The sequence below is a fragment of the Narcine bancroftii genome, chromosome 13, assembly GCF_036971445.1.
Source record: "Narcine bancroftii isolate sNarBan1 chromosome 13, sNarBan1.hap1, whole genome shotgun sequence".
In the NCBI taxonomy this organism is placed as follows: domain Eukaryota; kingdom Metazoa; phylum Chordata; class Chondrichthyes; order Torpediniformes; family Narcinidae; genus Narcine; species Narcine bancroftii.
Genome location: NC_091481.1, coordinates 11,048,625 through 11,192,803, shown reverse-complemented (window position 1 = coordinate 11,192,803; position 144,179 = coordinate 11,048,625). Strand labels below are relative to the sequence as shown.

The window sequence follows — 144,179 nt, the reverse complement described above, 5'->3', positions numbered from 1 at the left end:
ATTCGCAAATCCAAATGGAGAGGGGAGATGTGGTTGTCCGACAAGGGATAAAGGACAACTCAGGAGGTGAAGGGGAGATTGGGGATAAATAAGATAGAAATAGGAGAATAAGGAAAATGTTAGATGTTGTAGGAATGTTGTCTTATAAAGAGTTGAAAATAAGAAAACAGAAATGGAAAAGGAGGAAAGGTAATGATGGAAAAACGGAAAGAGAAGATAAACAAAATATAAAAGGGCTACGCTGAACTATATGTCTTTAAATATTAATGGAATACATAACCAAATTAAAAGGAAGAAACTACCAAATTTAAATGAATAAATGTATTCCATTAGAAAAAATAACATATTGGTTAAGAAATAATATTGAAATATTCGAACAAGTATAGGAGCCTTACATTAAATACAATAGCGAAAACCTACCGGGGACAAACATTACCTAAGTTGATGGAAGGAGAAGGAAAGAAAAGAATGGACTCAGTAGAATTTCTGGTGTAATTTTGTTGAATGACAACATTGTCTGACTGGCTTAATGCAACCTAGATTGTATACCTAAAATGGATGAGAGGCGGGGGTGGGGGGGTGGTTTGGGAGGAAAGGGGGGGGGGGAGAAAAAGTCACTGTATATGTGTGAAAAGAAATAGTGTATATCATGGCTAATGTGATTTATGGTGTGAAAAATAAAAAAATTAAAAAAAAAAAACATTCATTGGAGCGCTTTCATCCCTAACGTCGAAGTACTCAAGATGGCAGAGGTCGACAGCATCGAGTCCACGCTGCTGAAGATCCAGCTGCGCTGGGTGGGTCACGTCTCCAGAATGGAGGACCGTCGCCTTCCCAAGATCGTGTTATATGGCGAGCTCTCCACTGGCCACCGTGACAGAGGTGCACCAAAGAAAAGGTACAAGGACTGCCTAAAGAAATCTCTTGGTGCCTGCCACATTGACCACCGCCAGTGGGCTGATATCGCCTCAAACCGTGCATCTTGGTGCCTCACAGTTCGGGGGGCAGCAACCTCCTTTGAGGAAGACCGCAGAGCCCACCTCACTGACAAAAGGCAAAGGAGGAAAAACCCAACACCCAACCCCAACCAACCAATTTTCCGCTGCAACCGTGTCTGCCTGTCCCGCATCGGAATTATCAGCCACCAACGAGCCTGCAGCTGACGTGGACATTTACCCCCTCCATAAATCTTCGTCCGCGAAGCCAAGCCAAAGAAGAACTGGAAGAGCCATTTTACTTTAATGGAAAGACTAATTCTCCGACATTATTTCAATGGCTTTCTTGAGTTATGTTTTTCTTAAAGCTCGAAATAAAATCAGAAGTCAAACTTTAGGTACAACGACTAAATTTGAAGAAACATGAAAACCATTTATTGATGACTTTCATGAGATTTAACTGGCATTATTCTATGAATTAATTCTTCCTTTCCAGATGTCATATAATTCTTGCCATTTTTGTTATCTGTAGCTGTGGACCAGAGCTCTGTTTGAAACTATTCGACAGATCCTTGGGAGAGGCCACTCAGTTGTTTGTTTTCTTTTCTTGATTTTAGTAGATTAGTTGGGGCTTTTTTAGAAAAACCCAACACCCAACCCCAACCAACCAATTTTCCCTTGCAACCGCTGCAATCGTGTCTGCCTGTCCCGCATCGGACTGGTCAGCCACAAACGAGCCTGCAGCTGACGTGGACTTTTTACCCCCTCCATAAATCTTCGTCCGCGAAGCCAAGCCAAAGAAAGAAGAAATATTTATTTATCTCTGTTTTCTTTGTTTGGAGAATTATTTCTAATATGTCACATTTTCACTCTTTGGAATTTATATATGATACTTATACTGGGTAGACTTGGATGCACCATTTTAATTGTGTTATTTCTATTCTCCTTATGCTGTGTATATTATGAAATGTTAATAAAAGGGTTGAAAAAGAAGACTGTTGGCTGATGGGACAGGCAGCTGCACTCACTTTCCATGGATGGCATCGCACACACAGGTTGATGGAAGTGGTGCTGTTCAGCGGAACTCGTGCTCCAGGGAATCCTTCATTGTTTCGCCAGTCATACTGCGCGGAATCAGGCCCTTTGGCCCAACTTGCCCATGCCAGCCAAGTTGTTTACCTGAGCTATTCCCATTTACCTGCATTTAACCCATATCCCTCTAAACCAGTGGTTCTCTACCTTTTTGTTTTCACTCACATACCACCTCGTAATCCCTTACTAACCACAGAGCACCTATTACATCCTATGCCATAGGTGCTCTGTAGTTAGTAAGGGATTGCTTAAAATGGTATGTGAGGGGGAGTGGTGGGGGGGGGGGTGGAAAGGTTGAGAACCACTGGTCTAAATCTTTTCCATCGCTACCTCTATTTTAAATGTTGTTATGGTAACTGCCTCTATCTCTTCCTCTAGCATAAACTCACCATCCTCTGTGTGGAAAAGGTTATCCCTTTTAAATCTTTTCCCTCTGTCCTGAAATCTATGCCTTTAGTTTTAGACTCTGTTACTTTGTCACCTCATTATCTTCCATGCTTCTACAGGTAATACCGAGATCAACTAGCTCTGAAAATGGATGGGGCTGGGGTGGAGTGTCAGGCCCATACCTGCAGTCATTGGCAGGAAGAGGGTAGCCCACGTCGGGCTATGCTGAGATGAGTAGGAGGGACTCTGCGGTCAACACTGAAGCCTTGGGAGTGGGCCTGGGTGGATCCGCCGCAGGTGCAGATTTACAAAATTATGAGTGGTGACACGGTCAGTGAAGTGGTTAGTGGAATGCTGTTACAGCGCCAGCATCAGGGGTTCAGCCCTGCACTGTCTGTAAGGAGTGTGTACGTTCTCCCCGTGTTTGTGTGGGTTTCTTCCAGACACTCACACCCTTCAAAAATGTACAGGGGTTGTAGGTTAATTGAGGTATTTGGGCAGTGTGGGCTCATGGGCCAGAAGGGCCTGTAATTGTCATACTTCTAAATTTAATTTAGATTACAAAAAGTCACCCCTCAGAAATCTGTCCTCCAGGGAGAATATCCCAGACTCTCCAGTTCTTCCTTGTATTGCAAGCCACCGCTCCTCACCCACCACCCCCAACACTCGGCCCAGTAATATCCTTGTGAATCTTTTCTGACCCCTTTCCAGCTTTGTGATATCCTTCCTCTCGCTGGATGTCTTTCCTTTTTGGGAGTCCAAGAGTAACCATCAGATCTGTTGTGTTATAGGTTAGAGAACTGATCCAACAGACAGTGGAACGGATCGTTACTCTGGCCACGGACTCCAAGGAACAGGCCAATCGTGTGCTCACCACCAAGCAGCACCTTACAAACAGGGAAAACTACCGTGCTGCAGTGGAGTATTTTCGAATCCATTGCTTCGACTGGCACAAGCCAGAGGTATGCCTGTGTCCAATTTACCTGGTGCAGAGAAAGATCCCACCATGTGTCCTTTGGACCATTGTCAAATGAGGATTAACCTGGGGCCATAGAGGTAGATATTTTGGCAAGTAATTAAAAATGAGATCAAAGAGTTAGCATAGAGTTTGGGGGTGCGCAGGGAGAGGGAAAAGCATATAAAGGTTCAGGAGCAAGTTCCAGAGCTGGAGACTGAGGCAGTAGAAGGTGTGGCAACAGATGATGGTGCAGGAGAAGTCAAACATGTACAAGCTGCTAGATTTAGAGGAGCAGAGAGAGATCGAAGAAGTTGCAGGGTTAGAGAGGGATATAGGACTAGAGGAGGTTACACACAGGGAGAGGGCCATGGAGGGGCTTACATCATTGGAAGCAAGATAAGATGTTGAGCACAGGTGATAGTGTTGTGGGTCAGTTCTTGGCTACCATGGCTTTAGATGAGGTCAAGGTTATAGCAGCTGGAAGACTTGAGTCCAGCCAGGAGACCGATTGTTTAATTGAGTTGAGGGGTAATATCCTGGATGAATAGTGCCAGAGGCCAGATGGTAACATGCTGCTGCTGTACATAGTACAGAGAGAACACCTTAGGACAGCATTTAGTACCTTGGTACTTAAATTAGTGGCCACATGAGTAACCAGTGCTAACAGGAATGACACAGTGGTGCAACAAGTCGAGATACTGTCCCAAAGTTCCAGTGTCCCAGATTCAATCTGAACCTTGAGTGTTGTCCATTTGGAGTTTGTGTGTCCTTCATCTGATGCAGGGAGAGCACGCAAAACATGAAATACCAGAATATTCTCCTAGTCACCCTGAGTGTCCGCAGAAGCAGATCCTCCAGCACATTAAGTCTGCATTGATCACTAACCAGCCACTTCCAACATGCACACATTAATCCCATTTTTTATTCTCTCCACTTTATCATCAATTCTTCCAAAACTGTCACTCACCCAACATGCAGTGGCCAATTAACTTACCCACCCACATAACCTTGGGATGTGGGAGGAGAAAACTCATTGCAGTCGTAGGGAGAAAGTGCAAACTCCACACTGACAACAGCCACTGTAAGGACTGAACCTGGATCAATGGAGCTTTGAGACCGTGCCTCCCCATCTGTACCTTGTAATTATAACTTGGAGATACGGTCACAGGCCCTCCTGGCCCATGAGCCCATACTGCCCAATTACACACGTGACCAATTAACATACCAACTACACATGGGAGGAAACAAGAACCCTTGGAGGAAATCCACGAAGTCGTATAACTCCATACAGACCAGCGGATTCAAGCCCTAGTCAGTGACGCTAAAATAACGTTGCACAAACCGTGCCACCGAACATTGAATAAGATTACAATTAGGGGACACAGTTAAATAACTTGCTCCATTATCATCCCAGTAGAAAAATTTGAAGCATCTTTATTCTTCTAAGTAATTCAGGTTTGTGTCTGTATCAGTCTGGGTACTGAGAATAATGTTCTGTTCTTTGTTACAGTATGAATATGCCCTTCACCAACTGAGACCTTTCGTTAATTTGTGTGTGGAGCAGGTTCCATTAACACGGTACAGTAATGTGCAAATCTCTCTCTCTCTCGAATCAGAATTCATTGTCATAAGCAAATACTCTTTTGTGGCAGCATCACAGCACAAACATTCATATAAACCACCTTACAAAAATAAACAAAAAATACTGCACGAAAAATTAAAGTTAAACATTGTCTTTGATTATTCAAAAATCTGATGGCAGCATGAAAAAAGCTGTCCTTTTATGGCTGAGTGTTTGTCTTCCTGATGGAAGCAGAGTGAAGAGGGTATGGCCTAGATGGTGGTGGTTCTTGAGGATAGAGACTGCTTTTTTAAGATGTCCTTGAGGGAGTGAAGCCTGATGCCCATAATATCACAGGCCAAGTTAACAACCCTCTGGAGTTTCTTCTTGTCCTGCGCATTGGCATCTCCGTACCAGAGATTCTACCAACTCTCCATGGTGCACTTCTAAAAGTTTTTGAGAGTCTTAAGTGACATACCAAATCTCCTCAAACGCCCCACAAACAATGTTCCCTCGAAGTTTTAGTAGTCAGTGCACAAATGTGTGCAAATTTTTTCCTGTGACAGAAGTCTGTGTGCACTGAATGCTTGTGCAAATGTTAACTTGAAATTGTTTCAAGATCATTTTGGCACGGCCTTTCTCTCATGGCTAATCAAACTGTATTGGCATGTTTTAATATCATACATGTATGATTAACTACTTGTTTAACCGACTAACTAGATAATAGAAACAGTTACTAAGAGATGATTTTCAAAAAGGATAATTATTACTATATTATTTTAGGTAATTAACCTTTTGTGCGCACATCATTTCCTTTTTGCGCTGGTTGCACAGCTTAGAGGGAACAGTGCTCACAAAGTTTAGCCACTGATGAGCCTTCTTCATGATTGCATCGACATAGAGGCTCCAAGATGCATGCTTGGGGATGTTGACACCCAAGAATTTGAAGTTCTTGCCTCTTGCCACTACTGATCTCTTGAATTGGACTGGTTTGAGTTCTTCTGACTTCCTACTGAAATCCACAATCACCTTCTTGGTTTGCCAACATTGAGTGCAAGGTTGTCAGTGTGACACCACTCAACAAGCTGATCTATCTCCCTCCTGTACACTTCTTCATTGCCATTTGTGATTCTGCCGACAACTGTGGTGATATCGGTAAATTTGTAGATAGCATTGGAATTGTGCCTGGCCACACAGTCATGGGTGTAGTGAGTAGAGCAGTGGGCTAAGCCCACATCCATGAGGTGTGCCTTCATCGATAGTGAGGAGGAGATGTTATTTCCAATTTGAACTGACTGGTCTTCCAATGAGGAAGTCAAGGATCCAGTTATAGAAGAGGGTGCAGAGGCCCGGGGTTTGAAGCTTGTTGACCAGGACTGAGGGAATAATGGTGTTGAAGGCTGAACTATATGCTGTTTTCGAGATGATCCTTGAGCAATCAAAGCAAAGAATATCTGAGAATAACTAATTGTTGCAATTAATTAATCCCTTTTGACAGAAACCCTGATGGAGAAATGCTGTGAAAAGTATGACTTTTAACTTTAAGCAAATGTTTAATGAACAGTTTTTTGTTGTTTAGCATTAAATTGGAAAATGAAGTCTAACCCAAAAATGAGAGGAATCTTGGTGAGGAAAATTAAAACATTACCTCATACTTAAAATAAATTGTATGGTGTAAAAGAACAAAAGTACCTTGGTATGCATCTGAACAAATGTATTAAAAATAGCACTGTGGATTAGCAGAATAATTAAATGCTAATTTTGTGTGTGATTTACTTCCAGGTGTGTTGAAGTAGTGAATTTATGTTCTTTCAACGTGTAGAAGACAAGCACTAGATTGGGTGGCTGTGAGGAAAGAGAATTTGTTCAGGAATGGTTCTGGAGCTGAGAGAAAGTTTTTTTTTCTTTTAGAATAGAGAAGATGTGAAATAAAGTGTTCCTTAAAAATTTATAAATATATTGGACATGATGTTTTTACAGATTGGAAAATTTTGTGGAGAATAAAGAGAATTTTTTGTGGGGGGGGGTGGTGGGGAATTGGTTAGAACAGTGGTTTCCAAACTTTTTCTTTCCACTCACATACTGCTTTAAGTAATCCCTAAGCCATCGGTTCTCTGTGATTAGTAAGGGATTGCTTAAGGTAGTATGTGAGCGGCAAGAAAAAGTTTGAAAATCACTGTTTCAATCGTACCTAATTGACTCGTTATGTGCATGGTTTCATAACTCAAAAGGAAATGGCCAATGACAATTTTTCTCAAGCAAAATATTTCAGTAACAATTGGGGGCTAGAGCAGTGGTTCTCAACCTTTTTTTTTTAACCCCACTCACATACCACCTTAACTAATCACAGAGCACCGATGGTATAGGGATTGCTTAAGGTGGTATGTGAGTGGAAAGAAAAAGTGAACACTAGATGGTTGTGGTTCTTGAGGATTGAGGCTGCTGTCTTAAGACACCACCTCTCGTAGATGTCCTCGATGGAGTGAAGTCTAGTGCCCATAATGTCGCAGGCCAAGTTAACAACCCTCTGGAGTTTCTTCTCGTATTTAATCACTGGGTTAAAATACTGAATCTGCTACCACAGGAAACCTGTAAGGCTTCAATACTTCCTAAAGGGAAATAATTCCTTTGTGAGAATGGCTGACAAGATGTTTCAAAAGGCTGAGACAAAAATTTTAAATGGCGAGTGGCTTGAGTGGACTTGGTGGTCCAAAAGGTCTGTTTCTCTGCCATTCAGTCTCATTGATGAAATGTTATGTAGTTAAAACTGTTTGGTCCTATTTACCCAGGGATATGGGGCAGAATTCCACCATACATATGTCCATCAGCCTCAACATGGTTGGGATGAGATGATTCAGGGTCACAGCATCGGCAACTTCTGTCAGACCTGGATTAATCCTTGGATGAAACCAGCATTCTTGTCTCATTCAGCATCATACAGACTTTGAAGCAGGGAATCTTGGGAAGGAGAGTAGTTTTCAGCCATTGTCCCAACATGATCAAAAAATATTTTCAGTCATCACTTTTGGAAAGTACTGGGAGGGGGAATGTGCTTCTGGGAAAGTACAGTATCCAAAATTCAAGAAACCAGCAGCATCAAGCAACTGGCAAAATAACTGCAGAAAATAAATGGGTAAAAAGTGTGGGTTTAAAATTGGCGTGCCTCGCCATTAGTTTGTCAATCACGCAACGCCCAACCTCAACCAACCAGAAAATTCCCTTATCTTGCATCTATCAATCCCCATTGATGCTGGATGACGGGTTCAACTGTATTGTAATTTAATCTGAAAGTATTGAGCTGTTAACAGACTAGTTTTTCTTGACCCAGTAAAGTATCCTATCAAATGATAGTTCAAATGGGAAGCCCATCTTGATCCTTTGAACTTCTCTGCCTTGGAAGGAAAGCATCAAAATGTATGTTAGATATTTGTTCTTAATTCTTCTTCGTTGTTGTAGATTGTGTTACTTACAAGGGGTTTTGTTTTAAACTGTGCTATCCCTCTGTCTATGAGCTGCATTATTGATCTCTTGTTTCAGCAGGACCAAAGAAGCAATCGATCAAGTGAGTGAAACACTGAAAAAGTGAGGGATTAGAAGTCCTTGCCCTCCATGCAGCAGAAGAAGGACCCATGTATTTTCTAACTGGAATTGATCTTCATAAACTTTCTCCTCTACTGGTGAGGCCATTTATGCTTGGACTATCTGGGAGAGGTCTCTGCTGTACAGCAAGTCATGAGACAAATTATAGACATTCTTCATACTTAAATAATCGCACCAATTTTTACAACAGATTACACCATGGTAACATATGGTGCATGCCACTACAAATGTTGAAAATCTGAATTGAAAACCTAATCTGGAAATGGTCAACAGGATAAGCAGCATATGTGGAGAAAGAATTATTCAATTGTTTTGATAACTATTTAGTTATTAGGATCTGAACATCAATTGGAAGGAAAACCACACAGAAATGCAGGAGGAACTCAGCCGGTCTTGCAGCTTCCATAGGAGGTAAAGATATTTTTGGGTCTAACCCCTTCAAGGTAAAAAAAAAAAGCAGAAAGGCATCTGAATAAAGACTGAAGAATGGCAGGGAGGAGCCCGAACTGTCGGTAATATATCTTTACCCCACTGTGGACACTGTGAGACAGGCTGAGTTCCTCCAGCATTTCTGTGCACTTTTACTACAATCACGGCGTCTGCGGACTTTTTTGTTTCACATCAATCATAAGGAAATCATTCACTGCCCACACCTCATTAGCCCAAGAAGATTGTGGTGGGCTGCCTTCTTGAACAACTGCAGCCCCCTGTTGAAGGCTTTTGGGGAACCAATTCCAGGATGTTAGACCGGCAGTCTGTTTTAAAATCAGATTTTAAATTTGGAGGGGAAGCTACAGGTGGTGGTGGTGGTCCACTGCTCCAACTACCCTTGTCCTTGAGAGTGGAGGTCATGGGTTTGGAAGGTGCAGTGAAGAGCGGCCCAGGTGAACGTGCAAATTCCACGACAGGATTAAAATATAATGGGTTAAAATATACAGTTTTGGCAGCTCCCCGAAGGAGCCTCACAAAATGAAGGATGAATGCGACGATCCAGCAGGCTGCACGAAGGCCACAGCGCTGCCCTCCAATTGACCACAACCAAAAGAGCTTAACTGGCCTATCAGGGAAAGCGGATCACAAACCCCCCCCAATCAGTACTGAGAGGGTTTTGACCATGCCCCTCAGCTTGAGAATAAAAGCAGGGCTGTGAGCCCAATAAAGTTTAGTGTTCACTGCACTCAACTGGGTTCGTGTCATTCTTTCTGGGAACAGTATGTTTTTTCTGAACTAACGTGCATGGACCTCTAAGCTCTCCTGTGCTATTGGGTCTGCAGAGCCATAGTGTGTAGCAGCTAGATACACAGTGCCTTTTAAATGATTTGCTCTCCTAACCATGTTCTGACAAATCACAATCTCTCCATTTCTTTTCAGTTTCTTGCCTCCCATCTTTCTTACTCTGCCTTTGACACTCTTACTTTGCCCTCTTGTTTTGAGCCTCATTTTATGCCAGACACTCTATTTTTGATCCCAGGCCCAAACGGGCAACTGATTTCTATTTCCACAGATACTGTTGAGTTCTTCTAGAGTTTCTGCTTTTGTTCAGATTCCAGCATCTGCAGTTTTATTTGTTTTCCCTCTGACTATCTCTTGTTTCTCTGATATTTACTTTCTTTTTCTTGCCTCGCTTTTGATTATCAATCTGTCAGACTTCAGCCACTGATAGCTGAGATTCGAGTGGCATTTAATAATCTTTACATCATTCAGGTGTTCTCAATGCAAAGAGGTTTAAGGCGATGACAGTACTTTTGAGGGTTATGTGCAGGGGGATTTTTCCCAGTGTTGCAGTTGCAAAACCTCAGGCCATTTTTGAAAATAACCATTGCTAATTTTAAATGTAAACATGCTTCTTTAATTATTTGTCAAATCCTGGTGGCTTTGACATCCGCCATCATGAATTGCTTTGAGAGGCTGGTCATGGCTCGTGTCCGCTTCAGCCTCCCAGCCAGCCTTGTCCCACTTCAGTTGGCCTCTGCTCGATCCTGGATGCAAAGAACACCCACATCAAACTACTGTTCATCAATAGCTCTGCTTTCAATACCATAGGTGACAGTAAACTAATTCCCGAACTAGATTTCAGCACCTCTACTATGTAACTGGATCCTTGACTTGTTGTCTAAAAGGCTACAATGGCTCCTCCACAATGACACTCCGCATTGGCACTCCTTAAGAATGTGCACTCAGTCCCCTGCTATACTCCTTCTGCACCCATAGATGTACAGCTAAGTACTGTTCTAATGTATCTTCAAATTTTCCAGTGACATCACAGTAGTGGGCCAGGTATCAAATAATGATGAGTGGGGAAACAGGGATGAGATTGAAAGTCGAGTGACACGGTGCCAAGTAAACAACCTCTCTTAATGTCAATAAAACTGAGATGTGTGTGTGTGTCGCGTGCTCTCTCTTTCTCTGACTGTAAGAGGCGCTTCAGGCAATTTCTTCCAATGGTGAATCTGTCTGGCTTCAGGCAGATGAAAACAAATTCAGTGTACTACTGCACTGTCTTTATTACATGACAATAAGTTGAATCTTGAATGATCATTGAATTTAGGAGAGGGACAGAGTCTCTGACCACATTAATGGTGCTGAAGTCGAAAGAGTAGATCATTTCAAGTTCTTAAGGATAAACATCTTCACTTACCTGGGACAAACACATCAAAGCAATGGTCAAAAAGCACAGCAATGTCTCTACTTTCTTGGAGGACTAAGGAAGCTTGAAATGTCCCTCGACAATTCCTAAACGTGCACCAGCGATAGCCTATTTGCTGGATGCGTCCCAGCAGAGTCTGCTCAAGAACACAAGAAGCTACAGATCCCAGATTCCTCCTCCTCCCAATGGAGAGAAAGCTTGTGAAAGTATACACCAACAGATTTAGAAATAGCTTCAGTACAGCCATCAGGCTTCTGAATGAATCCCATAACAATACTATAATAGTGCAGTCTACAAAAGTACTGAAGAAACTCAGCAGGTCACACAGCATCCATAGAAAATAAAAGTCAGTCTCCTGGTGGCCATTTCAGTTCCACACCCAATTGCCACATTGACATATCTCTCGTGAACTATCATTTTACACAATCTGCCAATTGGAGGAATAATAGACTCCAACTGATGCCATCAATATCAACTCCATTTACTGTTAATCCCCTTTCCCTGGTCTCCCTCCATCTCCTCACCACCTTCTATCAGAGAGCTGTCTTTCCTAGCCCTCTGCACTCTTCCCTATCCTCAGTTTTTTTCTACTCTCCCACCCGCATCCACCAATTGCCTTGTTCCCGCTTTTCCTTGCCCCCCCCCCCCCCCCCCCATTGGTCTTCATGCATCCAATACTCCTGAAGAAGAGCTCAGGCCTAAAATGTCAACTGCCCTTTACTTCATTTACTTTGCATGGATGCTGAGTGACCTGCTGAGTTTCTTCAGCTCTTTCAATGCTGCACTAGACCCTGGCATCTGCAAAGTTTTCTCAATCACATCGGACAACAAAGATTTTGCTTCCTGGACACTTTTGAGTGTATTTTACGAATTTTGGACCGCTGATCATGAAAAACAGTTTAAACATTTTCCTATCACATACTGTTTTTAGATATAACATGTTTCAAGCATATGTTCCATGCTTCAAGCAGATAAAGCCATGATGCACAATAGTCATTGAAATGTCATTTTCTGCATTTGCACTTGGACTTCTTCCCTGCTGAAGTCAGTGCCGAGGACATTGACACCATGGAAAAGCAGAATCAGGTCAAATGGAATCCATCAATGCTGGTTGGCGATTGTTGGACACTGACACTATAGGCATCAGATGCTGAGTACAAATGAAAATCAGCAGTAAAACCTTTTTAGGTCAGTTGAACGAATGCAATTAAACAGGCTAAATTCAATGAATGTTCATTTAATGTTTTTCTAACTTCCTGCTTGATACAGCAAATCTGAAATTATTCTCGTGTTCAGCTTGAATCCTCAATTTTCTTTTGGGAAGCAAGCCTTTAAAAAAAATTGTTGCCCAGATACATCTCCTTTTGCCCTGCGTGCCGTCCTTTAAATCATTCAATCTCTCCACCCTTCCAGTGACCTTTCTCTTCCTGCGTTGTTACAGTGTTACAGCGTGGCCGATTGGCAATTTCCAATGCTTTGATTTCCACTCCGGTCGCGACGTTTCCTTTCTGATCCCCACTCCTTGCAGCCAAACCCCCTCCCGGTTCCAATTCGCTGCCCCACGTTTCCCCCTCCCCTTGCAGCATCTGATTGCGGTCGCTCTGTGCAGAGAGGCTGTGGACCAACCTAATGTGCTGTCAGAGGTCACGCCAACCATTGGCGGCGCAGTGATGGGCGTCAGCTCGGATCGAATGGGATGCGCGGATTGACAAGGGCGGGCCAATAAGGTGCGGGGAGAAGGAGCCGGAGCTGCTCCCCCCCACCCCCCTCTGTACGTTCGGTTGACCTACAGGGCTGGCTCGTCACTTTCGTGTTAATTGCCGGTGGAGGCTGCAACGCCGCAAGCAGGTGATCACCTTGCCTGGAACTATCCGTGAAGGCAATCGTCAGCCTTCCCTGTCCGCGGCGTCGACTCGAAGCACTTTGGACCTTGTATCCCGAGGAATCTGTACCAATCCATGGCTCGAAGCCGCAAGGTGGGGGAGGATTTCACCTTCGTCAACCCCGTGGTTAAATATTTACTCTTCTTGTTTAACATGTTGTTCTGGGTAAGTCCTTCCTCAATCGTTATCTGTGGCTAAACTCGCCGTGGATCTATGTTGTGTCCCGAGGGAAATTTATGCCGGTCTGCGGGCTGGGTATTTTTTTAACCGGCGACAAACTTGCAGCTTAGCAACCTGTCCCTCTTAGTGCAGGCATGTTCGGAGAAAGAAGGACAAGAATTTAATCTCTTCGCATTTTCTTGGAGCAGGTTGATTGAAAGGTTTATTTTATTGGAGTCGAAGTTCCCCTCGGTGCCTTGGAAAATCATAGCGTGCTCATTTTTAAAGTTCATGGACTTGTAACAATTTTGGGAATTTCCATTTCTTCCGCGCTTGTGGCTGTTTGCCCCAATCCCGACCTTATTCTGCATTGAATTGCAACAGTGGCGGAGAAATGTGAAGGCACGTTGCCCTCCTCGGCTATTGAACACCCGAACCAAACACCGAGCAGAGCGATCCCAGCCCCTTTAATTCGTGTTTACGAGGATGCCGAGGAAACTTCCTTTGCAACACGTTACGCAGCGCGACCACGGTCTATGGACTGATGGAGTTCTTTTGTCGACCAGAATTTATCGTCGTGAACTTGTCACGAAATTCGTGGTTTGGCGGAAGCATCGGAGTACAAACATTTCTAAAACCACCTTACAAAAGACACGAAAATAGTGCCAGGAAAAGATAAGGTCGAGTCTGGATCATTGCTCATTCAGGAATCTGATGGCAGAGGGGAAGAAGGTGTTCTTCGGCCTCTGGGTGTTGCTCCTGTACTTTCCTGATGGTAGCAGAGTGAAGAGGGCATTGTCTGGGTGGTGATGGACTTTGAGGATTGAGGCTGTTTTCTTAAGGCACCACCTCTTGTAGATGTCCTTGCCCAACACCCTCTGGAATGTTTTTTCTTGTCCTGAGTGTTGGACCTCAGTTCCAGACAATGATGCAACCAGCCAGAATGTACATCTTGAAGTTTTCAAGAGTCTTCCAAAATCAAGAGAAGTTTGTATTTACAGAATATTCATTGTAATAATGAAGGAAATATCTTTTTTTATTGCATTACACCTCAAGTAATCCCTATTTACCACAGAACATCGATGGCATCCTATACTTTAAGGTGGTATGTGAGTTGGGGGTGGGGGGGGGGAAGGTTGAGAACCACTCTAAATTCAAGTGAGCTTGTGAACCATCCCTTGACTGAAACCCCTATGACAATGAAAGATGGGATATTAAACCAGTGCAGACCCTGGGTGGATATAACTGATCCAATGGCAATATTTCTCAGGGTAGACTGTCATAGATGGTCTTAATCTCTCACTCAATGTTAGCTTTTAGAAGCAACTCAGCAGGTCAGGCAACATCCCTTGAAAGCAAAAGCAATCGATGTTTCAGGCCTGAGCCCTTCTTCAAGAGTGCTGAAAATCAGGCAGATGGCCAAATGAAAAGAGGGGAAGGGGTGGAGCACAGGCTAACAGGTGGGAGGGGAAAGATGAGAAAGAAGTGGAAAACTGATGGGGGTGGGCAAAGGGCAAGAGAAGGAAGGGAGGCAGAGGGAAAGGGAGAGACCAGGGAAAGGTGTTAACAGAAATTGGAAATGGATATTGATGTCATCTATTGGAAACTGCTGAGACGGATTGTGAAGTATTGTTTCTCTACGGGTGGCCTCAACTTGCTAGTACATGAAGCCATAGACAGACATGTCAATGTGGCAAGGAGTTGAAGTGGTTGGCCATTGGGAATCCTTGCTGTTGCAAGCAGAAAAAAGGTGCTCAACGAAGCAATCCCCGATGCAGAGGGGGTTGCATTGGGAGCACAAGATGGAGTAAATATCCTGACAAATTCACAGATGAAGTGTCCCTTCAGTAGGAAGGACTGGGGCCCTGGATGGTGTGAGGGAGGAGGTGCGGCACTTCTTGCGGTTGCAGGGGTAGATTGGGAGATAGTAATGCAACATCAAGGAAAATAATGAGTCAGGAAGGAAGGAGCCCTAATCAAGTTCCTTGAAGGGAACAAATTACTTCTATGTTTGCAATAATTGTGGCTATACCTGTGCAAACTTGCTGAACAAAAATTCACTGTCAAATGATCAAAAGAAGCTTTCATGTTCTGCTTTGTTTATTTTACCAACAGAGACATGAGAAGATGAATGTTCTTACAGGTAACCGTGCAAATGAATGTTGAGATCACGTGTGCAACAATGGCAGCTATTATTTCTTTTTATTTACTTACCAAAATTTTAATTTTCCACATCAGGATTCTCAGCAGGTCACATGACCTGATTGGTATTTTGAATCACACTTTTCAAAAGGGCCATTGAGCATCAGTTGCTTCCAAATGGACCCCTCATCTTCCTCCTCGCCCTCCCCCCAGCATTCCACTCACAGCTCTTACGTTGGAGGCTTCAGCTTGACTCCCTTTAAAATAGTGGTTGGAGAAAAGTAATAGGGCAGGAAGGGAGAGCTGGTGAGAACCTGTATCAATGGTATTGGCATGTGCCATGTGTCAATTGAATTAACTATTGAAGGATTAAGGTTACATGGTTGACATCCCTTAGATTCATGGTGGGAGGGAAAAGGGTTTGGGGAGAGTGGACTAAATAGAAACTAGGTACTATTTCAATAAGTAGTGAGGGAGGAACCATTCCAACCTCTTTGGATTTTGCTCATGTCTTCATCCATCAAGTTCCCTCCAAACGGAGTTGACTCTTAACTGCTTTCTCCTAAGAGGCAATTTGTTGAATGAAATCTATTGCTGCCTTACATTCAGGCAAGGAGGATTGAGCCTTGATTGCTGGCTTTATTTATAATTCCAGGGTTCTCATCTTTTGATGAGATGTTCCTGCAAGTATCTTCACCTGAGCTCCAACTATCCAATAGGTGTAACTGATTCCTGCGGCCAATATCAAAACAAATTGAGTAACTCAAGGAGTTGCATTTAACTTTTTCCAATTTCTAAAACAAAATAAAATAAATGTATTTCTTCAATGTCTCTGATTTTAGTTTTTAAATTCCTGGACAATTCAAGATGGTTGACCCATTCTCAAAAACTATAGATTGTGCAAGACTAGTTTAGAAAAGGACTGAGAGGGGCGAGGGAACCAGGAATCCCCAGACAATGTGCTGGGATTGAAGGTGGGTGGTCGTAGGAGAGAGTCGATATGGTCTCTGCTTGTTGAAGAGCAGAGGGTCTACAGGCTTGATCCTATGTACAATGACCACCAGTTTAATCTTCCTGTGTAACCATGGTTTCTTTTTTCCAGACCATCTCTTTGGTAATGGTTGCCATTGGTGTGTATGCCAGAGTCATGAAGCATGCTGGTGAGTGCTGCTCATTATTTTCACCACTCTGTTGACAAAGGGTTGAAAGAAGTGGGGGACCTGGGGAGGGAGGTGTGGGAAGGGTTGGGGAGCTGGGGGGGGGGGGAGGGCATGGGAAGGGTTGGGGACCTGGTGGGGGAGGGGAAGGCATGAGAAGAGCTGGGGACCTGGGAAGGGAGGCAATGGGAAGGGTTGGAGACCTGGGAGGGAGGCGTGGGAAAGGTCGGGGACCTGGGGAGGGATGTGTGTGGGAAGGGTTGGGGGACCTCGGTGGGGGAGGTGTGGGAAGGGTCAGGGGACCTGGGTGCGGGAGGCAAGGGAAGGGTTGTGGACCGGGGGGCGGGGGGAGGCGTGGGGAAGGGCTAGGGACCTGGAGGGGGCTGAGGCGTGGGAAGGATTGGGGGACCTGGAGGGGGGGGGCATGGGAAGGGCTGGGGGACCTGGAGGGGGGGGGAGGCATGGGAAAGGTTGGTTCAAGGATATTGGGGTTGAGGAGATATAAAGCTGTTTCGTGGGTTCAAGAGATGGAGATTTAGGCTTGGCAACTGGAGAAGAGGCGAATTGGGATATGATTGTAGTATTGGGTTAATTTGGAGAGTGGGCAATGGGGAGTAGCAGTTTGAGAGGATCAGCAGTTGAAAAGGAATTTGGGTATCAATGGATATATGACATTTTGCAGAGGCTGCCATGGCCTGCCTCGCTGTGGACCCTGCCCTTCTCCTCATTGTGGTGGGTGCATTGATGTTCCTCATCACATTCTGTGGGTGCGTTGGATCGTTACGGGAGAACATCTGTCTCTTGCAGACGGTGAGTGATGCTCTGCTTTGAGGGTGCTGGGAGCATCATCATTCCCTTGTCTGTGTGAGAAATGGAGCCAAGAGCCAACAGTTCCTGTGATCAGAACTCTCTTGGAGATTCCCTTTGCCCACCTTCTAGGAAGGTGTCCTCAGGATGGGTATTCCACACAGACGGTCTGTGAACATAATCGGGACATGGCACTGAAGGCCAGTGGTGTTTTCCTAAATGCGGCAATAACTGCTTACTGAGGTGTTAAATGGCGAGTTGGTAGGACATTGTTAATGTGACCTGGCCTGTTCTGAATGCCTTTTGGCCACTTTACAGATGCATCCACTTCCCCTGAACTTCTACCTTTCCACACCAACACCTGTCTTGCACTCCCCCTGGCCTGCCCTCCCTCATAGAGTAGAAAACTAGGAACTTAGTGGGTATCCCTTATATATAAAATGTTGTTTGCAGACCAATTCAAAAGCAATGATTATGTGAAGAGCTAAAATGAGATGGTTTACATTCACTTGTCAGTCTCCCCCCTTTCTCTCTGCTGCCATTTTTTGCTGATCATAATGTGATTTGATTTTCCAGTTCTCTATCTGCCTGACGCTGGTATTTTTGCTACAACTGGTCGCTGGGGTTCTTGGCTTCGTCTTTTCAGATAAGGTATGATTTTGCTTTGCTTAGTGAAGATCTATATGGACAGACAAGGTGGCAAGCGAGAGTGTGTAGCTATTGGTGTGCGGGGGCTGAAAGGAGGGCTATGTCTGCAGTGGTGGGCCTTCAGGAAAGAGTTGGCTTAGTGCTGAGATGAGACTGAATCTGTTGGGGTTTTTAGAACTGATGGGACTGAGGGAAGGTTTACATTCAAGTGTGGAATTTGGAAAGGTTCCTCTAACTCATTCCTTGATGAAGGACTTAGGCCCAAAAGGTATTTCTACCATTGCTACGTAAAGGACACTGTTTGACCTGCTGAGGTTCTCCAGCATTTTGTGTTTTTTTTAATACTTTAACCATGGTGACTACAGATTTTCTGTAACTTCTTTACAATCATCTCTACACTTCAGAAGTCCTTCATTGACTCAAAATCCTTTTTGGTTGATCCAAGCCTGTGAAAAGTGCCTGTTTTCCTTGTGTCTCACTGATTCTTGCAGCTGGTGTTCCGCTCCACCTCCATTCCTGCACTTTCTGTAATCTTAACACCAGTTGCTTGTTTGCTGGCTGAGACTTGTTTAAATATTTTTGGAGCCTTGCTCAGATTGATTCTTTTCCTCTAAATTCTACAAACCAATATTCATGAAATACCCATGTGGAAAACAATTGTGTGGAAACAATAGCATTCAGCTCTGCATTCATACGTGATTGTGCTCTATGGGCCAATGAATGAATTGCTCTCCATCTAACCCTGTCCACAGAACAAGAGATATAAATGTTCTGCATCGACATCTCTCTTGCTCATTCACTCTCTCTTGTAAAAGTTTCCTTTATGAGCCAAGCCCTGGAGGAAGATTTTCTGAACTTCACATTGGATGTCACTTTCTTTTATCCATGATGTCTGGTGTCAGTTTTTCTCTGAAGTTGAAACTTCTCTCTGCTTGCCTTAAAATGCCCTTTCCCAATCTTATTCACTCAGTGCTGATCAAGAAGCTACAAACTCTAGGCCTCTGTATCCCACTCTGCAACTGGATCCTTGACTTCCTCATCGGAAGACCACAGTCAGTATGTATTGGAAACATGTCTCCTCCTCACTGATTATCAATACGGGTGTACCCCAAGGATGTGTGCTTAGCCCACCACTCTACTCATTATACACTCACAAGTGTGTGGCCAGGCACAATTCCAATGTTATCTACAAGTATTTCAATGACACCACAGTTGTTGGCAGAATCACAAATGGCAATGAGGAAGCATATAGGAGGGGGATAGATCAGCTCGTTGAGTGGTGTAATGACAACAACCTTGCGCTCAACCTCAGCAAAACCAAGGAGATGATTGTGAGCTTCAGGAGGAAGTCAGGAACACGACCCAGTTCTCATTGAGGGTTCAGAAGTGGAGAGGATCAAAAACATCAAATTCCTGGATGTCAACATCTCCAAGGATCTGTCCTGGAGCCTCCACATTGATGCCATCACAAAGAAGGCTCGCCAGCAGCTACAATGCTGTGAGGTGTCTGAGGAGATTCAGTATGTCACCGAAGACTCTTGTAAACTTCTACAGGCGTACCACAGAGAGTATTCTGGCTGGTTGCATCACTCTCAGGACAAGAATGAACTCCAGAGGGTTGTTAAAATTCAGCCTGCACCATTGCAGGCACCAGACTTCAACCCATCGAGGACATCTACATGAGGCACTGTCTTAAAAAGATAGCCTCTATCCTCAAAGACCCCCACCACCCAGGCCATGCCCTCTTCACTCTGCTACCATTAGGGATAAGGTACAGGGACCTAAAGACGAGCACTCAGCAGCACAAGGACAGCGTCTTCCCCGCTGCCATCAGATTCCTGAATAATCAATGAACCAAAGACAATGGCCTTACTTTTCGTGCACTGATATTGTTATTGTTATTTTTAATTTTTATAGTAACGTCATAAGATGATTTTACTACGATGCTGCCGCAAAATATAGTATTTCATGACTTGTTCATGACAATAAATCCTGATTCTGATCCTTTATCAAGTCAGCTCCTTTTGTCTTTTTAAAGAGAAATGGGAGCCAGCCTGAACAGTAATAAAAGCTCAGTGATCTGGTGCCTTGTTATCTAACACATTAGCAACCAGCCTGCAAAGACCTCTCAACCAAGCAGGCTGATATCTGTGGTTTGTTTGAGAACTCCTAGAGCTTGCCAAAGGACTCAAGGTGGTGATGCCAAGGGTGTGCAACAAGGTCTTGTGGATGAGCTAAAAGATGCTGAGTGAAATGTAGCCCAGTAGTCACGCAGCATGGAACAGACCCTTTGGCCCATTTTGTCCTTGCTAACCAAAACTGCATTGTGGACTTATCGCATTTGCTTACATTTGGTTCATAAGACATAGGAGCAGAAATGGGCTATTCATCCCATTGAATCTGCCCTGTCTTTTAATCATGAGCTGATCGATTTTCCCACTCAGCCCCACTGCCTGGCCTTCTCCCCTTAACCTTTGACGCCCTGGTTAATCAAGACCTATCACTCTCTGCCTTGAATACATCCAATGACCTGGACTCCACAAGTGCCTTGTGCCCTCTTTTCCTAGACTCTCCCACCATGGGAAACAACCTTTCTACATTTATTCTGTCCATGCCGTTCAACTTCAAAATCTTTCAATAAGATGCTCCCTCATTCTCTGTGATTACAATTAATGGGTTGTCAAAGGTTGTCAAACACTCCTCATATGATAACACTTTTATTTCCTGGAATCATCCTAATAAACAGTCAGCACATCTTATCTGAAATAAGGAGCCCCAAACTGCTCACAATACTCTGTGAGTCTCACCAGTGCCTTACAAGCCTCAACATCACATCCCTGCTCTTGCATTCTATTCCCCTCTGAAATGAATGCTAGCATTGTATTTGCCTACTTCATTACCAACTCAACATACAAGTTAACCTTCAGGCTGTCCTGCACGAGGACTCCCAGGTCCCTTTGCATTTGGGAATTTTCAATTTTTCTCCCCATTTGCAAAAAAACATAGCCTGACATAATATTTTATTTGTCACTTCTCTGCCCATTCTTCTAATCCGTCTAACCCCTTCTGCAGCCTCCATGTTTCCTCTCTCTGCTCCTGTATCATCCGCAAACTTGGCTACAAAGCCATTTATTCCATAATCCAATTAATTAATAAACTGTACAGCATAAAAAGAAGCAGCCCCAAAATCGATCCCTGTGGTACACCACGAGCAATTGACAGCCAATCAGAATGATCCTGTATTCAAATTCTCTGCTTTCTGACAATCAGCCAATCTTCTACCCACACTAGCATGTTTCTGGTTTTACCATGGGCTCTTACTAAGTAGTCTCTTGTGCAGCATCTTGTCAAAGGCCTTCTGAAAATCCAAATACCCAACATCACTGCATCTCCCTTATCTAGCCTGCTTGTCACTTTTAATAATTCCAATAGGTTTGTCAAGCAAGATTTTCCCTTAAGGAAACCACACTGGCTTTTGTCCATTTTGTCATTGCCTCCAAGTATTCTCATTCTTTACAATCAACTGCAGTATCTTCCCGACCACTGACGTCATGCCTTCAATTTCCTTCCTTCTGCCTCCCTCCATTCTTGAATTGTGGGGTGACGTTTGTGATTTTTGACTGGCACCATGCCTGAATCAATTGATCCCTGAAAGCTCATGACCAATGCCTCCACAATTGCTATTTCTTTCAGTACCTAAGGGTACAATCCTTCTAGTCCGGGAGACTGATCCACCCTTAGACCATCAGCTTTCTTAGCACCTTCTCCCTCGAAATAGTTAACCGTGCTCACTTTCCTTCCCTGATACCTTTGATGTCTGGCACACTGCTTGTGTCTTCCACAGTGAAGACCAATGCAAAATACTAGTTTCTCTCCCATCTCCTTGTCTCCCATTATAATTTTTCTAGTGATCCTACATTTACTTTTTCTTTCTATACCTGAAGCTTTTTGTACCTTCTTTGATATTATTTGCTGCCCTTCTTTCATTCTTCATCTTTTCCCTCCTTATGAGCTTTTTAGTCACCTTCTGTAAGTTTTTAAAAACTTCCCAATCTTCTATCTGCCCACTAATTTTTTTTTTGCTTCCTTGCATGCCCTCTCTTTTGCTTTCACATTAGCTCTGATTTCCCCAGTCAGCCTCAGTTGTGACATTTTTCCATTTGGATAATTCCTCCTTTTTTTGCTGTGTAGTTATCCTACACTTTCCCCATTTCTTGCAGAAACTCTATCCATTGCTGCTCTGTTGTCTTCCCGACCAGAGCCCCCTTCCAATCTACTTTGGCCAATTCCTCTCTCATGCCACTGAACGACCGACACGTCTGACTTTAGTTTCTCCTTGTTAAATATCAGATTGAACTCGATCATATTGTGATTACTGCCCCCTAATGCTTTCTTTTAGCTCTCTAATCACCTCTTGTGCATTACACAACACCCAATCCCCGAGTGGACTCGGCAACAAGCTGCTCTTCCTTGAAGGCTTTTGACAAAATCTGTCTCTTGAGATCCAGTCACAACTTAATTTTTTTTCCCCCAAATGACTTGCAAGTTAAAATCCCTCATGACGACCATAATACTTCCCTTCTGACAAGTCTTTTCTATCTGCTGTTCCATTTTTTTTTGTCCACATCCCGACTACTGTTTGGAGATCTGTATAGAACAGATGTTTTTTTTACCCTTGCTATTTCCTCACTCGACCTACAGTGATTCTATATGTTCTGCTCCTGTGCCACCTCTTTCTAATTGATTCATATATGGTTCCTCACTACAGATTCACGCCACTCTCACGTCCAAGCCCTTTCTGTTCAAATGTCTTCTGAATGTTATAATTGTACCTGCTTCTATAGCCTCCTTTGGCAGCATGTTCCAGATATAGACTATCTGGGTGAAAAAGTTGCCCCTCAGACCCCTCTTAAATTTTTCACTTTGAACCTTAAACCAGAGCACTCTCATTCTAGAGCTGTCCCCCTGGTGGGGGGGGGGGGTGGGATGGGGGGGGTAGGGAAAGACTGAGCATTCACTTTATCCATGCCTATTTACTTTATAAATTAAGATTTTCCCTTCATCTCCTATGCTCTAGGGTAGTCATTCTTGACCATGGTCCCCTTTGAGCAAAGTTTATTGGCCCCCTTCCCTGTGAAGCTGTCAAGTTCTGTTGGTTTCTTCAGTAATCTCTCCTACCATAAAAATTATTTTGTGATTTCAATCCGTGGTCTCCCCTAAATGTGCTATGACCTGGTGAGGTGGGGGGGGGGGGGTAGGAATGTTGAAAATGGTTGCTCTTGGGATTAAAGAGCCTAACCCTAACCCTGTGCTAAACTGCACACATTAAGCATAGCTTCACCAATGTCTTGTACGGGTGTATTATGAATTCCCAACTTTTGTACTCTATACCCTGCCAATGAAGGCAAATGTCAAAAGTTTTCTTCACCAACTTGTCCAGTTGAGTCACCACTTCCATGCACCTGTATTTCCCCCCCACCCCCATCTCTCTGTTCTTTGTCACTCTTCAGGGCCCTGCCATTCACTGTGTAGATCCTATTCAACATCAGAGTTAGCCACATTTGCCACACCTTGATCCACCTTTCCAACTTTTCTGTTGTAAACTGAGATACTCTTCCTCACTGTCCACGACACCACCAATGTTGGTGTCATCTGCAAATTTATTAATCACAGGGATTTTGCTTCTTCAGCCATGCCTTGTGGAGTTTCAGCCCCCTCTAGTGGCTCAGAGTAAAAACGCAGCAAGGTGTGGAAGCCTGGACCAGAAACTCCTGTTATGGTTGAAACCAGTGGTTCTTTTTCTTTCCACTCATGTACCACTTTAAGTATTCCCTATGCCATAGGTGCTCTGTGATTAGTAAGGGATTGGTTAAGGTGGTATGTGGGTGGAAAGAAAAAGTTTGAAAACCAGTTTTAATTGTAGTTAATTGACTCATTATGTGCACGGTTTCATAACGCCAAAGGAAATGGGCCAATGACGATTTTTCCTCTAGCAAATATTTAAATAACAATGGAGTCTAGAGCAGTGATTCTTAACCTTCCCACTCGCATACCACCTTAAGCAAACTCTTACTAATCAGCTGTGGCTTAGGGATTACTTAAAGTGGTATGTGAGTGGAAAAAAAAGGTTGAGAACCAGTGGTTTAAACACTTGCATCTGTGGGGTAAAGGTGCTCCCACAATGGGTAATCATTGGATTTTGGTGCCAATTGCATTGAGTTAATTACATTAATGTGGGATTGTGCCATAAATAAGTCAGGTTTGGTAATAGTGGCCAAATCTTTTATCACTACAACAAGCTGACTACTTCACGTAAACCTGGTTTTTATCTCAAACTATCACAGAGGCTTTTAAAGTTGCTTTTAACATTTTTTTTAGACCAGTAATAGAATATTCACACTCCAAAGATAGTTGCTATAGGTTTTAGAAGTGCATTTTTGCCCACAAGTGGCAACAGGGCCTTATGGATTGTGATAAGCTGTCTAGCGAGATGCTTGATTCGTGGGAGCTGACTCTGCCTTTAATTTCCAAAATGTACTATTGCTTTCCAACACAGGCCCGATCAAAAGTCAGCGAGATCATTGATAGTGCAATAATCCACTACCGAGATGACCTGGATCTCCAGAACCTCATCGACTATGGGCAGAAGCAGGTTCAGTATTGTGGACTTTAAATTTTTATGCACTAAATGGTCTTTAACTAATCTAGTGCTTTTCTCCTCGATGTGTTGCACCTCTCACCTCCTTCAGGTTCTTCTCTGTCTTTTCCTTTCTAGTCCTTTGGACTTCTTAAATATTCAGAAAATATCATTCAAGTGAGTGTAACAAAGAAAAAATGTATGCTAGCTGGTTTGAACAAATGCTGTTGTCAATCTTATATTTTCCAGCCTTTTGATGCTTTTAAAAAAAAATCTTAAACAATGGAACATGATAAATCAAAGTAATTCTTTTGTGATTGTTTTTGCCAATTTTCAATGTTGATTGTAATTTTCTGTTGCTCTATCCCTTTCAGACAAAATATCAGATTTGTTCATTTGTGTTTCCACCTTTTAATAACCTGAGTAACTCTATCATACTGTCTAATGTTTTGGATGCTGGACACCTTGCTTATTTTTATCTCCAGTTATATTAGCCCATTGCATCATCTTCTCCCTGAACCTTGTATCTTTGATGACCTTCTCCTAATTTTGGGGTCACCAACCACTTTCGTATTGTGAAGCTCACTTGTGATTTATTTTATTTAATAAAATTAATTCCCTGGGTATGGACATCCTTGCAAAGCCAGTTTCATTGACAATCCCTAGTTGCTATTGGTGGCAAGTTGTCTTCCTAAACCACTGCAATGTGCACAGTGAAGTTTTGCCCATAGTTCTGCTGTATCGTGAGGTGTGGGATTTACTCCCAGTAAAGTTAAATGTCCATTCTGCTGCTGTGTGACTTAGAGGAGAACTTGTTACCTTGTACCTGAGATCATTGCTTATTTAGTTATGAATGGTGATGGGTTTTCCAAAAAAAAGCTTTACTCTGGATTTATCTAAGATGCTAATAAGCTAATGATGTTTCAGAATCTGTCAATAATTTTATAGCAAGACACTGGGGAAATTTCTGCATCTCCTGATATTGGTAAGAAAATGTTTGTTTCCGCCTTTCCCTTAATGTCTTCCCTCCCTCTGACAGTTCAGCTGCTGCGGGGGAATTTCGTACAAGGATTGGAGCCATAACATGTACTTTAACTGCACAGTGGAGAACCCGAGTCGGGAACGCTGCTCTGTGCCGTATTCCTGTTGCCTGCACTCCAAGGAGGTGAGTGACTGAGGTGGGTAACCTTTGTAGTGAGTAAACAGAGGCTGCAGTCCTGTGCCTGCTTTAAAGAACAGAAGAACTCAATGAATACAAATGGACATCATTGATGTAACGTGTATGTTCTGGTTCCATAGGTCATATTAAAAAAAATTTTACTGCAGCGGTTCAGTACATCTTCTCCCATGCCCTTCCTTGCGTCTGCACCAAACCTTGAAAGTGGCCTCAGTATACAATCTTAGTAACGGTGAATGCTCGTTATCTGGCGTTGCCTATCCTGAATCCTGAAGCAACTGATAAAAATTTTGTAAGAATATTAATCAATTTAATTTTTTCTGAGGCAGAACCTGATGTTTCTGCTCCATTTGTCTTCAGCAACATATCCTCAGGCCCTCATGTGCCTGTACAGGTTCTAATTGTATCGCATAAGCTGGACTGGATTTATCCAGTCTTTCCATTTAGTTGGATGCTCCTGGCAAAGCCACAGAACATTAAAACAGAAATTAGAAATGTAAAAGCCTGGATAAGATGAAAAATATAATTTCATTCTGAAAATAACCTGACATTTTGAACAATTTATGGCACTGTATCAAAGAGCAAATCTTAGTTTGTCCTGAACCCATTGAGATGTGCTGGAAAGCAGCATAAAATGCACTGAGTGAAACTTGTCAACCTGCAATGTCTTGAGCAATTTGCAAGCAACTGGCGCATTAATGCAACATTACCTTTCCTTCCAGAGAGACAAGTGGGGTAGTTTGTTCTTCTACAGGCTTCTTGGTAGGTTATATTAGCCCTACACTAAGTTAAACATGCTGCAAGCACAGGTAATGAATATCTGTGAACATCAAAGACCTCTAATATTCTGTGGTGCCGACCACAGAACCAGTCTTGCAGCCCAAGGATTTAGATGGTGGAGCAGCGTCTTGTTGATAGCCATTCTATGAGGGTGGTTGGTTCAATCTTGGGTCCCATTGAAATGTTAGGAACCAGGATCCCAGCAGAATACTGTGCTTGGGGACACACTTGAAAAACTGTTGAATAATGACATGGTTCAGGGGAGAGCGGGGTGATTTCAAGGCAAGAATGACCTGCCTATTGTGTCTCAGATGGAGGACATTGCCCTCCCCATTTGTACTCTGATCCATTTGTCTTTCTGTTGCAGAAAGTGATCAACACCATGTGTGGGCATGGCATGCAGGACCTGGAGTACTTGGCAGCAGAAGAATATATCTACACCAATGGGTGCATCGACAAGCTAGTCAACTGGATCCATAGCAACCTCTTCTTACTGGGAGGAGTAGCACTGGGCCTCGCCATCCCACAGGTCAGTGCCTTGCCCATTTCACCCATGTCTACCTCAGTAGACCATTCTGCCCCTCAAACCCATTCCACCATTCTATTTGAACTGAATGCAGATAGCACTGATTTAATTCTGTACCTTGGGCCTTCTTCCTTCAAAACTTTAAGATGTTCAAATGGCCTTTTCACTGGACCAAAGATTTTTCTTCCTGAAAACTTTTGGGTGTAATTTATGGATTTTGGGCTACTGATCATGAAAATCACTGTAAATTTTTCCTGTCATGTATTGTTTGTGAGATGTAACCTATTTTTTGTGACTTTCTGTCATATTTTAAGTCTACTAGTATATTGCTCACAAACCAAGCTGCTTTGGTCAGTCAATACAGGTGCTATGCAAATGTTGTCATAGGCCTGGGCATGTTAAGTTAGGATAGATGCAGACAGGCTATAAAAAGCAACTCGCATATACAGATGCTGTGCATTACATTGATATAGATTGAATGCATGTGGATACACATGTTCTTCAGGCAATAGCATAATGAGTGTACTCAATTATAGCATTTATTGTCTTCAGGAAGATTCAATACAGCAGAAATGTCTCATCAATGTCGTAACAGCTGCGATACTTTCTGTTACATTTATGATGAATACACGCTTAAGGCTCAAAGATGCAGTATGAATGCACTTATTAAAAAAGCCTATGAGCTCTACTTTGGTTGTAAAATTGATGACCAAGACAAACCCTGGGCTCCTCATATTTGTTGTGCAACATGTGCAGTCAATCTGAGAGCTTGGTTCAGCATCATTATGTGGTTAAACACATTAAATTCAATAAAAGTTCATTTAATGTATCTCCAGCTTCCTATGTGATACAGCAAATCTGAAATTATTTTTGTGTTCAGCTTGAAGTTGTATATCATAATCCCCATTCTTTTCAGTAAGCAAACCTTTTGGGTGGGGGGGGGGGGGGGTGCGAAGAGAGAATTGTTGCTCAGTGTTTGACCTTCGGGTGTTTTAGAGTTCCACTGCACTTAATGTGGAGATGTGCCTCCCCAGCTCATCCATAAAAGATCAGCAAGAATTTTTAAGATCATTCCCTCTCTGGCTACTAGAGGGAGTAGTTTTCTCTTCCCATCCTCTTGTTTTCTGTTACCAAGTCCATTGACTGAATGCATTCTTCAGATTGCTCTTTAAATTATAAATTTGGGGCTTGATTTTTTTTTGTTCCATTCTGGAGTGTTTTCTGGTTATCATTGTTTAACAAAACTGGTTATTTTGTGTTAATTGAAATATATGTGCATAGAGAGAGAGAGAGAGAGAGAGAGAGAGAGAGAGAAGAGAATGGCAAATAATGCCATTCAAAATTATGCATCGTTACCTATGCTTTTGCTAATCCAGGTTTTTTTTTCTGGAGCCTCCTCCATCATTGATGAATGTAATCTTGTACAAGTGTAATCTTGTACAAGTGTAATCTTGTACAAGTCTTTGTACAAGTGTTGCATGGCTGAAGCCATATTCATGACTGACATTAGCAGTGCTTCATTGCTTTTGAAGTACATTTTTAGAGATGTTTTGAGGCTATTGGTAAAAGCAAAATTAATCAAGATTTGTCTAATTTGGACTACAAGCATGGGAGCACCTATTCAAACTTGCCGTTTGGCCTCAAAAATTTGAAACCTTTGCGTGTTTCAATTAAAATGCCATTGTTTGGTAAACTTGTCTGCTGTACAAATGGTTCTGCTTTCCTCATGCTCTCCATTCTTGGGAGTTGGCATTTCCCTGTCTATCTAATGAGATTACTGTGTGCCCCTCCATCCCCAGTATGGGCTGGGTTTGGGGGGTGGAAGTAACACTGGGAAAGGAACACCTTTTAGTGTGGGGAATGGTGACTTGAGACAGGGCATTCTGCTGCAGTGATGTGGAGGCAATTTGCCTACAGACCTCTGTAAGGAATGTACTGGTGGGGTTGGAAAGGCAACAGTGTTCCTTTAACAATGCATTAACTTTCACTTATAAAGCTGCTTTCATGACCCTACAATGTCCCACACAGCTGTGTAATTGAAAGGTTGTAAACTGGTCACTCTGTACTGTAGAAAAATTGGAAGCTAACTTGTGCCTATCAAAATCCTGCAAATATCAATCTGGTTGAGTAATTAAATACCAGCCAGGACACTGGGAATAATTCCTCCCTTACATTGCTTGAACAGTCAGATGGAACCTGGGTTTAAATTTGATACTCTGGCAGTGCAGCCCTGGACTGTCACTCAGAAGATGTGCTCAGGATTTGAACCAATAGATTCCTGTATCATTGGCCAAGTTACTCTCGATGACATGGATTCTGCAAACAGGTTGTGAGCATGATGCTGTTGGGGAATCTGTGTTTATCACAGCCCAGGACATCACTGATAAAACCCTCCCCACCATCGAGAACATTTTCAGGAAACACTACTTTCAGATTCACACTGCCCTGCATATACTGTTTTTGCTGCTACCATCAGGAGAGGTTTAGGTGCCACACGACTCGCATCACAGGTTCTGGAACAGCTACTATCCCTTCATCATCGGACTCCTCAGCAACAAACTTGTTTAAGCTTACTTTGGTACTTTATTTTTTAAAATCTCTCTCTATATTGCACAGTCAATTTGTTTACATTTCTTTATTTGTTTACATGTACATTGTGTACAATTTTTTTTTGCATTACCAATAAGTGGTAATTCTGCCTCGCCCACAGGAGAAAAGAATCTCAGGGTTGTATGTGATGTCATATGTACTCTGACAATAAATCTGAAATGAAATCAAATCTGTTTATTTCTCTTCTCTCCTTTGCTTCTGCTTCCAGTTGGTGGGAATTCTTCTCTCCCAGATCCTCATCAATCAAATCAAAGATCAGATTGAGCTCCAGAAGTATAACAGCCAACACCGAGCAGACCCCTGGTACTGAACAAGCCCTCTTTACATCCACGGAGAGGAGAGGGTTGGTGGTTCCTGTGGCCAGATGAGAGATCCTTCACATGATGAATTTACCTACTCGGAAAGGACTGCCGTCCATGACGATTGACAAACTGCCACTCTGTTCTCAGTGGGTTATGTGCATGGCATCTACTAGATGTGTGGATGGCTTTAACTCATTTTAAATGGATTTCTCATCCCATCCATCAGACAGTGAAATAAATTCACTTGTTTCATAACACATAGTGTTCTGTGGCGTGGTTGTCAGGTACAGGTATAAAGCACAACTGTGGTACACACTCATTTTTTCTCATTGAGTTCTTGCAGTTGGCCTTCATGGAGTTTTATCATCTGTACGATGGGTTTATCGCTGTCCCCAAATTTGTTGCAATGGTCAACTTGTCTGTCAAGTCGCTGTCGATCTGTTAATTTGTCTTGTTCTCTTTCACTGCTTTATTTCAGTCAGTGGGACAATGCGGGGTGAAAACAGTGAACATTTGAACAAGGGATCCCAAACCCCTGCCTGTCAGGTGATTTTGTTCATGGCCATGCTACTTCCTGGCCACTAACCTGGCACTAAAAGGGATAAAGTACTGTGAGATATGGAGTCGATATATTGAAGAATCATGTGTGCGCACATGTTGGAATATAATCTTCATTCTAACAACTATTGTAATTTTTTTAGTAAATGGAATATTTTGGTCTTTTAATAAAATAACATTAACCTGTGGTGATGTGTTTTTCAGTAAATTTGTTTGTTGTACAAAGTATTCTGTTCGAGGGTTAGAGGTGTGATTAGCCTTGGGATCTGGTTCAGCTCAAAGGGAAGATGGGTTATGCCTTCCCAGCACCCTTTCCACTAGTCACCAATTCCTTGGCTGAGCTGGGCTGCTTCCTGGGGGGTAGAAGTGAGTAGCAAAAATCAGCTCCACTGCTTTGCCAGAGCCTGCGAACTGTGCATCTGTGAGGAATTACTAAAGGCTCACAAAGACTCTGGGAGGGTGTGGGGTTCAGAAGCAAAACCTACCCAACTTGCAGAGAAATAATGATGGGATGTCACATGTTCAATGAGAAATCTGGACTTGTCCTGCCCTGGAGAATGCTGGGCAGTTGTCAACTGATCAGAAGATGGGGTAAGTTCTCAGTTGGTAGCGGGGAATCTGAGCTTATGAAAGAGAAGCCTATCTTTGTTTCCCACTCAGTGATAAACTGCAGTCCTATTGGGAAAATCTGCACATTTCCCTCACTCATTGACACTTTCCTGATAACATCATCCCCTCCCTATTACTGAGAGTGGTGAGAGCGTACGGGATAGATGACCAAATTTTAAAAACTGAAAGGCTGGGTGTGAGGCTAAAGATTCACAAGGCCCAGGTTTTCTGCATTTTATTAAAAATAGTTGGCCATTTATCTGTTGGCAAGCTGTTCTTGGGTTCACAAAGTACTTCAAACTGTCTCTTGTTTAAATCTTTTTTTATTTTTCAAGATGGATGCTGCAGGAGATGAGCTGGCAATTAAATATGAAACCAGTCTGTTTGTCTGCCAGGACCTCACGAGCTGCTCTGACTGAGGGTGGAGGTCTGTCTGTGTGTGGTCTCAAAGACCTGCCAAGACAGGCACTCCCAGCAGACGAACTCTACTTGTTTTTTTTTTAACTGTCAATTTGAGTTCAGAGCCCTGCCCCAAATATGTTTTATTTCCTTTATTTATTCTCCTCTCTGCCTGCTCTACTATATTGGAGGAGGAAGTGGGGGAAGAGAGAGAGAGAAACAAAACTGTATGTACAGCCTCAGTACAACTTTTATACAGGGTCCACTTTGACAGGCTGTTGTTCACACTGAGGCTGTTAGTGGAGTTTTCCCCCTCCCCCAAGCCCCCTTGTAAGGGAAGCAGGGCATGGTAGAATTGCAGTATTGCAAACACTTTCACTTGGCCATGAAGGAATTCACAGCTAACATCCAGCCCTATCCTTGGCCAAACTCTGCCACCCCCATGTTCACCACCTCCCTACCCCCACAACAAATACACACGCAACATTTACTGGTGGTGTTTTGCTAACTGGTAATGTTTACAGTTAGCTAATCCTGAGACCATTTGTACAGTGCCTTCATTGACACTGGTAAACAGCTAATGGAATGCTGGGTAAATGACGTGGACATATCAGAGTGTTAGTGGGTATTCTGCAAAGTAATTTCCAGTTCCACTTCCTTGAGGAGGTGGTAACTTGATTTGGATGCAATTTCAGCTCGTTCCTGGAATATTAAAGTATAAATTATACTTGAGCTTGTTTTGAAAACGAAGTTTAATCTAAAATAGCTCAGAATTTGCAACACTAAATATTTGGATGAACATGACCTATTGCAATTTCTCTCTTACTTTTTGAGCTGCTGGTGACAGAAATCTATTATTTTCCATGTAAAGGTGAGATTTCACCTCCCCTTGGCAAGGCAGAGATCTGCAACAGAAGTGGACATCCTTCTGTGTGTTGCAATCTATGGATAAATTGGTCCTTTGTTACCGGAAGCATACAAATGTAAAAGCAGAGGCTGCCAGTTATAGTCCCCTTTTCACATTGTTTTCCATTCACTTCATTGGAACCTAACCTGATGAGATGAATGGAGCTGGCAGATAGTTCTGACTGGCGTGAAAAGAGTCTGAGAGGTGGAGTGGCCTTAAATGTTGTGTTACCATTGGCATCCCTGTTATAGACTGGATTCTGCCAATTTGAAGGGACTCTTGTACGTTAAAATAAAATGTGTGAATTATCACACAAGCATGTAAACCTGACATTTTTCATTCTTGCTTAAAACAGTAAAATCCCCATTATCTGGAATTCAAGCAACAGGTTTAAAAAAAAATCATGGAAATAATTAAGCAAAAGTTTAAAATTGGGGTTAGTTTGCAAACATGCAAACTCAAGCAACTGGCAGATTCACTTATCTGGCATCTACCAATCCACTTAGGTGCTGGATACTGAGGGCTTTTACTGTATTCAGTAGCATATGGATCATCTTCTGCCACATGTGTGTGCTGGGTCTTCACTGAATGGCAAGGTCGCTGGGGCATAGCCAGCTGAAAAGCAGGATCTTTGAGGTCCCACTTGTGGCGGGAAAAGTTGCAGGATCCCTTATTGAAAAAAAAATTAAATCCTTAAAGATTCCTCGGTGTGGTTGTTGCTTCCCAGGAAATTCTTGGGGATTTGGGATGATTTGCTTCTGCTTCAGTTCTGTTGGTATTGAGGCTAATGTGCAACCAAAGATTCATTCACAGATGGACTTGTAGATCCCTGAGAGGGCAGGTGGGTAGGAAGTTTATCAAATGCTGTTGAGCAGCAACTTGCCAGCTCCCCTCTCCTGCAGAGCTATTTTCCCCATTATGCTCAGTTACATTCTGATCCAGCCAACAAGCAGAACACCAAGCTTGACCTGACCACTATCTCATCATTTGAAGGACTGTTTCATAGTTGGGGGAACATTGCTTACTAGACTAAGTTATACTCCTTCTAAAAAAAAAAACTTCTGGTTCGGCATAACCTGGAGCAGTATGTGCTTAGCATGGGTGTTGAGGCCTTTGGGGAGGCTTTACAGAGCTTTTAAGAAGTCACTTTTTTTTTGCAGACAAAAATGCAATGTTTTAATCAGCAAAAGTACCAAGAGGAAGAGTAGGACATTGTTCTTTTGTGATATTTGAAGTAGGTGGAGGAAGTAAATGAAGGGAGTAAGAAGTATTTGAAGATGGGAAGAAAGTAGGATTCAGAACGTTGCTACAGGTGCAATGGATCAAATATTTCTATCAATTTATGATCTATTTTTTAAGGAAATGTTCAGACACAATGCAAAAAGAGGACCTTATCATCTGATAAATTGGCTGCATACATGATGAATTTAAGGGTCTGTTCTGCTGAGAACCTCAAGGCTTGGGTTAATTTTGATTTTTAGATCCTGAAACAGTGAGGAGAAAATGGAATACATTAGGCCTGGGCCTTAAATTCCGATACTTGTGTCTAAACTAACACCATTCTTGTCCCCTGACTAATATCCAGACAAAACTTCAACATTAAAATTCTTCCCCTCACTTTTAACTTCTAAGTCTACATCTCTTTGTCTCTGTGATTTAATTCGTACGAAAAACCACTCCTCCACAAGTAGGCCTCCTTGCATTTTGAATCTTCATTGTTGGTGGATTGCCTTCACCTATCAATGCTCCACACTTTGGAATTTCTTCTCAAGACCCCTCCACCTCCTTCAAGTCAATTTTGAAAACCCATATCTGTGATCAGGTTTTTAATTGGCTGTCTTAATAACATGACTTGATGTTAGATTATGTTGGGGATAATATCCATTGAGGCCAGACTGATACCTAAAATGGAGAGATTGTTCTATAACGAAAGGCTGGGAAGTCTCGGCTTAATCTACAAAAATTAATAGTAGTGTTGCTGCCACTGGTGCAGACCCGGGAGAGTGGTGAGCAGAGACGTGGTATGGCTCTGCAGGGTCCTACAGCCAACAGCTCCATACAGACTTTAAAAGACATGTTAAATGCACTGACATTTTAAAAAATCCTACAACCTTGGGGTCATAGGAACATAGGAAGTAGGAACAGGCGTAGGCCAAAAATGGCCCATCGATCCTGCTCCGCCATTCAATACGATCATGGCTGATCTAATTTATGACCTAACTCCACCTACCTGCCTTCTCCCCATATCCCCTAATTCCACTATCATGTAAAAATTTATCTAACCAAATTTTAAATATGTTTAATGAGGCAGCCTCAACCTCTTCCCTGGTTAGAGAATTCCAAACATTCACTACTCTCTGGGAAAAACTATTTTTCCTCATCTCTGTCCTAAATCTACTCCCCCGAATCTTGAGACTGTGTCCTCTCGTTTTAGTTTCCCCGGCCAGCTCAAAAATCCTTCCTACATCTATCCTTTCCATACCCTTCATAATCCTATATGTTTCTATAAGATCTCCTCTCATTCTTCTGAACTCAAGCGAATACAATCCTAGACGATTTAATCTTTCATCATAAGTCAACCCCTTCATCCCAGAGATCCACCTAGTAAACCTCCGCTGGACCGTCTCCAAAGCCAGTATATCCTTCCTCAAATATGGAGACCAGAATTAGAGACAGTACTCCAGGTGCGGACTCACCAATACCTTATACAGTTGCATCATTACCTCCCTACTCCTGAATTCAATTCCTCTAGCGATGAAGGCCAACATTCCATTTGCCTTCTTAATAACCTGCTGCACCTGCAACCTAACTTTTTGCGATTCATGCACAAGCACTCCCAAGTCCCTCTGCACAGCATGCTGTAGTTTTTCAGCTCTTTTATCTTTCTTGCCAAAGTGGATAACCTCACACTTACTAACATTGTACTCCATCTGCCAGACCTTTGCCCACTCATCCAGCTTAACTCTTTCCTTCTGAAGACTCTCCACATCCTCATTACAATTTGCTCTTCCACTCAATTTGGTGTCTTCAGCAAACTTGGCTACACCACATTTTGTCCCCTCCTCCAAGTCATCAATGTAAATGATGAACAGTTGTGGGCCTAACTCTGACCTGAAAAACTCCCATTTATCCCGACTCTCTGCCTCCTGTCAGACTACCAATTTTCAATCCAGGCCAATATACTTTCCCGGACTCCACTGTCCTGTAACTTACTGATAAGACTCTTGTGCGGAACCTTATCAAATGCTTTCTGGAAATCCAAATATACAACATCAACCTGTTCCCCTCTATCCACCGCACCCATTATATCCTCAAAGAATCCTAACAAGTTTGTCAAACAAGATCTTCCCTTTCTATTTCTGTTAAGAGGAGGAAAGATTAAAACAAGAGGACATGAGTTAAGAATTAAGGGGCAGAGGTTTAGAGGTAACATGAGGGGGAACTTCTTTACTCAGAGAGTGGTAGCTGTGTGGAATGATCTTCCGGGAGAAATAGTGGCGGCGGAGTCAATTGTATTATTTAAGAAAAGGTTGGACAGGTATATGGATGAGAAGAAGATGGAGGGTTATGGGCATTGTGCAGGGAGGTGGGACTAGAAAGGGGTGTTTGGTTCGGTGCGGACTAGAAGGGCCTAATGGCCTGTTTCCGTGCTGTAATTGTTATGTTATATGTTATGTATAAAACCATGCTGCGTCTGCCTGATTGAACCCTTACGTTCCAAAAGTTTCACTATTTCATCTTTAATGACAGCTTCAAGCATTTTTCCAACTACAGACGTCAAGCCAATTGGCCGATAATTTCCAGTCTTCTGCCTACATCCCTTCTTAAAAAATGGCGTGACATTTGCTGTCTTCCAGTCTGCCGGGACCTGCCCAGAATCCAAGGAACTTTGGTATATGACCACCAATACATCAACTATAACTTCTGCCATTTCCTTCAGAACCCTTGGATGCATATCATCAGGACCAGATGGTCTATGCCCTAGATAGTGGGATCTGTGGTGAGCCCCGTACCACGAGGGATTGCAGACTCTGGGGAGCAGCAAACCAGTGCAGGGCACCAGAGATGGGGAGAACATCCCCCATTGAGAAAGAGAAGCGTGGATGATCCTACAGGACAGTGGCCATGGCAGAGAACCAGCAAGGGGCTCTGCAGCTGAAGGATCCACACAGGCTGCAGGCAGTTGGTGACTTGCAGTTGATGGACTCACTCAGGCTGTGGGCTGCTGGCGACCTGCTCGTGGGAACCAGATATAGGAACTGGGATTCGAGAGGGTGCTGAGGGTGGAAGTTTGGATCAGGAGCTTGGGTTGCTGGAGGTGAATCCATGGACAGTCGGTGATTCTGAGGGAACTCCCATTTGGATCTCTTCTATTGTTAGGTGCACTGGGCAATGCTCATGTTGACTTTGTTTACTTTACATCAGACAAAAGTATATCATGTATATTGTATTTTTAATGTATTATTACGTGACAATAAAAGGATCCTTTGGAGTTTAGAGTGAAAGTTCTTTAGAACTGATTAAGTGCTGAACTTTCTGCATTGTTCTCCTCTGAGTTGATGCCTCTTGATGGATTGGTGAGTACCAAATTATCGAGAGATACACTGTTTTGAGGGAAACTCTACCAAGATAAAGTAACATTAAAAGGCACCAAGCAAACTATAAATATTGAGGAGTGCTCAATAGATATTCCCTTTACTCCCTTTTCAGTGTCCCTGTACTGGAAGGACACTACACTAAAGGACATGATACTACACTAGGGCATGACTGAAGGAGATAGTATTGAGGACCTTTGTACTTTATTATCGGGCACGATACTACACTAAAGGGCAAGACACTGAAGGAGATAGTATTGAGGACCTTTGTACTTTATTATCGGGCACGATCCTACACTAAAGGGCATGACACTGAAGGAGATAGTATTGAGGACCTTTATTATCGGGCACGATACTACACTAAAGGGCATGACACTGAAGGAGAAAGTATTGAGGACCTTTGTACTTTATTATCGGGCACGATACTACACTAAAGGGCATGACACTGAAGGAGATAGTATTGAGGACCTTTGTACTTTATTATTGGGGTGGAGTTGTAGAGAGGGGGCAGGATTTGAAATGAACAGTTACCCATTTGTCCTTGGATAAGAGAACCCGAGTGAGAAGCTGGAGGCCACTCAAACACAGCCTCGTGAACTGAATAGGGGAGAGTGGGGCTGCTGGTGGAGGAACCCTGCATTTCATGATGATCGCCTGCTTTCAGAAACCGGGTGAAGCAGGGAGTGAGCGGGGTCACGAGGTGGCCCTGTCTTCGACTCCAGCCCCTCGCCTTGAAGAAGTGATTGGGGTTGCAGAGTTGGTCTTTCAGAAACTGGCATTCTCCAGTAAGGGGAGGGGAGGGGGATGTTCTGGGAAGGTGGCCGGAGGCCTGTGAAGGGGGTTGTCTGAAGCCTGTGCTGGTGTTTGTTCTGTGAGGGCGGGTTGGCTGAGTTTCCCATGTGCCTCCCACTCCCCCATGAATGAGGACATCTGGTGAAGAGCCAGGGAGGAGGGGGACGTTTTCCACATCATGGACCAAGATCTGAAACAGTGACTGAAAGACGTTTGAAGGAGAGAAGGAACCTACGGACCGACTATCAAATTCCAAGCACTTTTTCTCGCTGTTGAGAGTGGGCGCTGAGAGCGCAGTGAATCACCATTTTTCCTTGGGCTTTTGTTTTGTTGAATGTGAGTTCAACGCGCTCTCTCTCTCTCTCTCTCTCTCTCATTGAAGTTTTATTTGAGGGCTGGAGAGAGGGAGTCAGATCCCGGGAAGCGAGGACTGGAAATTGACGCGATGGCATTTGCTCCGAGTTTGGAAACGGACGCGCCGCGATGAAGTTTCACCAAGTTTGCTTGCCAGTGGCGCCATTTGTCCCGCAGAGAGGCGAGTGCGGGAAGAAAGGCTTTCTCTAACTTGGCCCCTGCAAGTCCAAGATGTCTACCGGGTGGGAGTCTTTTGTGAAGGCGGCTGCGAGCTGCTTGCTGCTCCTCGGGACTCTCCTGGAGCAGAGCGGCACCAACCGCACGTCCCCGCACGACCGCTGCAAGAAAGTTTCGGGCTGTGAGCCGCTGAGGTTCAACACATGCCTGGGCTCCGCGCTGCCCTACACACACACCTCGCTCGCCCTGGCCGAGGACTCCGCCACGCAAGAGGAGGCACGTAACAAACTGGTCCTGTGGTCAGGTACAGCATTCAAAGGCTGCGGGGATAGTCCCAAAGCAGGATGTGTTTTCCCTGAAACAACCCAATTGGTGAAGGTCCAGTGCACCCTTCCTGTATTTTGCACCATATTAAATGGAAGATGCTGTCAAGGTTTTCAAAAGAAGGATTGATTGCCTCCACAGTCTGAAAGATGGCCTCTGGAGGGAGAGGAGTGTGGGCACACAGGTGGATCATGTGCAGTTAGAAGAGATTTCCTTGAATTTGGCCCCCAGGTTCACTGTGATTAGTGTTGGAATGTAGGAAGCAGTGTATACACATAAATGTCAATAACTTAACAACATGGTTAAGTGCTGTTTGTTGAAGGATAAACGTTGGTGAAGAAAGTGGGAAAGAATTCCCCATTTCCTTGGATATAGTGCCAAGGCTTTTTTTTTTACCCCGAGGGTAAAAAGAGCCCATAAGACCTGAGTTTTATGTCTCATCTAAAAGGCTCATCCCCACCCACGATTCCCGTCTCGGTATGATGATCTTCATGTTGGTGACTTTCTTCAACAAATTGATCAAGATCAGTCGGCAAAGTCGAGACCCCAGTTCACAACCCCTTTATCGGCACCTGTGTCCTTGAAAGTCAGGTCCCGAAGGCATATCCTAGATCCTGGCCTCTGGAGGGGAACCTGGAATTGTCATAATTCATGTGGAGATCGATGATGCAGACAGGAAAAGAACGAAGACCCTGGTGAATGTTTGTTGGTGCAGGAGAAATGGGTTTTAACTTTTGGGGACACAAGCCCCAATATTGTGGAGCTGCTTTGTTGGGATGGGTTTTGGTTGAATTGGATTGGAATTTGTGTTCTTATGAAGTGAATAATTAGGGCAGTAGACAAGGCTTTCATTTAAGTAGTGGGGAGTCAAATAAGGGAAGACGTAGAGAGTTTTCAAGAAGAAAGTGAAAGCGTCGGGTTCAAAAAGGGGTAACAACCAGAGAGATGTTTGGTGTAGTCTCATTAACACCATGCGCAATAGTAACACTAGATTTCCATTGGGCCCTTCCAATTACAATACCTTCAAGCTCACTTGTTTTTCATGCATAAGAAAACATGCCATCCATTTATAGACCTGCTTTGTTAAATAATAGTCTGCCTTTTGCGTCCCCCTACTGAAGTGCATCGCCCCTCACAGTCCTCTATTCAACACCATGTCAGGTGTTTGCCCATTCATTTAATACATCCATAACCTGTTGCAGAGTCCAATGGTCATCATTGTATTCTCAACTACCTATTTATTGTGTCATTAGCAAAGATTCTATCCCCTCAGCCAAATTATTGTCAATATAATTGAAAGGTAGGGATTGATCTTGGGAGAACTCCATTAGTTATACTTTCCTCAACTGGAAATGTTCTATTTATCTCAATTCTTGATGTGTGTTAAATGGTCTTCATATTAACACGCTTCTCCTGTTGTGCGCGAGCCTTTTATGTGGTACCTTGCCAAATGCCTTCTGCAAATTAAAGTAGAATACCTTGATCAGTTGCTCTCAATTGATTCGACTTATGATTATCATTAAAGAACTCTGGGAATTTCCTAAGACCACATTGACATGGTTTGATTGGATTAACCTTTTCTAAATGAATATTTTGTATTTGATTAGAGACTCTAGCGTGATTATAACACAGATGTTGAGCTACCTTACCTATATTTTTCCACTTTTTGGCTCCATCCCTTTTTGAACAAGGTTGACATTTACAAGATTTTCCAATCTTCCAGAACCCAGTGAATTTGATATTTTTTTTAAATTAATGACTCCGTTATCTCTGCAGCACTTCCCTTAAAATCCTTAGTTATCTGGTCCTGATGACTTGTCTGCCTTTATTCTCATTAAGCTTTTCCAATACTCTGTCCTTTGAAATGGGATTGTTACAAGTTCTTCCATCCTAATTGAAATGGGCATCCTCCAACTTTTCCAGGCTTTCTTTATTTTACCAAGTATAATGGCACAAAATAGTTGTTTAAATTCTCTGCCATTTTCTTGTCCACTAATTTAATTTTTCCTGTCTCAGACAGTAAAGGACCCACATTAACATCTGTCAATCTTTTCCCTTTTAAAACATCTACAGTTTTGCTTTCTCGTTTACATGCCAAGATTTGATCATCAGAAATAATTAAGACATACAATTAAAAATAATTGTAATTAGGACCAATTTTAATGGAATAAAAATGAATCTGAAACAAGTAAAAAGGAACTAAATGTTGAATGACAAAATCCTAATAGACCAATTGGCTTCTTTTAAGGAAGAGTTGGTTAAGTTATGATTGAGGGGAAAGGGAAGAATTGACAAAAGAGATATGGGATAGGATAAAGCAAGAAAGGGATGTTTATGACAGATGGCACATTCCAAAAACTGATAAGAACCAGGTAAATTACAAGAGAATCAGCAGGGGAATGAAAATTAAAATTTGAGAGGCAAAGAGAACCAATGCCAACATAAATTGAAATTCAAATTTTCTATAAGTATATGAATAGTAAGTGATTTGTATGTGGAGGAGTGAAGCCCATCAAGTTCAAAAATGGAACCTGCAGAGAAACGTTGGGAGCATTATTGAGTATAATCCAAGGCAGACTTGATGAGCAGAATAGCTTATTTTTGCTCTTGTATCTTAAGGTCTTCACCATGGAAGAGGTTGGTACAGGATATGGTAAAGGAACAATACATTGAGGCATAAGATGGGTAAAAATTGATGGCATACAAGTATTAGAAAAATGGGCTGAACTTAAAATAGATACATCACCGAGGATTTTTAATTTAATCATTTGTATTGAATTTTTTTCTATGTAAAACAAGAAAAATATGGTTTTCAGGTAATTACAATCTATCCGAGATTAAAAATGAACATTGCAACTAGTAATAAACAGACAGAATTCAATATTATATCTCTTGTTCCTGCAGAAAATAAAAGCCAAAAGAAAAAAGACTGGAACTAACTAACCCCTAAACTAAACTGGGATGCCTTAAACCAATAAAAGGGTTACAGTAATGATATGTTGGTGAATTGCCTTATATATAAATAAGTAAGTTCAGGAAGACAAAATAGAAACCACTGTATTATAAATTAAACATTAAAATATTCCATAAAAATGTGCCACATTTTATTAAACTTAACTTCAGTTTAAAAAAAACATTACATCTAATCTTCTCGAAATTCAAGCATGATAAGGTTTGAGTCATCCATTGAGGGAGGGATAGAGTCTTTCCATCTTAGCAAAATACTACATCTAGCCATTAAAGTGGCAAAAGCCATGACATGGCAATCTGACACCGATAATTGACTGTTCTCTATCACCACACCAAAAAAAGCTGTAATGTGATGAGTTGAATAGTAACAGAGAAAATACGGGAAAATGCATAAAAAATCTTCGAATAGTGATCTAATGCTGAACAGGACTAAAGCATATGAAATAAGGAAGCAACCCCATTGCAACATCTGTCACGTACAGGGTTGATAGTAGGAAATATCTTAGCTAATTTATCTTTGGATAAATGTGCTCTATGTACTCTCTTGAATTGAATAAGTGAATGATGTGCACAATGGAAGAGGAATGGACCAATTTTAAACACTTGGTCCATATATCTTTAGAAAGAATAGTTTGTAAGACACCCTCCCAAGCACTCTTAATTTTATTTATAGAAACACAATGTATTTTAGAAATTAATCCTTTTGACAAGGATTTAACTGAGAAAATAAGACAATTACTATCATGGGAGAATTTCTCAGAAATTCTCTAACCTGTAAATATCTAAAAAATAGAAATTGGAGAGATTAAATCACTTAGGATTTTGAGGGAAGCAGAGCTCTTTCATAGCTTTGTTAATGCTTGAATGGCAAATGTTACTCTTTTGTTCATGGGTAAACCCAATGAGGTACAACCTCAATGGTGGTAAGGTTTTTAGAAATATTTATCTGAAAGAGTAATAGTCATCTTGAGGAAAGTGGATTTAATTGAGGCAAGCTAGCACAGATTTATTAAGGTTTCAACTGGTTTGAAAGAAATCTTTTGAGGAGTTAACAAGTAGAATTGATGAGGAGAAAACAGGCAGTGTGGTGGACATGCCTTTTGATAATGTGCCATATATCAGCAAAGTAGAAACATAAAAGGGGCATTGGCAGCACGGATACGAAGCTGGCCAAGGAATTGACAACAGAGGCCTGTCGTGAATGCTTGTGTTTCAGACCAGATGTTGACAAGTAGTGCATTCCCCAGAGTTGGGATTTAGGATCATGGTCTTTTTAGACCCAAATGTATAACCTAGGCTCAGAGATAGAAGCCACAATTTCTAAAAATGTGGATAACACAAAACCTATTATTGTGAACTGTTTTTAAAAAAAAAAAATTAGTTGAATATAAACAGGCTGGTGGAATGTACAGATGTGTGGCAGATGAAAATTCAGGTCGGATGAGTGTGCGTGTAGAATAAAGAGTACTATTCTAAAAAGGAGCAGGGGGATGTGCAGGTATGTGTTCATAAACCATTGAAATTGATGGAAGGTTGAGAAAAAGGTTAATAAAGCACACACAATTCTGGGCTTTATTAAAAGAACATATAGTATCTATGCATAGAAGTTATGCTGAACCTTAAATTATTGTACTCATTGTTATTGTATTTTGGTCACCATATTTGGGGAGTAATTTGGGTGGTTTGCACAGTGCCTTTACAGCGCCAGCGATTGAGACTGGGGTTTGATCCCACGCTGTCTGTAAGTTTTTTGTATGTTTTCCCCATGTCTATGTGGGTTTTCCCCAGGGGCTCCAGCTTCTTTTCACCATTTGAAACGTACAAGGCGTGTAGGTTAATTGGGTATAAATTGGGCAGCATGGACTTGTGAGTCGAAATAGCCTGTAACCATGCTGTTTGTCTACATTTAAAATAATTTCAAAAGGATGTGATTAAATTTATGGTTATGATTCCTGGGATGAGGGAACATATTTGCAAGGATAGATCGGAGACTGTGGCTGTTTCCCTTATAGATGAGAAGGCTGAGGGAAATTTTGATATATAAAATGATGAGGGGTCTGGAGAGAGTGGAGAATGGGAGGCAGTTTATTTGGTGGAGGTGTCCAGGACCAAATCCATCTCCAGTTCATAGCTTTCCAATTGGAGCTTGAGTCAGTGCTTGAAGCCAACCTTTTTAATGGTGTCATTTCTTTTTCAGGGCTGCGGAATGCTCCAGGCTGTTGGACCGTGATTCAGCAGCTTCTGTGTGCTGTCTACATGCCGAAATGTGAAAATGGCAGAGTGGAATTGCCTGGTCAGGTCATGTGCCAGATCACGAGAGGTCCCTGTGCTATTGTGGAGCGGGAGAGAGGCTGGCCCGACTTCCTGAAGTGTTCGATTGACAGCTTTCCTGAAGGGTGCCAGGTAAATGACTGCGACCCAATGATGCTACTGCTAGTGGCCAGTTTGCTCTTTACCTTATCAAAGTGGTTGCTCGCCAAGTATGGGCAGGGAAAATTAATAGTCAAATTGTAACCTATCCCATGTGTACTTAGAAGTATTCCAGAAGAGACAACTGCTCTTAAGAGCAGGTTGCCAACCTGCTGTTTTATGCTCAGTTATAAGTGGTAGGACACAGAACCCCATTTGTGGCAAGTGTGTTGATGTCGGAAGCTAAAACCTGATAAGCAGAGATCCTTCTGTCATTTAAGAGAAGGTTGGATGTGCACGTGGAGGTGAGGGGGTTGGAGGGTTATTGGCAGTGAGCGGGACATTTGAGCTAGTGGAGTTGTTCTAGTGAACCGGTGCGAACTCGAAAGGCCGACATGGCCTGTTTCCACTCCGTATATGGCATATGGACTGGAGAAGGAAAGTCCACATAAATATAAAGTTAAATTTGTCTCTTTCAGAATGAAGTTCAGAACATAAAGTTTAATACATCTGGCCGCTGTGAGGCTCCTCTGGTGCGCACAGAGAACCCCAAGAGCTGGTATGAGGATGTGGAAGGGTGTGGGATCCAGTGTCAGAATCCTCTCTTCACAAACAGCGAGCACGATGCCATGCACGTCTACATTGCTATCTTTGGGTCCGTCACCATTCTCTGTACATTCTTCACACTGGTAAGTGCTGCCCTCACTTGGCCATTTATGGACAGTAAAAACATACAGTAAATGCTGGAGGAACTCAGCTAGTCTCGCAATGTCCATAGGAGGTAAAACATTCTTTACATCCTATTACCGCAGACTTCCATGTTTCACTCTGTTTATGGACAGTACCTTTTTAATTAAGCACTCAAATTGCTTGACCTCAGTGAAAGCCCAGCACCCATTGAAGGGAAGTTTTTTTTTCCCTCTCTCTCTCTTCTCTTGCTGGAGTTAAATTTCACAAACATGTGAAAGTAAATTTTAAAGGTTTTGGCAGTGTATCAGCAGAGGCCTGCTGGGAGGCTTGTTGCCTGAAGGCTCCCTGTTGCAAGACAAGCTGTTCGGCACAAAAGTAGGAGGTAGAATGACATTTCCACACTTTCCTCTCCTGGATCTATTCTTTGCTGCACCAAATGCAAGTCTTAACATTTGTCAATGGCACCTAACTGCTGAACAGAGTGGAGTTGGGTGCAGCATGCAGTTCCCTCCAAGTTCTTCCAGCGTGGTGGTAAGTATTCTCTTCCCTGGATCCACAGGGGGATATCCACCTCTCAATGGAAAAATGTTATATCCTCCAAGGTTTTCAGGACACCAGGCCACACTACTGGAATTTTTTCCTGCGATGGTTCTATACATTGCACAGCAGGGAAAAGGAGAGTTAGCGAGTAACTGGGGGTGTCTGGATTTATTTCTGAATGAAATTATAGGTGGAAAGGGGATTAAGTTTAATATAATCAATTTGACACAGATTGTCAAACACTCATCCTTTTCGTCATCTGAAACTCGTGATTAGATTTCAAACTATAATTCATTCCCAGGTGTTTGTTATTCTCCATACAAATCCTCTAAATTAATTGATAAGATTTTACTCAGCAAATCATTTTGGATATCCATTAATCAATAAATAAAAAGCTTTCATCCTCCAATTAAATTCCACTTGAATCTCCCATTCCTTGAAGCCCTACAAATAATTCCAGTATGCACATCACTTTGAGGTATCTGTGAGGACAGAGGTATTGAATGTCCGCTGATAGCCGGTTGTGTTGCTTATTTTAAGAAGCACTCAATTGTTGGTCTAAAAGCAAAAAAAGTTACTGGAAATTTGAAATAAAAATAGAAAATGCAAGAGATACTCAGAAGATTGTTTATTTCTGGAGATGATGCCCAGAATTAATGATGCAGGTTGATGAACTTTCTTCAGAACTCTAAAGCTAGAAATCAAGCATGTTTTAAATTGCAGAGAAGGGGAGGATGGAGGGAACAAAGCAAATATAAGTATAAATAGAAGCAGGAATTCTGATGACCCATCGAGTATTTCCAGTGATTTCTCCTTTTATTCTACATATGTTTTATTACTTTGTCTAAATTGTAATGAAATGAATAGTTCCATTTCTTAGCCATAAAAATAAAACAACCAGAAAGAAATGTATTGTCAGCATGTAAGACAAGATGTAGTATTTGGGTAGCTGCAGAACATATTTAATTGGTATATCTTATACAGACTGTAGTCTTAAGGATATGTTCAAAGATGCTCCAGTTCCCAGTCCATTTTCTCATTTTAATGACTTTCTACTAAATGTTGTTGGTTTCATTATTTGAAAAGATTGTTGACTGTCTTGAGTATTATTGACAGGTCTTGCATTATTTGGAGTTCTATTTCAGTCTTTCTTCTCGCACCTAATTATTTTCCCCTTGTCTTTTAGGCCACCTTTGTTGCTGACTGGAAGAATTCTAATCGTTATCCTGCTGTCATCTTATTCTATATAAATACTTGTTTCTTTGTTGGAAGTATTGGATGGCTTGCGCAGTTCATGGACGGGGCAAGGAAGGAAATTGTGTGCAAAGCAGATGGAACCATGCGACTTGGAGAACCAACGTAAGTTCATCCCACACTGGCTTTTCCTGAAGTGTCTTGTTTGCCTCATGACAGTTTAGTTCTCTTTGTAGTCTCTGAATATTTTGTATTGAATCACTGCCACAAATGGAGAATCTGTAACGGAACCAACGAGCGGGTTGGGGAATGGTCACTAGAAAAGTAAAGGGTAAATGAGTTGGTTTGTTCCTCTCTGTCACTGTTGCCTACCCATCATTTCTTTGGATGTACAACCCAAGTTCCATCTTCCATCACAATTAACCACATGATTTGTTGGCTGGTTGGAGAACCAAAAGGTTTTATTACATTGGACTACACATTTTTTGTCCAAAAGGTTTGCTTGCTGGGAAAAAAAAATGGGAATTATGATGGACAACTTCAAGCTGAACACAAAGCAACATTAAATTAATTTTTATTGAATGTAGCATTGCGTTAGTTCAACTGACCTAAAAATGTTTTGCCACAGATTTTTGTTTGTATTCAGCATGTGATGCCTCTCACGTCAGCATTGATGGTCTCTCGTTGCCCTAAGATCGCTTTTCCACAGTCGCAATGTCCTGGTGAAACCTTTCACCATGTTCACCACTGACTGCACCAAGATCAGCAGGGAAGACGTTCAAATGCGAATGCAGGCAATTTTCAACGACATGCTGCACTTCATGGTTTTGTATGATTGGACTTAAAAATATGACAAGAAATGACAAAAATAGGTTATATCTAAAATAAAATGGAATACGATAGGAGATTTTCATGATCAGCACCCCAAAATTCAGAAAATAGACCCAAAAAAATGTTCAGTGTAATTATAATCTGTGAGTTTTCTGGTAACCATAAAAGACACTAACTTTACTCATTCTTGATTTATTTAGCTACTTGAAATTAAACTTGTCTCTCCAGATCAAAAATCCAGGCCACTGAAAACTACTGAAGAAACTTGATCACAATGTCATTTTGACCCTTTCATTGACATTTTATGAGTGGTTGTTTTAAGTAATGAGAAAGTTTAAATAGGAAGTTGGTCAGACCAGATGGCTTTGCAAGCAACACCCAGATCACAAAAAAAAGCACATTTGTCTCTGAGCTAGAGCCATTGGTTTATATATCACTGCAGAAAACCTCAAGTCAAGCCTCGAGAGGTGCAGCGTAGATCAGACCCTTGTCTATGACAATCATGGAAATCCCACTTCCCTCCCCTTGACGGCAACTTCTATCCTCTCACTGGGCTGAGAGACTTCTGTGCGATTTGAAATGCTGTTTTGGTTGTGATTCTAAAATGAAGCCCTGTCGACCCTCTTAGAGAAACATAAAAGACAGCAGATCATTGTATCAAAGAAGATGAAGAATTTATTCTGCTGTTGAGACCAATATAAATCCGCCAACTTACATTATTTATAACAAAATTCTTATTTGTGGGAGCTGATTGTGTTTAAACAGTAGTTGTGGACATACTGAATGACCTCACTGTAACTGCTGTTTCTCCAACAGGTCCAATGAAACACTCTCTTGTGTTATAATATTTGTGATTGTCTATTATTCTCTCATGTCTGGAGTGATCTGGTTCGTGATGCTCACCTATGCCTGGCACATGTCCTTCAAGGCACTCGGTACCACATATCAACCTCTCTCTGGCAAGACTTCCTACTTCCACCTTATTACCTGGTCAATCCCATTTATACTCACTGTCGCCATCTTGGCTTTGGCTCAGGTAACCGCCGCATTCGGTATTTCAATGTTGTTGAAAGGTTTTGTCCCAAAATTTTGACAATTTCCTCCCCCTCCCACCCCATTGATGCTGATTGACCCACTGAGTTCCTCCAGTAGATTGTTCCTTGATTCAGTACATTCAATTGTCCCTGTCTTGCAATTGGATAAGTTTCTATGGAATGACAGCAACTATGGTCACAGCTGGATAACGTGAAGAATTCTTAGTTTAATTTTCAGAGTGTGTTGATGAGCATAGCAGTGGGGTACAAAAAAATTAGGAAGTCGTGTATGATTTTTGAATGATAATTCATGTATTGAATAGGTCGTCAACTTTATGACTTTCTAGAAACATAGATACAGGAGTTGGCTATTATCCCTCATCTTCCATTTCAATAAGATCATGGCTGATGTGTTAGATACTGCCATGTTCCTGTTTTTCTCCATATTAGGCTTTAACAATATTTGTTTTGCATGGAAGGGAAGTATTCTGCCTGGAAGTCGGTGACTAATGGACCCCTGCTCTCCATGATTTTTATAAATGACCTGGATGAAGAGGCAGAAGGATGGGTCAGTAAGTTTGTGGATGATGCGCAGGTTAGAGGAGTTGTGGATCGAACTGAAAGTTGTTGAAGGTTACTAGAATGCAGAGTTGGGTGGAAAAATGGCAGATGGAGTTCAATCCGGATAAATGTGAGGTGATGCATTTTGGAAGGACAAACTAGAAGGCTGAGTGGAGGATTAATGATCGGTTACTTAAGAGTGTGGATGAACAGGGACGTAAGGGTCCAAATCCATACATCCCTCAAGGTCGCTGCACAGGTTGATAGGATAATTAAGAAGGTCAATGGGATACTGGGCTTCATTAAAAGGGTGATTGAGTTCAGGAGTAGAGAGGTCATGTTGCAACTCTACAAATCTCTGGTGAGACCACACTTAGAGTATTGTGTTCAGTTCTGGTCATCCCATTACAGGAAAGATGTGGAATCTATGGAGAGGATGCAGAAGAGACTTAACAGGACGTTAGCTGGGTTGGAAAATAAGCCTTATGAGGCAAGATTAGCAGAGCTGGGACATTTTTCTTTGTAGTGTAGAAGGATATGAGGAGACTTAATAGAGGTCTACAAGATTGAGAGGCATAGATAGGATGGACAGTCAGCACCTGTTTCCCAGAGCAGGATCAGCAAACACCAGAGGACATTTTTAAAAAAAGTGAAGGGAGGGAAGTTTAAGGGAGGCATCAGGAATACTTTTTTTTTTAAAGACGTAGAGTTGTGGGTGCCTAGAATGCCTTGCCAGAGATGGTGATGGAGGCTGAAACATTAGGGGCATTTAAGAGACTCTTAGACAGGCATGTATATGGAAGAAAAATAGGTTACAGGGTAGGGAGGGTTTAGTATTTTTAAGGAATATATGGGTTGGCACAACATCGAGGACCTGTTCTATGCTGTAATGTTTTGTGTTCATTTAAAATCTGAAATTCATAATTGACTGCAAAGCAGTATCAAATTTATACATCTTCTACGTATAGGAGAGCATCCTGATTTAATTTCTTGAAAGTTAGACTCTAATTTTTTTTTTAAGATTATGTCTCCTGACTGAGGACCTGCCAAACCATAGAAATAGTTTTTCTCCATCTAGTCTCTTTCCGCTTAAATTAAAAAAAAAAAATCAAGCAAATCCCTCCTTGATCTTCTGGACTCTGGGACACATTGCAGTTTTGCAATCTTCATAATTTAAACCCTCGAGTAAAGGTATAATTTTGGTGAATAATGGCGGCATCCCCTTCAAGGACAATATCATTCTTTCAAAGCCTACTCAGAATTCCTCACTGAATGTTGTCTGTTGAGGATTTTGTATAGTTGCAACTTCACTCCCTCTCTACCCTTGATCTTTAAAGATAAAAGCCAGTGTTTCATTAATAGTTTTGTTTATTTTCTGTACCTAACCTTGACAATAGATCAAATCTAGAAAGTGTACCGGGATGAGGCCCAATACACTTTGATTTGTCTTGTAGTGTGACAGATCATTAAAAAAAAACATATTGAGATTGATCATGATTATCAATCTAGAATTATGATTTAAATTAATCCCCTTTGTGCTTTGTATGTACTCTTTACTATTCCACAGTTGGTTTGATCCTTGGTTTGTACATAAAGTCTATGTCCAACAAACTCTAATGAAATATTCCTATCCAAATGTCATGTAGTAAGATTATCTTGTTCACAGGTGGATGGAGATTCTGTTAGTGGGATCTGCTTTGTCGGATACAAGGATTATCACTTCCGGGCAGGATTTGTCCTGGTTCCAATTGGATTGGTTCTACTGGTTGGTGGCTATTTTCTTATAAGAGGTACGTAGCATGGGCTTGTCAGAGAAATCCTAAACTTTCACTCCTCACATCTAACGTGCATAGTGGTTGCAGTATGTATAATCTACTAAATGCACTGCAGTTATTTGCCTGGGCTACCCTAACAGCACCTGCAGTCTCTACCACCCTTACAAATATCACCACCCTTATTTCTTCGTCACCACTGTTGAAATCCTGGAAATTCCTGCATAAGAAATCTGTGGGAGCATCTTCAAAAGAAGGTGAGCTTTTCAAGAAGTTGTCTCTACATCACCCTCTCTAGGACCATTTGAGATGGGCTATAAATGCTGGCATTATCAGCAATGCCCAGTTAATAATTTTTAAAAAAATTCCACCAATCAGTTCAATCAGAGTTGGCTTGTTTATAATGTCACTTATCAACCTTGGCTCTGTAACCCTTGATAATTTTACTTGACAAAAGCCTATCAATCTCTTCCTTGAAAACTTCATTCAAGTCCAACACCAGTTGTCTGTTGATGAGAGAGAGGTCCAGGTTTTCATTGGTTGTTCCTGATGCTGCATACGAGTGCGTGGGAAAATGTTCCCTCGCAAAAGAAAAGCTGATCGTCAGTTAGAAAGTTTTCTTCTCCTTCCTCTTTTATACTGATAAAGTTCTTTCAAGGAGCTCTTCTCTCCTAGCTGTGAAATGTGATATATTTCCTTTGAATAATTTGCTGATTTTTCTTCAGATAGGAACAGAACAAAACAATACTCTATCTCCAGGTAATTCTACCAACCTATTAGATGGCTGATCTTAACTCTCTATCTTGGTGCTGTGATCGTTCAGAATTTTGATGGGTAAAGGTATAATGAGAAGTTGAAATTTTCTAGCCCTCTCTACCTATCTCTGCTGTCCAGTGTCTAAGACCATTCTGGAAAGAAGTGTCAAATTTTCAATATTCTGTGCACAAAGATGCTACATTTTCTCTTGAAAAATATGTTTTCTAATTAAATATTGAAAATTGATAATTTGCAGATTCTTTTTAAGTTGATCACAGGCTAATTTCAGTTGATCCCTATTTCTGTTACAGGTGTCATGACTCTGTTCTCAATCAAAAGTAACCACCCTGGGCTCCTGAGTGAGAAAGCAGCCAGCAAAATTAATGAAACAATGCTACGTCTGGGTAAGGATTGGTCAACCTCAGATCTTAACTCTGTACATTCAGTCAATCCATTTCACTTCTCTGTTGTGTCAACTGATTGTTCAGGTTGACACACCCAGGTCGTGGATCATTCAGGATTTTGTGGGAGATCTTAAGAATTGCAGATTAATCTCCTGCAAAATCCTGCAAGCTAAGTGGTTGGGAGGGAACCCAAAAGGACAATAATGTGAACTGAGCTCCAGGGAATTTAAAAGGGCAAATTTTCTGCTGTATTGGATATTATTCCCATTAATATCCCAACATACCTTAATTGGTTTATGTTCCAAAATGTTAAACAGTATTATAATTAAAATTTCCCATGTGGTCATTAAGTTTAAAAGAGATGCAGAAAGTTGGACCATGGTGGGTTTAAAATGAATTTATCATTGAAATCTATTGCAGTGCATTACAAGGGAGAAAGAACATGGAAGGGGACTATAATATTAAGGGTATAATTCTAAAATAACTACAGGAGCAATGTGGTTGGGGTGTATTTATACAGGAAAAAAATGAAGTATGTAGGACAGATTGCAATAACAATAACAACTTTATATGTGGAAGCCAAGAGAGCAAAATAGATTGTTGAACCTCTCTAAAATATTAATTTGGCCATTGCTAGAACAACGTGCCCAAATTTCACCATGAGACAAACTGAAGACAGAAAGAAATGGAAACTATTCCCATTGGCAGAAGTAACAAGAACTAGATGACACAGAATTAAGTGATTGACAAAAGTACTGTAACTAAAATGAGGAAACGTTTTTCACGCATTGAGTACTCTTGATCTGAAATTCACAAACCAACAGGTTTTTTTTTTAAGCCATATGGCACAGTAACATGCCATTGAAGGAAGGAAACGTTCAAGGCTTTGGGGAAAGAATTGGGGAATATGACTGACCAAATTACTTTTGCAGCAGGTTTAATCATAGATTGGAACAGTCACTGTTTAGCTGTAATGGTTTAATTAGATTCTCGATAATCTTTACCAGCAGATATTTCAAATAGCAGTAGACCAACTAATCTTCATCATTAATGAAAGTTATAGATTCCTTTTTGAAACCCATTTCCATACAACTACCACTTTCCATTTATTTCATTATAATGTAGAGAAGAGAATAAATCAGTATTGCCCTTGTCCTCATTTTCTAATATTGCAGAGAGGTTAACTTGAGTTGATTCCTCCTCATAATACTGTTTAAAGTTCTCCATCACAGTGTTTCTTAGTCCTCACAATTGCAAATAAATGGGAGCAACCTTGCATGTTGTTACCTATAGGTGAATGAACTTGCCTTATTGCTGTGGAATTAGGATCATCTGCATATACCAATGTGGGTCCTCTTGTTTGAGCCTTTGTACATTGCTGTGAGGGTGCAGGCATGTGGTGGGAGAAGTTGGTGTTTACGTTGGAATCATTCTTGTTTTATGCAATTATAAACTTATGGTGTTCTCATGATTTGAGTTTTATTTTTCAGGTATTTTTGGATTCCTGGCATTTGGCTTTGTTTTCATCACATTTGGCTGCCATTTCTATGACTTCTTTAACCAGGCTGATTGGGAGAGGAGTTTCCGCGATTTTGTTCTGTAAGTAACTCCTTTCAGTCCACCTCTTGCTCTGTAAAGGGCTTCTCTTTAGCTATGACTTATCCACTAGGGAAGACTCAAAGTAAAATACTAGGATTTGGAAATTTTGAACTCCTAAGGTCGTCATTAGGATACCACATTGAAAAGTGGTATCTTTTGCAAAGCCCTGATCTATGAAAACTTACATTTGAATATAATGGTGAACAGAATACCTCAAAAGCTAGGATTCTTTCAACATTGGTTTGAATTCACAAATAAACTCCTTCTGTGGCCTACCACTTCTATGAGAATGGTATTTCATAGGTTCTCTTTGTTTCTGTGTAATTTGCTTATTGGAGAATGATACCAGACCAGAGCAAGGAGAAAATAGTACAGCCCAAATAACAATATCAAAGCTTGTTAAATCTAAATATTGTTTACACTTCAGTTGTCAGCAGGTAGCAGGTTATTCCTCTAGCTTTTCCTTAGTAATCGAGCATAGACTGACACTTAATAACTGAGGACGAGGGCAGTCTTTCATTTGTGATGGTAAAAGCTCTTCATTGGATGTACCTGATCACATGACACTACTTGAAAAACAAGGAATATCTCCTTGGTATTCTGAGAAATACCTCCCTCCAAAAAACATAATTGAAGGCAGATTCTGTTCAAATTGGATGCTGCATTTCACCTCATTGAATTAGTAATTTAACCAATAAGCTCCTTGGGAAGCACTGAGGTATTGAAGGGAGCTCCCTAAATGAAAATATATTGCTTTCTAGTTATAATTCAACACTAGTTTTAAACTTCACACAGAAGTCGTCTGTGATTGAAACAGGATATGACATAATGGGCAAGTTGCATGTTATGGTCTGGTTAATTTATGTAAGTAATGAGAAAGTATTTGATTGTTTGCATTTTTGTGTGTGTGCTATTTATTTTTCTGTTTGTGAGGTTTGTTTGCATGTTTGTGTGTAGATTTGCCCTCTGCACACATCGCAGCATCATATTTGATTGACTTGACGTTTTATCTCTCAGGTGTGAAGCTAATGTTTCCATTGCTGAGCAAACCAACACACCCATCCCTGAGTGCAGCATCAAGAATCGGCCCAGTCTCCTGGTGGAAAAAATCAACATATTTGCCATGTTTGGAACAGGTATCGCCATGAGCACTTGGGTATGGACCAAAGCTACAGTCTTGATCTGGAAAAGGACATGGTTGAGGTAAGAGAATTCACTCTGCCATTATATGATGGTAGAAAAACATTTCCTTGTCATTTTTATGAGCTTCTATTATGTCTGGATATTTTGATGAGAAAGGGGATAGAATTTATTTCAGAAAAGGTAACCTTCAAATAAATCGATTTTGGTAAATGGCAGCTTAGCATTGAAAAATAGAAGCCAAGGATGGTAAAAACATAAACCATTGCACTGAAAGATATAATGTTAAATATGAGGAGGATATAATGTTTGTTTGTTAGTAAAACAAAAGGTGGAATTATAATACTGAACAATGGTTGGCTTGGCATGTAATAGGTTTGAAAAGATCCATAGGACAAAGATCCAATGAAGTAAGATTAGGGTATAGGGTCAGTATGTCTCTGTTATCATGCTTAGATTCAGCCATATCAAATTAATTTGTGAAAGGTCTTGTGAATCCTTGAAGACATCATGGACTTACCAATTCAATTCAAGGCTATCAATTAGACTATCGAGGGAATAGGGTCAATCATTTAATGAAATGATGTGGAGGGAGATTTTAGCCTGATTTTTAATTCATCCATCCACAGATATCACTTCTTTATTTGACCTCACCAATTTTATTTTCCTGAACACTGACTATTTTGAGGCTGTTGTGTTAAATTGAGGCTCTGGAATTCAGTCTAATGAACATTGGTAACCAACTCATTGTGGAAATTTTCTATATGCTCTCTAATACAGTGTTCCCAGTCCCACTTACTTTGTTTTCTAGGAAGCCAAAGGGTTGATATCTTAGTTGATGTCTGAGGAAACAGGGGGAAGTGAAATAGTTTGTGGCACAACTTAGATGTGAATTGAAATATATCTCTCAAATTATGTTGTCACGAATTACTGACAAAGGATTGGTATCAGTCAGTTCAACAAGTCTCAATTATCATTAAGATATGTTGAGAAACGGATACAAATGGAAGTAGACTTCAACATCTTCACATTATAGTCTTGCTATTTCACTACTGTTCTGTTATGGACAATAGGGATTATTGCAAACATCTACTTATCATCATCCTCCTTCTCAACCAAAATTGAATCCCGCCTTACTTTCAGAATTATTGGCCGAAGTGGTGATGAACCAAAGCGAATCAAGAAGAGCAAAATGATTGCCAAAGCTTTCTCAAAACGAAAGGAATTGCTGAAAAACCCAGATAAGGAGCTATCATTCAGCATGCAAACTGTCTCTCACGAAGGCCCAGTGGGTGAGTACTGGTTTTATTACATACGTCAACTCAAGTAAAACAAAATGTAAAAATATTGGAAGTACTCTGTCGTTAATGTTTTTGATTGTGACATTTCATTGGAACTGGCAAAGGTAGCAGGTTTTTAATGAATAGGGCATGTGTTGGGGAGGGAGGAGATGGTAAAAATAGAAGGTTGGTGCCAAGAATGAAAGCCAGGAGAGAGTAAATAACAAAAGCCATATAGGGAAATGATCATAGCCCAAGACAGGAAACCAAACATTTAAATAAAAGAGGCACAAGTGAAGAAATCTAAATCAACACCTAAACTTTCCAGGATGGATATAATCAAATTATAGGAGAGAATTTTTTGATTCTTGTCTGTCAAAAGAGGAGGTGCTGTTTCTTAAGCCCACGTTAATCTTCATTGGGAGATAAGTCAAAGGAGGAAAACGGCAAAGCATTACAATCAAGGCTCAAGGGTTACGAGGTAGGGTTTAGTATTTTTTTGATAGGAATAGAAGGTCAGGACAACATTGAGGGCTGAAGGGCCTCATTATATTCTGTTCTATGTTCCTTTTATTGTCATGTAATAATACATAAACTTTTGTTGCTGCAAGGCATTGGCTGCTGTACCCAACAATAAGTGAAAGAGAAGCAAAAAAAAGTCCCTTCAGAGATAGTGAGTGTCCATGGATTTGCCTCCATTGCTCCCGCAGCCTCTGCAGCTGCACTGTCTCCATTTCGAACCATCGGAAATCTGAGCTCTAACTCCAAATCTCCAAAATGATCAGGAAGCTTTTAGTGCCTGAGTTCCAGGAGCCCTTCTTGCCCTCTAAACCCTCTTTTATAATTTTTTAATTTTTCACACTGTGAATCATATCAACCAAAATATATACAAACGTTTCTCATACACAGTGGCATTTTCTCCCTTCCCCCCCCACCCCTTCCTTCCCACCCCCCTCCAAAACCAATAAATATTCAACATATACAAAACCATAAAACAATGTCTTCACACAATGAAAAATAAACAAGAAAAATGTGTCATCTCCTTTTACACACTGGATCAAGTCGTTTTGTCTTCTTATCATTTTAGGGGATGGAGGTCTGAGACAAGCCCTCTCTGTTATGTTACATGTATAGTTCCCAAATTTATTCAAACAATGTCACTTTATTTTTTAAATTATATGTTATTTTTTCCAATGGAATATATTTATTCATTTCCATGTACCATTGCTATATTCTCATGCTCTCTTTCATTTTCCAAGTTGACATTAATCATTTTTTTTGCTACTGCTAAGGCTATCATAATAAATCTTTTTTGCACTTTCTCCAATATGAGGCCTAATTCCTTACTTTATGTTACTTAGAAGAAAGATCTCTGGATTTTTTGGAATGTTATTTTTTGTGTTTTTATTTAATATCTGATTTAGATCTTCCCAAAACATTTTCACTTTCGTACATGCATGTAATGTTGTTCCCATTTCCTTCTTAGAGCGAAAACATCTATCTGATAATGTTGGATCCCATTTTTAAAAAAACTTTTGGGGCATGATATATAAAACTTGTAACCAATTATTCTGTATCATGCGTAACCTTGTGTTTATTGTATTCTTCATAGTTCCAGAACATAACTTTTCCCATACTTCATTTTTTATCTTTGTTTAAATCCTTTTCCCACTCTTGTTTGGGTTTATAGCTTATTTCATCATTTTCCTTATCTTGCAGCTTAATGTACATGTTCATTATAAATCTTTTAATTATCATTGTGTCTGTAATTACATATTCAAAGCTGTTTCCTTCTGGTAATCTCAGTCTGTTTCCCAATTTATCCTTTAAATAAGCTTTCAGATGATGATATGCAAACATTGTACCATGAGTTATTCCATATTTGTACTTCAACTGTTCAAATGTTAATAAATCATTTCCCAAAAAACAATTTTCTATCCTTTTGATTCCTTTTCTCTCCCATTCTCTAAAGCAGTGGTTCCCAACCTTTTTTTATGCCCCACACCCCTAAAAAAATTTAATATATTCTCACACCCCTTAAAGTAATAATTTATTTAAGAATAAAGGTGAAGGTGACCAAAACAAATTTGTATAATCAATTTTTAATAATATATAAACAAAAATGAAACATATGGAAAATAAAAAATATTACAACAAATTAAAAGTTGCATAAACCCTACAAAAAAATTAAATTTTCATCTATGCATGAAATTTCTTTTAAAATTAAAGAACTAATGTTGAAATGTTCATAGGCCAATTTAAATTTGATAACTCTTTTGTTCCTGTTTATTGCTTAGAGTTGTTCAAAACGTGGCACTTTGTTGCTGATAGCAACCCGCGTGTCTGCCTGTCCACCCAAGCGATTTCTAGATTTTGTCTTGATTGACGAATTAATATCTCTTTAAATGTTTTATAAAATTCGATTGGAAATCCATCCTCTCCTGGTGTTTTATTGTTTGGCGGCTTTTTTAATATATCCTGTACTTCCTCTATTTCAAATGGTTTTATTAGTTTGTTTTGTTCCTCTTCTTGCAATTTCGGTAGTTCAGTTTTAGCTAACAACTCTTCTATTTTGTCATCTTTCCCCTCGTTCTCAGTTTGGTATAATTGTTCATAAAATTCCTTAAAGTTCTCATTAATCTCTATTGGGTTATATGTAATTTGTTTGTCCTTTTTCCTTGATGCCAGTACAGTTCTTTTAGCTTGTTCTGTTTTAAGTTGCCAGGCTAATATTTTATGTGTTTTTTCTCCCAGTTCGTAATACTTTTGCTTTATTTTCATTATGTTCTTCTCCACCTTATACGTTTGTAATGTTTCTTTTTTTTTTGTCCACTAATTCTCTCCTTTTCGTTATATTATCCCTTTTTACTAGTTCCTTTTCTGTACTTACTATCTCCCTTTCCAACTGCTCTATTTCCCGATTATAGTCCTTTTTCATCTTAGTTACATAACTTATTATCTGCCCTCTAATGAAGGCTTTCATTGCATCCCATAATATAAATTTGTCTTTCACTGATTTCATATTTATTTCAAAATATGTTTTAATTTGGCATTCAATAAACTCTCTAAATTCCTGCCTTTTAAGTAGCATGGAGTGTGTTCTTGGTGGGATGTCCTCCAGTTCTATTGCTAATAACAGGGGTGAATGATCAGATAGTAGTCTAGCTTTATATTCAGTTTTCCTAACTCTTTCTTGAATATGGGCTGACAGTATAAACAAGGAGGCTTACAACTACCAAACTTTAAGAATTATAATGGAGCAGCACAATTAAGATACCTATCAGATTTTTATCAAACAAGGGAAAAACCAGATTGGACCAGATTAGAGCTAGATAAAATAGGGGAGAAGATACCTGAGCATATACTCTATAAGTGGGATGAAAAATTGGTGCAACGTAGGAATTCACCAGTATTACACCATCTGCTCAACATTTGGAAGAAGATTCACGTAGAAAGGAATAAAATAAATTATTAACTACCAAAATTAATATTGACACAAAATCAACTAATCCCTTTCACAATAAATAACCTTTCCTTCAGAGAATGGGAGAGAAAAGGGATCAAAAGAATAGAAAATTGTTTTTCGGGAAATATTATTATCCTTTGAACAAATGAAGGACAAATATAATATAACTTACGATACAAGGTTTGCATACCACCAACTGAAAACCTACTTGAAGGACAAATTGGGAAACAGTCTGAGGTTACCAGAAGGAAGCAATTTTGAATATGTGATTACAGACACAATGATAATTAAAAGATTTATAACAAACATATACATCAAACTGCAAGAAAAGGAGAACAAGGAAACAAACTGTAAACCTAAACAAAAATGGGAACAAGATCTAAACATAAAGATAAAGAATGAAACATGGGAAAAGCTATGCTCCGGAACTATGAGAAATACAATAAACACGAGGTTACGCATGATACAATACACAAGCAATACATCACACCCCAAAAGTTAAATAAATGGGACCCAACAGTATCAGACAAACGTTTTCACTGTAAAAAGGAAACGGGAACAACAATACATGCAATTTGGACATGTGAGAAAGTGGAAAAATTTTGGGAAGATCTAAACCAGATATTAAATAAAATCACAAGAAGCAATATACCAAAAAACCCAGAGATCTTCCTTCTAAGTAATATAAGAAATAAAGAATTTGGACTCTATTTGGATGGAGCCCTAGCTGTAGCAAAAAAATGTATTATGTCAACCTGGAAATTAGAAGACAACTTGAGAATACAACAATGGTACATAGAAATGAATAAATGTATTCCATTAGAAAAAATAACATATAATTTAAGAAATAACATCACAATATTCGAACAAATATGGGAACCATACATGAAATACAATAGAGAAATCCTACCATGAACCTCCACCACCTAAAATGACAGAAGGAGAAGACAACGAAATGAACTGACTCAGTATATAAAAGCAAAAGATAAAAATTTCTTGTTTATTTTATTAAGTGACGACATTGTTTAACGGATTTAATGTATCTTATAGATTGAACTTTGAATAAATGGGATGAGGGAGAGCGAGGGAGGGAGGGGAGGGGGGGAAAAGGGGAGAAAATGACACTATATATTCAAGAGAAAAGTGTCTATGTATTTTGGTCAGTATGATTTATTGTGTGAAAAATAAAAAATTTAAAAAAAAGAATATGGGCCGACAACAAAAGACATATCAATCCTTGAGTATGTTTTATGCCTACTCAAGTAATATGAGTATTCCTTCTCCCTTGGGTGCTGCCTCCTCCATATATCCATAAGTTTCATTTCCTGCATTGATTTAACCATAAATTTGGCTACTTTATTCTTTTTGCTTGTCTTTTGTCCAGTTTTATCCAACATTGGGTCCAAATTAAGGTTAAAATCCCCTCCTATCAATATATTTCCTAATATATCTACAATCTTCAAAAAATATCCTGCATAAACTTTTGATCCTCCTCATTAGGTGCATATATATTGAGCAAATTCCAAAATTCTGAGTATGTCTGACACTTTATAATTATAGACCTCCCTGCTGGATCTATTATTTCCTCCTCTATTTTGATTGGTACATTTTTATTAATTAATATGGCTACACCTCTAGCTTTTGAATTATACGATGCTGCCGCTACGTGTCCTACCCAGTCTCTCTTTAATTTGTTACGTTCCACTTCAGTTAGATACGTTTCCTGCACAAATGCTATATCTATTTTTGCTTTTTTCAGTAAATTTAATAGCCTCTTCCTTTTAATTTGGGTATGTATTCCATTAATGTTTATAGTCATATAGTTCAACGTGGCCATCTTATATTTTGTTTACACCTCATTTCCTCTTCCTCTCCACCACCATCCCCCTTTTCCCCATTTTCATCTCTGTTTTCCCTTTTTAAACTCAGTATGTCAACACATTTAAAACATAAAATACTCCAACAATTCCCACACCCAATATTACTTTAACCCCAATTGCACCCCCCCATCTCCGAGTTTCCTCTTATCCCTTGCCGGGCAACCACAACTCCCTTTTCCATTTGGATTGTGATCTTGTTCGCAAGCGTCAACTGATTTTGCAGTGACAGTTATTCTCTCTCCCCCCCCCCCCCAAACTCTCCCAGAAAACATTTTTTAACATATATAACAAAGCTCTCCCTTTTTTCCCTCTTCCTTCCTTCCCTTCTCTTTTCCCTCTTTAGTTCTTTACATTAACATTGTTTTTACATATACTTTATCGCCATTCTTCATTCTTATTACATTACTTCATCTCTCCTTCCGTCCTGCAAACGCTCTGCGAATTCTTATGCTTCCTCCGGATCCGTGAACAGTCTCTTTTGCTCCCCGGATATAAATATTTTCAGCACGGCTGAATGTCTTTACATGAATTTATAACCTTTTTTCCATAGGATCTATTTTGCTGTATTAAACTCCTTCCTCTTCTTTAAGTGTTCAAAACTTATGTCTGGGTAAAAAAATATTTTTTGACCCTTGTATTCCAATCGTTTATTATCTTCTCTAATTTTATTCCTTGCCCGCTCCAGTATATTTTCTCTTGTATATCTCAAAAATTTTACTAAGATGGATCTTGGTTTTTGATGTTTCAGTGGTTTCGAAGCTAGTGCTCTGTGTGCCCTTTCTATTTCCATTTCTTCCTGCATTTCTGTCGTTCCCAGGACCTTCGGGATCCATCCTTTTATAAATTCCTTCATGTCTGCGCCTTCTTCATCTTTTAGGCCCACTATTTTTATGTTGTTTCACCTACTATAATTTTCCAAGATACCAATTTTCTGAGATAACAACTCTTGTGTCTCTTTAATTTTTTTGTCACTTTCTTCCAATTTTCCTCTTAAGTCATTTACTTCCATTTCTACAGCCGTTTCTCGTTCTTCCACATTTTGTACTCTTTTCCCTATTTCTGTCATGACCAGTTCTAATATTTGCATTTTATCTTCTGTTCTTTTCATTTTTCTTTTAATTTCACTAAATTCTAATGACAACCATTCTTTTAATGTTCTCATTTGTTCTTCAAAAAAAGCTTTATCTATATTCTGTTCATCTGTTTTACCTTCTGTTTCTCTGTGAAGATCTTTGTCTTCTTCCTCTTCTTCTGTGTCTGTACCTATGTTTGTGTCTTCTTCTTCTCTTCTTTGTATCTGTGTCTCTTCTGATTTTCCTTATGAGTTGCTTGTATCACTTTGCTGGGCTGCTTCTTGGTTGGCTTCTTGCTGTTGGTCCTCTTCTTCTGGGCTAGTCATCTGTCGGGCCTCCTGTTTCTGCTCTTCTTTCCTATCGCTCCTTTCCTGTCGCCTTCCTCTTCTTCCAGCTGAGAGCACTGGTGTTGGGCATCCCTCAACTGGTCGCACTGTGTTTGCTTGCTCCGTAGCTGGGCCTTCCTCCCGTCGGTGTTCTCTTTTTCTCTTCTTGCTGGGCCTCTTGCTATTGGTCCTCCCCTTCTGGGCTGCTCATCTGTTGGGCCTCCTGCTGCTGCTCCTCTTGCCGTTCACCCCGTCGACTTTCTTTTTTGCCTGGTACCTCACTCCTTCTCCTGCCACCTTCCTCATCTTCCAGCTGAGAGCCCTGGTGTCAGGCGTCCCTCAGCTGGTCGCGCCATGGTTACCTGCTCCTCGGCTGAGCCCCCCTCGCGTCGGTGTGATTTCTCGCACATGCGCAGTTGCGTACTTTTGTTTGGCTCAGAGGGCCATTTTTGCAGTCCACCAGTCGGGGGGGGGGGGGTCGCTACTCTGCAAGGCCGGAAAAAACTTTGAAGAACGGACATTCTTCACCACCACGGCTTCCTGTTCCTTCATGCAGGTAAGACCTTCTTCTTACTTTTCCGGTGACTTTTCTTTTTTTTTTCCCCCGTTGTATTTACTTTTTCCTTCTTGGGTGCCATCTTCTTTCTCTTCTCTGCAACTTTATCTTCTATTTCTTATATTTTATATTTGTTGAAATTTGTCTTTTCTTGACTTTTTTCTTCTTTTCTGGAGAGGGCTGGTTTTACCCTACCTGCCACTACTCCCCTCTAAACCCTCTTGAATCTCAGTTCTGATACCTGGTTTCCATGACCAGTCTGCAGCCCATATAGGTCTGATTGCAAGTTGCCTGCAGCCTGTGTGAGTCCTTCGACCACAGATTGGCCAATAGTACACAGCTTGCATAGGTCTTTCAATTGCTGAGCTCATCACTGGTCTGCTGGCATGGTTACTTTTCCTGGAAGGTCATCTGCAATGCTTCTTCTCAGCAGGGGATGTTCCCCATTTCTGGTGTCCTGTATTGGGCTGTTGCTTCCCAGGAATCTGCCACCCCTTGTAGTAAACTGCCCAGTACAGGCACCACACACTTGCACACAGACCTCCGTGGTTGCAGGATTTAAAAAAAAAACACCATTGGCTCCTTTAACAGGCCATTTAAAGCCTGTATGGGGCTGTCGGCATCACAACCGAGCAGTAGGATCTTGTAGAGCAGCGCTGTGACTCCGCTCCCTGCTCTGCTCAGACCACACTAGCAGCAACATTGCTGTTACAGAAGCTGGAAGGTCAGGATCATATTTGCTCCCTGAATGGAGGCTTTCATACAGTGATTAGACAGTGACCATTTTATCTTGTTTTAGAGATTGCATTTAGTGAATAGAGTATATTAAATTGAAAGTTAGGTTTTTGTTTGACTTTGATGGAATAATAGGTCCTAAACAAAGGGGACTGGATTAATGAATAAAGAACTATTTGATGAAAATAGACTTCTGTTAAAAAGAGATTGCGGGTTTCAGTGATAATAAGTAGGTAGGCCATGGCTGAGGAGATTTTAATAAAAAGATTAGGCTATATTTCATTAAATTAACCAGTTCAAAAGAGATTGAGTCATGCTTCCTATATCACATGCTGGAACAAATTTACGTTTGATTTAGTGCTGTTGATTTATATCAAGTAGATTTTCCTCTGATTATCCATCTATGAAAGAAACTGCCTTCCAACCCCACTCAAGAAATCCATCAACCTCTCTTCCAGCCATTAACTTTCAACCCATCTTACTTGTGTTTCCCATTTCCCACCAATTTGTCCTTCATTCTCCAACCACCTGACCAGGTATCAGCTTCCCAATCCCCACATACCAGGCTTTCTGAAGACACTCTCTCCTGCAATCTAGTTTCCCACAACTAAATGCCTCCACGTCCCACAGCAGTCTTCTAACCCTCCTCGAGATACATCAGCCTCCAACCACCAGCTAGGAGCAAATATTCTGACACATTTAAACACATAGATTAGAAATTAAAAATCTTCAAAATTTGCATTTCATGGGCGGTGACTTTACATCTGGACAATTGGGAAAGAAGAGAGTAGGTTAATAGAAACAAATTATTGTGTGCCTAATTCAGAGTGACAAATGTTATGAGGTTCACTCTACATGAGTTTGAGGTGGCTAGAATTTTCACATGAAACATATTAGAGGAGGAGAAGGGAGAATTAGAAGAAGAAAACAATATCTGAAAGATATCCTGTGTTTTCAGCTGGAATCAACTTTGATCTAAATGAGCCATCTGCTGACCTTTCATCTGCCTGGGCTCAACATGTAACCAAGATGGTAGCCCGAAGGGGAGCCATTTTACCTCAGGACATTTCTATCACTCCATCACAGACACCAGGTGAGTTTGTCACTTTGATAATCATTCGTCTGTCAATCAACATGTATTTTTTTTACAATGCAGATTTTCAAAGCAACTTAAACTTCAGTAATACAGCTAGGCCTTTGGCAACTGTGGGAAGGAGTACTATGTGGCGACAAAGTCTGTGGGTCCAGACAACATCCAGCTGCAATGCTAAACACTTGTAGTTTAATATAGGGAAGGCTTCAATGGAAGTTATCCCAGTACTATCGCAACATTGGCATTTTCTTCACAATTTTGTCCTGTCCATTAAAAGTAGTACAAATCCAATCTGGCTAATCAGTCCAAACCATCTAATCCACTTTCAACAAACAGAAAAATCACTGAGGCTGGAACTCCCCCAGAACTGTTGAAGAAACTTGGGGAAATGTTGGTAAAAATACTGTCATGCAGCATTTACCCTGTAATATCCAAATCCACAACGTTCCACTTGGGTTTTGTTAAGACCACTTGGTTCTAGACATCATCACAGCTTTGATTCAAACATGAAATATTGAGTTGAATTCCAGAGGGAAGGGGAGGCAAATGTGGCATTAGGCAACCCTGATAAGACTGAAGTCATTGGGCACCAAGGAGAGAGCACTCCATTGGTTCAAGTCATACCTTGCACAAGGAATGTGGCTGTACCTTATTGTTATTCCAGCCCCTTAACTTTGCTGCAGGAATTCCTCAGAACCATATTATGTCCCAACAGGTTCTTCATCACGAACAGGGTGGCCAAACTACGATTCTCGGGCCAACAGCTGCCCATTGCTTATTTTTAAGTGTCCATTAGAAGGGGAAAAATAATGGCGCTGCCGGAGATGCTGTTACGGTAGCACCTGCTGCTGGTGCAGATCTGTGAAGAGTGGGGAGTGAAGTGTCAGTGCTCCCCCGTGGGGTCCAACCGCCCAGTCCAACTGCCGCTGGCTCTGTACAGGCTTTAAACAGCCAGTTAAAGGAGCTGATGGTGGTTGAAAACTGCTGTGCTCCTTATTTTTCTGCATGTGGCCCCAATCTGTGAGCTTACTTTCATCATGAAGTAAGAGGTGGGAATGTATTTGATGGCATATTGTCCAATTCCAGTGTGAACAACAGTTTGAAATTGAGAGATAGAGGAGTTTGGAACTACTTTTTGATTCTGTTTTATTCCATTGCAGTTCCTCCAGATGACAATAAGAAGGAACTCTGGATTATTGAGGCTGACATTCCCCCAGAACTTCAGAAGAAAACTGGAAAAAGGAAGAAGAGGAGAAGGAAGAGGAAATGTGTTGGCCCTCTTGGGTCTCCTGAGGAGCCACAAGACATGGGCTACTGCACTGAAAGAGCATCCAGTGCCATCCCACGCTTGCCCAAGTTGACTGGGAAAAAAAGCTTGGTATCTAAGACAGTAGAAGCAGCTAACATGCAGGATATTTTACCAGGTGCTTTCTTGGAATATGGATTCGGCCAGGCACCCCATGACAGGAGGCATGCACCTGGAAGAGCACATGGTAGTTCTTTGGGGCACAGAGGGAATCCAGCTCTAAATTTGATCGCAAACCCTCTTTCAGTTGAAGGTATACTGCATCACGATCTGGGATTTTCCCGTGGAGATAATTTCTGGGTTCCACAGAGACGATGCAATCGTGCAGTCACCTGTCCCTCTGCCAATATAGAACTTGCAAGTAATATCCCGCATGTACCCACATCTCAGGAGAGAAGGACTGCTATTGCACCTATACATTCGAGGACAAATTTGGTGGATACTGAGTTAATGGATGCTGATTCAGATTTTTGAACCATTGATCATTTAGAATGAACTAAGCATTCATAACATGAAGAGCACACCATGTGATTTATGTTGGGGACTTCAGTAAATATCTACTGCATTTTAAACAAGTTTGTAGAAGCCAGTTAAGGTACTTTACTGAATAGTTGGAAGAGTGAAATGCTGGTACTCCAAGCAGGAATGGTTTACTACCATTCTCAAAGTGATTAACTAGCCCAGCATTTGAGTTACCATGTTCTGAAGGTAGCCCCTTGACTTTAATGCCGATGTTTACAGGTCATATTGTTTTTTAAAAAAATCCTAACAGACCAATTTGGTAAAGTTGACGACATGTTCAGAGTTGAGATGCAAATATCTTCCATGAATTGTTTGTTGTTCTGCTTGATGAGAATTATTCATCAATCTTGATTTTTTTAAAAAATGTAGATGCATTTACAACACTTTACCTTCATTTGCATTTTGTAAATGCTCACTTGGTTATACCGTGTAAGACTACAGAATAAGATTTGTCCATTCATTCCAGCCTGTCCATTCTCATAAAGCCAAACTATTGCTTTGAATTCATATCCAATTTCCTTTAATAACTCCAATGGTCTCCTTTAGGCACATCCTTTTATAATGCATTCACAATCCAGTAATTGTTTATATGAAAAGTGTTTATTCTTTGACTGCATCCAATTTGAATAATGAGTGAATTTCTTCAGGGGCACTCCTTTTAATAACTTCACTGCAAAATGTTTCCAATGCAAGTGAATGACACCTCCTGAATTTTAACTGTTTACATTCTTTTTAGTGCTGATGTGTTTTATTTTACAAGGATGTACATTGTAGCTGGCGAGATCTTGATAGGTTGAAAATTAACAATATCTTGAGATAATTTGTTCAAAATCTTTTCAACAGAAACACTTTTCATCAGATTTAGGAAGTGATGCATGGGGGTTTGATCCAGGAAACCATCAGCCTCACTTGCTCTTAAAGAAAATGGGAAAATTAGCCAAGGGATGCCCAAACCTGCTCGCAGCAGAGATCTATGATGGTTAATAATGTAGTCTAACATTATTGGGCACAAAATGTTGCACCTTTATCGCTTCACTAAAGTCCCTTATGTTGTGTCTATCTGTTGTGTCTTATTGTAGCTATCGTAAGTCTTGGAGTGTTCCTTAGAAAAGATCAGTGTGTTTTAATCCTGTTCGAGATGGTCACCTTTCCTATGAGTTTTGCAAATTCAACCATCTATTGCACCTTTAATATATTAGTTTTCTGGGTGTCATCATCCTTAATATTGTGTAAATTTTGTGACATTCAAAACTGCTTTCTCATTCTATGTTTTTGCAAATCTCACTTGCCTTGATTTAATTGATATACATTTTATCTGCAAAACCTTTGTTGGCATCAAACTTACTTTCTCTTCAATCCCAATCAGCCTTACAAACCTCCTAAGAACTTTGTATTTCCACAGTGTTGGAGTTTTGTGCATCACCACCTTGCCATTGGCACCAATATCAATTCTGGAAATTGACAACATACTTCTTCCCCCACCCCCAACCCACTCAAATAAAAATATCTCTGTACCTCCACTTCCCTTTAAAAACTTTCCTCGTGACTCCTTGTCTAAATGTTTATTCTTTCTCCTTTTGGCTCTAAGTAGAGTTCTGTGCACTTCATAGAAAAAGAATGGGGAATTAAGTTGACGGCAAATATGTTCCAGCTGCATATGTCCAATCAAAGACCAAGTTCCACATTCAACAACTCTGTATAATAGGCAATCACAACAGTTTGGTCACAAGAACAATTCTCCTTGCATGGTCTTCTCACATCTGGGGTCAACAACAGCTGTTGTTAAAACCCCTTAAAATAACTGCTTTCATTCCACAGGTATAATGTACTTCAAATACTTTTTGAAATTTTTTGTTTCCTATTTTCTCTAGATGTAAAATGTTAACGAAGAACACTGCAGTGCAGGTTCTGTGATTTGAGTAATTTTGTTTGACCAGAACACACATCAGAATTAGTTAATTCTGACCTTGATTAAAGCCTTGAATTTGGTACAGAAAAGCAGTGCTTGATTTGCTGAACAAAAGGATAAGTAACAAAAAGAAAGCTAGTATTGTAAATGTTCTGTTTAGGACAAGATACTGCGCAAACGAGGAATAAAGCAAAAAAAAAGTTATGGTTACCAATATACTATAGATAGTCAACATTTTTGAATTAGCAGCCACAACATTAAACTGGGCTGCCCAGGATGTTGGCAGGTTTTAACTGTAGTGTCTATTGTTTCCTCCTCCCTCCGACTGTTCGTTATCCTGATAACTGGGGTACTTACCTCACCATCCTTTAGATTATGCTGTGAAACATTCTGCTCGATTGCTTCTGTAACAGAGCCATCAACCTATTGATTTCAAATGTCTAAAATGTTCACGTGTTGCAAAGATGTTTTTAAATACACTCAGTATTCTGGCACTTGGTATCCAATTCCACCTTTGACTAATCTCATTAGACTGTTGGCTGGCAGATGCAGAGGATAATCCCATCAGTTTTGTCCCCAACCAGTCACTAATGTACAATGGCATTTCCCTTCCTTGTTATTTTCATGCACATACTAAGAATTTTCCAATTATAAAGATACTGGTGGCACTTTTAGCATAGCAGTTAGCGCACTGCTTTTACAGCGCCAGCGATCAGGACTGGGGTTCAAATCCTGCGCTGTCTGTTGGGAGTTTGTGTATTCTCCCCATGTCTGCGTGGGTTTCCTTCAGGTGGTCGTTTCCTCCCACCCTTCAAAAGAAAAATGTTCTGGAGGATTGTAGATCAATTGGGTGTAATTCGATGGCATGGGCTAAAAGGGCCTGTTACCGCGCTGTATGTCTAAATTTAAAATATGAGGTACTGGTAATTTGTGCTAAAGTGTAATTAAGGACTTGTCCCACAAGAGACCCAGTAAATTTATTTTGTCCAACCTGTCACAATAGTTCCATTCCACACTGCCCTTGCTATTACCTGCTTTATATCTCACTCCGATTTTGGCAAGCTGTCACTATCAGCAAGGCAGGCTGGTATGAGAGTGCTTGGTCCAAGATTGAGATGGTAAATCACGTTAAACAGTCCAAAGACATTTGCGTGGAATGTTGAAAGGAATAATACCTCACATGCCCAATCTAAATGAGAACATCTGTGACCATAGAAATCAGGGAGACTGTGCCACTTGATCCTATTCTATCATTCAGTAAAAACATTGTTAATCTATCTGCAACCTTTATTTTGCATTCCTAGCTCACCCCAATAACATTTAATATTTATTTTAATATTGTACAAATTATAGTGCTATCTCCAACTATGAGTACATTTTGAATAAATGTAATTAGGAACTGCTCCATGCACTTTTAATTGCAAATATTCTGCTGCCTACTGTTGTTATAGGGTGAGGGTTAGAATTTTCCAAGCTTGCCATGCCACTCAAGTGTTTCTTTTCATGTCGTTGGTCAATCACTGACAATTCTGAGCAAATCAGCCCTCTTGGCCCACTCTGATATTTAAACACATTCTGCATTTAAAACAAAATATATCTGTGCTTCATTAATCAATTTGTTAACGTTACTCATGAAATGTGAGGTTCACTTTATCGAGCGTAATTTTAATTTGCTTTGATGGATCAAAATGGGTGATAGCAACTTGCCAATCTATTCCACTGCTGATTTGCTTTCACTCATTGGACACTAATACTCAAGGTAAAATTGCACCTATAAGTAAATCTGTAGGTCTTGCATGTGTGCACGTGTGAACTCCATCTGACATAAAGACATCTTGAAAATGCCTGATCCTCACCTGTCTTGGCTTCTCTGCCAATCGTAGTTATCAAATATTGAAAACTTGATATTTTTTATAGAAATATAAAGGGTTATTTTTCTATCATATATAGCCATTTGAAATGTAATTTTGATCAGTGTCTGTTGAGATTAGTAGTGCAAAATGTTTGTAGTGGGAAAGATGTCACTTTTAACACTTAATTTCTTTGTTCACATTTACTTAATAAAATGTTTTTCACAGGATCATTTTACAATAAAAAATGTAAACCAATACATTTTAAACTTTTTTTTTCCAGTTTTCTCATCAGGAACTTTAAAAAGTTGTTTGTTTTGTCTTCAGGATGTATAGTTTGAACATGAATACACCATGAGATGGTACTGCAAAAACCAGTCAAATCTCATTCTCACTCACTTCACACAATAATACTATGACTTATTACAAAGAAGTGATAACTTACTTTACTATTTTGTCCAGGTCACAGGATATTTGGCCGTTTTGGAGTAAACCTTTGATCATGTTTAACTGGCTGTAATAGAATGAACAAAATTCTGTTGGAAACTTTGTATTGTTTTTCAATCCTTGAATTGGAATGCAGGTTGATTCTCCTGCTATATTTACTTCAATGACTGTGTGTGGAAATCATTCAACATGGTTATTCATACAAACTCACTTATTTCGAAGTAATTCAGATAGTGCAGTGGTTTATGCTGCATAGCTCCAGGAGCCTGGGCTCAATCCTGACCATGGATGAAGCATATGTGGAGTATGCACATTTTACATGTAACTATGGGTTTCCTCCCACAACCCAAGTTAATTGGCTGCTGTAAGTTCCCCTTGTCAGCAGGTCTGGGAGTTGAAGAGTATTTGAGAGATAATAATAATTACAGGAAACTAACTGGGGGAATGTGACTGATGGTAATGCTCTTGGAGATGCTGGAGATTCAATGTTTAGAAAAATACACAAAGTTGTGAGTTCCAGCCCTACTCTAGACAGTTGCATGCATAATTCCAATATATTAATGAGGGACTATTGAATCAACTGAGATGCAGTCCATTGGATGCCATTTAAATCAAGCCCCCACCTGCTCTCTTTGATAGTAGAAGATCCAAGGCAAATGCTTCTCAAAAATCCCAGCCAATATTTATCCGTTATTCAACAAAAGACTCATAATTTGGTAATTTATGGCAGTACTGTATATGGGACTTTGTATATAAACAGTGCTGCATTTTATTACAACAGAAGCTATACTTCTCATTTGATCAGAGAGTTTTATAAACCAAGTCTTATTAAACATTTAAGTACAGGTTTGTACTAACTTTACAACTGGAAAATCAATAAATGACAAAAAAAAGCCCAAAATTACACTGACATAGACTAGACCACTCCAAAATACAATAGAACTATTTATCAAATTTATACAAGAAATTCTTTAAAGGCCAAATCATATCCATGTTTAATGCAAAGTTGAAGGAAGACTGCAATGACACAGCCCTTTTTGATACGAGACTACCAAAACTGTCTGGTTTCTTGAGTAAAAAGGTATCTTGTATTAGTGGATCATCAGTATGTCTGATGACATGAGTTCATTACTTTCCAATACCCATCTGTATACATTTCACAATTGCCTGATCTTTTTACATGAAGTTTAAAGTTTATTTCTATGTTTCTTGTCAATTTAATCTGATATTCCATCTCCCTTTTCCTTTACTGAATTCAAAATTGTTCTCCATCCTGATGCCCACTGCAATTTTTGTCAACTATACAAGTCTCTGATTTGAAAATATCTTCCCAGAGTAGCAGTGCAGATTCAATATGCAGACATGATTTTCATTGCAGGACAACTCTGAGAGAATGAAGTAAACCTCTGCACACAAAATAAAAATCGGGAAATGTTAGAAATAAAAAAGTGACTGTGAAAGAAAGTTAATGTCTCTGGTCAATGACCTTCCATCAGAATTGTAGAATGGTCAATGAACTGTAACATTAACTGTGTTTCTCTCTTTCTTGACACTGTGACCTGGTGATTATTTCCTGTCATCAATTTCAGCTTACCAGATTCTGATTATCCATTACCATACAGCTGTATCATCAAGTTTGTTGATGACACAACAGTAGTTTTCCTCATTAGCAACAATGAGTTGCACTACAGAGATGGAAAATCTCGTGTCATGGTGCAATTGTAATAACCTGATTCTCAAAGACGAAGGAGATGATTGTGGACTTCAGGAGGACCAGGAACAACCACCCTCCACTACACATTAACAACTCCGTAGTGGAGACAACCAAGTTCCTTGGAATTCACTTAACTAGTGATCTATCGTGGACACACATCTCACTTGTGAGGAATGCACAACAGCAACTTGCACTTCCTGATGAGACTGAAGCAGGCAAGGCTACCGGCCACCATTATGTTAACCTACAGTCAAGAGTGTCTTGGCCGACTGCATCACAGTGTGGCATGGTTGCTGCAGAGAAATTGATTGGAGGTCAATCTACAAGAGAGGGGATCACTGGAGTCCCCCTTCTCCTTCACTGACGTGATTTACCATGATCATTGTCGAAGGCAGTGTGCAAAATCATTGAGAACCCTTTCCATCTTGCACACTGCATCTTTCAGCTGCTCCCATCAGGAGATACAGGGGTATCAGAGCCAGCACCACCAGGCTGAGGAATACTGTCTTCCCACAAGCAGTGGGAATGCTGAACAGCCAAAGTAACTACTCCTGTTAATCATCTAAGATTCTCATATTAATTAAACAATATTTATTTGCATATATGAATACTTGACCTGCATATAGATTGCTTGTCTGTAAATCTGTTATGATGGTAATGTGTCTGCAAGTTTTGCACCGAGGACTGGAAAACACTGTTTTGTTGGGTTGCACTTGTGCAATCAGATGACAATAGACTTGACTTGAGCATACATGGCTTTTGACTCCACGAATGGAGAATAGTTTGAGAAAATCCTCCCTCAATGTTCTGGTCCTTGGGACTATATTGGACTACAACAACTCAACATAGTGTGAAATGCCTAGCATGTGTCAGTGTAATGGCAAGTAAAAACACAATGCTGGAGTAACTCAGCAAGTCAAAACAGTGTAAAAACACCATGCTGGAGTAAAGGTCAAACAGTGTAAAAACACAATACTGGAGTAAAGGTCAAACAGTGTAAAAACACAATACTGGAGTAAAGGTCAAGCAGTGTAAAAACATAAAGCTGGAGTAAAGGTCAAACAGTGTAAAAACAATACTGGAGCAAAGGTCAAACAGTGTAAAAACACAATACTGGAGTAAAGGTCAAACAGTGTAAAAACACAATACTGGAGTAAAGGTCAAACAGTGTAAAAAAATTACTGGAGTAAAGATCAAACAGTGTAAAAAACACAATACTGGAGTAAAGGTCAAACAGTGTAAAAAAATTACTGGAGTAAAGATCAAACAGTGTAAAAAACAATACTGGAGTAAAGGTCAAGCAGTGTAAAAACACAATACTGGAGTAAAGGTCAAACAGTGTAAAAACACAATACTGGAGTAAAGGTCAAGCAGTGTAAAAACACAATACTGGAGTAAAGGTCAAGCAGTGTAAAAACACAATACTGGAGTAAAGGTCAAGCAGTGTAAAAACACAATACTGGAGTAAAGGTCAAGCAGTGTAAAAACACAATACTGGAGTAAAGGTCAAGCAGTGTAAAAACACAATACTGGAGTAAAGGTCAAGCAGTGTAAAAACAATACTGGAGTAAAGGTCAAGCAGTGTAAAAACACAATACTGGAGTAAAGGTCAAACAGTGTAAAAACACAATACTGGAGTAAAGGTCAAACAGTGTAAAAACACAATACTGGAGTAAAGGTCAAACAGTGTAAAAACACAATACTGGAGTAAAGGTCAAGCAGTGTAAAAACACAATACTGGAGTAAAGGTCAAGCAGTGTAAAAACACAATACTGGAGTAAAGGTCAAGCAGTGTAAAAACAATACTGGAGTAAAGGTCAAACAGTGTAAAAACACAATACTGGAGTAAAGGTCAAACAGTGTAAAAACACAATACTGGAGTAAAGGTCAAACAGTGTAAAAACACAATACTGGAGTAAAGGTCAAACAGTGTAAAAACACAATACTGGAGTAAAGGTCAAGCAGTGTAAAAACACAATACTGGAGTAAAGGTCAAGCAGTGTAAAAACAATACTGGAGTAAAGGTCAAGCAGTGTAAAAACACAATACTGGAGTAAAGGTCAAACAGTGTAAAAACACAATACTGGAGTAAAGGTCAAGCAGTGTAAAAACACAATACTGGAGTAAAGGTCAAGCAGTGTAAAAACACAATACTGGAGTAAAGGTCAAACAGTGTAAAAACACAATACTGGAGTAAAGGTCAAACAGTGTAAAAACACAATACTGGAGTAAAGGTCAAGCAGTGTAAAAACACAATACTGGAGTAAAGGTCAAGCAGTGTAAAAACACAATACTGGAGTAAAGGTCAAACAGTGTAAAAACACAATACTGGAGTAACTCAGCAGGGCAAACAGCATATTTTATAACAGCATAACCAACGTTTGGGACTGGAGAGTGTTAATTTGGGACATGCAGTTGGCGAAAAGGACTACATGAACCGAGAGGCTTTGCGGCGAGCGTAGCGGATTGTGGGAAGCGTGTCCCCGCGGCGGCCAGTGGAAGGCTCAATAGAAGCTGCAGCAGCGGAGAGGCGGGGCATTCGCGACCCGCGGCTGCGGCGAGTGGCGGACTCGGCAGTTTGAGGGCAGCGAGTGTATTTCGCGAGGGAAAAGGCGACCGAAACAGGAGAAAAGATGTCTCTGCAAGTCGTCACCGCGAAGCTGGCTGAGGTGGAGCTGAAGGAGGCCGTGGTGAACGCGGAGGGCGACAGCACACGGACAAAAGACGGGGATCCCCCGGCCACAACCTTGGCGGAGGAAGTCAAACACCATCACCTGCCGCCGCTCGGCGCCGCCACCAAGGACTCTAAGTCGGCGATGAAACGGGTGGAGGCCGCGCAGAACGGGGACACGTTCAACGCCGACGGCACCGTCATGGAAGCGCCGCGGACCGTTAAGAAGGTGAGGCCGACCGGCGAACCCTTTCCGCTGCCCCCCCACCCCCCTCCCCTCCCCCGTTCACTCACTCACCTCTGGACGGTCTTCCTGGCCATGTGTTCAGTCATCGCAAGAGAGGGAAGGGTAACTTTGGCTTCGACGCGTTGGAGCTTGTGGTGAACTACAATCTTTTCCCTTTGCGGCGGAAGGTTAACCATCGAGCTCCATTGAATGAATGAGTACTCGGGTCCTGCGCCGCGAGAGGGGCGGAGTTTGTTGGGCAATGACATGTATTAATCCGCTCACCGATCGACTGGCACTTCATTTGTGATGTAGCACTCCAGGAGAGCATTCTGCCCATCGTTACTATGTTCAAAAAAACCTAACAGACTCCCTTTTCCCATTATCTTGGTGGCATTTCTTTAACTTTTTTTTAAATGACAATTTTTGGCTTTGTACTCTGAGGCAACTGACCTGCATTATATTTTAAGCCAACTCCGATGGTTCCAGAAACGAGGAACCTCAGGTTGGATTGGAGGAGCTGATGAGAGAAATTAAGAAACTGAGATGGAAAAGGTGACAGGTTTACATCAGAGAAATACTGGTAGTTGCACCTGACTTAATGGTAAATAGCCCTAAGAATGAAGGGAAGGGATACAGCAGTAAAATGTGCAGATTATGGTGCAGACATGGCACTCCATGCCTGTCAAGTTTGTTGTCGTCTGATTGCACAAGTACGACCTGACGAAACCACATTCTCTGGTCCTCTGTGCAGAGACAATACATTGGCAGGACAAGACTTCATAAATACAATAAATATTGTTTCGGATGGTTAGTGTGAGTAGGTGCTTGGGTCGTTCAGCGTTCTCACTGCCTGTGGAAAGAAGCTGTTCCTCAGCCTGGTGGTGCTGGCTCTGATATTCTTGTATCTCTCGATGGGAGCAGCTGAAAGATGCTTTGTGTGGGTTGGAAGGGATTCTTAATGATTTTGTGTGCCCTACTCTTCAGACAACAATCCTGGTAGATCACATCAATGGGAGAGGGAGACTCCATTGATCGTCTCTCCCATTCTTATGGTCCTGTGGATTATTCTCTGATCCATTTCTATATAAAGTGTTGATAGAAACTTTCAGGATGAAACTGAATGGCACCTGAGGGAAAAATGCACTGCAAGGTTATATGGGAAGAGACTGAACAGGTTTGGAACTAGTATTGACTTGATTACTGAACTGGATTTTACTTGCATGCTTTGTTCATTCTTTAATGTTCCTGAATTGAAGAGTGAATTTAGTATCCTTGGGCTGACTAGGATGTTTACATTGCCAGAAGATCTTTTTCAGATTTGCAATCTTCTTTTATTTTGCTCTTAAATCCAGTCTTGGAGATGAATAGTGCAGTCTCAAAAAATAATTGTTTATGTACCTTTCTTTAACAATCTTCTCGCTCTGCATCCATGACTGGTGCATGGGCTTGATAGTTTGTGTTTCAAAATCACTTCAGAATTTATTGTCATGGACAAGTCATGAAATTTGGTGTTTTGCGGCAGCATCTTAGTACAAACATTCATATTATAACCATTTTACAATACTATTTTTTTTTTTTAAAAATTCACAAAAAGTAAGGCAGTGCCTTTGGTTTATTGATTATTCGGGAATCTAATGGCAGCGGGAAATAAGCTGACCTTGTGCCGCTGAGCTCTTTAGGCTCCTGAACCTTTCCCCACTGGTAGCATGGCTGTTTTAAGACACTGCCTCATATTGATGTCCTCGATGAAGTGAAGTCTGGCGTCTGTGATGTCGCAGGCCAAGTTAAAACCCTCGAGGTTTTATTCTTGTCCTGAGATTTGCTGTCTCCCAACCAGGCAGCATGCTCTCCGTGGTACACCTGTAGAGGTTTATGACTCTTTGGTGACATACCAAATCTCCTCAGACACCTCACAAAGTATAATTGCTGGTGAGCCTTTTTTGTGATTGCATCCACGTGGAGGCTCCAGGGCAGATCCTTGGAGATGTTGACATTCAGGAATTTGATGTTCTTGACCCTCTTCACGACAGAGCCCTCAAGGAGGACTGGGTTGTGTTCCCCTGACTTCCTCCTGAAGTCCACAATCATCTCCTTGGTTTTGCTATCATTGAGTGCAAGGTGGTTGTTACACCATCAACAAGCTAATCTATCTCCCTGTACACTTCCTCATGGCTGTTTGTGATTCTGAAGTTTATTCACTGTTTTACCTCATAAAAATTAAGACAGTTTTATTGTTGGCATCATTGCTACAAGTTGTTATCCTGTTCTGAAATTAAGAATGTTTGATTCATAACATTGAGCTTGCATGTTATTGTCATGGATTAACTGAATGATGATGATTTGCCATAGTTGCACATCTAACTGCAGTTTTTTTTGATTGGAGACCTGATGTTGTGTACGACCAGAATTCTCTGACAGTGAGAGTTGCAAGCTGTATGACTGATTGAAACAGATGTCAATAAATGTGTTTCAAATGTTTGGGAGGTGATTTTTGTGCAGAGCTTTGTGTCAGAAATTTTCATTAAAGGAGAATAAGGATTTTTACTCTATTAAAATGCTGAGAATTAAAAACATTTGATGTGTGGGACAAGTTGTATTTTTGCTTCTTCTCATTGGCATGAAGATTTGGAAATACAGTTGGAAACAGAAAAGTGAGGGAAATAAATACTGATGTAGATATATGATTTCTTATCCTGAATAATGTTTGACATTTTAAACATGACAAGCCATTATTATACGTGATATAAAAATATTTGTGTATGTTAATAACTGGAATATTTACTTTCCCTTTTGCCTTTGGGCATAGCATTTAAAAAAAAAAAATCACCAGTGTGCTTTTAATTAAACCCCTAGGCTGACTTGGTTTAAATGGTACATTGAAGTGAGAAATTTAGACCAATTTTTTTTAGATTTTCATATCTAATAACAATTGAAGTACAGTACTGTATTTTTGTGTGTCAACAAATTTTTGGATTGGCGAGCCAAATCGCTGCATGTTGTTGGGACACGAACTGAAGAACTGTCTGACTCCCTTCAATGCACAACATTAGAGCAAGATTGCAGATGGCTTTCATTATTTAATAAAAATGCTGAGGCTGTGGTTAAAGTTGAGGCTGTTCAGTGGGTCATATAGGTCAACCAATGTAAGGACGTCTAATCTGACATTTTAAGTAAAACTTTTGTGATAACATAACAAGGGCCAAAACTTGTATACTGAATGGCTTTTATCATGGTTATCAACTTCCTTTGTTAGCAAGATGATGCTCACTTGCTAGCTCATTTAGTTTAAATTAGATCTGTGCGGTTTCAATGATTAAATCAGTAGTTTGTGTGTAATATTCTGTCTGAATATCTAGAAGATTGGTATGAGTAACATTTAAGCTTCAGTTCAGTACCTGGAGTCTCAGCCACTTGCTGCTCTGTTAGCCATTACAGTACGTCTTTATAGGCATGGGCTTTTGTACAGGGAATTTGCAACTTAAAAATTCTGGCAATTCACGTTGTTCAAAATATTGTGCTGTAATAGAAGTCCTTCAAATATTTCCTGATTTGTGTGCCTGCAAAATTCCTTACAGAAGCCAAATATAACAACTGGATAGTCTTTTTAGTGTTTGTGCCATTTCTTTAAAATGGTTGAGACCATCCATAACTCTTTTGTCTTGTGCTTGTAGATGATGAACAAGCTTTAAGTGAGATGGGAGTAAGTTGCTTGTCACAGTATATTCAAGTCTGACATTCAGAACTTAGAACATTTCAGCACAGTCCAGGTCCTTCAGTCCAACATATTGTGCCAACCTGTCAACAATCTAACCCTTCCCTCCCTCAACCCATAACTCTCTTTCTCTTGCGCCCATGCATCTGTCCAAGAATCTTTTAAATTCCCCTATTGTGAGTCTCTACCACCACCCAGCAATGCATTCCAGGCATCTGCCACTCTGTGTTTATATATATATATATATATATATATATTTTTTTTTTTTTTTAATCTTCCCCCTTGATGTCTCCCCTAAATTTATTTTTTTCAAAATTTAGACTTGCAGCACGGTAACAGACCATTTCAGCTCAAGCCACTCAATTAACTACACCCCAGTATATTTAGAACAGTGGGAGGAAACCGGAGTTCTTGGGGGAGGGGGAGGAGAACCCTTACAACACGAAGAGAACATACAAACTCTTTACAGACAGCACAGGATTCGGACACAAGTCCTGATCGCTGGCACAAACCACTATGCCAACCATACTGCCCAACTTTCCTCCCCTCCCTTGTATAGATGTTCTCTGATGTTTGCTACTGTCACCCTGGGGAAAAAGATGGAACCCTTCCGAGTAAATATCTTGGTGTTACAATGCTGTGGGTCACTTTTCTTTCCCTCATTCCCCCCCCCCTCCACTCCATAAAATGGAGACAGCATTGGCTTCACAAAGAGCAGGGTCCCAGAACAGGCAAGGTTAGCATAGCAGTTAGCACAATGCTATAACAGAACCAGTGACCTAAGTTCTAATCCAACACTGTCTGTAAGGAGTTTGTATGTTCTCCTTGTGTCTGGGATTCCTCTGAGTGCACCAGTTTCCTCCCACCCTTCAAAATGTACCAGGGTGAGGTGTTGTAAGTTAATTAGGTCATTTGCAATTCTATTTATGTGGCTGATTTGGTTTGGTTTCTGGTCAGTGGTGACCTTGAGGATGTTAATTGTTGGGGGTCTGGAGATGATCCCCTTTGAATGCCAAGGGTAGATGGTAATTCACTGAAGCTTTGGTGGAGGGAACATTACTTACTTGAATTCTGTGTATATATCTCAATGACCATGATGGAATGAATGTTTAGAACAGTGAATGAATGGGATGCTAGTGAAATGTCCAACTTCATCCTGGATGAATTTATTGGAGGACCATTTAATGTGCTCTTAATCGATACGTTGGGATTGTATTAACAGGGTTACAACAGTATTTTCCAGTGAACATCTTTTTCAAAAAAATGTGAATTTAGGATGTGGTGGGATACTAATACAAAAATGGATTATACTGATGTTGAAGGCAAAGGTTTTTACTGTTGGCAAAAAGATAGTAAAAGAAAACTTTTGCAAATGACTGCATTTAGTAAAAAGTAAAAACTACTTATTCTTATTGAGCACATCTTTCTACAAATTATTTTTTTCTTTATCTGGTATTATGGAGCCCAGAGGACCTCAAAACCCAGTAGCAATAGAAATTCACCAAGACAAACGGTTACTTAACAAAAGTTACTTTTAATTTTCTTTAAACATTAAAAACAGGATCAAACTTTAACATTACTATTAATTTAATCTTCTAATTCTAAGATCTTTGATTCACAGTCCAATCTCCTTTCTCACTCCTCCAAGTTCACTGGTATCAGGCAATTCTTGTACTGTGCACAGAATTTAATATTTATGAATCTTCACCAGGCTTTGGTACTTGATAGGTAAATGGTTACCGCTCAGGAAGGTTCTTGTCAGTTTTCAAAGAGAGATTTGTTGCTCATTGGACACTCTCAAACTGATGCCTTCCAATCAGCAACTTCAGTGTCTTGCTGAAGAAACTTGACCCATTAAGGTTTTCTCGATGATAACCTTTCTTTCAGGACACCACCAAGTTCCTTTTCTGTTTCCCTGATTTCAAGTGAAACATTATACAGCCAGCTATCGCCTTTTGTATGGACCACAAGGGCTTTGACCAGGCTGATCTAAGAACACACAACACCACTTCAAAATGAGGTTTTTTCTCAACCTTTCCAGCTTGTCCTGTTCCTGTCCCAGCTGCTGCTGAACTGTAGAACTAAATTCATTCTCTCTCTTCTGAGTCCATTCATCTGTTGCTTTCCAAAACAATAATCCATTACTCCACAGCATGTCCAATTAACACCTACTTGTGAAGTCCTTATAGACATTCTTCAAAGATTTGTCTGGCTTGAGCAGTGCTCCAGTATTTTAAATGAGATCTGTTTTGAAGTGTTTGTCTCTTGTGTGACTAACTAAAAACCCCACAATTTATATTCAAAAAGTAGATCTATATACAGTCTTTCACACTGGCAATATTGGAAAGAGCTTGTGGATCTCCTTCACATTTATTGTCACAGTCTTTGGCTTGGCTTCGCGGACGAAGATTTATGGAGGGGGTAAAAAGTCCACGTCAGCTGCAGGCTCGTTTGTGGCTGACCAGTCCGATGCGGGACAGGCAGACACGATTGCAGCGGTTGCAAGGGAAAATTGGTTGGTTGGGGTTGGGTGTTGGGTTTTTCCTCCTTTGCCTTTTGTCAGTGAGGTGGGCTCTGCGGTCTTCTTCAAAGGAGGCTGCTGCCCGCCAAACTGTGAGGCGCCAAGATGCACGGTTTGAGGCGTTATCAGCCCACTGGCGGTGGTCAATGTGGCAGGCACCAAGAGATTTCTTTAGGCAGTCCTTGTACCTTTTCTTTGGTGCACCTCTGTCACGGTGGCCAGTGGAGAGCTCGCCATATAATACGATCTTGGGAAGGCGATGGTCCTCCATTCTGGAGACGTGACCCATCCAGCGCAGCTGGATCTTCAGCAGCGTGGACTCGATGCTGTCGACCTCTGCCATCTCGAGTACCTCGACGTTAGGGGTGTGAGTGCTCCAATGGATGTTGAGGATGGAGCGGAGACAACGCTGGTGGAAGCGTTCTAGGAGCCGTAGGTGGTGCCGGTAGAGGACCCATGATTCGGAGCCGAACAGGAGTGTGGGTATGACAACGGCTCTGTATACGCTTATCTTTGTGAGGTTTTTCAGTTGGTTGTTTTTCCAGACTCTTTTGTGTAGTCTTCCAAAGGCGCTATTTGCCTTGGCGAGTCTGTTGTCTATCTCATTGTCGATCCTTGCATCTGATGAAATGGTGCAGCCGAGATAGGTAAACTGGTTGACCGTTTTGAGTTTTGTGTGCCCGATGGAGATGTGGGGGGGGCTGGTAGTCATGGTGGGGAGCTGGCTGATGGAGGACCTCAGTTTTCTTCAGGCTGACTTCCAGGCCAAACATTTTGGCAGTTTCCGCAAAGCAGGACGTCAAGCGCTGAAGAGCTGGCTCTGAATGGGCAACTAAAGCGGCATCATCTGCAAAGAGTAGTTCACGGACAAGTTTCTCTTGTGTCTTGGTGTGAGCTTGCAGGCGCCTCAGATTGAAGAGACTGCCATCCGTGCGGTACCGGATGTAAACAGCGTCTTCATTGTTGGGGTCTTTCATGGCTTGGTTCAGCACATACAGAGTATATACAATCCTGAGATTTTTTTTCCCATGGGCAAGGCAGAATTACCACTTATTGGTAGTACAAAACAAAACTGTTGCACAGTGTAGACATGTAAACAAATAAAGAACTGTAAACAGATAATGAATGCAATACAGAGAGAATTTTAAAAAATCAATGAAGTGCACAAGTAAGAGTCCATGATTGAGTTTGTTGTTGAAAAGTCTGATAGGGGTAGCAGCTATTCCTGAACCTGGTACAGGTGCCTAACCTTTTATCTGGGATTACCCACACTTTTTTTTGGTAGATTATATCTGGTCATGGAAGATGGAGTTTGGCACCAAACATGACCTGACGTGACCCTTGTTCAACTCCTGTGTATCCTGTTGTGTTCTGCATTGTTTAATTTGTGGTATCATAATCATCTAACAAGTGGTTATTCATGGCACACGTTGAAAATTAGTGTGATTATCACTTTATAAGATCAACTCCCTGTCAGGTGTCATCATAGATTAGCACAGTCATTAATTTATAAGAGCCCTTCCCTCCCAGTCAACGCTACCAGTCAGAAGCCGATGAACATAATAAAGAGATGTGCCGAGTTCCCTATGGGTAGCAGTGAGATGCAGAAAAGGAAACCTCTTTCATTATCGATTGTGCAGAAGGTGGAGTTACTGCAGAAGTTTGATAGTGGCATATCTGTGTGTCTAATGGAAGATTATGGTGTGGGATCGTCCACCATATATGATTTGAAGAAACAGAAAGAACAGTTGTTTTACAGAGAGAGTGGTGACTACAGACTGATGAATAAAAGGAAAACTTTGCATTGGGCAAAAAACATAGGCATTGACTGAGTGCTTATTGAGTGGGTGTGCCAATGAAGAAATGAATACAGGCCAGTGACTGGTCTGATGGTAATGGAACAAGCTCAAATTCTACGAAGAACTGAATCTTGAGGGTGAGTGTGAATATTCACATGGTTAGCTGCAAACATCTACGAAGTGTCACGATATAAAAAATCTTAACATCTGTGGTGAAAATGCTTCTGCAAATTATGATGCAGCTGAATGTTACATAGATGTATTTTCTGAAATGATACCTGATCAAAACCTTGGCCCAGAGCAAATTTACAATGCAGATGAGATGGCTGTCCACTGGCGTTACCTTCCTTAAAAGACATTAACAACTTCTTATGAAAAAGCATCATCAGGTTTCAAGGACCCTAAGGATAGGGTGACTGTTCTTGGGTGTGCAAATGTTGCAGGCACACACTGAAAGAAGCCAACATCCTCGCTGCTTTAAAGGTGTAACAAGGTTAACTTTGCACTATTATGCAAATAGAGAAGCACAGGTAGCATGAGAAATCTCACCAATTACCACTTTGTACCAGCTGCTCGCGCACATTGTATGGAAGCTGGCCTGGAAGAAAACTGCAAAATTTTATTGCTCCAAGACAATTGGCCTGTGCATTCCCCCCACCCCCACCCCGCTGAAATTCTTGTGAGAAATAATGTGTTTGGCATTCACCTTTTCCCCCTAATGTTAATACAGCCTTGCGACCAAGGAATTTTACACTCAATGAAGAGAAACTGCAAGATATTTTTTTTCTGAACTGCATGCTCGATGCAGTCGAGAGGTGTATGCATTAGACTTCTTGAAAATTTTCACTCTAAAGGATCCAATTTTTGCAAGTGTTAATGCATGGAGAAATGTAACTAAATCAATGTTAAAACATGATTGGCTTAGACTTTGGCTGTCATCAATTTTCGATGAAAGTGAGCCCACAGGTACGAGAGAAGGATGATTGCTAACCTCATTGCCTATGCCAGAAGTGTTGCAGCAGAAAATGTAAATAGATGAGAGGCACCTGACATTGAAGAAGTGCTGAAAATTGACAATGATGCCCCGTTGCCCGTTCCTTGAATGATGCTGAAATGCTGTTGCATCACGACAAGCATGAAGAAAATAGTGATGAGGACAGGTGAAAAAATGGCCATTGATGATCTGGTTAAAATGTACAATCAGTTCATTGGTGGGATGGAACAATGTTCATTTATCAGTGAGCTGTTCATTCAATTGAAGAGAGACTGCTTAGATAGAAACGTCTTTTAATGAAATGGACAATGCAGGAAGAAGTCTTAAAAAGAGTTCATTCTGACCCGATGTTTGAGCTGTAATGTCCGTTTAGTGCATTTGCACTGTTTGAGATGCCTGAGCCAGTTTTATTTTGAAGCTTTACTTTTAAAATTAAAAAATATATGCGAGTGATGTATTATGGTCTTTATCTAAATTAATTTAACCACCCGCGCCTCCTAACCTCGCATTTGCTTAAATGGACCGCCATTTCAAAAGGATTCCAAAATCTGGAAGATTCTAAACGTCCGATCCTGATGATTCCAGATAAAAGGTGAGACCCGACCCCCCCCCCCTCCTTGTGCGAGACTTGTGCTTTCCTGATGGCAGCAGTGAGATGATGATTGCTGCTGCTCTCTGACAGCAGCATTCCTTGTGGATGTTCTGGATAGCAGGGAGGGTTTTGCTTGTGATGCCCTGGCTGTGTCCACTACCTTTTGCAGTATTTTACACTCCTTATTAAACAACCTTCAGAGAATTCTCATCAAGATGACCCTTTGTTTTGGACTAATGGTGGGTAAGGAGTTTCTAGGTTCTCCTGGTGTCTGTGCGGCTTTCCTCTGGGTGCACTAGTTTCCTTCCACCCTTCAAAATGTACGTGGGTTGTAGGTTGATTGGGGTATTTGGGTGGCATGGGGTCTTGGGCCGGAGTTATGTGTTACCATGCTGTATGTCTAAATTAAATGTATACATCATTAATATTGGCTTTACCAATGTTGCCCAGATTCAATAAGGAACGAAAGATAAATTGATGAAAATAGGAAGGAAACTGAAAATTGGATAATGAAAAATTATGGAGTGCTCAGCAAAATGAAAAAAATTATAGTACAAATTGTAGAGAATTTCTGAAAGGTGTTGATTGAAAACTTAATGGTTCAAAATTAAAATTTGAGTAACTGCTTCTATGAAAAATGAGGAAAGAGTTTGAAATGAACCATGGAGAGGAGAAATATATAGTTGTACAGAAAAGTTGCTGAGTGTAAAATGTATCTTTGAGTAAAGCAAAACAATTTTGAATTGGAGGGAGGTGGGGGAAGATGATCACTAAATGCACATGACAGTCACTGAATGGGCTAACTGATTTTTTTTTCTCTCATGCCCAGTGGTCTTTTCTAATTTTCTAGGCACATTATGTATGTCCACTCTGGCAAGTGATTCTTGTGGAAAAAGCTCCATGATGCTACGAAACAATCAAAGGAATCAAGGAAACCATAGTCTGTGTTGGAGTCGCAAACTTGGGTCCTCCCATTGCACGCTTCACGCATGGGTGAGAAAAAAAATGCATTAATAAAACAAGAAAAGATTTTAAAAATTTGATGCAAAAACGAGGGGAATCACTTGTACAAATTATTTTAACAAAAAAAAATCTTTACGCCTAAAGGTGCCTTTAAATGATCATTAAAAATAACATTGAAAATATGTATTTATTTAATAATGAAGATTATTTTTTAATGCTGGAAAGGGAGCACCTGTCAAAAGTTTCAATGGGTATAATAAAGAGGCAAAATGTGAGTACAGGTAACTGGGTACTCCTATCAAGCAGTGAAGGACCAGAAAATAAAATTAAAAATAGCTGCCAGGTTTTTGATTTCCACTTTTTTTTTGTTCGCCTGCTCATCTCTTGCCATTTTGGTATAGAGAAATGTATAGGTTTCGGGAATCTGGTGTTAGGTTGACAAGCAAAGTGGCCTGCTCTTTTGAGCCAATATTAGGGCTTCATTGTTTCTGTTTGCTTATCTTGCTGGGAATTTGCAGGGTTTTGAAGGAACAATGTTGGTGGTGTTCTGAGGTGCCTGCTTGTTGTGTTCAGAATTGGTTTAATGGGTTCAAAGAGAACCAAGGCTGGATGCGTTATTGACAAACAGTGGTCTTTATTTATGCACAGGGGAACTCATGATAGGGCACACACTCGCAGACCGGTCGGGAATAATACACAAATAACTGTACATTGGGTGAAAATAAATCGCTGTTAAACATTCTCAACTCCTGATTGGGTCTTGTGTGTTTGACCCTTGCATTCCCATCGACCCACAGGCACAGCACACTAATGAACAATAAATTAATTTCGACTAACAAGTATAGCAAATTAACCTGCTTTCCAGTATTGACCTTGCCTCGGGATCTGCAACAGGCCTATTGCAGTTGGCCCGCCTGTGGCCAACAGCCTGGACTTCAGTGATGGTCTTGAGGCAGCTGCAAGAGAGCATGAGCAGGCTCCATGTGTACCTTTTCAATGGAGGGCTCATTCATGTGACTTGCTGGAATAATTGCACATCAGCTGTAAAGGCCAATCATGCATCAGCCTCACAGGTGGGCAGATATACCCCTTGATTGGCAAGTGAGGTTACTTCTGATCTTGGGCTCACTGGAAAGTCACATGACCCTCCACAATGCACTCTGCACTGCTGTAAGCAGTTGGTATCTTCGAAGAATACTGAAGAACAGATCACTATTCAGTCATTCATGAGCTTGTGTTGGGATTGAAGTTTGATTCTTCACTCGTCACATGATCATAAATTTTTGTGGTGCACTGAAGTAAATGTTATCAATGTCTTCAGTTTTTACTGTAAATCAGCTCAACTCCAGCAAAATGCTCATTTTAGATTAATGAAGACTGAGAAAATGGTTTAGACAACAATAGCATTGCAAGATAAAATGCCCCATAGTCTCCCTTGATTGACAGTCAAAAAAACAACTTTGCTGTTTCCTGGATTTCTCCAGGATGTTGACGGGCAATGAACATCATGCACAGTTCACAAAGGCGCTTGAGAAATTTAGCAGGTCACATAGCACCTATAGAAAGTAAAAGGGTAACCAATGTTTTGAGCCTGAGCCTTTCATCAAGATAGGAGCAAAAAGCAGCCAGGGACCTGAATAAAATGTTGAGAGGAGGGAAGAATGGGCAGGAGGAGGAGAATGGGCTAGCAGATCATAAATGGGAGGGTAGAAGAGGTGGGGGGGGGGGGGAACAGAGTGATAAAGGGCTCTGAATGGAAAGAAAAGGGGGTATCTCTGAATGGAAAGGGGATGGGGAGCTGAAGGAAAGACAGAGATAAGGAAAGAGAGAGACTCAGGGGAGCAGTTAATGGAAGCCAGAGAAGTTGATGTTAATGCTGTCTGCTTGAAAGTGCCCAGAAGGAATATTGGCTGTTGTTGTTGTTCCAATTTGCAGTTGGCCTCTGTTTGGCAGTGCTTGAAGCCATGGATAGGTACCAGTGTGAGAATGGTGTGTGGAATTAAAATGGTTGGGCACTGTTATTGCAGTGGACAGAGCAAAAGTGCTCAATAAAAGAATGACCAAATCTGTGTCCAGTCTCTCTGATGTAGAGAATGCCAAAATGAGAGCCTCCTCTGTGTAACCCCAATGAATATCACGTGCATTGTGTATCATGTTCTGAGGTGAGGAAAGCCCTGATAATGACCTTGGGCATACAGCTGCATTAATCAGTTTTTGATTGTGGTGTTACTGAGTTTCTCAGACCTCTTCTTCAAAAGTGACAATTCCAGATTTGTGACTTGACTTACTCTCTCACCACGTTTTAAAACGGACCCATGCCATGCACAGTTAGTGTAGCTTTTAGCGTAATGCCTTTTCAGCACCAGTGATTGGGACCTGGGTTTGAATCCTCCTCTATCTGTAAAGAGTTTTCATGTTCTCCCAGTGACTGCGTGGGGTTCCCTCGGGAGCTCTGGTTTCCTCCCACCGTTCAAAATTTATCGGGGTGTAGGCTAATTGGGTGGCATGGATTTGTGGGATGAAATGGCCCATCACCGTGTTGTATGTCTAAATGTAAAATTTAATTGCCTTGCTGCTTTTTAATTGGCACATGGTCTTTGTGACAACTTGTTAGTCTGAGGTGCTGGTGAGGCTGGGCTAGATAATTCCCTGTCTGATATGTTGAGGAAAGAATCTTGGTTGAGGAATTCTTTTGATCCCCTTTCAGGATGTCCAATTGTTTCTGCCCTTGATAAGTTTATATCTACTTTTAGCTCTCTATATGGTGAACCCTTGAATATTTGGACCACAGATTCTTTAGCTCTGTCAAGACAGCTATGTGACATAGTCACCAAGCAAGTTGCTAGATTGATATTATTTTCACTCATCATCATTTCATTAGGTTGTGGAGTTTCCAATCCGAGGACATCTTGCATTTGTTTAATTAGCTCTGGAATCGCTTGGTAATCCTCCAAACTGGTTCTTACATTAAAAAAAATACATGGGCTTCATGGTATCCTGATTTGTGGGTACCCTGCAACTTTCCAATCATTGGATAAGCTTAATTGATCCACATGGAGGCTGAAGTCTAAAAATGTTGGGAAATTCTATTTATTACCTCTCATATTTGTGATTGCCTCTTGCAAGAAATGTGCTGATCTGCCTGAATTTTATGGTGTCTGGGCTTTTAATCTGACAATACAAAGAATTTTAAAATGTTCAGAAATTAAAGACAATTATCCAAACTAAGGCTGCATGATATATTTGAAACTTAAATCTTCCTGTTAAACATGTGTAAGCTTTTTGGAGACTAATAAGATAAATGATGTATGAAGTATTATTTCTAGGGTATGGTTCTGAATGAATAGTTTCCAAGTGTCTTCATAAAAGATGGGGATAACACAAAAATTTCAGTGAAGGGAGGAAGATACATGATGAGAATAAAAGACCAGATGTGAAGGATTTCATCATTAAAAATGGATGAATGGTGACCTGGATGAAAACAAATCTTGGGCAGTTTAGATCAGCAAGGAAGAAAATGGCAGAGATTATGATTTTTTTTTTAGGGATTACATTGTGAATCAATTTCTTTTTTTTTAAAGAGAGGGGATTAGTCTTGACCAAAAATAAGTCAGTCTGCCTGACCATGGTGGACAAAATGTTAGAAAACATTTCTAAGAGACATTCAGAACCAATTACCAGTCTAATTTTGTTAATATGGGATGGTCATGTGTGATTGGATTGAATTTTTTTTTTAAGGAGTTGGGATTGGTAAGGGATAATGTATTTGGGGCCAACATGGATTAAATTATTTGATAAGTACTCTCATGGACATGAGATCATCACAATCCCATGTGATCTGAGGGAAAGAACAAAGTTTGAGGCTGAATAGCAGCAATTCAAGTTGAGGATTTTTTTATTTTTTGTCTGCCAATTCTCTTTTTGTTAGTTCTTGTTGCTAGTTCTTTTTCTGTACTGACTATCTCCCTTTCCAACTTTTCTATTTCCCAATTATAGTTCTTTTCCATCTTAGTTACATAACTTATTATCTGCCCTCTAATGAAGGCTTTCATTGCATCCCATAATATAAATTTGGCTTTCACTGATTCCGTATTTATTTCAAAGTACATTTTAATTTGGCGTTCAATAAATTATCTAAATTCCCTTCTTTTAAGTAGCATGGAGTTTAATCTCCATCTATATGTTCTTGGTGGGATGTCCTCCAGTTCTATTGCTATTAACAGATAGCAATCTAGCTTTATATTCAATTTTCCTAACTCTCCCTTGAATATGGGTTGACAACAAAAACGTATCAATCCTTGAGTATGTTTTATGCCTACTCGAGTAATATGAATATTCCTTCTTCCTTGGGTGCTGCCTCCTCCATATATCCATAAGTTTAATTTCCTGCATTGATTTAACCATAAATTTGGCCACTTTATTCTTTTTGCTTGTCTTTTGTCCAGTTTTATCCAACATTGGATCCAAATTAAGGTTAAAATCCCCTCCTATCAATATATTCCCCTGCGTATCTACAATCTTCAAAAAAATATCTTGCATAAACTTTTGATCCTCTTCATTAGGCGCATATATATTGATCAAATTCCAAAATTCTGAATATATCTGACACTTTATCATTACATTCCTCCCTGTTGGATCTATTATTTCCTCCTTTATTTTGATTGGTACATTTTTATTTATTAATATAGCTACACCTCTATCTTTTGAATTGTATGTTGCTGCTACATGTCCTACCCAGTCTCTCCTTAATTTATTATGTTCCACTTCAGTTGGATGCGTTTCCTGCACAAATGCTATATCTATTTTTTTCTTTTTTCAGTAAATTTAATAGCCTTTTTCATTTAATTTGGTTATGTATTCTATTAGTATTTATAGTCATATAGTTCAATATGGCCATCTCCTATCATGTTTACACCTCATTTTTGCTTCCTCACCACCACTAACCCCCTTTTCTCCATTTTCATCTCTCAGTTTTCCCTTTTTGAACTCAATGCATGACAACACCTTTAAAACATAAAATACTTCAACAACTCCCACATCTAATATTCCCCCCCACTCTGAGTTGCCCCTTATTCCTTGCCGGGCAATCACAACTCCCCTCTCCAATTGGATTGCGAACCCACTCGCAAGTATCAACTGATTTCGCAGTGACGGTTATTCTCTCCCACCCAACCCCCTCCAGAAAAGACATTTTTCTTCAAATATAACAAAGCTCACCCTCTTTTTTCCCCCTTTACTTCCTTTCTTCCCTTTTCTTTCCCTTCTTTAGTTCTTGTACATTATTTTTACATCTTTATATGTATTTTATTGCCATTCTTCGTTCTTGTTACATCTCTTCTGCTGTCCTGTAGGCGTTCTGCAAATTTTCGTGCTTCCTCTGGATCCGAGAACAGTCTGTTTTGCTCCCCAGGGATAAATATTTTAAGCACAGCTGGATATCTTAACATAAATTTATAACCTTTTTTCCATAGGATCGATTTTTGCTGTATTAAACTCCTTCCTCTTCTTTAAGAGTTCAAAACTTATGTCTGGGTAAAAAAAATATTTTTTGACCCTTGTATTCCAATGGTTTATTCCTTGCCCTTTCCAGAAAGGTGCATCTCAGAAATTTTACGAAAACGGATCTTGGTTTTTGCTGTGTCTGTTGTTTCGGAGCTAGTGTTCTGTGTGCCCTTTCTATTTCCATTCCTTCCTGTATTTATGTCATTCCCAGGACCTTTGGGAACAATTCTTTTATAAATTCTTTCATATTTAAACCTTCTTCATCTTCCTTTATGCCCACTATCTTTGTTATTTTGCCTACTATAATTCTGAGCTAACAACTCTTGTGACTCTTTAACTTTTTTGTCACTTTCTTCCAATTTTCTTCTTAAGTCAGTCACTTCCATTTCTACGGCCGTTTCTCGTTCTTCCACATTTTCTGATCTTTTCCTTATTTCTGACATGACCAGCTCTATTCTACTCATTTTTTCTTCTATTCTTTTCATTTTTCTTTTCACTAAATTCTTATGTCAACCATTCTTTTAATGCTCTCATTTGTTCTTGAAATTTTTTTTATCTCTATTCTGGCCAACTATTTTACCTATTTCTCTGTGCAGATCTTTGTCTTCTTCTTCCTCTTCTGTGTCTGCACCTGTGTTTGTGTCTTCTACTTCTTTTCCTTGTATCTGTGTCTCTTCTGATTTTCCTGATGAGTTGCTTGTCTCACTTTGCTGGGCTGCTTCTTGGTTGGCTTCTTGCTGTTGGTCCTCTTCTGGGCTAGTCATCTGTTGGGCCTCCTGTTTCTGCTCTTCTTTCCTATCGCTCCCTTTCCTGTCGCTTTCCTCTTCTTCCAGCTGAGAGCCCTGGTGTCGGGCATCCCTCAACTAGTCACACTGTGTTTGCTTGCTCCTCAGCTGGGCCTTCCTCCTGTCAGTGTTCTCTTTTTCCTTAGTGAGTGGACTGCGCACTTTTGTTTGCCTCAAAGAGGTATTTGTGCAGTCCAGCGGTCGGGGGGTCGCAACTCTGCGGGGTCGTCACCAACCTTGGAGAACGAGCTCTCTTCTCCACGACAGCTCCCTTTTCTTCATGCGTAAAGCCTTCTCCTTTCTCTTCCGGCGTCTTTTCTTCTTTTCCCATTTTTACTTTTTCCTTCTTGGGTGCCATTTTCTTTTCTCTACAACTTTATCTCTTATTTGTTATGTTTTGTGTTTCTTGAACTTTGTATTTTCCTCACTTTATTTCTTATTTTCTGGAGAGGGTTGGTATTCTCCCTCCGGCCACTACTCCATCACGTGACTCCTCCAAAGTTGAGGATTTTTGAGAAGCACAATAGCTGCAGATGCTGGAACCTTAAGCAAACAATGAGATACTGAAGGAACTCACTGGTCCATGCAGCATCCATGGATATCGAGACCTTAGTAGGGAGGGTGATATCAACTATATCAAGGGTGAAAGAAAAAAATGAGGTGGTGGGGAGAGGGAGAAGCTGGGAAGTGGCTGAGGTGGAGAGACCGGTAGAGGGAGTGACTGCTTTTCTCTGTAACTTTTCCCTTCCATCTCAGTGGCCTGCTATCTCTCTATCAATCCCACTTCTGTCCAATACCCTATTGGTTCAAGGCCCTCACTAACTTCTTCCACTCTCCCCACCACTTTTTCTTTCCACTTTGATATACTTGATATCACCTTTTCTTCTGGCCCGAAATGTTGTACTGAGCATGGATGCTCCGTGATCTGTTGAGTTCCTCCAGCATATTATTTGTAAGGATTTGGGAACTTTAGATTATGGAAGCCTGTTTTGCATGACTTGGTGCTGTTCATTTCTTTTCATGATGTATATCTGTGGGCTGGATGCACATTTCTCTGAGCTGAGGAGATTCAGAGTAGGGCAAGATATTTGGTTTTGAGAAGAAGAAAAGGGAAGGCCATTAAATATTCTTGAGGAAGTGGTAAACTTCAAGCTGTAAAAGAAATTGTGAAGTCTGGGAGAGTGCAAGAATATGGGATTGAGACAAAAAGATCAGCCATGAAAGGTTATGAAAGGTTGTACAGGGTGGATGGCCTACTTCTATCCTTCTAAATTGCACTGAAATGGAATCTCACTAAGGAATACAATTTCAATTTTGGGTATGTTTGGGAGAGCATGCAAGGTTCTTTTCAAAACTGGAGTGTTTTTTCAGCTATTAATTTGCACTAAAAGCTTGATGGCAAAACTTTAATTGTGGTTTTGTCTTTACAAATGGGAAATATCAACCAGATGCAACATCGACCAAGAAAATGTATTGCAGAAATAATCAGTGTCTGTGGCATCCTGACCCTGAAATAGCTTTTGCAAATTGCATATTTTCTGCCGTATGTTTTAAAAAAGCACACAACTATTTTTATCATTCATTGCATTCCCTTTAATTTTCAAATGTGAGATCACCAGTTGATTGCAGATTTGATGATGGATAATAATGTGTTGAGACTAACTGGTGTTTTCTATAGGGATAAGTAGAATATTGCCTCCTGTTCTGAGCTGAAGATGGCATCACTTTTCCATATTAGTGTGTTTAGCCTGGCAACAGTATCTGCAGACCTGGCATCAACTTTTAACTATTGTCCACTTCTATCTCCTGTTCTTCTGAAATGAAACTTCTTGTATGACATCTCATCATGGCATAACAGTTGTACTCTCAAGACAAAAAAAACAAGATGTTTGACAGCAGCCACTACCCCCTTGCAGTTTTCCTTTATTCCCTTCCCCTTTCTTCCTTTCCTAAAACCTCTGGGGAATGAATGCTTCTCATTTATTTCCTTTTAACATTGCAGGCAGCCATTTGGTCCATCTAGTTTATCCCAGCAATCAGAGCAATTCTATTTATTAATCTAATTCTCTCTGCTTATTTACTCTTTCCACGTGCCCATCAATGCTACCATGATTTTCCTTCCATCTACATTTTAAACAATTTATAGTAACAATTAATCCATCAACCAGCATGTCTTCAGGTTGTAGGAGGAATCTAGAGCATCAGAGAGAACAAATTCCATACAGACAACACTGGAGATCAGTTTTGATTATTACTGTGAGACAGCAGGACTACTTATTTCATCGCTGCCCTGCACTTCATAAACCTCCACTTCTCTTGGGCCTCTAGCCAAACTATCTCTAATTAGTGTCCCTCTCTGTATGCCTCTTACACTATGGAGCGCTTCTTAGGATAAACAATAATAATGAGTATTTATGTATGTCCATGTTTCATGACCTTTAGTTCTGCTGATTCAGAGGTGGTAATTACTACATCTAATTCTGTTGGGAGACTTCCCAAGTGTGTCAAATAAGTTTTCCGTTGCTTTTGTGTGAGATTGTATTAAACACATAGTCGAATATATTAATTTATATTTCCCAATGGAGAAAATTGCATAAAGTAGTCAGCACTTAAAAATTCCAGTGTTAAAGGTTCATGGCATCTCTGCACATTATTGCATTTGTATGTTTTAAGATGAACAGTTAACTTTAGGCTTCCTTTTATACATGTCTTTGGCTATCTTTGGAACAGTTAAGGTCATTCCTAAAAGAGCAGGGACATGTAAGGATGTCACTGCCTGATGAAAATATTGGTTGTGGATTTGTTTGGAGGAATAACTCCAAAGATGGAGTTTTAGGGGTTTTTCTTGCTGATTTCTCCCGAAAGCATCAACCTTTGTTTAAGTGTTGGCTCCATAGAAGCTTGGCATCCAATGTTGTGCTCATAATTGTGCAAGATCAAGTGGATTATACAAAATGCTGCAAGTTTCATGGCTGAATTTTATAGTGTATGTTTGATGTATGCCCATCCATCATAGTTGGTAAACTGTAATTGTAGATTGGAAATAATTTGATCATGACTGCACCAAAAACTTGTAGAAATTATGGTCGATCAAGAAATCTTTGGCAACATAGATTTTTGAAAGTGGTTTGCATATAATCAACAGCAATATTTGAATTGTACATCTTTAATGGTGACTTGATTAAGTCTGAGGAAAAAGAGAGTCCATTTCCCCCATTCAAACCCCCAACTATTCCACCCATTGTATAACCCATGTCAAGTCTCTGGGGGTATGTTATTTAATGGCCACAACACAAAGGTTCAAAATCTAAACTTTTGACACTTGTTGACATCAGTTCATTCATCAATTACAAAACCAATAAATGCACAGATGTCAGCTGGAGCACTGCTTCTTTTAACTATGACGATTGAACTCTAATTCAGCCATATTCCCCCTTGTTTTGGAATAGTTTGGTGCTCGTGTCTGCTGTGTGGGATGGTCGGATGGGGATAGGATGGCTGTCAGCCCATGCTTCCTTAAGAATCTGCATCCAAAAAAAAGTGAAATCTTAGTTTGTGCTTTATCCACTTTTATTCTCAGCATCCTGGTCACTTGTTTATTCTAAAAAATGTGTGGCATGGTTACTGAAATCTAATCCTCTCCAGTTAACAAAAGAATCATTCTTTTCAAAGGATTGGATGAATTCAGTTTTCCAGTTCAGTTTGTTTTGTTGGAGAGATGGATGCAAGATTTCCCCTTCTCTTTCTTCCTTCCCCTCCCCCAAAACTCCTTTAATTCTGTAAGTGAAATTATGCACTAAAGCACCACAACTTATAATTAATTGAAATGGTCTGTAACCATGATGTATGTCTAAATTTAAAACAGTTTAAAGGTGTTTCCACTCGTGGGATCTTTTTCCCACCTGTGTACTGGTAATCACTTTGATTTTTACAAGACTAATAGGACAAGTAATTTCATAGAGGAAAATTATCTGGAATATAACATTTTGCCTCTGCTTTTAAAGCTAGTTAAATTTTATTTTAAAGCAAATATTATCACATGAATAAAATTCATAATTATTGAGTTTGTGCTCGTGTAGCTGATCATCTTGCAAGTTTCCCTCCAATTAAGATCTCATGGATGTGGATGGCACAATGTCATTAATTGTTTAGACTGAAAGCCATTTAACAACTGAACAATTGCCTCATTAATTCTTTTGCCAATAAGCTTTGTTGATTGTCCTGGGAATTTGCTTCCTCAAAAGCTGACCGAATCTAAGTCCTGAAAACTATGTGGTCAGTTTTTTTTTTAAAAGTGCATTTGAGACTGAGTGAGAAGTGGGTGAGTGTATCTCTCGTACTGATTGTTGATCAGGTAACCAGACTCCCCAATGCAGAAATGTCCAACAGGAAGACTTTGGCAAACAAAGGGGAAGATGGAACGTTCAGCTCAACCTCTACCCAGGTATAAAGGGACACTGCTGGATTGGCTGTAATTGTTCAGATGGTTTGATGTCTGATTGAGGATGATCGTTTTGGAGCATGTTCGTAGTTATGTTTGGAAATGGTACAGTGTCAACCTACACAGTTTATTGTGGTATGAAAAGATATTGGACATTTATAACTTGTTATTTTTTTATGATAGCAATATTATTTTAGTCCCAGAAACAATTTTAGATTCAGGCTCTGAATTTCCAATTTTAATCTCGAATTTATTAATTTTGCACAATAGATACTTGGTTCTATTCATGTTTATCCCAAATTTGAAATATTATTTGGATAACATTTTAAGTAAGGAATAAATCTGATCTAGCTCTTTTAGTTTTATCCCTTTCAGGATCTTCTGACTGCTTATACCCGTATTACAATGTATTACTAATTTCCCTACTCATCCAATACACAAGGTTGATCATTCAATACACAATATGTTTACGATTAAAGCTATGCTGCAGTGATAATTCAAACTTCTTGTACTTGTTGGAATATCTCTTTCAAAATGTTATGGCTGAAAGTGATGTCTTAATTCCAGCAATTATTTTGCTACATCTCTTTCTAATTAAGTTATTTGTTTTTATTCTGTGGGTATTTAGAATTCAAACCCACATTTTTAATTTCAGCCATCAAATTTTATCCATCCTTTCGGTAATTAAAAGCACGTATATTTACATTCATAATAAAAAAAAAATAAGAAATAAACTATCTTGTAATTTTTGTTTGTATCTACCAGAATATGGCATGTACCCATCTTGCTGAATCAGGCTAGAGCCTCCCTTCAGTAGCTACATCCAGTGTTTGTATGTACCTTTAACAAATCAATTGATTCATTATATTTTTCATTGAATTTTAGTTCTATAATCAACCTTTTCTGTGTTTGTTCACCTGATACATGTGATTTAACAGCTTGTTTGAAGTAGTGCCTCTGGATGGTGTCATGCCAACTCAATCTTTATTATATACTCAAACTATTGAGTGAGGCTTGAACTTGTTGCATTCTGATTTGTGATGTACAAGGGGGTGCTATCAATTGTACCAAGCTGAAGTTTATAACCATGTTACCTTGCTGCTTTATAAATGAGTGCTCACTTGAAAGGTAATCCGTCAACACAACCAAAGTAGTGTCAATGCTGCATAAGACGCTGCAGCCTATTTAAAACTTCATAGTACGTGTATGTGTGTGTTTTGTGCATTTACTTTAGGATTGCTGTGTAATGAGAAAATATTGTGCAGTGGTGAAATTATGATCCAAATAGTAAATGTATGTATTGTTGGAATTAATTGCAAAATCTGCACAAATAGAACTCTAGATGCGCGAGGACACAATTTGGTCTGTGTGCATTGGTGATAAAATATTCATTACTTCAATCGACTATATGAGCTGCTTCACCAGCTAGCTGTGAAGCTTCTAATTTTGAACTCTAAATAATGTGGTCTGCTTGTATTTAAGGTATGTTTCAATGTAGTTGCATCTTTTGCACAATTTTTGCACTTTCGTTGAACTGATTGAATGGCAGATTCAATTCGCCACATAATTATAATAAGGAGTTGTTTCCCATTTTAGACTCTAACCTCCAGCCTTGCTGTTGCTCTATCTGGTTGCAGGCCAGACGTCTTTAGAATAAATTTCTAAATGCTAGAATATCGATAAAATTTAAAATCCTGTTTGAATTTTATCAATAATTTGGCACAAAGCCCAAACTAAATGCCTTTCCATTTGGGTTGACAGAGATGATGTAGAGCCTTGTATTGATTAACCTAGAGCTATTTTGTATAGATACAGTATTTTGTTGGTGTTGTAGAACATTCCTACACTTTTATTATGAAGTCTTCTACAGGTTGATTTCTTGCCTGACCTTCTGTAATACATGTGTTTTGCATCATCTGTAACTGCTGTGCACCACGGCTGTCCCCTCCTCATCACCCCTCTCTCCTTGGCAGAGGACCCTATACATCTATCCTTGCTCTGCTGGTTCATTGTATTTCATTAATTTAGTTTCTCCACCTTATTGGAGTTGTGGGACTCACCTCGCTAACTAATCAATTTTTATCCAATATTTTCTATCCTGTTCCCTTTTCACTCTGATCCTATATTATTAATCCATCTCCTGACATTTCGAATTCTCTTCTGGAATAATTTTCCTTTTGGTTTCCCTAATAAAGTAAATCCTCAATGCAATGCATTATTTGGGGATTTTTTTATGTAAAGATCAGTTTGTAAATTTATTGTGTGACTGGTTTGTCTGCAGATTATTGTTTGTTCACCTTATAGTTTGGCAACAAATAGGAATTGTGAACTTGCTATTTATTTATCAAGATTGGAGATCTGTTATGTCAATGAATTATGCAATGTAATGTCTCTGAACTAATTGCAGTGTATTTATTGCCATTTCTTTCTACTGGCTGTTAGTCTGGTTGTTTTTATTCCTCGATCCTTAGCATCTGTATTTTACAAGGTTGAAATGGAAGCTGAGAAGTATGACCTTGCACATTACCTGAGGCAACAGAATAAGAGGGGCATTTTTAAAAAAAATTGTTTTTCACCACAGATATCAGTGATTGTTCATTAGCTTAAGAGAAGATCTACGTAATTTCATGAAATTTGGGGTGGGGGGGGTGGAAGAGAAGAAATGATCAGCATTGAATTAATGCCTGGAAATTTTGTCTAACTTGGTAACAGTATTGGTTCATTTGACTGAGGATTTCTTCTTGGTTTATTTAGCTGGTAGGGAAAATAAAACAAAATAGTCTTGCTGGTCTATGAATTCTGCTGTATAATTCTAGAGTCAATTGGAAATAAAAGGGCATTATCAATCTATTATTCTGAATAAAAATAGTGGTAAATTGACCTGTACCCTTCCCCTCAATGTTTTGGGAATGGTGGTCGAAACTCGCACTATTATTTGAATATAATACATGTTCACATTCTTTATTTATATAGCACACTTTTTCAACTTGCATTGACTAAAGTGCTAAACAAACCAAGGCAATTGATCAAAACTAGTACAACTATTTACAGAACAACGGATTAAGTCGTTATAAATAGACCACAATTGCAGTGAATAGAGCAACACTGCTGGAGGTTAGGAATGTGCAAAGAGTTTCAGACGTTGATTGATAACGACAGAAGGTACATTTTTAACAAGGAATTAAAGCAGTTGAAGAAGGGGGCTAGTTTAATGGTCAAGGAAATACTGTTCCACAGTTTGGGGGGCCGCAACCTCGAAGGCCCAGTCTCCCTTTTGTGCACAGCGTATGGAACAGCCAGGCATCCTGTGGTAGCTGACCTGAGCCGCTTGGGAGTGGAGTCGGGCGTAAGCATATTGGAGATCTAGTGGGATGGGGGGGGGGCAGGGGTTTAAGATCATTGAGGCCCTTGTATGCAAATAGCAGCAGTTTGGTCGATTCTGAGCCACTCTGGCAGCCACTGGAGGAGGTCAGAATTGGGATGATTTGGTCCCTCTTGTCATCTGTCAGCCGTGTGAACCAATTGGAGGTTGGTTAGGGAGGACTGGCTAATCACAGTGTATAGAGAGTTAGCGTAGTCCAGATGTGCTTGAGTGAGAGGTACGGCTTAGTAAACTTTGGAATGCCCATGAACGCAGTAGGTGACAGAAGGTAGGAAATGTAGGCATTTAATCACTGGCTCTGACCTCCCATCCACTGGAGACATTTACGTGAGTTACTACCAACCAAAAGAAGCCAGCTAATATCATGATATCATCACCTCTTCTCGCTTCTTCTTTTGTGCAGAAGGTATAGAGCCTGAAGATCAGCATCTCTTGTGTTCAAGAACCATTTCCAACAGCGATCAAACTTGAACCATCTCTTGTTAATTTAATCATGGTCTACTGTACTATTTCAAGTCACTTTTTTGCACTAGGATTACTGTGAATATTTACTATCTACCTTGTATATTTACTGTCACTTCAATTCAGTTTGCTATTCTAGATTTTTTTCCCCCTAAGTTCCTGTTTGCAACAAGTAAAAATTTCGGTGCAAGTGTACATTGTACAATGTATGTGGCAATAAACATCATCATTACCATTAACCTTTGAGGAAAAGTAATTATCCCACATTTTAAAAACCAATCTAGAGTAAATACCCTTTCCATTTTTCTTATAAATAGCAGATCCAGTTTGCTGACCAGAAGCAAGAATTCAACAAACGTCCAACAAAAATAGGTCGTCGCTCGCTTTCTCGGTCAATCTCACAATCATCTACGGACAGCTACAGTTCAGGTAGGCGATTACAAGAACCATAGAACACTACACTGCAGAAATGGGCCCTTCGACTTGTATAGTCCATGCCAAATTATTTTTCCGGCTTGTCCCATTGACTTGCACCCAGATTGTAGTCTTGCATACCCCTCCCATCCATATAATTGTACAAATTGTTCCAAAATTTTGCAGTCAAACATGCATCCACCACTTTTGACAACTCATTCCACAACTCACCATCCTCTGAGTGAAGATGTTCCCTTTAAACACTTCACTCTCACCTTAAATCCGTCCTCTAGTTCTTGTCTCACCCAACCTCAATGGTGGTGGGGTGGGGGCGAACCTGCTTTCATTTAACCTATCTTGACCACTATATCTCTGTTAAATCTCCCCTCATTCTCTGACACTAGGGAATAAAGTCCTAACCTGTAACTTAGCTCCTCCTTTGTCCTGCCTATTAACTGGAACAACTTTGTCCAAGGCATCCATATTATAGGACTGTTCTGACTGTCTGAACATAGCAATGAAACCTGGCAAACTAATACCCTCTGACTTCTTGGGTGTCAAAATTATTAAAGAATTTAAATAGCTATGAAAGTTTCTGGCATTCATATATTAAAAATTATAACAAAACAGGAAAACTTGTTAAAACATTGGAAAACTTTTAAATACATTTAAGTTTGCTCATTTAATTAGAAAATATGCAAATTAACTGAAATTTACCTCCTTCGTTTCAAACTGATCTTCTCTACAGAATTTTCAGCAGGTCAAACTTGGCTTGGTATTGGAGAGCAAATTTTTCAACAAAATTGCCAGAAAACTGCAGGAAAGTCCAACACTGGAGTGCACTCAGACACCAGTGAAAAGGCTCAGGAAATTCTGGACTTGCACAGGAATCTCAAACTTCCAGAGAATAATGAGAAGAAAAATCAAACTTTTCATTTGAAGCCCCAGAGGGTTTTGCAGTAATGCAAATATCTTTAAAGTGTAAGATGTCCTAAATATGAATATACACATGAAAGTGGATGGATAGTTACAAATAACACAAACTCATGAACACCACTGGTTCATCAAATACCCCAATCCCTTTCCTCATTTGTCAAGCCCAAAGTTATCATTGTTCATGTATGTATGATCTTGACTAGTAATCATCATCCAGTCTCTCACTAACCTTAGTTGCATGTCAAACTTTGAGTGAAATTTCTCAATTACTTCAACATCAATGATTGCAGCCTCTTTGTGCACTGCCTGCCACCATTAATGCATGGAAGGTGATGTCCCATTGCCTTTTTTAGAAGTTGAAAAGAAATGCACAGATTTGCTTGATTCTAAACTTCACAGAAAAATTGAGCAATTTTTTTTTAAAAGTATGTGCCATTAATATTTTGTTTGGATTCTGCCAATTTATATTCATAGTGGCATTAATGCAAAGACAAATTGATTGAACTACTGATCTTGGCATGACTATGGCACTGTGGTTATGTGTGTGATTCAAAATACGGCAGCAGTTGACGCTTGATATCAGTTGTGGATAACATATTAATGACACTGGATTCTCGCATCTGTTGTCTCTTGTGTCTCTAATAGCACTAAGTTTTGGTTATCAGGATATAATTCAGGGTCACTTATTGATTTGAGTTTGATCTCAGCCACTTGCTGAGGGGGGGAAATGAATGAATGACCTTCATGGGCCTCTTGAAAGAGGGTGCTCTGGGGAGATAAAAATCTAAGTAATTTTGGACTGCTATTCCTGGCAGGTTTGTGTTTGGTATATTATCCAGGAGGATGGCTGGAAAATGTGTCCATTTCATAATTCCCCAAATTATAAGAACAATTCCAACATAAAACTAATATCTTGCCAGTCAATAGCACTATCTAGTATATTCTAATAAGTGTTACTTCATAGTTTAGAGGCAAGGTACAGTTGAAAAGAATGATGGAGTCCGATGTTCAGGGGAAACACTAGTGCTCATTCATGTAATTTGGTTCAAAATTTGTAACAGAATGCCCTCCAAACCAGGCAGTGATCATTGAAACCTTGAAGACAGCTCGATAAATGATGAAGCACTTGGAGCAAAGGGCAAGGAGTAAATGATCAAACTGAATTGCTCCTTTTTCCATCCATCCTTTATAAAAAGTTGTATTTAAAAGTTGTTATTCAATATATTTTTGAGTTGCCTCCCAAATACAGTAAAACTCCTGGTATCTGGCACCTTTGGCGATTGTCAGATGGAAATATGTGTATTTTTCAGTTGCTTGAGACTTACTCTTACAATTCTAAATAATGTACCTGTATTGAGAATAAATAGTTTAAAAGACAAATAAAACAAACTTCACTTCATGAATCTAAACCTTAAAGCATTTTGCTTTATTTTCAGTCACTGCATCTGCGAGTTTCTCCCCCTCTGTGGAGCTGCCCGAAAGATGGAACAACACTATAGATAATAAACACCACCCCTTCCCCAAATTTACAGATCAAAGCCCCCGACCGGGGAATTCTCACTAAACAGGGATAAGGCGGCTTTTAAAGAGTGTCACCCCCCCCCCCAATGGCAAGTAGTATTAACCAGCTCTTCATCTTGGGCGATCCCATTGCTGTTTCACACAACTTGATTCAAACAGTTGCTATGAATAAAGCATGACCAAGGCACTCCACTGGCTGAATATTTGCTCCTATCTTAACCAAAGTTTTATGTGCTAGTTCAGAAAACATTTTACTTTTACAATTTTAAACTTGTGTATTTTTACCTATTATTTTATTCTCATTGATTTAATTTTTTTTTGCCAGTTGCTTGAATTCAAGATACCAGGTGTTTTTAATTGTACTTTTAATGAAACTCTGACAATATGAATCATTTTCTTAAAATGGGTTTTTGGATAAGCTCCAAATTAGACATCCATTTCCCCCCTCCCCACTCTAAGTCTGTTTTGTGCAGTACCTTGGGACACTTCACATTACAAGTAATAGGTGAATATTGAAATATTACTCCACAAAGCTAGTCATAATTGTTTCTGCATCAATATAGAATGAGTTCAATTTGAGACAAATGATTCCCAGCACTCTTTTGGATTTTTAAATTGCTGACAAATGGCCTGATATCTCCATAATAAAACATTTGACTTGGTTATAATCTAAAATAAATTCTTCAGCATTGCATTGCCAATGCAAAAGATCAATAAATAAATCAGTTGTATTAATACTGTACTTTGGAGAGGAAAGTCTAGGAATAACTACCCTCTGCATAAATACAATTAATGGATCTATTCTCATGATTAAGGATTTGTTGGCCTGCAATTTTGCTGGAAACAGTCTACAGCTTGCACTGAATTGCATTAACCTCCAAGCAATTACTTGCTGCTTGATTCAAATCTGCTTGCATCTCACCATCGTTCTGCAGTGATGGAACTAGCAACTAACCAGCTTCTCTTTTTTTTCTTCCTCTCCAGAACTGATGGGTATGTCTAATCAAAATAATGGTAAGCAGTTGGTAGAAATAGTTTGGAAAATTGAAGCTGTTCATAGAGCCAGGTATGAGTCAGCAAACACTTACTCAACTGCTGCAATTGCATCTTAAAGGGCAGAGAGGAAACCATTCTGCAGTTGAGAAGATAAATAACCATGAGCTAGTTCCCTTCTGCAGTGAGTCTGAATTTTGTTTCTTTTTGGGAGATGGATAACTAGAAACTGCTGATGGCAATATAACAGATCAAATGCTATAAATCAATGACTTCAGATGCCCTTTAGAGGAAATTTAACCTGTATTAATTGAACAGAATAATTGGCATAGCACAGCAGTGCAATGACTGTCTTAAAAATTATGATGCTATTTGTTTGTCCACTCATGGCACCAAAACAGTCTTGTAGATCAATATTCTAAGGGTTTCCCTTTTATCTCTGCTCCATTTCAATACATACTAGCATGTGGTTCATTGGTATCTCACCTAAATGGTCATTTGACGTCTTAATCTTGGACAATGAACACTAATGGGCTGTTGAACCTTTAGGGAGACGAAATCTGCTGTTGTCATTGTTAGTAATTTTCCAAGTTTTTTATGAATAAAGACTTCCTCAGATTTTATTTTTTCCCCTCCTAAAAAAATTTATTTCTCTGAGATAAGTCATGGGATTTTCACTGCTGTCTGATTCACGTTAACACATTGTAATTTAGGAGACAAACTAGATCACTGCTTTTTTTTTTAGTTTTTTGTCCCACCAGTATACCTTTATATTAAAATTATGCAGAAATGTGTAAAATTCTGTTTTGGGGACTTGTTGATTGATGTGTCATTGAGTGAAGGAAAAGTGCACAATGTCATTGGGTCACTACCATCGGCTCATAACTGATGTCATCGTAGCAAATCTTTGCTTCAGAATATATGTTAAAATATTGTAAGCTGGATTATTAGTGAATATTTGTTCTTTATAAATCATCCCTCTGAAATTGCTTTCTCTTATGTCAAACCACATGAACCTAATGAGATGCTGATGTCAAATTCCCTATTTTAACATTTAGTGATCCTTATCTGACCAATAACTAATTATTTGCAATATGAGCAATTTTTTTTAGATTGTTATAATTTTTCGCACACTCTTGTTGCTGAGCTTATTCCAGATGGCAGTTTATCTTTCAAAGAAACCTGTTAGACCAAAAGTATTATGAGTTGGGGGAGAGAGAGCTCACAAAGTCCTCGCTTGGCAATTGAGGGCAGAACAAGCCTCTGGAACAATTAATGCAATACAAATGGGGAATGGCCAGGTCTCGTATAAACCAAAGGAAATTAATGAGACCTTCATGGAATTCTATGAAGGATTGTATAAATCTCAATTTACTGTGGATCCCAATCAAATGGATGAGTTCCTGACTAGATGAGATCTCCCACACCTGAATCCGGAGGAACAGACAGGTTTAATCTTCCTTTTGCAGAGGAAGAGCTGGGTAAAGCATTGAGTGCGCTACAAGCAGGCAAGTCTCTGGAGTGGGGGTATGGGGGGAGTGAGGTGGGGAATGGATTCCTGCCTGAGTTAACCATAATAACCATTTACGGAGCGGAAACAGGCCATGTTGGCCTTTCGAGTCCGCACCGGTTCACTGATTTTGTGCGCTCTATTGAGAATTTAAGGACTTATTAATGCCTCTGTATATAGAGGTGGTAGACCAGGATAGGGAAACATGGACTCTCCCGCAATCTTTCACAATGGTGATTTTTATGTCGATTTTGAAGAAGGGTAAAGATCCACTTATGCCCTCTTCTTGTAGGCCAATTTCCCTGCTGAATACTGATTACAAGATCCTAGCCAAAGCCCTGGCAAACCGATTGGCATTGCATTTGCCAAAATTGATAAACAAAGACCAGGCAGGCTTTGTGCAGGAGAGTCAAGCAGCGGACAATATTAGCAGACTGATGAATGTAATACATCTGGCACAATCTAGAAATGAGAGGGGATTGCCCATTTCCTTTGATGCAGATAAGGCTTTGACAGACTGGAGTGGGAATTTTTAAGGTGCTGGAGAAGGCGGGATTAGGACCGACTTTTCAAAATTGATCAGGACATTATACTGTGTGTCCAAGGCGAAAGTTGTAAACAATGGGCAAGTTTGGCCAGCTTTCCCACTTACTAGATCTAGTAGACAAGGGTGCCTGATGCCACCAGCTCTCTTTGTGCTGGCAATGGAACCTCTGGTGGAGGCCGTTCGTCAGGATCCAGATATTAAAGGTTATGGAGTGGGCCAGGAGGAGCACAAAATTAACTTATTTGTTGATGACACTGATATATCTGACAGACCCTGTGAATTCTCTGCCTTGGCTGCATGTGATACTGGAGGACTATGGGAAACTTTCTGGGCACATGATCAATTGGGAAAAGAGCAAGGTGATGCCACTCACTGAGGGTAATTATAGTCAATTTAAAGAAAATAGTAATTTAAAGTGGCCACAAGAGGGGATCAAATACCTAGGAGTTAATATTGATGGTAACTTGAATAATCTGTACAAATTAAACTAAGCCCCCTTGCTGGAGAAAGTTGAGAGGACCTAAAGAGGTGGATGTCCCTGCCCATAACATTGGTGGGCAGGGTTAACTGCATCAAAATGAATGTGTTGCCAAGATTCCAGTATCTTTTTCAAACATTGCCTGTGCTGTTGCCCTGGGATTTTTTTAAAACAGCTGCTACTTAAGGTTAGAAGATTTCTCTGGAGTGGTAAGGTGCCATGGGTCTCTATGGAAAAATTAACATGGGACTATGGTCTTGGCAAATTGAGAATGCCAGACTTCAAAAATTATTATTGGGCAGCTCAGTTGAGATACATCGCCTCTCTTTCAGGGAGGAGGTGTACCACCCTGGGCACAAATTGATCTGCACGGTGGGCAAGAAGATGGCAGAGGATTTTATTTACAAATGGGATGCCAAATTGCTATCTTAGAAGAAGGACAGCCCCATACTAAAACAAGTGATTAGTATCTGAATGCTAAAGTTGTAGATAAAGCATTTTTACTTGGATCAAGGATGGCAAAATTTCACTACATTGTCTATTTTTATAACGTGCAGTAATCTCCTTTACCTTGCTATTTAATTTTATATGAAACAATAACATTTGTAATTTCAAGACCAAAGGTCTTTGTTTTCCTCCTTATTGATGACACTACGAACTGAGGAGATTTTCTTTGGCTGCTAGGTTATATTTAAGTGTTCTTTAAACCTGTTGATCCTAATTTCTGAGCTGAAATATTTTTTCCTGCACCAGTAACATTAGCTTGCAGGTTAGCTCATCTCTGATTTCAACATTGTGATGCAGAAGTTAGATATAAGCTGAAGGCTAAGTGCTATCATATTTGATCTTCTTCTCTGTGCTTGACTTGTCCCCAAGTCTAAGGAATGATCATTTTGTATTCAGGCTCTTGCCTTAACGTAGAGGTGAGCCAGAATCACTGATCATAGTTTAATAAAAAAACAATGTGTATATTTCATTTTTATTTTTGTAGATTTAAAAATTTGGACAGCATTGAGTTTTCAAAAGAGCTTTAGAACATTCCAAGGGCAGGAATTCAGGATCTGCCACCTGAAGTCAAATTGCCTCTTGCAGCCTACTCAACCTTGTGGGACAATTGCAGCAGCCATTCCTCAAACTCCTTTAGCTTTGCAGGGTCACAGCAGTGGAGAAACTTGGAATGCAAATCACAAATCCAGTGATACGTCTTACAATCTTTAGAAAGGAATAAAGGACCATCTTTTTGAACATAAAATGGGGAGTAGTAATGCCTCTGATTGCTATTTGAGCAGGGAACATCCAGATAATGTAATTTGGCAGGCTCCCTTTAATTTATCAAAGCTAAATAGGGCTAGCTCAGGAAAGCAACATGGTGTGATTGAGTTGGTCTGAAGGGTCTATTTACATACTGAATAATTCTGACTGACTCTAAAACCAACCATGTGTGTTTATTTTCATTGGGAACTATGCAATTCTGAATTTGACACAATTTGTCAGGTATAACAGGGAAATGATGATCAGAATACCCAGAAGTGGCTGAGACCCCTGTTATAGTGAAGGCCATAGGGGCCAAACATCATTCCAGCAGTAGTCTTGAAGACACGCTTTATCTTTAGTCTGTAGCGGCAGCTACACTGCTAGTGAAAGAACACAACCAGACAGGTTGAGCTCAGTGAGCAGAAATCTGGTTTATTGCTGTCTGCTGGGCTGGACTTGTACCTGGCTGAGAACTGCGCTGGGGGGTGCTGACATCACTTGGGCATCACGTGGTTCCCCCAGCGCGGGCTTCTGAACCCGGTGCTGAGTAGAAGGGGAAACCCCCGACGGCGTCATTTTGGTCTGCTGCCCCACCGCGTGGATTACAAGAGGGCCCGGTTCGCCTGCCTAGAGGCATTCCCCCACACACACCCCCACCCCCCCCTGAGAACCGGCGCCAATATCCTTTTTTAGCTGGGTGGCCTCGCTTCTTGGGCTGGGCCACAATCACTGGTTCGGTGGGGTCGAGGTGAGCTGGGTTCAGCGTGTCCACAGTAAACGGCTCCCGCCTGCTGCCGATGTCCAGCGTGAATGTACACCCGAAACGCTGGACAACCCTATACGGCCCCTCGTAAGTTCTCTGCAGAGGGGCCGTGGGCGGGCCCCGCCGAATAAAAACTTACTCTGCGGAGTGCAACTCGTTGGGGATGTAAGATGGCCGTGTGCCGTGTCTGGGGGTGCGAAGGAGTCCAAGTGGGCCCGGAGGTGGGGAAATAGCTTGTGCGGTGACTGCTGGAGGTTGTGAGGCGCGTTGATGAACTCACCGGTCAGTGCCAGCGGTGCATCGTAGACCAGCTCAGCTGATCCCGCCTCCATGCCCAAGGAGTACCCAAGGCAGTTCGTCCACCAAGTCGGGACCGGTGAGTCGGGCCATAAGTGCAGACTTAAGGTGGCGGTGCAGACACTCAACCAGCCCATTGGCCTGCGGATTATAGGCTGTGGTGCGGTGTAGCTCTATCCCCGAGCTGTGCCCAGAGTGCAGAGGTGAACTGGGCACACCGATCGCAGGTGAGCTGATTTGGAACACCAAACCGGGTGACCCAACCGTGCCACAGCGCTCGGAAGCAGGAGTCAGTGGAGGCGTCCGGCATTGGGATAGCCTCAGGCCAACGAGTGGTACGGTCTACCACTGTGAACAGGTAAAGGTTGCCCCAGGAAACTGGTAAGGGCCCAACTATGTCCACGTGAATGTGGCTGAACCGTTCCCGGACATGCTCGAACTCTTGCACAAGCGCCCTGGTGTACCTGCGCACCTTGGACATCTGGCAATGGGTGCATGTTCTGGCCCACCCCACGATTTGCTTCTGCAGCCCATGCCAGACGAACCACTCTGCCACCATCTGGGCCTTGGACCTGAAGGATGGGTGCGAAAGGTTGAGGATGTGATGGAAGACTTGTCTGCGCCACTGCTGGGGAACCACTGGCCGCATGGTGCCATTGGAGACATCACACAAGATGGTACCTTCACCGCTAGGAGTCAGGAGGTCTCTGAACCGCAGTCCTGAAGACTCGCGACTCCTCGTCAGACTTCTGGTCCCAGGCAAGCTGGTCGAAGTAGAGGCCGGGTGTCAGCGCGCAGATGGCCGATCATGAGACCGCGTTGTCCTTCCCCGCCTTGTGCCGAACGTTGGTTGTAAACTCTGACACAAAGGAGAGGTGACGCTGCTGGCAGGCCAACCAGGGATCCTTTGCCATCGCAAGCGCCTGAGTGAGGGGTTTATGGTCAGTGAAGATGGTAAAAGTCCTCCCCTCCAGAAAATAGCAGAAATGCTGCACCCCCACGTACATGCCCAGTAACTCACGGTCGAAGGTGCTATTCTTGCGCTCTGGTGGGTGGAGAAGCTGGTCCAACGGCTGTGGCAAAGGTATTGATGGAGAGCGCCATATGCAGGTTAGTGTGCGGGTGCGTGAGCATGGTAGCCTTCGCGAGGGCATCCTTGGTGGCTTCGAATGCACTGCAGGTGAGCATTTTGTGCTTGGCTGTGATGTGGGCGAATAGCGGCTGCATGATGAATCGGTTATAGAAGTTGACCATACCCGTGAACTCCTGCAGCCCCTTGAGGTGGTCTGGGCGTGGGAACTCCTTGATGGCGGCGACCTTCGTAGTGGCGGGCGTGGCTCTTTCGGCCATGATGGTATGGCCCAGGAACTACATGGACTCTTTCCCGAACTGGCATTTGGCTGGGTTGATGGTGAGGCTGAAGTCGGCTAGCTGGGAGAAGAGGGCATGCAGATGGGCCTTGTGTTGCGCCTGAATCCTGCTGGCAACGAGGATGTCGTCCAAGAAAATGAAGACGAAATCCAGGTCCCTTCCATGAGGCGCTGGAAGGTCTGAATGGCATTTTTGAGCCTGAATGGCATGCGAAGGAATTTGAACAAGCAGATAGGGGTGCTGATGGCTGTCTTGGGTATGTCCTCAGGGTGCACCGGAATTTGGTGATATCCGCGCACCAGGTCAACCTTGGAGAAAACCCTCGCACTGTGCAGGTTGGCCGTAAAGTCCTGGATGTGAGGGATGGGGTAACGGTCAGGAATTGTCGCTCGTTGAACCGTTGATAGTCTCCGCAGGGGCGCCAGCCACTGGAGGCTTTTGGGACCAGGTGGAACAGTGAGGCCCACGGGCTGTTGAAGTGCCGAATGATCCCCAGCTCCAGCAGATGCGAAAACTCTTCCTTCGCCACCTGGAGCTTGTTAGGCGGGAGCTGGCGTGCCTTTGGTGTGAACCTGTGGACCCTGGGTGAGGATGTGGTGGAACACCCCGTGGCACGGTGAGGCAGCGGAGAACTGTGGCCCCGTCCAGGCCTTGCTGGAACTCGTCTCTGAGCGTGCTGATTCTGGCCATCTGCGGCTGCTCTGTGCAGGAAGCATCGAAGCGAACGGCTTGGAAAGTCCCGGCATCTACCAGGCGCCTACCTCGAATGTCCACCAGGAAGCCGTGGGCAAGGAGGAAGTCAGCACCCAGGATGGCGGTTGGAAAGGACGAGATGGTGAGCCTGCATGAGAACTTTTGCCAGCCGATCTGGAAGTGGTCTGTCTTGTTCCCATACGTCCAGATCGCTGTTGTGTTGGCTGCACAGAGGGGAGATCCTCGAGGTCGGTTCCTGAACTAGATGGCCTTGGCCGGGATGGTGCTGATCTGGGCCCCAGTGTCGACAAGAAAGTGCCCGCCGCTGACTGAGTCCCGCAGGTAGAGGAGCCTGTGTCCTTGACCAGCCACCGCAGCCATTAACAGCGGCCGGCCTGCTCGTTTCCCTGGAACAAGCAGGGCTGATGACACTTCTGAGCCTTGGCTCCCCAGTGTTGGTGGTAGAAGCAGAGGCCTGGAATGGATGCCATGCCCCTGGTTATGCTCTTGATGGCCCCTGTAGGGGCCGGGTGTTCTACTACAGCGCTAGGGGCAAGCTTGGCGTGGTCATGCCCATGCCTCATGACCTGCTGGACCACCGAACCCTCCAGGAATCGGTCGAGCCATAGCGCTTGGGCCTTCTGAGCAACCTTCTTCAGGTTAGAAAAGCTCTCTTGGGCCCGTAACGGTCGGATGTTGTCGGGCAGATGGTTAAGTAAAATTTGCTCAAAGAGTGGGCGGTTGATGTGATCACCCATGAGTGCGAACATCTCGTCCATCAGCTCCACCAGGGACCTGCCCCCCAAGGCATCGAGGTGCAGCATCTGAGCAGCACGCTGACGCCTGGATAGTCCAAAGAATCCAGTGAGTACTTGCTTGATGGTCCCGTATTTGTCTTTGCCGGGTTGCTGCTGAACGAGGTGCAGCACACGTTTTGGCGGTGGCCTGGTCCAGGGTGGCAACCACATGGTAAAATTTGGTCGTGTCGGACAAAATCTGGTGGAGGTGAAATTGAGCCTTCTCATGGCCAAACCAGGTCTCCAGCTCCTGAACCCAGAAGTCAGGCAGCTTGACGGCTATAGCACTGATCCCAGGTTCGCTCATGTTGGTTTCAAAGACGTTTGAACCAGTCGGGGTCACCAATTGTAGCGGCAGCTACACTGCTACTGAAAGAACATACACAACCAGACAGGTTGAGCTCAGTGAGCAGAAAACTGGTTTATAGCTGGCTGCCGGGCTGGACTTGTACTCCCAGCCCAGACCTGGCTGAGAACCGCGCTGTAGGGTGCTGACATCACCTGGGCATCACATGGTCCCCCCCGCGCGGGCTTCTGAGCCCGGTGCTGAGAAGGGGAAACCCCCGATGGTGTCATTTTGGCCGGCTGCCCCGCCGCGTGGATAACAAGCGGAGCCAGTCGCCTGCCTAGTGGTGTGTCGCCACAAGTTGAGCTTTTTCAGTACATTTACGATCCTGATGTTCATCTAAGAATGTGAATATTTGCCCAGGGAATTGCTGCTCCAGAACCAAGATCATTCCAACTTTAATTATTCATTTACAATGTGAAGATAATACACGTTTTGAGGATGAGCTCTAAACATCATCAGCTCTTTCACTGAAACATACAAGAAGACGAGTCTTGTATGAAACATCCAGAAGATGAACCTGGACCCTGATTATTTCCCCCGCCCCAATCCCCACACAACATTTCTGTATTACAAGATCCTGGAAGATGTGAACATTTTCCATTGTCCTTTCATTTATAGTTAACATCAACAACATCAAAAATTGCCCACCAGTGTACTAGTACAGACTTCTGGCGGTGTGAAGGAAGTATTCTAAGGTCAAGACCAAATCTAGCAATAAGCTTGTTGTCTCCCAAGCAGCAGTGATCCATGCCCTCCTGTTTGAACTGGCAGCAATAGTTATCTCCAAGGAGCAGGAGAATTATTGCCAATGTTATCACTGCAGTACCCTAAATTAATTGACAGGCTGAGTGAATTAATGTCAGTGACTACTTCCAGGCCAAATGTCTGTGGCACTGATTATACACCACCATGTCTAATGGAGAGGACATATCATCCATGTGCCTGAATCCTGGACCTAAAAACAACCCAACCCAGTGCTCCATCACAAGATATAAGAGTAGGACATGAGAATTTCCAAGGGGAATGTGAGACCAGCCTCACCGATTCAAAGGAATCTCTCTCATGACAACACAGAACAGAGATGGAGTATCTTGGCTGGCACTTGCCATTCCACAATTGACTTCCGGAAGCCTTGCACAAACAATAGAAGGAATACACATCTCAAACAAGCTGTGACCGCGGCCTTGAAAAGCACTTCTTGGATTCCATTGGCAACAATCTGAGGGGAAAGCCATTCGCCTAAGGAAATGCATAAGATGTATAGAAAGAAGGGGAATATTGATATCAGAGGATGAAATAGGAACTGAAACACTGTTCTTGTTGAGTTTTTATCACTTGTTTGCATCTCCCACACCTTTCCTACTCTCTTACATAAATGCAACCATTTCATCAACATTATCTGAATATTACTTCCATTCATGCGGTTCTTGGAAAGGGCTCTTGACCTGAAACATGGACTCTGTTTCTCTCTTTGGATGCTGTTAGACCTTGTATTTTCTGTTTTTATTTCAGAATTCCAATATTGTAGTTTTTTTGTTTTTGCTTTTGTTGCTTTAAATACCATATTATATGGGGAGCTGTACAGGGCAGTGGATCATTAGATTTGTATCTTGATCTGTGTTTACATTTGGACTGCGTTTCCTCGACATAAAAGGGAAAAATATGATATTTAGACTTGGCCTGTGTCGTTGCACGTATAACGTGCAACTGAAGAGTCAGACTTGAGAAATGTCGAATCACTTACTCTTGACATTCAATGGTCTTTACCATTGGTACATTTCCTCAGCTTCAATATCATGGATGGATATTCTTGGACAGGAAATTAATTGGATCAGCAAAATCATAGTTACAATAGCCAGTAAAATGATAGGACAGTAATCTAGAGATCTGAACTCACAATCCAGAGACGAGAGTTCAAATCCCACAGTAGATGCTATGAAATGTCAATTCTGCTAATAATTTGGATTAAAATCAAAAAGAAATGGTCATTGCTAAAAACAGGAGAACTATTGTTTGTTTTAAACACCTAATTGGTTCTTTAATATCCTCTAAGAAAGGAACTTGGCTAGACTGGGTATGATGGCAATGTGTGGCTCCAATGTGATTATGTATTTTTGAAATGGCTACCATATTCTAGCAAAATTGCAAATGGACCCATCAATTCACTTTGCCAGTGAGGCAGGTTTGAAAAAAATACATAGAGTACATGGAATACATCCTTCCACCATTTTCAAGCCCCATCAATGTGTCACTGAAACGTCCAATTGGATGTATGACAGAAATTGGCTGAGGGAGGGATAACACTGGCTGCTCAATGTTCCAGGATAAACTTTGCTGCAGGCCTGATAGAATTGCAGGTAAGAGGGAAGGGGGGAGTTTCATTTTTGATTAGGTTGGGGGAGAACATGACAGCAGAACTGAAGGAAGACATTCTTGGGGGATTGTCCAGCAAGACTCTATGGGTAGAACTTGGAAATGAGAAGGAGATGATCCTGTTGGTGGGATTACATTATTGGTCAGTAGGAAACAGAGAAATGGGGAATTGCAGATAGATGAAGGAATTATATGGCAATAATATGTGATTTTAAATTCATTCAGATTGACTGGGGCTCCCATAGTGCAAAGAGTGCAAAGGGCTTGGACATGGTGGAATTTCTGATCTGTCCAGGAAAGTGTTCTTAAATTGCATATAAAAGCTCTGCTGGAGAGATTATGAATTTGGACCTTGTATTAAGGAGTGAAGAAGAGCAAATGACTGAAGTTTTAGAAGGAGAGAATTTTAGGACCAGTGACTATTAATTTTTGAATAGTTATGGAAAAAGATAGGACTGGTGCACAGGTTTAAGTCCTAAATTGGAGCAAGGCCAATTTTGAACAAATTGATTGGACAAGCTGTTTACAGGTAAAGGGATGACAGGCAAGTGGGGAGCTTTTAAAACTGAGATCAAGTGAAGGGCAACGCAGTCGGAATTGGGGAATGCCGATGGGTGGGGATAGTGAGGCCTTGGTGAGAAAAAGGAGACATATGACAGCTTTTGGGAGCTAGATCTTGAGGTATTTCAGACAAGAAGAAAATTTAGAGGGCAGAACTAGGACACAAATGGACACTGGAAGACAAGATCCCAAGAGGTTCTATTAGTGTATTAAGAGTAAAAAGGTAGCTGGGGAGAGTATAAGTCCCCTTAAAGACCAATATGGTCATCTATGTGAGGAGCCGCAGGAATAAATTAATATTGTCATCTATATTTACTGTGGAGGAGGTCATGGAAGTTCAGGAATTCTGTTCACCCCTCAGAATGTATCGCCAGAAGGGAATCGGATTTGATAGGAAGGTCACTTCCCCGAAACGTGCACGTTTTGACCATTTACTTAAAATTTACCCATTTTACTTCTTTGCACATAAATGTAAATTATTCAGTTAAATAATTATAATGCAATAAGACATTTTTTTAAAAGTTAAAGTTGAGAAATTGGTTTCATTTTCCAAATCTCTCCTTCCTTTGGATGCTTGCATATTTAATTTAGTTTTTTTAAAAAGTTGCTGAAATATATTTGAGAATCCAAGACAAAAAAAAAATTCAAACTGCAGGAGGAACTGTGCGAGTTGCATAGCACGTCAAGGTGGAGGGAAGGAATTGTTGTCATTTCGGGTCGAGACCCTGCATCTTGTCTCATTTGAGAATCAAATGCAGCTGATGGTGACTCTCCAAGACCTAGATTCACATTTATTTACATGAATGAAGCAGTATTAATAAGAAGGTCAATAGAGAGGACACAAGCAGTCAAACTTCCCATGCACAAGGGCATAATTGACTAATTAATCTTGAAAGGTCTAGTGTATTCTTAGAATTGTTTGTATTCCTTCATCTGAACAGTGACATTAATGAGGTTGTGAAATATTTTATAACCCATTTACTTCCTTTCCCAGCCTAATATGGCTTGATTACACAGCAGTTTATTGCTCGTGCTTCACAGCTAAAGGGCTCCTGACCTTGAGTGCTGTCTGTGTGAAATTTTTCTCTGTCAACGCATAGGTTTCTGGATGCTGTGGTTTCTTGCTACGCCCCTAAACTGTGCTGGAAGGTTCACTGGGTACTGTAAAATACCTCTTTGTTAAGATTTATAGCCAGAGGAATCCCAGAGTTGAGGGAGAATATTTCAGAAAGGCAATGAGGTAGGGAAGAAGATTATTTGGCCTGCTGCTGACATGGACCTTACAGTCCAATGAAACCCTCCAATAAACAAAACATTTGAGAAGGATAAGTGTCTTTTTTTTGTCTGCTAATTGTTCATTATTCTCCTTATTCTCTAGCGGCATCATACACAGATAGCTCAGATGATGAAACATCACCTCGTGATAAGCAGCAGAAAAATTCAAAGGCCAGCAGTGACTTTTGCATCAAGAATATCAAACAGGCAGACTTTGGGCGTAGGGAGATTGAAATCGCAGAACAAGGTGAGAGATTGTACCTTATTACCAGTGCACTTTATTAATTTACATCATTCTGAGCTAGTTTCTTGAAATATAATAAATGATTTTTTTTTTGACCAAAGTTTTTGTTGAAATGCTACTCTCCAAAAAAAAATCCACCTGAAAAACCAAGGAGAGACAGCATGAAAGCCAACTCCCATGATTATTGTGATCCCAAGCCTTTCTTTCATTCAGATTCAACTAAAAGAGAATTCAAAGCCAAAAACATTTGGCATGGACTTTAATGCTATCAGCTTGACAAGGCTTGCATTCTTGATGAAAAATGATGTCAATAGATTATTCCAGTTTAACCGATTGGAGACAACATAGGACATTTAAACTGAGTAAAAAGAAAATAGCATTTGATTGGATGGTTATTAAATGGCTCTCCTTTTCCAAGAGAGTAGTCTAAGCCTGGAATACATTATTGATTGGGATAGTGAGTGTAGAGTACTTGCATGTTTTTAAGAGTTTGAATGGGGACACAGATTTAATTACTAAGAAGGTAAGTGGATTAACAGATAACAAGAAAGTGGTCAATGATCTCTTTTGTTTTTGCCTGATTAATTATGATAGAAGAATTTCCCTCATCCACTCTTATCAGCCCTGGGTTTTCCTGCCTTTTTTTTGGTGGATTTGCACGTCTGAATATTGTAAGTAAATGGTATCTAGATAAAAGGTGGCATTGAGTGGCCAACAAAGTCTATGGTCATTTTTTTTTGTGTGACTATTTTCTCCATGTATCTGGATTTGAAACTAAATGCTTGCATAGCTGATACTTGCTGGAAAAAAAAGCCAAGAATCCCCATTGTTCCAGCAAAGGAGAGAAAGGGATAACTTCCTTGGTGTTAAGAAACTTGTGTCTCTCAAGTTTGGCTTTGCCAGTCGAATATTGTATTTCAAATATTCCAGAATTTAATATAGTCTGTTGAAGACTTTATTTAAAATTTTATAACATGAATACAATAGAGATTACATTTAAAGAAAAATTTTAAAAAATTAAAATGGTATGATTACAATATTACATCAGAAAACTACACAAAATAACCCCCCTCCCATTAATTGTAACACAGTATTAGTAATCTAACTTAAAATTAGTCCAGCCCCCCCCCCCCCAATAAAGAGTGAAGAGTTAATAAAATTAACAATATTATATATGGAAAAAAAATACCCACTTACAAAAAAAGAGATAAAACTTAACCTAAAAAAAAATTCTAACAACAAAAATTTTTTTTATCAATACTAAAATATCATGCTTAAACATATATTTAAATCAAACTTAAATGCATATAATTAGAAAACAGAGTCCACTTTAACTTATAAAAAGACATTTTATCCTGAATTGAAAAAGATATCATTTCCATAGTCAAACAAAATTTCATCTCCAAATACCACTTATCTAAAGTTAATATATTTTTATCTTTCCAAGTAAGTACTATACATTTCTTAGCCATGACTAAAGCTAAATAGATAAAGGAAATCTGATAGAATTTAATATAGTCTAATGTTATCTTCATTTGTGGTTTAGCCATGTTTCTCAATCTTTTATCTTTATGACAACTCTAGATTAGAAACGAGCAAATTGGAGTTCAAGTGTAATCAACCATCTGAACAAATAAAGATCATTGCTCATTCTGCACTTGTTTTTATTTTGAAACAGAGATGCCAGCACTTATGGCTCTAAGAAAACGAGCACAAGGAGAAAAACCATTGGCTGGAGCAAAGATAGTTGGCTGTACTCACATTACAGCCCAGACTGCGGTGAGTGTCCAACTTTAGAATCCTGGTTATTAAAATCAGACTGTATTGTAATTCACTATCCAGAACTCCAGTTTCAATTTTGTCCTTTCCCATTGAAATGAAAACTTTCCATAATGTAGCGTGAGAAATAAATATTGGCACTGAAGCTAAAAATCTTCTCCAGTATGTCATGCTCCTTTAATCCCATGTACGTTTTTGATTAGGAAGTTTGTGAATGTGTACCCCAAAAAATTGAGAAATGAGCCTGAAGTGGCAGGGGTTAGGAGTTCTCAATAATTTGCTTTCTGTTTTCCTTCATTTGGCCCCGCCACCTCTAAATTCTCTGTCAGATTGAATTATTAGTGTTTTTTTTTACATTGTGAGTTTTTTGAAAGTCAAGTTGACTTTCTTCTATAATCTATCAGTGATACCGTAAAAGTCCAAAAATCCAAATGTCAGAAATCCAAATCACCCGAGAATCTGGACCTCAAAAATTCTTGGATTTTGCATGCATTGCCTAAGCACCACAGACATACTGCCAAAAAATCTGGATTTTAGGACTTTAACTGTATAGTGTTTTACAGGACGCCGTAAATTTAATCTGCTTTGAGGACAATGCTATAACACACAGTCTCCTGAAGATGGCACTTCTGAGCTGTTAGAAACTGCATTTGCAATGTCAACATCCACGCTTTCCTTTTAGGCAGAATTAGAATTTTTGCTTTTCAACTGCTTTTGAGATGGGAGTATTTGCAAAGTCTCCCATTACAGCAGTGTGCATAGAACTTGCTTATTTGTGGCTGTGCTTAATAATACATGTGTTCTTAAACCCTCTTATTATTTCCACAGGATGTTACTCTTCTTGTTTGGTGAAGACTGTTCAAAGTTGGTTTGGGGGGGGGGAGGGGGGGAGGTGAGGAATATATTTCAATTGAAAATTGAAAGGTCACCCACAATGGTTCTTTGTTTGACCCCAGAGGCCATTGATGGAAGAGTTCTGATAATAAATGAAGACTTTTCTGGATGTTAAATTACACACCTTCTATTTTGATATTGCAGGAATAAAAACTAGATTTTTATGATTTCCTATTTTATCCAAGTTCTTTGTCAGGAAAATTTAAATAATCATGAGTAGAACAACCTTTTTCATTTTGTTATTGAAATATACCATTACTTTTCTTTGGCTTGGCTTCGCAGACGAAGATTTATGGAGGGGTAAATGTCCACGTCAGCCGCAGGCTCGTTTGTGGCTGACAAGTCCGATGCGGGACAGGCAGACACGGTTGCAGGGGAAAATTGGTTGGTTGGGGTTGGGTGTTGGGTTTTTCCTCCTTTGTCTTTTGGCAGTGAGGTGGGCTCTGCGGTCTTCTTCAAAGGAGGTTGCTGCCCGCCGAACTGTGAGGCGCCAAGATGCATGGTTTGAGGCGAGATCAGCCCACTGGCGGTGGTCAATGTGGCAGGCACCAAGAGATTTCTTTAGGCAGTCCTTGTACCTCTTTGGTGCACCTCTGTCACGGTGGCCAGTGGAGAGCTCGCCATATAACACGATCTTGGGAAGGCGATGGTCCTCCATTCTGGAGACATGACCTACCCAGCGCAGTTGGATCTTCAGCAGCGTGGATTCGATGCTGTCGGCCTCTGCCATCTCGAGTACTTCGATGTTAGGGATGAAGTCGCTCCAATGAATGTTGAGGATGGAGCGGAGACAACGCTGATGGAAGCGTTCTAGGAGCCGTAGGTGATGCCGGTAGAGGACCCATGATTCGGAGCCGAACAGGAATGCATTTTTAAAACAGCATTGATTTCTCTAAAATTTATAGTGACCTCTTTCTCTCCTAATCCTGGGGTATTAAATGTGTTTGTCTCTTTAGAAAAAGCAAAATACTGCAAAGGATTGAAGCAGAATCGTTTAACCATATAAATTATTTACAGCACAGAAACAGTCCACTTTGTCCCTACTAGTCCGTGCAGAACATCTTCTCCCACCTAGTCCCACTGACCCGCATTTGGCCCATAACCCTCCACACTTCTCCTGTTCATATACCTATTCAACCTTTCCTTGAATATTAACATCGATCTCACTTCTACCACCACTGGTGGAAGTTCATTCCATACCCCCCACCATCTTCTGCATGAAGAAATTCCCCCTTATGTTTCCCTTAAACTTTTCCCCTTTTTATCTCAGACCATGCCCTCTTGTTTGAATTTCCCCCCACTTTCAGTGGAAAAAGCGTATCCACATTGATTCTATCTGACCTCCTTATAATTTTGAATACCTCTATCAAATCACCCCTCAACCTTCGATGCTCCAGGGAATAAAGTCCCAGCCTGCTCAACCTTTCCCTGTAACTCAAACCCTGAAACCCCGGCAACATTCTTGTCAACCTCCTCTGCACGCTCTCTATGTTGTTTATATCCTTCCTGTAATTCAGTGACAAAACGGCACAGAATATTCCAAATTTGGCCTCACCAATGCCTTATACAATTTCAACATCACATCCCAACTCCTGTATTCTATATTCTGATTTATGAAAGCCAATATACTAAATGCCTTCTTCACCACCCTATCCACATGTGATTCAACTTTCAGAGAATTATGTACCATGGCTCCAAAATCCCTTTGTTCTACTGCACTCCTCAATTGTCTACCATTTAACGTATGCCCTATTTTGATTAGTCCTAACAAAATGTAGCGCCTCACATTTATCAGTATTAAACTCCATCTGCCATCTTTCAGTCCACTCTTCTAAGTTTCCTATAATCACCCTGTAAGCTTTGATAATCTAACTCACTGTCCACAACACCATCAACCTTTGTCTCATCTGCAAATGTGCCACTCTATCATCTAGATCATTATTATATAACAATGGACCCAGTACCAATCCCTGAGGCACTCCATTCGTCACCAGCCTCCAATTCGACAAACAATTTTCCACCACTACTCTCTGGCATCTCCCAGTGTTTAATACATTTCACTACTTCATCATTAATACCTAATGCTTCCACTTTCCTTACTAACCTCTTATAGGGAACCTTATCAAAAGCCTTACTAAAGTCCAAAGAGACAACATCCACCACCTTTCCCTTATCAACCTTTTTAGTAACCTCAAAAAACTCAAAGATTTGTTAGATATGATCTACCATGTACAAAACCATGCTGACTATTCAGAATCAATCCCTGTCTTTCCCATTAATTTACCCATCACTGACATCAGACGTCCAGGTCTATAATTAACTTTTGGATTTTTCTTATGAACAGCAGAACAACATGAGCCGCCCTCTGATCCTCTGGCACTTCCTCTGTGGCCAGTGACATTTTGAATATTTCTGTCAATGCCCCCACTATTTGTTCACTAACCTCCCTCAGGGTCCCTGGGAATATTTTGTCAGGACCTGAAGATTTATCCACCTTGATCTTTTTCAGTATAGCCAACACCAGCTCCTCATTAATTCTTATATTATCCATGAGTTCCATTCACTTTACCTGGCTCAATATTCTCAGTGAATAATGAAGAAAAAAATTGTTTTAAATTTCACCCATCTCCTCTGGCTTCTCATGGAGCCTATCCTCCTCATCTTCAAGGGGGTCCAATTTTGTCCCTCACTATTCTTTTTTAATGTACCTATCGAAACCCTTTGGATTAATTTTTACTTTGCCTCCCAAAGCAGCTTCATATCTCCTTTTAGCCTTTCTAATTTCTTTAAGATTTTTTGACACTCCTTGTATTCCTCAAGCAGTTCATCCCTTCCTTGCTGTTTATACCTGTTGTACACAACCCTTTTCCTCCGAACCAAGTTCCCAATATCTTTTGAAAACCAAGGCTCCCTACAAGTTTCTAACCTTTCCTTTTATCTTCTTGGGGACAGACCGACTCTGCCCTCTCAGAACTTCTCCTTTGAATATCCTTCATTTATCAGCTACATTCTTCCCTGAAAATTACATCTAAATCCACACCCTCCAAATCTTTTCTCATCCCCTCAAAATTTGCTTTTTTCCAGTCGAGAATCTCAACCTTTGGCCCACCTCTATTTTTTTCCATCTCTAGCTTGAAACAAATAGGATTGTGATCACTAAACTCAAACTGATCTCCAACACAAACCTCTATCACCTGATCTATCTTGATCCCTAAGAGGAGATCCAATACTGCCCCCTCTTGAGTCCATTCCTCTTCATATTGATAAAGAAAACTTTCCTGAACACACCTAACAAATTCTACCTCATCCAGCCCTCTTACTGTATGGGTGTCCCAGTTAATGTTTGGAAAGTTGAAATCTTCCACAAGTTTCAGCTTGTGTTTATTACACATGTACGCAATCTCCTTACAAATTTACTCTTCTAATTCCCTCAGCCCATTTTGTGGTGTACAATATACTCCCATTAATGTATTCATGCCTCTGCCATTCCTCAATTTTACCCAAATAGCCTCGCTGGACGATCCCATCAAACCATCCTGCCACAGCACTGCTATAATCTCTCTAATAAGCAATGCAACTCCTCCACCTTTTAACCTCCCTGTTCTATCATGCCTAAAACAACAGAATCCTGGAATATTTAATTGCTAAACATTGTTCTTCCTGCATCTAAGTTTCACTGATCGCCATAATATCATATTTCCATGTGGCCATCCATGACTTAACCTCATCCTCTTTATTTACAATGCTCCTTGCATTAAAATATATGCACTTGAGAGACTGTCCTCCACATATACTCCTTTTGTTACCAACTACCTTTATGTTCTGTTCCCTTCCAATCTAGATGTTCCTCCTCCCTACTCTCTGTACTCTCATTCTGATTCTCTCCCCCCCTGCCAAACTAGTTTAACTTCTCCCCAACAGCTCTTGCAAACCTGCCCGCCAGGATATTGGGCCCCCCTCCAGAATATTGGGCCCCCCCCTCCAGTTCAAGTGCAGTCTATCCCTTTTGTACAGGTTAGACTTGCCTTAGAAGAGATCCCAATGATCCAGAAATCTAAACCTCTGCACCAGCTCCTGAGCCACGCATTCATCCTTCATAACTTCCTATTTCTCCCCTCACTAGCTTTTGGCACAGGCGGCAATCCTGAGATTGCCACCCTTGAGGTCCTGCTTTTCAACTTCTTCCCTAATATGTAATCCCTTTTCAGGACCTCATCCCCACTTCTAACTACGTCATTGGTCCTCACATGGACCATGACTTCACCCTCCCCCTCCAGAATGCTGTGGACTCGATCAAAGATATCCCTGACCCTGGCACCTTGGAGGCAACATACCAACCGAGATCCCCGATCTAGTCCAGTAAACCTCTTATCTGCTTCCCTAACCAGTGAGTCCCCAACTGCAAAAGCCTTACTTTTTTTTTCTCTTCCCATCTGAGCCAAGGGTCCAGCCCCTGTGGCAGAGACCTGACTTCCATGACTTGTCCCTTGTTGATCGTCCTCCCCCAACAGCATCCAAAGCAGTATACTTGTTGAGGGGAATGGCCACAGGGGTACTCTACTGCCTTTCTCCCCTCTTTCCCTTTCCTCACAGTCACCCATTTCCCTGACTCCTGACTGTTGGGGGTGACTGCCACTGCCTCCCTTAAGATCTGCAGTTCATCCAGCTGCAACTCCAGTTCCCTAACCTGGCCTTCCATGAGTTGCAAATGGATGCACCTTTTACAGGTGTAGTCATCAGGAACATTGGTGGTGTCCCTGACCTCCCTCATCCTGCAATCAGCACTCAACTACTCTAACTGCCTCCATCAATTTAGAGTAATTTAGATAAATTATTTTACATTCTATTTTCAAGTTTATTTGAGGAAGTATTATTTAAGGTAAACTTCAAAACATGGATTCTAATGTGACAGATTTTCCCTTTAGTCTTTTGTTCATTTTTGTTGCTGCAGGTACTGATGGAGACGCTTGCTGCCCTTGGAGCACAGTGCAGGTGGGCAGCCTGTAACATTTATTCCACCCAGAATGAAGTGGCTGCTGCTTTGGCTGAGAATGGTAAACGACATTTTGCTTCGTATCAATAGTTTTCACCACTCTTTTCAATAACTTTTATCATTGCCCTTTGTCTTTCCCCCTTTTCTCCATCTGCAAATATCCTGCACCATTCTCTGTTGTACTGTTCCACAGACACATCAGAAATTTAAAGATCCTGAAGAATTTAAAACTGGTAAAAGTTTAATGGTGATACACAATGGACATTAATTGACTGCAGGACCAAATCAAATAATATGTTATCAGGTAGACTTTGCCATGGCTAATTATTCATCAATATTTTAACCACAGATAGAGGTAATTATGATTTTTCTCATTTGTTGCCGATCATTAATTTCTCTTGAAAATAAAGATAAAGCAGTGTGTAGGATGACTATTGAGTAAGGGGTTCTGGAATTTGTACCCAGGCCTAGTGAAGGAATGGAGATGTTACAGATGATGATGGTTCCATCTGATATGTTCCTCCAGTTAATTCAGTACAGTGTACTCTTGGTATCTGGCACCAATGGGGATTGGTAGATGCCAGATAAGTGTATTTTCTGATTGCTCTAGACTTACTCTTACAATGGCTAACTAATACACCAGCATTAAGAATAAACAGCTTAAAAGACTGTAATTACCACAAAACAAATTTCACTTGCATTTTAATTTATTTTCTGTCACATTCTTTGAAAATATTTAACCGTCACTGCATTTGCAGGTTCCTCCCCATCCCAGTCCCTTGCTGACATATTGGTCCATGGTCTTGTGCACTGCCAGATTGAGACCACCCGCAAATTGGTGAAACAATGCCATCTTCTAACGGGACACTCTCCAACCAGATGGCATTAATTGCGAATTCTCTGCGTTTTTTTTAAAAACTACCACTTCCTGTCCCCGACTTCTTTCCCTTATACCTTCCCCCCCAGCTCTGTCTCTCCCTTCCCTAACTCCTTTCAGACAGACATGGTAAATTCTCACCTCTCTCCTTTTATCTATTTAACACCTTTTTAATGGTCTGGATTCCTCTCGCAACCAGCATTGTCTGAATTCTGAGATGTCCTGCTTCTGGCTCATTCTGCTTACTCCTTGATGAAGGGCTCAGGCCTGAAATGCCAACAATGTATCTGTTTTTTTTATGGATGCTGAAAGACTGGCTGAGTTCCTCTAGTGTTTTTTTGTGTTTTACTACAATTACAGAGTCTGTAGACTTTTGTGTTTTGCTCAGATTCCTCCCCCTCCATGGATTGCCCGAAATACCAATAATAACATTATGGATAATTATCCTTTGTTTCCCCACCCCCCACCCCCCTCACCCTCCCAAGTTTATAGATAAAGCCTCTGACTAGGACAACTCTAACTAAGCAGAGATAAGGAGAAACTAAGAGAGTCACACAACAGCAAGCATTATCAACCAGCTCTTCATCTTGGGCGATACCATTTTATTCAAATACAGCTTTATTTGAACAGTTGTTCCGAGCAAAGCATGACCAAGGCACTCCACTCGCTGAATATTTGCTCCCATCTTTTCCATCTCTAATTCAGAGACATTTACTTTTACAGTTTTAAACATGCATATTTTTTATCTATTGTTTTATTCTTATTTTTTTATTTTTTATTTCCTGGTCTTAAAAAATTTTTTTGCCAGTAGGATGAGCAACCCTCTCTGGTTGCTTGTTTCTGGATAACTGGTTTTACTGTAGAAATCATGAGATTGGAAAATGCTGTAGGGGAGGCCTTGGCAAGTAGTGGATCTTGAATATTGAACATACTTCAGCCACAATGTGCCATTAGTGGAGAGAGCGAGTTTTTGGTCTAATTTTTAAACTTAAACATTCAGCACAATAACAGGCCATTTCAGCCCGTGCCAGCCAATTAATGGTGGGAGGAAACTGGAGCACCAGGGAAAACCCATGCAGACACGGGGAGAACATACAAACTCGTTACAGACAACGCGGGATTTGAATCCCAATTGCTGGCACAGTAAATATGTTGTGCTAACTGCTAGGCCAACCATAATCATTTGGCTGATGGTCATTTGGAGGTTTTGTTCTGGACTTTGTGGAGTTGCTTGAATTGTTGGTATTTTAGTCATTCACGCAAGTAGATCAGAGTCTCTCAGACCCCTGATATGTACATTGTAGATTATGAAAGGCTTTGAGAATTGGGAGTGAGGTAGTTGCTCCAGACTATCCAGCTATTCCTGTAGCCACAATATTTGTGTGGCTGATCCAAATATGTTGACATATTACCCAACTTTGCGCCTCCTGGGATGTTTGAATGCAGTGCGCATGTTGAAAAGCATGCATGGAGCAAATGGGCATTTGAAATCTAAAAGTATCTGACAAGCCTCTCTCTCTCTCCCTTCAGAAATACAGATTGAAAGATTGTGGAATAAACAAATGATGATTTGGAATCTGAGCTTCAAACATTGCGACGCATCAGGGAGGGGAAGTACCTGGACACTGTTTCAGGAGGCAGTCATGCCCATTAGAAAAGCTAACTAAAATTCAACCTGTTGTCAGGGACAAGAGGTGATTTCTGTGTGTAAGGCAGGTAGTGGGATCCAACAGGCAGTGGTGGAGGAGCCTCAGCCCTTCATCTTGTCACAGAACTCTGAGATTCTTGCTCCTTGTGTGGATAAGAGTGGGGGCTGTAGGAAGGATGAGCAACCTATGGCACTGTGGTTCAGGAAGCCATTCAAAGGGGGGGTTGGGGGGGGGGGGAGAGAGAAGAGAAATGTAGTGGTAATCGGAATAGACAAAGTCGCAGGGATAGTGTTCCAAAAACTGTGTTGCCTGCCAGTACCTAGGTTCAGGATGTCTTATCTGGCTTGCAGAGGAATTTGGAGTGGGAGGGGAAAGATCCAGTTGTCATGGTCCACGTGGGTACCAATGACATGGGTAAAGCCAGAACAGTTCTACTAAGGGAATTTGAGGAGCTAAGGACCAAATTAAAAGCAGAACCAGAAAGGTGGTATCTCTGGATTGCTACCTAAACCAAGTGGAAATTGAAATAGGCTCCAAAAAAATTAGAGAGTTAAATGTGTGGCACAAGGATTGGAATGGGAGAAGTGGGTTCTAATTCATGGGAAATTGGCACAAGCATTGGAGAATACTGTTCAAAAGGGACGAGTTCCTTCTGAACTGTGATGGAACCTGGTTCCTTGTGAATTACATAACTAGGACTTCAATCTGTTGAACCCAGCCCCCTACTATTTAGTTTAGAGGGGGAAAAATGAAGTAAAAGAGTGAGGTAAAAGCAAAAGTTTAAAAAAAAAACTAAGTCGAGGGGATAAAAGTAGAGAGCAAAAGTGTCAAAGATTATCAGATTTTAAAAGCACAAGGGCACTTTATCAGAATGCCTTTAATATTTGAAACAAGGTCAATGAACTTGTAGCACAAATCAGTGCAAAAGGTATGATTTAGTGGCCATTACAGAAACTTGATTGCAGGGTGGAGACAATTGGGAATTAAATATCCAAGGATATCTTGTAATAAGGAAGGACAGGCAAGAAGGTAGGGGAGATGGAATTGTGCTCTTAGTTAAGGATGAGATCAGGGTAATAGTGAGAGATGATGTAAGATCTAAGGAGCAAAATGTTGAGTCCATTTGGGATCAGGGAGGAAAAGGTAGGGGGTTGGTGGCTGTGAACCTATCATCAGATCAGCAATGATCACATTGAATGGCAGAGCAGGCTTGACCAGCCGGATGGCCTGGTCCTGCTATTTCTTATGTTCTAACAGTGAATGAATTCTATGTCAAATCAAGCACTGAAAATGAAAATAGACAGGAAAAATGTCATAAAAAAGATGTGGAAATCTCAGATTTTAGATGTTTAATAATAGTTAAAACCTGAAATCACGAGTGTCCTTTGGAAGAAAAAACCTTTAATAGTTAATTTTCATCTGTCTGATTCTCTGGGAGTAATTAACAATTAGCACATCCTTGAACAGCTCATCTAGCCATAACTAAATATATTTGAACTTTAAATATTTCCAAAAGTAGTCATTTGCATCATCCCAAAGATTTTGCTTTAAATGTTGTTAATTTTGTATCTGGCATGTAATTGCAGCAATGCTCAAAGGTGAGTTAGACAAGATGGCACATTTTTGGCAAATCTGACAGCAGTTTCAAGTGTCCCTATTAATTGTGTGCATTAGCAGTTGTGCGAGGATGGGGTAGGGGGAAGGAGGGATAAATATAGACTCTGTATGTTATATGAATGGTTAAAAAAAGATGGTTAAAATAAAAATAAAATATTTAATAAAACTATACTGCCCTGTTTATGCAAAAATAATGAGAAGGCTAACACTTGTTAAGATATGCCACTATTTCATCTTTTATTTTAAAAGTCTAGATTCTGGCTTAATTCTGAGTAAAACATAATTCATTAATATCCATTTTTCTGTATGTTTAAATGTTGTTCATTTAACTGAAAGTTGCTGGCAAATGTTCATAATAGTGTGGCTTCCATCCCAATTAAATGATTGAATAATCATATACTGAAAGAACTGTGGGGTTTTCTTTTGTACTAGTCACTGAACATGAAGAAAAGAAAAGAATGGACTCGGTAGAATTTCTGGTGTATTTTTGTTGAATGACAACATTGTCTGACTGAATTAATGCAACCTAGATTGTATACCTAAAATGGATGAGGGGGGGGGTGGCTTGGGAGGAGGGAGGGGGGGAGGAAAAAGTCACTGTAAATGTGTGAAAAAGAAAAAGTGTATATCATGGCTATTGTGATTTATGGTGTGAAAAATAAAAAATAAAAAAAAAAACAAAAAAAAAACATGCTTGTTATTAATGATGCACTGTGGTTCTAGGTTATCCAGTCTTTGCTTGGAAGGGAGAATCAGAAGATGATTTTTGGTGGTGCATTGATCGCTGTGTGAATGTAGAAGGATGGCAACCTAACATGGTAAAGACAGGTTGTTGCTCTTTAACAGTTTTAAATATTGCTGATGCCGTTTTTCAAATTTTAATCACTTTGCATTAATTTTTATAAAGAGGGTTAAGGCAAGTTCCAATGATAATACATTAGTTCATAAACTCGTTGCTCAATGTTTGGACATTTTGGGGATGTCTTTAAGACTTGACATTTTTAATTCCTGTGTCCACAAATGCTTTCTGTGGAGGAAATGGCCATATTTTTCAGTTGTATCTTTTAAGCAATCTAAAAAATTTGCCACTGATGTGAAAAATATTAAAGTTGCTGCAATAACTTCAGTGTGGAGTATTCACTAAATAGAAAAAGATTTAGATTGTGAACTGCAGGGATGGGGGGGTGGGGGGGGTGGGTAATGAATTACATTTTTTAAAGGGCAAGAAAGAAAAACAAATATGAGCACAAAACAAAATGAGCAGTGGATTCAATTCTGTGCTAAGACAATATGAGTTAAAATGCTCAAGGAAATGTATCTAATATAGTAGGAATCTTGGTGAGCTGAGCTACAAGAAAAGGGTTTAAAATTGGATAGGTTCATAACAGGCTTACTCAATCTCTGGTTGTGAATCCACAGATTGTGATATTGACATATATATTGCTTTCTTTTCCAGAAAGGTGGAAATACTGTTTAGAATTTCATAATGAAACTTTCCTTGAGTCTTAATCCTGTGAAGTGAATGGATTCTGAAAGAAGAGTTTAGCTTCTGGATCCATGGTTTTGTTTTTTTTTTCCTCTCTGTTAAGAATTCTGATCCAGAGTTGCAGCCATTTCTCTTTGTTCTTGTATAACTGCAGCATAACATGCTGGTATTCAAGTGAACTCCAAGTTCATTTGTTTTTTTTTTGGTGCAGATACTAGATGACGGTGGGGACCTCACTCACTGGATTTATAAGAAGTATCCCAATATGTTCAAGAAAATTAAAGGCATTGTGGAAGAAAGTGTGACTGGTGTTCACAGGTGAATGTCTTTGAGCACACAAACTTCTCAGCAGTCTTTGGCTTTATTGATTACTGATTTTGAGTCCTGTGCCCTCTAATATTAAGAGCTGATTGTCCATGTTTCTTCATCCTTTGATCCCTGTCTGATAACCTCTGAAACTGGAGGTCTGCTTGGTCATTGTTGTGCTGTAGGGATTATTGGTGCTCACTATCCAAGTTTTGCACTAGAGGAAAAAAGAAATTTGAATGCAGTGCTAGAGGGAATCTAATTCCAGTGTACAGCAATGCTGCAAAGAGTTTGTATATGGATTTGTTTTAGTCGATGAATTCCGGAAATAAAGTTAAAGGTGAATGTTAGCAAGCCTAGAGGAGAAAACTATTCATATTTTTTTTTATTGTTACTTTTTTCCCACATGCCTGTATTTTTCTACTGTTTGGAATAAAATGGAAATTAAAGTGCAAAGTTTATATCGGAAGGATTTTCAGAATTTACCATACATGCCTTGTGTCCTTGGACTGTATGTTTCCATGTACTACCATATTTAATTTTCTATAATGGTTGCATGAGCTGATTATGTTTTCAATTCTCTTGCAGTTTTTTAAATGTAATTGAGCCATATGTTCAGATGTAACATTCAGAGTTCCCACGTAAAACGTAAAATTTTAATTCTGTTGCTATTATAAAAGGTTTCTAATATCTCCCATTTATAAGCAATCTGTTGAAAGTTAATAACAGAACTTTCAATCACAAATCTGAGATACTGGACCAAAGCAGAAGCATTATCAATTCTGTATTTTCAGTGTTGTTATTTTTCTCTTGGATTTTACAGAATCTTAAGTCTGATCTTAAACCAATGTAAATTTTTTTGGAACTTTTCCTTTTTTTTAAGGCTTTACCAGTTGTCCAAAGCTGGTAAGCTCTGTGTTCCAGCCATGAATGTAAACGATTCTGTCACCAAGCAGAAGTTCGATAATCTTTATTGCTGTAGAGAGTCCATACTGGATGGGTATGTATTCAAAACCTGCTGGCCTGAAATCAAGTTAACATTATGTATAAATAAATTTAAAATCTATTTGGATATGAAGTAATCATCCAGAAAATGTAGTACTCAAGATTTCCTTGGTTGAAAGAATTATGAAAATTAACCATTTGGACTTATGAGGACCTCTGTCCTCTGCTGTTCGTGTGCATCTAGATCCCAGATGAAACCCAGGATTCATCTCTTAATTGATAGAAGTCTGGGTCTGTATTTGCTATTTTATCTTTATTTGAAAAATTATAATTGATTGAGGATGGGATGCAGAGGGAGGCAAATGAGTGACTGTGAAGTGAAAAAGTCTTTTCAGTGAGCAAGTGACTTTTTTTCAAATCAAATCTGAATGTTAAATGTTGTAGTTTGCTGCATGCAAGTAACTTAAATAAATATAAGTTTTCCCAGGGGGAGGAGCAAATCTTTCATTTGCCTTATTGATGGTATGAGAAATACCATGAATGTTACATTTTATGTTCACTGATGGCACTGCTCCAAGTACATACATTCTTCCTGTTTTCACATCTCTAGTCTTAATCTGTTTTACTTTCAACCAAGTAAATTTGCACTTTTAGCTGCTGATCATATTTGACAAAATTTCTCAGAGGATCTGAGTGATGAGAGGTGTTTCTCAAACAAGCTTCTCCCTTCCCATCCTATTGATGCTGCTTGAGTCAAATTTTGGAGTGTACTGCAAATCTTGCCATACAGTCCTTTCTGCTGAAAGAGAACAAAAATCAATGTACAACATCAGCAGAAGAGGCTTGAGATCAGATCAAAAAATAAATAATTTGGCGTCTTTTTTTAAAAGCGTGTTAAAGAATGTGCATATGGGTTCAAAAGCCGAATAGGCTGGAAGCAATCAGCAGGTCGCACATTAGTGGGGAGTAAAACAGATCTTGTGCTTCAGGTGAAGGGCCTTTTATCAAAACTGGAAAATAGTCAAGGTTTTACTGCCCAGAAGCAGGCACTTCAGACCAACTTGTCCATGTGAACCAAACTATCCCATTTGCAAAAGTTCCTCTAAACTTGGGTGTTCTGTGGTTAGTAAGGGATTATCTTAGGTGGATTCTGAGTAAGGGTGGAAAATAGGTTGAGAAACACTTCTCTAAACCTTTCTCATCCATAGTTAGAAAAAGTTGGGGAGAGATGGGGGTTAAGGGGGAATTTATCTGATATTGTTAAATTCAATATTATCCTTTTTTCATTTGATTATGGTTTCTTTGAAAAAATGGATGATATTGTAGCAAATGGTTGGATTTGTCCTCTGTGAAACTGTTTTGAGAACTATCTCCTTCCCATTTTTGACAAAAGCCTCAAGAGGACAACAGACGTGATGTTTGGAGGAAAACAAGTTGTGGTCTGTGGATATGGGGAGGTAAATATGTGTTTGATTTTTTTTGTTTGTTTGTTTGAAAAGACGACAAGCTTTCCCGGCTTGATGAAGTAAACTTTTGAGATTGAAAGGACTAAATAAGAGTATCTTGAACCAAAATTTTTTTCTGTGTTTAAACCTTTAAATAGCCTACAGTTTCTACAGCAAGATTAGTGTAGGATTTTATTTTTCAGCGCAGTTCATTTAATTTGTTTGCTGACTTTCGTTACTGAATACCACCAATGTTAAAGCTTGAAGCAGGTCAGGTAGTAATCACGGAATAGAGGAGTTGATATTTTGGACAAATTTTTATTTAAATTTAGACATTTAGCACAGTAACAGGCCCTTTTAGCACACGAGCCTTTGTCGCCCAACTTACCTACAACCCCTGGTATGTTTTTCGAACGGTGGGAGGAAACTGGAGCACCTGGAGGAAACCCATGCAGACATGGGAAGAATGTACAAACTCCGGTCCCAATCGCTGGTGTTGTAACAGCATTGCACTAATAGAGGAGTGTTTTTCAATGGGGGAACAACAGGAAATTCAAACAATGGTATAATCTGCAGCACAGAATAAAATAGAGAAAGAAGTACAGGCATACCCTATATAACATGGTTAATACATTCCAATCCTATAAAATGGATATATAAAACTGATCTTTATTGGAAACAAGTGAACATCATTTAATTAAGAAAATATTTGTCTCCTGTAGATTTGTGTTAAATTGCTCACATGAGATTTGGGATAGTGCAGGGAGCCCAATCACAGGGGGGACAGCAATAACTTTCAATACAGCTATTTAACTCTCTATTCCACAGCTCAATGCCTATATTTCAAATAGTTTAAACTAGAGTCTTGCAAAATATTTTGAAGTGGTTTAAATAGTGACAATAATAAAACTTTAACATTGCAAAATTAAAACTGCGGATCAGAAATTTCACACCACGTAATATCAAGACCTGTGCTTTTTGAAACTGTTTTTCAGGGTAAGCCTGTATGTGATCCAATATTTTATAAATGAAAGTACATAATACAAATGCTGTGATATTATTAAACCCAAGGTCATTGGCTAACCCACAATTAGAATAATGTAGCAGTTTGGGCATCTTGGTTTATGAAGAATATTTAGACCATGGGCAGAATACAGAAGATCTTCACAACAATGATGTCAGAGCTTGTAAAGGACAAGCTAGCTTTCTGAAAAATAATTTAAGCACAAGAATAAAGGCATCTTATGAAAATTATTTAAGGCCTCGTGATTTCAACAGGCACTAAATTATTCCCAACAAAGCAAAGCTTTGCAACTGAAGGTGTGCTACAGAAGTTGACCAGATCAGTGTATATCCCATCCCTGGAAGCAATGAGGCAAGAATAACTAGACTGGGCCTATACTGTTGTTTTAGAAGAATCAGAGGTGACTTCATTAAATGCAACAAAAAATTCTTATGGGGCTTGGAAGGGTAAGTACAGGGATGACATTTCTCTTAGAGTTTGTAAAATATGAGATTGCATTTTCATTATAAAGGTTCAACCTTCAGAACTGAAATGGGGAAGTATCTCTATACCTCGAGGAGAGTCTTTGGAATTTGTAGCTAGATATACAGGACAGAGATTCAATATTAAGGAAATCGTAGGATTTAGGAGTGGTACAGGAAAGTGGTAATGGAGTAGAAAAAAAAAAATTAAATATTAGACCAGTCTCCGGAACCGGTGGGGGGTAGAGTGTCTTGTCTCAATTTCTTTGGCTCATGGAACTATTTTGAAGTCAAGAAATTTGCCAATAACGGTCTCTTGGTATGAACTTTTCCTTTATATGAATCTGCAGGTGATGAGACGATTGCAATGTAGGATTTAACCACCAAGGGTGATAAATTTTAGTTGGAAAAATTATGCTGTAATAATTATGGCCAAGTTTCACAGGCTGTGCAAACTTATTCTGCATTATCTTCCAGGTTGGAAAAGGCTGTTGTGCTGCTTTAAAGGCAATGGGGTCCATTGTTTACGTCACAGAGATTGATCCAATTTGTGCTCTGCAAGCCTGGTAAGATCAAGAATTACATACGCATGTAATCGGCCACTGCCTTTCTTATTAGAGACATACAGCAACATAGAGGAAATTAAAACTTTAAAAATATTTACACATTGTGCACCTATATCCGTTTTAATTTGTTTATCCTAACTAGGGCAAACTTGCATGCACTAGTCTGATGTGGTAATCCAGTTTTTGTCCACATCTGAACTTGTCTGTGAAATGGACAACAGCTTGTATTAACCACTAAGGTCCTGAATAGCATTCAGTGCGATAATGTCTTTAGTTTCCTGCTGAAAAGGCTGCCAGATTGAGGTGAGCGACTTGTTTATTTACATCTGATGAATTGGTGCCAATCTATGATCAACCCAAATGTGTAGGTTTTTAAAGTACTAGATTTTCTGTGCAGGTCTTGAATAAGATTGTGCAGTAAATTTTGGTAGTTGAATATTGTGCGGTCCAGTTTAAACAATTTGTATATTCCTTTTTTTTGAATTGGGGTCTGCCTTAATTTTTCATTACAGTCTTTCATTGATTTGATGAGATGATGTAAATTCTTCTGCTATTTTAGTGTGTTATAGATTTAAGATATTACAAGTTTGCCACATCTTGGAAATGCAGGGGAGGAATTGGCCATTTGAGTATACCTTGGCTGCCTTTGTGTTCCTTGTATCACCTCCGAGAGGCATGATATGAGGTACAGAGTGGTAAACTTCACTCCCACTGTCTACTTATTTTCCTTTACTTCTCTCCATCCGTCTTAGCTGACATACAGAAGCACCCTAATCGCATCATGCTCATCAGAAATTTATGTCCAAGTTTCTGTCTCAAAACAAAATAGGTTGATGTTTCAAGACAGGATCACCAAACAAGTTTTGTTTCTGAGCTTTTCTCCTCATTGATGTGATTCATTCAGTCTGTCTGTGCATTGATACAATTCTGCCTTTCCTTTGCAGTATGGATGGATTCAGACTTGTCAAATTGAATGAAGTAATTAGACAGGTGGACATCGTCATCACTTGCACAGGTAAATTATTAACAATCATATTTACTTTGTTGCAAGTTAAATACAAAAAATATTCACTGATTTAAAGGCTTTTGCTAGGTTGATTTCTTTTTCTATATGCCTTGATCCTGGTTAGAAATTGATAGTTGAGATGAAAAAGAACTGAAGCTTAATCAGAAGTAATTTTAAATATGTATTTCTTAGAAACTTTAATGCTGTATGTCTAAGGCATCCATCAGTCTATGGATGTGGTGAATTTCATAGCTCTGTGGCACCTGAAAGCAGGAAAAATTATCAAAATATTCTGCACTGTCAGGCACTCTATTGCGAAAGATATCAGAAGTGCTCGAAAAAGTCATGGACTACCAGAACTACTTGTGTCAGAAAGTACTGATTCTCTAATCCTTCACAATATTCAAAGAATTAATTGTGTTAAGTATTTACATTCCATAAATATATGTTTAAACCACAAAACTTGAATTTTAATACTGGGCATCTTCCTTGCCTTTAGGTAACAAAAATGTAGTGACCAGGGAGCACCTGGATCGCATGAAGAATGGTTGTATTGTCTGCAACATGGGGCATTCCAATACTGAGATTGATGTGGTATGTAACTGGTGTGGGGTAATTTGCCTTGGGATACTTTCAAATGGAGATCAGTAACAGAATATGAACTAATTAATTACTGGATATTCCAATTCTGAGATATAAATGGTAAAAACAAACAAAAGATATAAATTTATAATGTACAGCAAAACCCCTGTTATCTGGCACCTATGGGGATTGGTAGATGCTGGATAAGTGAATTTTCTGGTTGTTTGAGATTGCATGTTATGTGATTGGCAAATAACGGCAAGGTTGATCAATTTTAATCCCGAATTTATTTGCCTGTTTTCCGCCAAAAAAATTTTTTGCCAGTTGCTTGACGCTGCCAGTTTATTAAATTCCAGAAATCAGGGGTCTTTCTGTACTTTTTTTACATCTTGGGATGTCCCAAAGCAATTTACAACCAATCCAATACTTTTGAAATGGAGTTCCCATTGCAACATTGAGGTAACTGTTTCATGAGATTAATGCAGAATGCAACTGGATGAGGTTGTCTGCAGTTGATTTTGACATATTCTAACTGGAATGATTGTAATTAACAAATTATTCTAATATATTTTAAAAATGTGATCTATACTTGCATTAGAATAAGTAAATAAAATAAGTCTAAACCTGCAAGTTTGCAAAACACTTATCAACTGTTTGCAAGTTTTGCGGTTATTCCTCATCCTCATCTGATGGATCACCAGCAATCATGCACATCAAGCAATTATTGAGTCATAATGGACTGCATTGCTGAGCTCTGGAACAGACATACTGTACAGTATTTTCATAAGGAAAAGCTGCTATTCATTTTGTTTTTAGCTCAGCAGTTCCTCTATTTCCACTTCCCCTTACAGGCAAGCCTTCGAACCCCAGAACTCACCTGGGAGCGTGTTAGGTCACAAGTGGATCATGTCATTTGGCCAGATGGCAAAAGGATTGTTTTGCTGGCTGAGGTAATTGGACTAAAGGCAAACTGTCTTGTTACCTGTTATGTATGTATGTGTGTGTATTTTATCCAAGTATTATGACATCTTTCAGAAGATAATCTTTAGTTATAGCATGTAATCTGAATCATGAATATTAATTTGATCATCCTTTGCAACTCATAATCTCAATGCTAATGTGATTGGAAAGAAATCGAACTATTGCTTTGCGGAATATAAAAGGAGGATCATTTCATTTGTAATGGAGAATCTGATTAATTCTGGAGGGATGGCTTTGCATGTATACAATGGTTTACTTCTGCACCTATCTTGACTTCATGACCTTGCTCTGAAAATATAGAAATTAATAGAAATAACCTTGCTGTAGACTTGAATCTTGGTTCCTGAGATGTATTCTTGGAAAATATTTTTGGCTGAATAGCTTACTTCCTTGCTTTTTTTTATTATTATCCAGGGGAGGTTGCTTAACTTGAGTTGTTCCACAGTCCCTACTTTTGTGCTTTCCATCACTGCTACCACACAGGTAAGGGATTGCAGAAAATGCTGCTTGTATTTTTCAGCCCTTTTCTGTTAGAGGCAACCAAATTTGTGACATTCATCAGAACAGTTGAACTAAGATCTCTCTCTATCGTACTGTAAGATGGCCCGAATGTGTCAACATTAATGGAGGACCTAAATGTCACACTGAATTTTCAGATGCGAGTCAGTGTTTTCTGACTGCACTGACAATCCTAGTAAGCAAGTCAACCAAAGCCCCACCTGTGAAACTTGCTTTATTCTGCTTGTCAGTTGTTTAAATGTATTGCTTCCATTGGACAGTAGTACTGTTTATAGTAAGATGTTTGGTATAGAGTCTGCAGATTGTAACTATTGTCAGAAATCATTGTGCTAAAGTGGTACAAAGTAGCATTTTGTCATTGTTAGATACACTGAACATTGTGGTACAAAGCCATGGAGACCAGGTGCGCGTTGTCCATGGAGACCAGGTGCGCGTTGTCCATGGAGACCAGGTGCGCGTTGTCCATGGAGACCAGGTGCGCGTTGTCCATGGAGACCAGGTGCGCGTTGTCCATGGAGACCAGGTGCGCGTTGTCCATGGAGACCAGGTGCGCGTTGTCCATGGAGACCAGGTGCGCGTTGTCCATGGAGACCAGGTGCGCGTTGTCCATGGAGACCAGGTGCGCGTTGTCCATGGAGACCAGGTGCGCGTTGTCCATGGAGACCAGGTGCGCGTTGTCCATGGAGACCAGGTGCGCGTTGTCCATGGAGACCAGGTGCGCGTTGTCCATGGAGACCAGGTGCGCGTTGTCCATGGAGACCAGGTGCGCGTTGTCCATGGAGACCAGGTGCGCGTTGTCCATGGAGACCAGGTGCGCGTTGTCCATGGAGACCAGGTGCGCGTTGTCCATGGAGACCAGGTGCGCGTTGTCCATGGAGACCAGGTGCGCGTTGTCCATGGAGACCAGGTGCGCGTTGTCCATGGAGACCAGGTGCGCGTTGTCCATGGAGACCAGGTGCGCGTTGTCCATAGCTATGGTTCAGCTGAAATGAAGAATGATACCAAAATTGATATTTGGGACCACAGAGAGGAAATATCTCAATAAATGATTTCTCTATTCCTTTGGAGCTGACCACAGCAGTGTAGCAGATTAGATTGGAATCCACAAAACTAATTTCTTGGCCTGTTTGCTAGTTGTTGAAGGAACGTCGTAGCTGCAATTTAGCAAAGTTCTGGTAGTCTTTTACCAAACATTTGAACTCTTGTTATGATATTCACTTGATCATGTAAACAACAGAAAATCTATTTTTTCATACTTTGCCCTTCCAAAGTGGTTGACACTTGTTATATAATTCCACAAGGATCAACAATCGTGATATTCTGAGATCAGATGATTAAAGCAAATGATCACATTTGTTACACTATTTCATCAAACGGTAGAAATGCACTGTTCAATGTAGAAATTAACATGTCCTTTGCCCTTAGGCATTGGCAATGATAGAACTGTATAATGCACCAGAGGGACGATATAAGCAAGATGTGTACCTGCTGCCTAAGAAGATGGGTAAGTCCTTGATCAACCATTCTCTGTTTGCTCTTGCTTGCAAGGTAATCTGGTACATTAACTCGAGAATCAGGAAAACTAAAACTGAAACTAAGGAAAGTCTTTTTCAGTTCTCTGTTCCAAGTGGGAGAACATGACCTAATGGCCACAATGGGTCTGTGCTCAGTCTATATAGCAGCAGTCTAGATGCTTCCGTTTTTACCCTCTTCCCACATCCCCTCCAACCCCCAGCATAGTCCTGTAATAATATTCCTTTCTATACAGTAAAATCCATTGTCTAGAATTCAAGCAAGTGGCAAAAAAAATTGCAGAAAATAATAGGTTAAAAAAAATGGACATTCAAAATTGGCACCCTCTAGTATTTTCCAATCACACAATACACAATCTCAAGCAACCGGAAAATTCACTTATTCAGCATCTTCCATTTCCCACAGGTGCAGATAAGGGGAATAAAAGGTTCTCGTGTCTCTTTCTGGTCTTTTGCCAATCATCTTTACTCTTTGTTTTTGACTCTCTGCAAATGGGAACAATTTCTCTCTATTCTCTAACGACATTCTTTACGATTTTAAATACCTTTTTAAAAACCCTCACAATCTCCTGTGTTCCAAGTAGAACAACCCCATATTTTCTAATCTATCCTTATAACTGAAGGACCCCTCTGAAATAATTTTGGGAAATCACTTTTCTACCTGCTGAGTTCCTCAAGCAAATTGTGTTCTGTTATTACAACTATGTCCTCAAGATTCTTCAAACTTTTATTTGATTTGAATTTTTTAATGAAAATGTTCCATTATATTTATAGATTTAGCTGCTGAATATACTGTTAATTTGTTTTTTTCCAGATGAATATGTAGCAAGTCTTCATTTGCCTACTTTTGATGCACACCTCACAGAACTGACAGATGAGCAGGCGAAATATCTGGGTTTGAACAAGAATGGGCCTTTCAAGCCAAACTATTATCGGTAAGAATAAAAATGAACTGGTTAACATTTCAAATTTTGGGGAAATAGGAAAATGATGACTATACTTTGTTAAAAATAATTTGAATATAAAGCAATCAAGAGAAGGACAATGTATGAACAGGAAATTGTTATTTCAATCCTGAGAGTCCAGACAATGTGGAATTTTATTTTACTAACAAGATCATAGTTTTTATTTTCTAATTGATTCCTATTCACAGTAGTCTTAATTGTGAAATATGTAAAGATTAGTTTTTCAATACAAACACTCTTGGCCAGATGGATAAGACTGTTATTTTTTAATCTTGACCTCTCGTGTCATCTCTGTGGAGTTTCCACATTCTTCCCATGACTCAGGTGCTCTAATTTCCTTCCAGAGGCCAAAGGCTTGTGTAGATAATGGCCCATCGATCTTTTTTTTTCCCCCTAGCACTTAAGTGAATAGTGGGATTCGGGGAAGTTGATAGGAATGTGGGGAAAATAAAATGTGATTGTGTATATAATTTTTTTTAATGGTTGGCATCTGTGTGTATGATCAACTCCATGAGTAAAGCTCTTTCAAACTGCAGGCCACTCTGTAGTTGAATGCTGTATGAATCATGGACAAAGCACATCTCCTGCAGTACACAAGCAATTACTGGTTATAACCAGTTTGGGTTTTTCATGGAGGTGAGCTCATTTTAAATTGCCTGAGATATAGGCAGTCCCCAGGTTATAAATGAGATATGTTCCCAAGTCTGTCTTCAAGTCAAATTTGTAAGTAGGAACTTGCTGCATATACAGCTTTTAAATCATTGAAAAGGCTTCAAGCCTTTTGCACTAAAGTAAGGCTGACAGGCATATAACACTGATTTTGATCGTCAACGGCAACATGATTCAACTTAGAATAGCAGACAGCGTTCTCCTTTCTCGAGCCGATGAACTGCTGAAGCTGTGTGTAGTCCATTTGTAAGTACGGGTTGTTCATAAGTTGGATGTTCATAACCTGGGGACTACTTGCACTGCTCTCAAATCAAGTCTACCAGTAATCACATCATTGTAATTTTGGCTTGGACAAAATTACATGCATAAAGATGGGAAAGATTCAGTCTAATTGAAGATTTGGGAAGAATTTATAACTAATTGAAAATTGAGGAGCTTGGTTTGTCTCCACTCTCCCTAGGAAGCAGTGTTGATAAAGCATTGTTTATTTTGTTCCTTGTCCTAGGTATTAAATGCAAAGCAACAAGTTCATCAAACAAGAGGGAACCTTTTGTCACTAATGTACACGAGCAAAATCTCTTTAGAGCTGGCCTTGATTGTGCAGTTTTAAATATTTAGTCATTTATTTATTTACATAAAAAAATGTATAATCACAGCAGATTTTTTTAACCGCAGGAGAAGATTAAAAAATCTGCTTAGTTTTTTCTTTTGCTGTTGTGCTTTAAAATGATTATAACACCCTTGCTGTTAATCTTGAGAAAGAAACAATAGAATCAAAGTGTTAGCTGTTTTAAAATGTTACGGTGGACATATTTCATATGTTTTAATTTTAGTTTTTTAATTCGTTGAGTAAAAATTCATAAGGTAATGGTTAAATGCTTAATATTTATCATTCTGGAATTCTTCAAAAGATTTTCTTTGAACAAATTCTAGCTGCAAGATGCAGAAAATCAAATAATAATACTCTCAAACCATAACTATGTTTCTGAAACTTTATTTAAAAAAAAATCAGGTGTAGCAGAGTTGATGGTGCATAACTGGTTGGGTAGCTTAGTATTAAGATTTCTTCATTAATGCACTGCAGTTGTTTAGTCAAGTGGTGGTACTGTTTGAAACTTGTCTCATCTCCCAAGATTGTCATCATCTCCTTAGAGATGGGATATTAACTTCAAGTCTGTAGAGTGCATAGAGCCTATAATGGTCTGAAGAAATAATAAGGTCACCCAAATGAACCACCAATAATCTACAAACCTTCAACCATTTTTTTCACAATAAGCAAATTTTACTTTCTTTTGTTGTGACTTCAATATTTAAGCAGAAGAAAGTTTATTTTTCCCTTTAAAGCTAGCACAGCAGCAGCAATTGTGTGCAGATTAGTGAGTTTGTATTGTAGGAAACCATGAAGATGTATCTGTTAAGTGTGTTTTTGATTTAACTTATTTATTCAACTCCTTTATCCACTTTCCTCTTGTCCTTGAATCAACAAATGGTACAAATGGTTTGCATGTGCTTTGTGTTTCTGATTGGTCTTCTACCAACCAACATTTTCACCAAGTTTGGGACAGCCAAACATGCTGTCACCTGCCCAATCAACAAATGGAAGAACATTGCAGTGTATGTCAAGAAATGGAACCTTGGACTTGCACCAAAGACCATTTGCAAAGTACACTTTTGCAGATGTGTGGCCAGGAACCATTTTGTTTTTCCTCTCTGAGGGGGAAAAACCTCGCCTTATCCATGACTATCAGCCTTCATTATTTCTCTGAAGTTGCTTTGTTTGAAACATTTTACCACTTCTGTTTTTAACGATTCCCACACATGTATTAACCCTATACATTTCTGCATATGGTTATATTTGTTCTCTCTTCTTGCAATGCCAAAAACAGATGTTTTTAAATGAATCCCAGCCATTCAGTGGCCTGTTTTTTTATTACTGCTTTAACTGTGAAAAGAGTTTGGCATGGAATGTAATGTTGTATGTATTAAATGAAAGCTTAAGCAAAAATGGACACCAGCAGCCTGCTCTGGAGAGCAGAAGAATCGTCCAAAAAGAAAAAATACCCGTTGACCTACTCAAACTGAGTTTTAAAATTGAGGTAACTATTTTACGTACTGTATTACTGGTTAAGTATTGTAGTAGATGAGCAATAAGCTGTAATCATAATTCAAATAAAGTTAATAAATTCAGTGCTTTTCTATGATTAATTTTCTTTGCTTTGATGTCCAATAATTTTTTTCCCTCATTCTTGTCTACAATTTGAGTGCAGGTCCCATTGGAAGTTTCCATTCAACCTGGCAGTACCCTACTAGTCTAGCACAATGCAGCAGGTGTCTCAGCCAATTCTCAAAAGTAGCCAGTTGAGACTTTGCAGTACTTCCAAGAGCCTCCTTGATAATGTCTAACTTAATGGTTTTAAGCTCTTGTAAGACTCCAGTTTTGATTAAAAAGCCTGGAAAGTTTTTGAAAACAAGCTAGCTCTAATATTTCCAAGTCCTTGAACTTTACACTGGTACAGGAATTTTGATGCCACTTATTTTGTCCTTGTCAAGTACAATATCTTAACAAATTTTTTTTTAATCAGTTTGAGCACCAGATAAACTAATCAACCTTGCAGATTTAAAAAGAAAAATAAACAGATGTAGGTTATCTGAAGTAAAATAGCAAACTACTGGA

The 144,179-nt window shown here is 40.4% G+C and overlaps 4 protein-coding genes and 1 long non-coding RNA gene across 23 annotated transcripts in view; 4 read left to right on the top strand and 1 right to left on the bottom strand.

The window, feature by feature from the left end:
• Positions 1-9,710, top strand: part of LOC138748821 (legumain-like) — a 14,458-nt gene extending 4,748 nt beyond the window's left edge. For 2 of the 3 annotated variants that reach the window (XM_069909619.1, XM_069909621.1), the window contains 3 exons: positions 3,206-3,376; positions 4,883-4,950; positions 8,471-9,710. In XM_069909619.1, coding sequence (XP_069765720.1) covers positions 3,206-3,376; positions 4,883-4,950; positions 8,471-8,519 — 288 coding nt within the window. In that variant the 3' untranslated portion in view covers positions 8,520-9,710. The remainder of the gene's footprint in view (positions 1-3,205; positions 3,377-4,882; positions 4,951-8,470) is intronic. The other variant, XM_069909620.1, reaches the window with a different exon arrangement.
• Positions 9,711-12,859: 3,149 nt separating this feature from the next.
• Positions 12,860-30,754, top strand: tspan33a (tetraspanin 33a). Of its 5 annotated transcripts, none has more exons than XM_069909617.1 (9): positions 13,151-13,228; positions 15,338-15,365; positions 16,467-16,524; positions 17,204-17,331; positions 17,905-17,979; positions 24,533-24,628; positions 25,653-25,778; positions 26,938-27,099; positions 29,915-30,754. In XM_069909617.1, the coding sequence occupies exons 2-9, from the start codon at positions 15,354-15,356 to the stop codon at positions 30,014-30,016; spliced, it is 759 nt and encodes a 252-aa protein (XP_069765718.1). In that variant the 5' UTR covers positions 13,151-13,228; positions 15,338-15,353; the 3' UTR covers positions 30,017-30,754. The 5 variants fall into 5 exon arrangements, with proteins under 5 accessions (XP_069765716.1, XP_069765717.1, XP_069765718.1 ...); XM_069909618.1 differs by lacking the exon at positions 13,151-13,228 and adding an exon at positions 14,152-14,209; XM_069909615.1 differs by lacking the exon at positions 15,338-15,365 and having other exon boundaries at positions 12,860-13,228.
• A 7,095-nt stretch (positions 30,755-37,849) lies between these two features.
• smo (smoothened, frizzled class receptor) lies at positions 37,850-67,917 on the top strand. Of its 2 annotated transcripts, none has more exons than XM_069909600.1 (12): positions 37,850-38,703; positions 43,891-44,096; positions 44,582-44,791; positions 46,519-46,691; positions 48,174-48,393; positions 50,619-50,742; positions 51,792-51,884; positions 53,375-53,483; positions 54,501-54,686; positions 55,767-55,915; positions 64,898-65,032; positions 66,193-67,917. In XM_069909600.1, exons 1-12 carry the CDS (start codon positions 38,454-38,456, stop codon positions 66,810-66,812), a joined length of 2,475 nt encoding a protein of 824 aa, XP_069765701.1. In that variant the 5' UTR covers positions 37,850-38,453; the 3' UTR covers positions 66,813-67,917. The 2 variants fall into 2 exon arrangements, with proteins under 2 accessions (XP_069765701.1, XP_069765702.1); XM_069909601.1 differs by lacking the exon at positions 37,850-38,703 and adding an exon at positions 38,722-38,777.
• A 7,277-nt stretch (positions 67,918-75,194) lies between these two features.
• On the top strand, positions 75,195-143,708 carry LOC138748816 (putative adenosylhomocysteinase 3). 9 transcript variants are annotated; one of them, XM_069909609.1, is made up of 19 exons: positions 75,600-75,680; positions 86,149-86,291; positions 101,151-101,262; positions 104,689-104,718; positions 117,069-117,212; positions 118,888-118,988; positions 124,834-124,936; positions 129,742-129,836; positions 130,716-130,822; positions 131,694-131,810; positions 133,149-133,212; positions 135,163-135,251; positions 136,196-136,266; positions 136,757-136,851; positions 137,691-137,789; positions 138,235-138,303; positions 139,765-139,843; positions 140,686-140,806; positions 142,011-143,707. In XM_069909609.1, exons 2-19 carry the CDS (start codon positions 86,160-86,162, stop codon positions 142,015-142,017), a joined length of 1,635 nt encoding a protein of 544 aa, XP_069765710.1. In that variant the 5' UTR covers positions 75,600-75,680; positions 86,149-86,159; the 3' UTR covers positions 142,018-143,707. The 9 variants fall into 9 exon arrangements, with proteins under 9 accessions (XP_069765705.1, XP_069765708.1, XP_069765707.1 ...); XM_069909603.1 differs by lacking the exon at positions 86,149-86,291 and having other exon boundaries at positions 75,215-75,680; positions 101,154-101,262; XM_069909602.1 differs by lacking the exon at positions 86,149-86,291 and having other exon boundaries at positions 75,215-75,680.
• LOC138748823 (uncharacterized) lies at positions 130,824-137,839 on the bottom strand. Of its 4 annotated transcripts, none has more exons than XR_011348266.1 (3): positions 137,717-137,839; positions 133,589-133,770; positions 130,824-131,027 (listed from the first exon to the last, which is right to left on the bottom strand). It is a non-coding gene; the product is annotated as an uncharacterized lncRNA (long non-coding RNA). The 4 variants fall into 4 exon arrangements; XR_011348264.1 differs by lacking the exon at positions 130,824-131,027 and adding an exon at positions 131,590-131,833; XR_011348263.1 differs by lacking the exon at positions 130,824-131,027 and adding an exon at positions 132,064-132,554.
• Positions 143,709-144,179: the final 471 nt, after the last annotated feature.

Excerpts from the sequence above, each read along its gene's own strand:
- smo (XM_069909600.1), top strand. The coding sequence starts at position 38,454 with ATGTCTACCGGGTGGGAGTCTTTTGTGAAGGCGGCTGCGAGCTGCTTG. Across the intron at positions 38,704-43,890 it reads CAAACTGGTCCTGTGGTCAG|GGCTGCGGAATGCTCCAGGC; the intron begins GTACAGCATTCA and ends TTTCTTTTTCAG. Across the intron at positions 46,692-48,173 it reads ATGCGACTTGGAGAACCAAC|GTCCAATGAAACACTCTCTT; the intron begins GTAAGTTCATCC and ends TTTCTCCAACAG.
- LOC138748816 (XM_069909602.1), top strand. The coding sequence starts at position 75,414 with ATGTCTCTGCAAGTCGTCACCGCGAAGCTGGCTGAGGTGGAGCTGAAG. Across the intron at positions 104,719-117,068 it reads TATGTCTAATCAAAATAATG|CGGCATCATACACAGATAGC; the intron begins GTAAGCAGTTGG and ends CTTATTCTCTAG. Across the intron at positions 124,937-129,741 it reads TGCTGCTTTGGCTGAGAATG|GTTATCCAGTCTTTGCTTGG; the intron begins GTAAACGACATT and ends CTGTGGTTCTAG.
- tspan33a (XM_069909614.1), top strand. The coding sequence starts at position 14,081 with ATGTCCTTGCCCAACACCCTCTGGAATGTTTTTTCTTGTCCTGAGTGT. Across the intron at positions 17,980-24,532 it reads GCTTCGTCTTTTCAGATAAG|GCCCGATCAAAAGTCAGCGA; the intron begins GTATGATTTTGC and ends TTTCCAACACAG. Across the intron at positions 25,779-26,937 it reads GTTGCCTGCACTCCAAGGAG|AAAGTGATCAACACCATGTG; the intron begins GTGAGTGACTGA and ends TTTCTGTTGCAG.